This window comes from Tursiops truncatus, chromosome 17, assembly GCF_011762595.2.
Source record: "Tursiops truncatus isolate mTurTru1 chromosome 17, mTurTru1.mat.Y, whole genome shotgun sequence".
NCBI classification, from domain to species: Eukaryota; Metazoa; Chordata; class Mammalia; order Artiodactyla; family Delphinidae; genus Tursiops; species Tursiops truncatus.
Genome location: NC_047050.1, coordinates 32,941,854 through 33,086,032, shown reverse-complemented (window position 1 = coordinate 33,086,032; position 144,179 = coordinate 32,941,854). Strand labels below are relative to the sequence as shown.

At 37.0% G+C, this 144,179-nt stretch overlaps 1 protein-coding gene and 1 long non-coding RNA gene across 17 annotated transcripts; one reads left to right on the top strand and one right to left on the bottom strand.

Annotated features, from left to right (window-relative positions):
- Positions 1–28,693: 28,693 nt before the first annotated feature.
- Positions 28,694–67,008, bottom strand: LOC101332255 (receptor-interacting serine/threonine-protein kinase 2). 7 transcript variants are annotated; one of them, XR_012327253.1, is made up of 13 exons: positions 66,769–66,941; positions 61,931–62,084; positions 59,160–59,315; positions 51,070–51,227; positions 49,940–49,989; positions 48,941–49,102; positions 44,497–44,582; positions 41,010–41,093; positions 39,804–39,897; positions 38,034–38,189; positions 36,853–37,229; positions 35,967–36,425; positions 28,694–35,118 (listed from the first exon to the last, which is right to left on the bottom strand). XR_012327253.1 is itself a non-coding variant. In XM_073794572.1 (13 exons), the coding sequence occupies exons 2-12, from the start codon at positions 63,326–63,328 to the stop codon at positions 36,892–36,894; spliced, it is 1,533 nt and encodes a 510-aa protein (XP_073650673.1). In that variant the 5' UTR covers positions 63,329–63,357; positions 66,769–66,885; the 3' UTR covers positions 34,526–36,425; positions 36,853–36,891. The 7 variants fall into 7 exon arrangements, 6 of the variants coding, with proteins under 6 accessions (XP_033699058.1, XP_073650674.1, XP_073650673.1 ...); XM_073794572.1 differs by adding an exon at positions 63,234–63,357 and having other exon boundaries at positions 34,526–36,425; positions 66,769–66,885; XM_033843169.2 differs by lacking the exon at positions 66,769–66,941 and adding exons at positions 60,784–60,880; positions 63,234–66,728 and having other exon boundaries at positions 34,526–36,425.
- An 81-nt stretch (positions 67,009–67,089) lies between these two features.
- On the top strand, positions 67,090–109,928 carry LOC117308723 (uncharacterized). 10 transcript variants are annotated; one of them, XR_004522893.2, is made up of 8 exons: positions 67,578–67,717; positions 67,933–67,979; positions 68,913–69,100; positions 71,406–71,571; positions 76,833–76,948; positions 94,207–94,494; positions 95,278–95,448; positions 95,738–109,928. It is a non-coding gene; the product is annotated as an uncharacterized lncRNA (long non-coding RNA). The 10 variants fall into 10 exon arrangements; XR_012327259.1 differs by lacking the exon at positions 67,933–67,979 and having other exon boundaries at positions 67,580–67,717; positions 95,738–95,926; positions 107,402–109,928; XR_012327258.1 differs by lacking the exon at positions 67,933–67,979 and having other exon boundaries at positions 67,580–67,717; positions 95,738–98,657; positions 107,402–109,928.
- Positions 109,929–144,179: the final 34,251 nt, after the last annotated feature.

The window sequence follows — 144,179 nt, the reverse complement described above, 5'->3', positions numbered from 1 at the left end:
CTGATCTCTAGGCCTTGTCTACTCTCTCCCACCAAATCTAGCTCTATTCTGGGAACAGAACCTCTACCTAGAACTTCAGGCAGCTAATGAGGGAGGTTAAAAAAAAAAAAAAAGACTCCCCAAGTCTTCTGTTTCTTTAAAAAAAAATCAGCCTAAAATAATCCATTTTGGGGTAGGAAATTTTGCTTTTCTACAAAATCAGCATGGTTATATCTCAAAAAATGTATGTTGAGAGAAAGCCTCAAATTGCAAATGTATATATTATGAAATGATACTTCTATGGATATACTCATATGAAATAAAATTTTTTTTAAATGCACGGGACAATTAATATTTGCCTCAGGCTAGTTTTTTACTCTGGGAAGAAAAAGGTGGAGGTGATGGGAGGGAGGTAAAGAGATGGGGATATAGTTCTATTTATAGTATTTTATTTCTTTAAAAATGTCTGAAACAAATATGGTGCCTAGTATGTGTGGTACATGGAGACTTTATTACATTCTGTACATTTTAGATATATCATAATTTGAAAAAGAGCAAGTTTGCTGGGAGGTATTAACATATCTAAAGAATAAAGCAATTAGAATGGTGACAGAGGGTCAGAGAAGCAACCGTTGCAGTCTCCACTCCGGTATTTCTTGGATGAGACAGTACTCAAGTCTAAAGCCTTGATTATGTTTTCTCTGTTGGATCAGAAACCCTTTATTCTGTGTTCTTTTGCTTATAATTCATGTTTCAGCACAGATCTGACTATTGGAAAAGAATATGTTACTCAAAAATCATAGAAGCCCAGCGACATTTCTATTTCTCATCCTTAATGAATAAATTGGTAATGCATTCTCATTTTATTTAACAGTCTTAGAATCTGTGTGTACCCATCTGATGGATGGATCCACTCTCAGCTTAATGTCAAGATCCATGTATGATTTTATAAAACTGAACGCTAGAACCTGAAATTCAATACGGTAATATAAAAACACCGTGTCAGGCCACTTGGGAAATAGCCAACTGGCCTTCTCCTGGCCATACTCTCAGTTCAACTTGTGTCAGTTTTTTTTCTAATTTCCATATCATGTTTAGTGAAGATTTTTCACCCCACCTAAGGCCTGACTGTTTTTTGTAGACCTGTACATTATGGACACTTGTTTATGTTTTGGTTTTTTCCTTTTATCCCTAATCTGATCTCTCCTTAAGGGCAAGAATGCTTCTTTTAATTTTTCTTTTTCTCCTCTAAGAGTTAAATACATGTTTGTTGAAAAAATAATTTTGTGAAGGTTTTGGTTTAATTTGGGGGTATCCGAGTTTTGGGTGGCACTCATTTTCATGACTTAAAAGTACATTAATAATAAATAAAACAGCTACTACAATTGGAATGTTTTTAAAAAGTGGGTATCTCACAAAAGTAGCAAGCTCATAAGAAAAGGTATATTCATTACACAATGGTATTAATATTGACTTTAGACCTATAAATCCCAATTCTGAAATGCTCTTTCATTGAATTTTTGCTATTGGTAGATCCTTAAAAATTCCATCTCAGGATCACTCTCATTTAATGGCTGAGAAAACTGAAACTTGGCATAGTTTCAGTAATTTTCTCAAGTGGCTCTCAACTACTAGAGTCAAATTAGAACCTAGGGCTCCTAACTTGATATTATAGTGCCTTTTCCATAGTCTGTTGCTATGGTGATTTTTTCATACATATCTAAGATTTCGAAGACTTGCATTCAAGATGGTGAGGCAGCTTCTCAAGGACAGGCGCATGTCCTCTTGGTCTTTGTATAGCTAATGCTTAGCGTTGTGCGAAGGCTGGAACCAGCATTTGTCAAATGGAAGGTTTAATGCGTGCCTTTCCTGGGTAACCTTGAGAAAATCACTTCATCTTCCCAGTTCTCATTTCCTGATCTGTAATGTGTTAATAACACTTGCCTTACTTATTCTACAGGTTGTTTATTTTTTAGCAGATATTTATGTTTGTTTATTAAGGAAATTATTATAGTGTTTCAAAATGGTAACTTTATTATGATATATATATATCATAATTACCATTTAGGAAAATATATTTATATACATTGAAAACATATATATGCATTGCTTTATTTAATATATTTTTCAGTTACTATTTTAAGGCTTTATATGTATAAATTATTTTTGTATTTATATACCTGTATATGTCTAAATATATATGTATAAAAGTATATTGTTAAATCTTTTACTGCAAATCATTACATACAGGTACATAAGGAGTAAAGGAGTATTTTTAGATCTTGGGTTTTTTTTGTTTTGTTTTGCTTTGTTTTATTTTTCTGTAAAATGACTAAGCTATTTTAAGCCCCAAATTGTAGAAATTCTTTTCGGCCACAGACAACTGTTGGTGCTTTTTGACATTCTCTCAAATCATGTTTTAACAGATTCCTTTTACTTTTGAAAGAAAATTTGTTTCTAATAATCATTGTTAATTGTGTATTTTGACAACGTTGCCTGTAAATATTTATCTTTAAAATATTTATGACATAACTTGTCTACTTAAGTAAATATTCTTGATTTTGCCTATTCCGAATTCAGACCTTACAGTCAGAATAATAAAAAAAAAACCTTAATGATGTATTTTATGAATAAACTATATTTAGATTTCCTAAAATGTCCATTAGGTAACACAGGCAGATTTTGATGATTAAATGAGAAAATTATGCTGAAAAAGCTACTGAACACTGAACAGTTAGATGAATTTACTTTTTTGTGGTCAGTATATTTCATAGTGACTACATCTAAGACTCCATAATATTTTCTTTGAACTGTGATATTAGTTAACTTAAAGCCTACAGAACATTCTAGCTTAGTCTCTAAGAATTACATAGCTGGTTAATATTCACGTAATATAGTAGTTAATATCCATTTAACTACTCCGTGGGTATTTAGTGGGTGTTTATTTACTTACATATGCCTAGCTTCTGATTTTACCTTTAAAAATGAAATAGCCACCCACAAATATAATTAAGATGAGGCTCAAGACCTTTGCATACGTGGAGATGTCCTGCATCCTGGGGCCCCACTTCACAGTCATGCAGTAACAAATATTAAGATGTCTGTAGAGAAAATTAATATAGTGACTGAAATACAGCATTATCCTAATTGCCTCACAGGAAGAAGTTCTTGCAAGAATCGGTTCAGGAAGAACTCTCAATAAGATAAAAGTCCATTGCTTAAAAAACAAAAATCCTGTACTTAAGAAAATGAACCTACTTTCTACTGATAAAGAAATAGATGTTACATAGTAGTTTATACACTATTTTTATTTTTTCTACACTTCCTTACCCTATGATTCGAGAGACTTGTTGAGTTCTGAAAATGATCCTAAAGTATGTATAGAGTTAGGTCCCAATGTCTGATCTGGATCTACCAGTCTTCTCTTCTACTTATGTGGAAAAAATTAAGTCCACCCTGTTGCACAACTCCAGGCACACCATTCACATGGAATACATCTCTCATTTTCCTATCCTTGTACTTTTGCTTATGATGTTTTCTGCACATGAAATGCTCTATTGTATATGCCCTTATATTTCTGTTTGTCAAAATCCAAACTTTCAAAGTATGTCTTGATAGTCACCTTCTCTAAGAAACTTTTTCTGATCCCTAATTCAAATGTGAGCTCTCTCATCTTCGAAATATTATAGCACATGTTTATACTTTTCTGATGGAATATCATTTTTGATTATGCTTTTATATGCATTTCATACTCTCAGTAGAATATAAGCTAATTGAGCAAGATTTTATTTCTATGTCCCCACAGTTTTTAACATACAGAAGATTCATAACTGAACAGAACAGAATCAACTATAATTATATAGTTATAGTTTAACTATAAACTGTCAGTAGGTGATGAACCTGAAGTTACCAGTTATTTTTGATAGAATTTATATGTAAAATTGATATGAAATAAATGAATGCAACTTTCAGGGAGATAAAAACTTAAGTTAAAAAATTTAACATTGGTTATACAGCAGAAACTAACACACATTGTAAAGCAATTACACTCCAATAAAGATGTTAAAAAAATTAATATTATAAGAAAAACAAATGGCCACTTCCCACAAATAGAAAGGCCTTCGGCTAAATTTGAAACATTAGGGACTTCCCTGGTGGGGCAATGGTTAAGAATCTGCCTTCCAATGCAGGTGACATGGGTTTGATCACTGGTCAGGGAATTAAGATCCCATGTGCCGCTGGGCAAATAAGCCCGCATGCCGAAACTAGAGAGAAGCCCCCGTGCCACAATGAAGAGCCAGCGCACCACAACGAAAGATTACCAAAAGAAAGATTACCAAAAGAAAGATTACCAAAGTCAGATGAGACAGTAAATCCGTGAAATGTTTCCAAGATATATGCATAGCTTGCCCTGACTTCTGGATGGATGATCCCAACTATGCATAACATAAAGCCCCAAACAGTAAAAAAAAAAAAAAAAAAGTCCAACGATGACCCAAATAATCAGAGAAAGCCCAGCGGAGGCATTATGCATAAGGACCCTCTTGTGGGAATACAAATGTGCCTGAACCAACCATATGCTCCACTACGAGACAGATGCCATTCAGTACAGTAAAGTTCTGTTTCATTTGGACTTTTTCTTCTTGGTGAGACAGGTTTACCACAGCATAGAGAAAAATGACCAGCCATTTTGTGCTGGAATCACACCTGTGTGTTGATGAGGGGGAGAAAAATATGCTATTCATAAGATGGTACAAGAAGATGGCAAAAACAGTTCTTGGCAACTGTTCTATCTCCAAAATGTATCTTGACTCTGCCACTTCTCTCCACGTTCACTGCCAAGACCTTTGTCCAAGTCACACAGCTCCCAACTGAACTATTGTACTGTAATAGCCTTCTAACTAGTCTCACTTCCTTCATTCTTAATTCCTTAAAAATCTGTATCTGCATGTAGTAGCCTGTGTGATTTTTAAAAATTCAAATCATTACATGACTACTCTTCTAAAAACTCTCCATAAAGTTCCCTTTGCATTTGAGATTATATGCACACACTCCCTCCCATGGCCTATACTGGGGCCCAGAGTAGGCCACCCCAAAATATGTCTCAATGGCCTGTTGGTTATTTTGAATTAAAGTTATTTAGAAAACGGCTGATGCAGGAGGAGCACTTTGACCCTCTTCTCTGTCTCCCTGAAAGCAGGAAATAAATCTCTCATATGAAAGGTTTTCTCCCTGCATCTGGAGATGGTATCGCTTATCACCAGAGATCAAGGAATTCAGGGCAGAGAAGCCTGTATAAACAAGTCTTTTTACTTCTTTACTAATTTGCTACCCAAGCACAAACTTTGCTTAAATTCCTTACTAATTAAGCACTTAAAGCCTAAGTTTCATTGTCCTCATAAATTCATTGTTTCTTTTTCTAAAACATATAAATGCTGCCTGCTTTGGTCCCTTCTTTTGTCCCATTTCTATGAGACCTCTGTGCACTTGATTAAAATTTGTTTCTTTTCTTATGCTTTCTTGTGTCAATTTTATTATTAGTCCTGCCACAAGAACTCAGGAGGGGCAGAAGGGGAAATTTCCACCTCCTTGACACTTGTAAAGCCCTGTATGACCTTGTTCCCCACTACTCCATCTTGTATACTGTTTCAGTCACACAGACCTCCTTTCCATTGCTCAGAAAAAACCATGCTTTCCATCTCAGAGATTTTGCATTTCTTGTTCTCTTAGACTAAATGGTCATATCCTAGCAAGGCTAGTTCCTGCTTCTCATTTAGGATTCAATTTTGATGACACCTCTTTATTAATTACTCTTTTTAAGGTAAGTCTCCGCTGCTAACTCACTATTACTACTTCCTCTTGGTCATTAAAGCTCTTATAACAACCTGTAATTATTTAATACATTTATTTTGTTTGTTGTCTTTTTGCCCCACTGTAAAGTAAGCACTCTAAGGACAGATATTACATCTCTCCTTATTACCATTGATACTACAGGACCTAGTAATAAATAACTGAATAAATATCTCTTGATAAATAATACTAATACCCTCACTTCACATCAAATCTTGTGTTATTTGGCTTGATTTTTCAGCACAGTAAATTTAATATGAGTTTTCCAACATCTGCACATTTTCACCATGCTGTGTTTTTATAGACAATGCATATTCATCTCTTTTGATAATGGACTAAAGAATTTGTAAAATTGTCCAGAAAACTGATGATACCTGAATACATGAACATTTTAATTTGTACTGAGGTAGGAGATAGATGGGCCCCTGGGTGAGCAGCCGGAGTCTGTTCCTTATGGACTGATACTCCAACATGAAGATAGGAGAGGCTGAGACCTGCCCAGATAAGAGATGAGAGACCACATATTCCTCATTCTCGAAGTCAAGGAGACCCTTCCCAACTAAAAAGCTCCTTGGAGGTCAAAAGGGGAGTGCTGTCAAGCTACCCATAGGCCTCTTCGCTGGAATCCATCTTGGCTAAGAGATGTGGGCACTCACGGGAGTGTTACCGAGTCCAAGCTCGCTCGGCTCGCCATACGACAAGCCAGTTAATCAGAGATGAAGTGTTGAGGCAAGGAATACGACTTTATTCAGAAAGACCGAGAAGATGGCAGACTAATGTCTCAAAGTAACCATCTTATCAGGGTTTGGATGCCAGTTTCTTTTATAGCACAGAGAAGGGGAGGAAATGAAGAAGTAAACTAAAAAGGTCATAAGTTTTGCAAATATCACCTGGAATGGCCAACCTCGGGGATGGGATGTGTTAATTTCTTCTTTCTTGCAGCCATCTACAGGTGGACAGAGTCCTGATGTTACCCTGAAGAAAGGCACTTTGGTTTAACGTTCAGGTAGAGGCACAGGGTTCCCCGAGGCAGGCCATTATGTATAGACAGTATCCTTTTAGTGAACAAAAGCAGCAGAAAGCAAAGGTTAAAGTAAAAGAAACAGATCCAATATATAGTCAGATTTAGCTCTTTCCTGTAACAGGAGGGTCCTGAGATGTACCAAATACAGACTCCGAACCAGGCAAATCAAAATGATTGGCCAAAGGAAACCCGGAAGAAATGCCCCATATAAGTGATTTAAACTACCACGAGGGTGCGACTCTCTCTCTGAGTCTGCCCATGTGTCTATCCACACATACTGTACTCTTTTTACTCCTAATAAACACTTTACCTGTTTCACTACTTTTATATTTGTGGGAATTCTTTTCTGCAAAGCCAAAGGGCCAGGGCCTTGTCACTGACCACTGGTCTAGTAGCTAGGATTTGGAGCTCTCATTGCCAGGGTCCGACCTCAATCTCTGGCTGGGAACCAAAACCCTCCTTTAAGCCACTGCAGGCCAAGACACCCGAGATCAGTACTATTGTCTGATGAGTAATATTATTTTCGGTTTGAACATACAATATGCTTTTAATTTCATATCCTGTGCAAGTTTACCTTTTTAATAATAATACTATGCTATTTACTCATGGTCAGCTTCAATAGTGTTAGAAATCTTTCTTCTTAAACACCATAGTTTTCTATTACAAAGAAAATATCTGTTCATTATAGAAGCAAACTTAAATACAGATAGTTTAGAAGCTTAAACAAAATAACCATAATCTCAACACACAGAGATTATTGTTATTAATCTTTACAAATGTTCTAAGTACCTATGTAATTTATAAATTTTGAATTGCAGTGTAGAAATTTTAGGAAACACAATTTTCACTAACTGTATTATCACATTGTAATGACATTAAATATTTTTCTATAATTCCATGTTAATGATATATACATATTCTATTATGAAGAAATGCCATAATTTATTTAACAGTATTCAAGAAATAGCAATTTGAGCAGGTTTGCGGCAGGCATTCTGATAGGCTCATTGACAGCCACTGTGAATAAGACGTAATTCTTGTCCTCAAAAGTTAAACGTCTAGTGGAGAACACAGACCAAGAGCTAGGTAATTGCTAGACAAGGAGCTAAAACTGTGAAAGAGGTGGGTTTATTTGTTCCCTATTTACGTTATAACAATAAAAATTTATTCTTTTTCAGTTCTGGAGGCCAGAAGTCCAAAATCAGTTTCACTGGGCTAAAGTCCAGTTATCAGCAGAACTGGTCCCTTCTGGAGGTGCTGAGGTGAGAATCAGTTTCCTTTCCTTTTCCAATTCTAGAGCTGTATTCTTTGCATTTCCTGGCATTCTTTGAATTTCCTTCATTCTCCTTCCTCCATTTTAGAGCTAGCAGCATAGCATCTTCAAATCTGTCTCTGCTTCCTTGGTCACATATTCTCTTTCTTCTGTAGTAAAATCTCCCTCTTCTTCCCTATTTAAGGACACTTGTGATTACATTTAAGGCCATCTCCAAAATCCAAGATAATCTCCTCAATGTAATCACGTTTGCAAAGTCCCTTTTGTCATTTGAGGTAACATTCACACGTTCCAGGGATTACGATCTGGATATCTTTGGCAGCTATTATTCAACAGTGGGTAAAGAGAGCTAGGGGAGCACATGGGAAAAGACTTACACCTAGGGTCACGGAAAGCTGGGTGCAGTGGTAGATGCCAAAGGTGAGAGTTTTCAAAAAAGTCTAGATTAGTCAGTAAAGGGGAAGAGAAGAATGGTCTTTTTTTTTTAAACACCTTTATTGGAGTATAATTGCTTTAAAATGGTGTGTTAGTTTCTGCTGTATATCAAAGTGAATCAGCTATACATATACATATATGCCCATATCTCCTACCTCCTGCATCTCCCTCCCACCCTCCCTATCCCACCCCTCTAGGTGGTCACAAGCACCGAGCCTGATCTCCCTGTGCCATGCGGCTGCTTCCCACTAGCTATTTCACATTTGGTAGTGTATATATGTCTTACTCCTCCACCATCTTGAAGGACCCCCCAGAATGGTCTTATTAAAGTAAAAAAATAAGAAAAAGCTGAGGACCAGAGGACAGCTGGCATTTATGGAACTGTTGATAATTCGGGTGGATCAAGTTGAACAAGAAGAATTTGGAGGGATGAGAGGAAGGAAAGGAAAGCAGAAGCCAGAATTTGAAGAGCTTGTATCCTGGGGTAATGGAAAGCCAACAAAGTGTTTTCAAAGGTTGAGGGACAGACCTAGCTTGTGCTCTAGAAAGATACCTCTGGTTTCAGTTTGGAAAATGTATTGGGGAAGAAGCAATCATTCATGTATTCAATATTCAACAAATAATTTTTCAAACTACTAGGAGATGGTAGGCCCTAAAATACTTATGAGTCAAACATGGTTCCCACCTAAGTGTATGAAATCTATTTAGTGGAGGCAAAGCAAAAGATAATAAATAGTTAAACAAAATGTTTACAGTTTGAGAAATGGTTCAAAAGGAATACATGCGGTGATTTAAGAGAGCTTAACTGGGAACCGTACTTTATATATGGTGCTTAGGGAAGGCCTTTCTGAGGAGATGAGAGATGAGCTAAGATTGAAAGAGTGAGAAGATGCCAGAAGATTCCTGTCAAGAAAGGCACTATTTGTGAAAGAAAGAAAAAGGATGCCAGTGAACCTCAGTAGAACCAGCAAGAAGGCTGTGTTACATGAGAGCAGAGAGATCAGCACACTCAGACCTTGTAGATGTTTTTTCTAAGCATAATGAAAAATCATTGTGTGTTTTAAGTCAGAGGGTGACTTGGATGGGTTTACTTTTTAAATATCAGATGAGTATATAAAGAGATGCAGTTGATCTGAAGTATGATAATGAAACGGGGATGGAAAAAGTTGTCAGATTGAAAATATATCTTTGGAAATAGAGTTGACAAGACATGATTAGTTGGATATGAATGATGGGGAGTTCAAGAGTAGAGGGAGGAGAAGGCAAGGGAGAGAAGAATAAAGCTTAACTTGATAGATGGTGGTATTATTTGCTGAGATATGAAACATAAGAAGGAAAGCGAGCTTGGGGTATGTGTTGCAGTGAGGAATGAAAAGGTCAGTTTTAGAATGTGGAGTTTTCTGAGGAACATTCAAGTGGGTGGGCCTAGTATGAAGCAAATCTGGAGTTTAGGAGAAAGGGCTGACTTTGGGAGTCATTGCGGTCTAGATGACAATTAAGACCATAGAGGGGGATGAGGTAGAACAGAGAAAGGGTATAGAATGAGAAGATAACAAGGCCCAGACTGAATTGAGTAAGAACTTGACAAGGAGAGGACCAAATGTAGCAGAAAAACTAGGGACGTGTTGTGTCACAAAAGGGAAGAGAACCATTCATAAAGGAGAGAATGGTCAACCACAGCAAATAGGAGAAGGACTGAAAAACTTCCCCTGGACTTAGAAACTCAGAGGATGTGTTAGTGTTTTTTGGCAAGAGAAATTTCAGGGGAGTGGTTCAGACAGAAACCAGATTAACTGGGCTGAGGAGTGAAAAGAGAATGGCTAGGGAGGTACAAAAATGAGAATTGCTATAAACAGTTCTTTTAAGAAGTCTGGCCATAATTAACTTAAGCTATTGGTGGGAGTGTTAATTGATACAAACTCTTAGGAGGGAATTTGCCAATATTTACTAACACTTAAAATGTTCCTATTCTTTGACCCAAGTAGTTCAATTTCTGGACATAATATTTACTTATAAAAGTACAAAAGTAAATATACCTTTTCACATTGTTTCCAAGAGCAGAAAGTTGGAAAAATTAAAATGTCCTTCAATAGGGAATAGAATAAATATTGGTACATTGCATAATGGAATATCATACAGTGGTTTAAAATAATGATGTAAATTTATAAGTACTGATATAAAAATGTTTAAGAAGTAAGTTTCAGAACAGGATACGTAAGCAGTTTATGGAAAAACAAAATCTGGAAATCTAATACTAGACTGTGAATTGTGGTTATTTTGGTGGGGGTTAGTGATCATGTGTACTTTCACTTTGTATACTGTATATAACTGTAATTTTTAATTTTTATGTTATTACTTTAGAAAACAGAGGGGGAAAAAAAGAAATCTGGCTGTAATGGAAAGAGGAAGGAGAAAGAAAGAGGTAGATTAAAAAAATATGAGAAAGTCCTGAGCCGTTTAATTACTACTGGAAGGAGCCTGAAGAGGTGAGTGGTTGGAGTGGCATGAGAGGAAAAACAGCACTCCAACAAGCTGGAGGAGAAATGGAGAAACAAAAAAATTAGTCTTAGAAGGAGGAAGTGCCTCTGTTAGCATAATAAGAGAGTAAGAAGACAAAAAAAAAGAGAAAAAAATTGTGGTTTCCATTCAACAAAGAATTGTGTGGTTCTTACCTAGTAGCATAGAGGATCATTTAATGATATCCTCTATTATTTGATATTTTTATGTTTCATACTTTTTGTTGTTTTAGGCCAGCATTTCTCAAAGTATGACAATGAGACTCCCTGTGACCCTTGCAGGGGGTCAGACATATTTTCATTATAATTCTAAGATTTCTTACTCTCACAGAGGAGATTTCCAGAAGCTACATGATATGTGATTTTGCAACTGATTGAATACATATATGGGAACCCAACACTCTTCTATTTACCTTCTTTAAACATTAAAACATTTGCAAAAATGTAAAACAATGTCGCTCTTCTCATCAATTATTTTTCATTTTGGAAAATATAATTATTTTTCATTAAGAAGTAATGGGCATATTATTTTTATTTTAAAACGATTTTATTCCTCAGTTTTAATTTCCACTATAGCAAATACTATGGATAGATATAATGCCATATAAGCAAAAGGTCTTTGACTCCTCAATAATTTTTAGACAATGCCTCAGTGAACATCATTGTGGCTTAATCTTCACACACCTATGATTATTACCTTAGAGTGATTCTTGGATGTTGAATTACTGGGTCAAAAAATGCACAAAAGCCTAAGGAGACAGGATTAAGTGTAATGTGTTATTCTGGATGAGATCATGGAGCAGAAAATGGATATTAGGTAAAAACTAAAGGAATCTGAATCAACTGTAGACTTTAGTTAATAATAATATATCAATGTAGGTTCATTAATTGTAACAAATGTATCATACTAATATCAGATGTTAATAATAGGGAAAACTGAGTACAGGATATTTGGGATTCTATGTACTATTTTCTCATATTTTCTAGAAATCATAAACTATGGTAAAAAATAAAGCCTATTTTTTAAAATGGAGTATATTAGGGCCATAGGGCTGGCACTAACACATTGCCAAAAACTTGGTGGTTTAGGAACAAAACAGAAATTTATTCTTTCATAGGTCTGGAGCCCAGAAGTCCAAAATTATGTTGTCCACAAGACCACATTTCCTCCAAAGGCTATTGGGGAGAATCCTTCTTTGCTTCTCCCAGGTTTTGGTGGCTCCTGGCATCCTTGGCTTATGCATACGTCACTCCAGTTTCTGCTTCTGTCTTCATATAGCCTTCTCCTCTTCCATCTGTGTCTTCTCTTACCTTTTATAAGGACACCTTGTCATTGGATTTAGGGCCCATCGAGTCAATCTAGGATGGCCTCATCTCAACTTTCTTAATTTAATGACATCTTCAAAGATCTTTTTTCCAAAAAAGGTCACTTGAACAGATTCCAGGGGTTAGGTCTTCAACATATCTTTTTTTTTAAGTCCACCATTTGGCAAAATTCATGAAGCAATAATAATAATAATAAAGAGCATTCTAGTCAAAAGCTGGGGAATAATGCAAAAATAATAATTTTGGTTTTAAAAGGTACAGTCTGGGTCCTTCTTTCTGAATGTACTTTGCCAGCTGGGCTCTTTGCCTCTGAAGACCACTCTGAAATTGAGATCACACAGCGTGTGATATGCATGTAAAAGATCTAGGAAGGGTGAGTGGGCTGTCAAGGATTAAAAAGACTAAAGAGACTTGTGTGTGTGTCTGTCTTGTTTCCTGATGTACCTATATGCTAAGTCCTTGAACAGTGACTGGCACACAAAGGATTTCAGTAAATTTTGTTTAATGACTCAATGATGTGTCTGCCACCCTTTGGCATATATATCCCTACATTTATCTATCTATCTATCTATCTATCATCATCATTTTTTACTGTCCTGTATGTTTGTATTTTCCTCTACAACTAGAATATAGGTAACTTGAGAACACAGGTCCACACTGTAATTCTTTCTAGGCTGCATAGTCCCAACACATAAATTCTATACAAGGGGCCCAATAAAGATGAATTAATTCTGATACCACCAATGACTGATTTATCTGTGAGTCTTGCTCATAGTTGCTATTTGCCCTTTTGGTTGGGATGACATTTATTTTAGTGTAAAATAATACAATGTTGGGTTTCTTTATAGCAGCTGCTCAAATGTGTCATCAAGGATTTTGCAAATGAAAGAAGAAGAATCTATTTAGTAACAGAAAGGGTTCAAGAGCTGATTAAGTAGGTCAGGTGGTTCTGCTGATTGATTCAGCAGAATTCTTCCTAGAATCTGCAAATTAATATCTGGGTGACCTAGGGAAAATCACTTACACCTCCATAACCTCTCCTAATCTCAGTTTCCTCATCTATATTGTAGGGATAATCGTAGTACTACGTTCCTGGTGTTTTCAGAATTAATGATATTTGCTAAAACATTTGATAATGTAAGCTTTGTACAGAGTAAGCGTCAAAAAAATTAGCTGCTATGTTATTCTTAACCATTCCAGTTGAAAAGACCATCTCTCTGCTAATTATCTCTCTCACATTTAAATCTCTGGTCTGGTGCTCTTTCATGCTTTCCAGACAACGGCTTACTTGATATCTCCAAGTGGCTGTCCAAAGTCTTCTCAAATTTATTATATCTGAAACAGATCTCCTTATTCCATTCCCCCAAACCAAGCATTAACCAAAACCAAATCAAATCAAAACAAAATTTCTTCCTATTCTCTTTCCTATCTACTAAACTACTTAGGTTCAAAACCTAGTAGTAATCCTTAATTCTTCCCTTCCCTCATATATAATCCATCACTAAATTGTATTGGTTCTAACTCTAAAATGCATATTGAATCTATTCATCTCTCTGTCTAAACTGTCCCACTCTAGTCAAGGCTTTCTGAGGGGAGTCTCATTCTTGCCTCTCCCCTCCTCCACAATCCACTCTTCACCGAGCCATCAGTGGGCATAAATTTTTCCTTAAAACTCTTCAGCTGTTTTCCATCATGTTTAGAATAAAATTAAACTCCTAAATACACTTCACATTCTGGACTGAATTTATCCTCCGACTATCTCATACCACCCTTCTCCATATTGCCCCCAGCTCTTCTTTTTGCCTGGAAAGCTCTTCCTCCACTCATTAGCATGGCTGGCTCATTCTCCTCCATAGTATTGCATTGTGAAGTGCCACTTGCTAAGAGATGTGTTTCCTACCACCCCGAGCAAATTAATTTTTTCCACCTCACACTCAAATTCTTTCTCACAAGACCTTGTTCATTTAATTTTTCACTCTGTTTGTAATCTGTAATTGTCTTTTGTTTGTTTGTTTGTTTGCTAGATCATTGTTTCACTCAGCCAGGAAAAAGTAATTTTTTTGAGGTAAGGTCTTCCTCAAAATGACATTACTTGTACATCGTGAAATAAGTAGCCCAGTTTCCTTGCTTTCAAAAATGCCTAATTTTGTTTAATTAGTGTCAGGACAAATACAGATATTTTTAAAAGGCTTAATTCTCCCTGTTGAAGATAGTTTCCTCCCCTCATTTTTTTTTTTTGACTCAGAACATTTACTTTAGAAAACAGTATTGTAAACATTTTCTCGTCTCTTTCAAATGTACATAAATCCTTTTGGAGACTAAATAGGCCTTTGGTAACTATATAACCCAGAAATGTTTTTCTGAAGACGGGGGGGGGGGGGGGGGGGGGGGGGGGGGGGGGGGCGGGGGGCATCTCTTAGAAATGTAATCATCAAAGAAGACTGTGCCCCATTTCTTAGTTTCTGTGAAAGGGTCAGGGCCTAACTTGGGGGAGGGGGGACACATGGCTCCAAGTTGCAAAACTATCTTGTATCATAAGATATGAAAAATTTATTGTTCCTTTGGAAATTAGCTAACACAGAAGTTCACCCCAATTTGACCAGGTAAGTCTAGGATGAAATATATATGACAAACAGTGCTGGCAAGTCCTCTTACTTGAGAACTAGTTATTGTTTATCTTGAGGAGGTACATGAATAGGTTGTATCTGCTTGGCTACGTAGAAGGGTAACATTTATTTTTATCTTTTAGAGAGCTGACTGTGATGCCTATCACATTGTAATTTAATGCTTATTCAATAACTAAACTTTTATTTCTCTATTTACTTTGTGGAAGAGAACTTCTGGGCAGGGAAAATATTTTGTTTTTAATTATATTTTCCCAACATCAGTAGTAAATATACTTCAAGTTTAAAGAAAAATTTAACTGTTAAGTGCTTAATAAAGTAATAGCACTATGGCAAATAAAATTTCTAGTTAACTGATTTTTTTAAATTCTAATTGTCTTTAGTGGTCATACAATACACTCAGGGCAATTTTCAGTGTTCCAACCAATTTTCTTTTCTTTTTGCATTCTTTGATGGAAAATGCCTGTGCAGGTCTAGCTCCTTGATTTCATTTGTGAATCATTAAAATAAACAAAAAGGATTCATAATATCATTAGCAAAAGTTGCTTTTGAATTAGTGACAAAATAAGCCTTCTAAGGTAGTTCTCTTTAAAGAGCATATTTACTAGTAAATAGATTAATACAGATATAGCTGACATTCTCCACATTTGCTTTCATCACAGAAATATGTTAGACAGTTGGTTTTCTTCATTTAACCCAGTGTAATTCTCTTTACACAATGACTGTGGCAAGAATGATAATATGACTTCTAATGGAGAAAAGGGAAGTAATCTAAAAGAAGTTTCATGTTGATCAATGCTCAGGAAATAGCATACTTCAGATAGACATTACTTTAGGAATAAAGTAACTGTGTTATCTCATAGTACTTTGAAATACCTTGTAGAGGAGGAAGGAAAAACTGTTCCTCCATCTTCTTAGGGTCCCTGGCTGGGTCTGAACATTAAACTGACAAGACAGTTTAACAGGAGAAAAGTATATAAATTCTACTAATTTTTTACATATACATGTGAACCTTCACAAGAGAATGAGGAAGTGAGCAAGACAGGGAGGTTTCATGTCTTTTAGACAAAAAATAAATTTGTGAAGAAGTGACAATACAAAGGGGTTTGGGTTAGGGGTAGTAAATGATGAAGAGAGATAAGGGTTAGTTTAACAATATGTGTTTGTACAGATTTCTTGGCCCTAAATTCCCTGTCTCTGGTAAGAAGCTCTTCCTTCCTCCTGATACAGAGAGGGTACATTTCACATGGGAGTTTTATGACCTGTTTTAGCAAAGAAGGGTGAGGAGGCCTTCAGAGTGACCTTCTGCTGTTTTCTCAAACTCCTTCAGCTTAAGATATTTTATATGCCAAGATGCTATATTTTAGAGTAATGTGTCCTGTACCCCATCAGCCTAAATACAGAAGGCTTTGAAGTCTGCATCTCCTGCAGGTTCAGAATCACAAACCTGGTTTTTTCCTCCAAGTACAATATTTCTGGAGGGGAAAATACTCCCTGGAATTATGCTGTCAAAGACTGAGAAGAACCTGTGATAGAGGACATTTCTTCCCTGGCAATTCTATTTACTCCTAAAACTGTTACCGATATGAAAGATGAAACATTTCTTTCTTCAAAAAGCCTTTTCCCCAAAAAGTTTGTGTATCAGGAGTGAATTTGTCTATTACGCTTAGGAACAAGATACATCTATTTATGTTTCTAAATTAATTAAACTGACTCAGGCCCTTACCTGATAGGGTTGGTGGGAATTCTGAATCTTACTCTTTCTTCAGGATCCTAAAATTTATGCCCAACCTGGCAGGCAGAATAGGGAGAATGCTCATGCTCCAAAGACCATACCTTTAACCCATGGTACTCACTGTCCTTCCTCTTGCTCTTTCTGCTATATGCTGGTGCTATTGGGTACTGGTCCTGCCTGACCTGGGCAAGCCCAACTATCCATTGCTATCCACTCTCCTGCCCCAAACCCCCATCCTGGTTCCTCTGGAGTACTGTGCTTGCAAGGGTCCAGTCTTTTCAAACCAAGAAAACTTCCCAAACCACCATCGACCCTCAGAGCAACAGGAAAGCTGCTGCTCAATTAGAGCTGCTTTAGGACTTTCATAGGCTTCTCCATATATAAAAACTATTTTAAAATGTATATTTTACAATTGCTTGTATTAGTTTTTGTTATAGTCATTTTTTTTCCTCCTAATTTTAAAAGAAATTAAATTTAAAACATTTTCATGGGCCTTAGGCTCTGAGCCTTTTGCGCTTAACAGATAAGTGGGCCAGGCTCCCAGGACTAGTTTCCACCTTCCTCCCTTAGGGTAGATTCAGCTCCATTGTTCATAATAAGCCTAAGATTCTAAACTGTTAATGCACTTCTGGGAATAGAAGAAATTTAGAATTTTGAGTCAATTAACCTTTGTAGGGGGCCTGGGTGAAATATCTCTCCTTTGTTTGTGATAAGGCTATCCCCTCAATAATAGAGAAAATTTTTCAACCTTTTATTCCCCTTACCCCTTTAAACTTTGTGCCATTCTACTAAGGGGCAGAGGTGGAAACAAGGGTGGTGGTCACCCTGCCAGTTAGAGCCTTTCTTAGTGAGTGCATCCTTTTTTTCAACACTTTGAGTGTTGTAAACTACTTGGAGAATGCCTCAGAAACAAATATGAGGGAGGGAGGGTAAGGTGAGAGAGCTCAGTGATCTTAGTGAGGGGAAGAGACTTCAAACAGGAAATGAAAAGTACTTGCAGCTATTCTGTTCATAAGTTCCCTCAGGGTTTCTGAATATCTGCAAAAAGGAATCAACCAAAGGTGATGGAAGTTGGAACTTTGGACTGGTTATCTACCATAACAAACTACCTAGGTCAGTAGTTGAATAAGAAGTGGTACAGGGCTTCCCTGGTGGCGCAGTGGTTGAGAGTCCGCCTGCCAATGCAGGGGACATGAGTTCATGCCCCGGTCTGGGAAGATCCCACATGCCACAGAGCAGCTGGGCCCATGAGCCATGGCCACTGAGCCTGCGGGTCCGGAGCCTGTGCTCCACAACGGGAGAGGCCACAGCAGTGAGAGGCCCATGTACCGCAAAAAAAAAATAAAAAATAAAATAAAATAAAAATAAGTGGTACAGTTTTCATGAATGAACAGTTTCTGGATTATTATTTTGAGGATCCTAGTTTTAAATTTTTCTAGTTGTTCCTATTTCATAGTAAATTCTAGTTTTAAAGATATATCCACTCAAATCTCTCTAAGAGTATTATTTATACTTATTTTAAAATTGTCTTCTGTTTAGCCTTTAATTTTCTTAATTTTTTTTAGATAAATTAAACTTGGGGATTCTTTATACAATTGGTACCCTTAAATTGTGAGATTTTGGTGGCCATAATGTCTTGCACCTAGATTTTATAAGCAGGGCCTGAGCAATACCATATTGTTTCTATGAAAGGAGAGGAGACATGTCTCTTTTAATATTTTAATGTACTCCTTGCCAATAAAAAAAAAGTGTGCTTACATTGAAATACACATTTATTTAGTTAGTTTTGGCTGCTTTGGGTCTTCATTGCTGTGCACGGGCTTTCTCTAGTTGCGGCGAGCGGGGGCTACTCTTCTTTGCAGTGTGCAGGCTTCTCACTGCGGTGGCTTCTCTTGTTGCGGAGCACGGGCTCTAGGCGTGTGGGCTTCAGTAGTTGTGGTGATCTTGGAGAGGCAGCAATAAGTGGTGGCATGAAGTGACATCTTAATTCCCTGCCCAGGAACTGAACCTGGATAGCCTGGATGAAAACCAGAAATCCTAGCCACCACACCCCCTGGCTTTTGCCCCCAGTGAAAAATGCATTACTCACGGAGGCAAAGCTGTAGAAACAGGTACAAAGTTTATTATTAGAGACATAGCACAACACAAGTGGGAGAGCACACAAAGAAACTGTTTGTTTAGTTAAGATAGAAGCAAGGCAGAGATGCACACCCGGAGAGAAAGTGTGTGGGCATCCTCCCTAATGAGGAGGAGTGCAGCAAACAGGCGGTTAAGTCATTTATATAGGGCAGTTCTTCCCGGTCTTTGTTTACCTTTGGCCAATTATCTGGTTTCTTTTTCCACACCTGACCTACCTTAGGACCCTCCCCAACATGTGTGCGCAACATTTTTCCAAGATGGATTACAACCCAGAGGCGTATGGGATGGCCTTAGCATCACATATTATGGGGTGGTGCCCCCTCCTTTTTGGCCCCCAAGGAACTTTCCTGCATATGTGCAATGTTTCCCTTGCCCAAGGATGGGAAATGTATGACCTCTTGATCTTTGAACAGCGTTTACCCCCTCTCTGTCCCTGCCATAAAAGTGTCCAATGTCCGGTTATTTACCCTATTCCTGTTGTTGTTTCTTATATCGAAGTGCAGATCTCGAAATATAGACAGGAGTCTGGTCATAAATATGTAGTCTGGAGCCCGTTTGTCTCTTTCTTCAGGAAATGTAAACAGGGAGCTGGTAATGAATGTCCAGCCTGGAGCTCATCTTCTTCTCACCCCAGGAGGTGTGAACAGGAGGCCAGTTGTAAATGCCTAGCCTGGAGCCCATCTGTCTCTTGCCTCAGTGGCACGCAGGCTCAGTAGTTGTGGCTTGCGGGCTCTAGAGCGCAGGCTCAGTAGTTGTGGCGCATGGGCTTAGTTGCTCTGTGGCATGTGGGATCTTCCTGGACCAGGGCTTGAACCCGTGTCCCCTCCATTGGCAGGTGGATTCTTAACCACTGCACAACCAGGGAAGTCCCTAAATACACATTTTAGATTGAAAAAGCAAGCCAATACTTTTTAAAAACTAACCTGGACATAGAAATTATTTTGATTAAACTTGTAGATTTCATATTCTTTATGGTAAATAATATGTAAACACTAAAAATATTTCAATTATGTTCATTAGTGACTATATGAATGGGTGTACCTAAATAGTGATGATTAATTGAGCTTTGTCAAGTTAATGGGAGGAAGCCTGTGGCATTTTCCAGACTTTGGCCCAGAATCACTCAACATTTTAGTTAGTAAAATGAAAAGTTGATGGATAAAATTACCAAGAGCAACTTTGTGAAATTTGTGGATGAAAAGCTGGGAGATTCCAGATTTAGGAACCAAAACTATATTGAATGACTGGAACTAGGGATGAAGTTAGAAAAATTAATTTAAGAGAGATAAAGGCAAATTGTTATATATGGGCCTAAAAACCCAAGTAGAAATAAGGCAAAATAGCATAGATATAAAAAGACAAAGGATTTTTAGGTAATAGTTAGATATCAATTCAGCAATGAAATGTGACTGCTAAAAATAGGTTTTTAGTATATTAGCTATAAGGGAAGAGATATCCCAACCGTTCGGGTAAGACCTAACTAGATTAGGAGCACTGTGTGCAGTTATGGGTACCATACTTTAAGAGGAATAGAGATCATGCCTCTTCTTAAATAGCCATTGAAGGAAAGAGGGATTATGTTGAAGCAGGAAAAAAAAAAAGTCATCAGGAACAGAAGTTGCTTGGAAACATATAAAGGGCTGTCATATGGAAGAGAGATTAGATTTATTCCATAATCTTAAATAACAAAATTCAACTGAGTAAATTTTAAAGATCTAATTGGTTTTATTAAATGATTCATAAGTCAGGCAGCATCTCATCTAGTGACTAGAGAGGGGCTCCAAAGGGCTACAGAAAGGGAAAGGTTTTTAAAGATAGGACAAAGAAGTCATAAACAAACAAACAAAAGGATTGTTTTGGGTGAGGTCATTTTCCTTTTGGGAACAAATAGGGTCTATGTGGCAGATTACCTCACTGGTGCTGACCAGATAATTCCATATTGACCAGTTAAGATTACATTCCTAGAGAAGGCTGAAACTGCAATTAGTTTAGGTATTAAACCCCAGTTTGTTGATGTGAGCCTGGGTCAAGTGACTCCATTTTGGGCCTGTGGTTTTCTTTTTAACAATACTGTTCCAAGGTTTGGACCAATAGATACATACAACAGGGAAATAGATTTTTAAAATCAGTGTAAGTGTTGGTGTCATCGAAAAAAAATTAATCAACAGTCAATCTAAGAAAGAAATGGATAACTTTATTCTAGTCAAGCTGAAGATTATAACCTGGGAGACAGTCTTTCAGAAAGCTCTGAGGATTGTTCTGTCCATTAGAGGTGAAAGCACAGTTATATAAGCTTTTGAGACAACAAAGTAACATACTGACAGTTTACATAGGCCAACAAGGCAAATAGTGGATCATCATGACCCCTTACAGGATTGAGAAAGGAATGTTATCTTCTAAGGAGTTACCTTGCTGGCCCCAGGAAGATATTGCTTGTTTTTGGCAAGCAGGCATTCCTGTGTCTTCTAAGGAGATCTAGTTAATGTATAATGCAGATGTACAATGCACACTGCAGAGGAGGGAGTAGTGGCTTAAAAAAGGCAGAGAGAGAATTTTATGTCAAAATTTTCTTGTCCTGCCTTAACAACAATTTTATTTCATATAGGAAAGAACTATCTGATAGAATGATCTGGAGATGAAATACATTGCCTCGATAGGTAATAAGGTCCCCCATCATCAATGAAAGTTTTTATTCATGATACATGTGTACTTAACATCTTCACTGTAGAGGAATTTGAGGAATATGAGGCATAATTTTTCCTTTCAACCTTAGAAAATCGTTAATTCTGACACCAAACTTAAAATGATTAAGGACAAAATTGGTAACAAGAGTAGAGGCACTGTAGAATAATTTTTCAGGAAAAGGATTAGAAGGGAAGAACAGATCAAATAAAGGAATTTTATTTTTAAGGAAAATCCGGGTTTTGGGAAAAAAAAAAAGGTCCAGTGGAGAGTGACAGAAATGGCAGGAGGTAGTGTGGGAAGTAGGCTCTATGAAAGATGGGAAGTGCAATTTTAGAGAAGAAACACATTTCTGAATCTAATGAGTTGCTTGTGAGAATGGATAAACATGGAAGTTTTCTGATTCTCCTGTTCTCCCAATTGGTCCTAATTTTTCTTCATAAATTAGGAAATTAAGTATTTGACTGAGGAGGCTGAGGGTGGGCAGAGGATTAATGACAAAGGAGGGAAATATAAACCACCTCTTACTGCTTGGTACTGCTGATTCAACACCCTAATCTTTCATAATTATGCCAATTTCTTTAGTATAACTTTCAGCATAATTTAGTCTTGCATTTTGTGTTGTCCCACATCAGCTCTGCTTTTCTGCTGTTATAATTCGTTTGTCCCTTCTGAAGTTCTTCCTTAAAGGGCTGAGTTGTAGATTCTAATCCACTGATCTGATTATCATGTTTAACGTGAAGTGATCTTTCCAAAATGTAAAATATAACTAAAATTGTTTTAGGAATTCAAGTTGGATGAAAAAGAAAGTAAAAATTTTAAGTTAAACCTCAGTTCTGAGATTACATTCTGAAGACAAGTGTGGCAATCAGACATAAGGAAAACAGATCTGTGATCCAAAGAGAAATTAGTTATGCACAACTCTATCCTGTTTCTTTTTAAAAATTTCTTTTTATTGAAATATAGTTGATCTACAATATTGTGTTACTTTCAGGTTTACAGCAAAGTGATTCAGAGATATATATATATATATATATATATATACGTTTTTGATTATTTTCCATTATAGGTTATTACAAGATATTGAATATAGTTCCCTGTGCTATACAGTAAATCCTTGTTGTTTATTTTATATATGGTATTGTGTGTCTGTTAATCCCATACTCCTAATTTATCTCTCCTCCGCTTCCCCTTTGGTAACCATAAATTTGTTTTCTATGCCTGTGAGTCTGTTTCTGTTTTGTAAATAAGTTCATTTGCAGTATTTTTTAGATTCCACTTATAAGTGATATCATATACTATTATTTATCTTGTTCTGTCTGATTTACTTCACTTAGTATGATAATCTCTAGGTCCATCCATGTTGCTGCAAATGGCATTATTTCATTTTTTTTATAAGTAATATTTCACCATATATATGCCACATCTTCTTTATCCACTCATCTGTTGATGGACACTTATGTTGTTTCCATGTCTTGGCTATTGTAAATAGTGCTGCTATGAACATTGGGGTGCATGTATCTTTTTGATTTAGAGTTCTTGTCTTTTCCAGATATATGCCCAGGAGTGGGATTGCTGGATCATATGTAACTCTATTTTTAGTTTTTTAAGGAACCTCCATACTGTTTTCCATAGTGGCTACACCAATTTACATTCCCACCAACAGTGTAGGAGGGTTCTCTTTTTTTCCACATCCCCTCCAGCATTTATTATTTGTAGACTTTTTGATGATGACCATTCTGACCTGTGTGAGGTGGTATCTCATTGTAGTCTTGATTTGCATTTCTTTAGTAATTAGTGATGTTGTGCTTCTTTTCATGTGCCTGATGGACCTCTGTACATCTTCTTTGGCGAAATGTCTATTTAGGACTTCTGCCCCTGTTTTGATTGGGTTGTTTGTTTTTTTTATTGAGTCATATTAGCTGTTTGCATATATTGGAAATTAAGCCCTTGTCGGTCACACAATTTGCAAATATTTTCTCCCAACCCATAGGCTTTCTCTTCGTTTTGTTTATGGTTTCCTTTGCTGTGCAAAAGCTTGTAAGTTTAATTAGGTCCCATTTGTTTCTTTTTGCTTTTATTTCTTTTGCTTTGGGAGACTGACCTAAGAAAATATTGCTACAATTTATGTCAGAGAATGTTTTGCCTATGTTCTCTTCTAGTAGTTTTACAGTGTCATGTCTTATATTTTAGTCTTTAAGCCATTTTGAGTTTATTTTTGTATATGGTTTGAGGGAGTGCTCTTACTTCATTGATTTGCATGTGGCTGTCCAGCTTTCCCAACACCACTTGCTGCAGAGACTGTCTTTTCTTCATTGTGTATTCTTGCCTCCTTTGTCAAACATTAACTGACTGTAGGCATGTGTGTTTATTCTGGGCTCTCTATTCTGTTCCATTGACCCATATGTCTGTTTTTGTGCCAACACCATGCTGTTTTGATTACTGTAGTTTTGTAGTATTGTTTGATGTGTGGAAAGGTTATGCTTTCAGCTTTGTTCTTTTTCCTCAAAATTACTTTTGCAATTCTGGTTTTTTTGTGGTTCCATATAAGTTCTAGTATAATTTGTTCTAGTTCTGTGAAAAATATCATGGGTAATTTGATAGGGATCACATTAAATCTGTATATTGCTTTGGGTAGTATGGCCATTTAAACTATATTAATTCTTCCAATCCAAGAACATGGTATATCTTTCCATTTGCTTGAATCATCTTTAATTTCCTTTATCAATGTTTTGTAGTTCTCAGTGTATAAGCCTTTCACCTCCTTGGTTAGGTTTATTCTTAGGTATTTTATTTTTTGATGAATTGTTGAGATTTTCCCCTTTCCTATAGATTCTTGCTTTTTTCTATTTAGAGAAGACCATTCAATATTTCCTTTAGGGTAGGTATAGTATTGCTTTATTTTTTGAGTTTTTGCCTCTCTGAGAAATTCTTTATGTCTCCTTCTATCCTAAATGATAATCTTGCTGGATAGAGCTTGCTGGTATTCTAGGTTGCAGATTTTTCCCTTTCAAGACTTTGAATATATTTTGCCACTTCCTTCTGGCCCACCAAGTTTCTGTAGAGAAATCAGCTGATAACCTTATGGGGGCTTCCTTGTAACTGACTCTTTGTTTTTCCTTTGCTGCCTTCAGAATCCTCTTTTTCATCTTTAACTTTTGACATTTTAATTATGATATGTCTTAGAGTAGGTCTGTTTGGGTTCATCTTGTTTGGGACGCTCTGTGCTTTCTGTATCTGAATATCTATTTCCTTTTTTAGGTTTGAGAAGTTTTCAGCCATAATTTCTTCAAATACAGTTTTGATCCCCTTTTCTCTCTGTTCTCCTTCTGGGATTCCTATTATGTATAGATTGACATGCTTTACTTATCCCATAGATCTCATATGTTGCTTTCATTTTTAAAATGTCTTTCTGCCTGCTGTTCTGATTGGGTGATTTCCCTTATCCTATCTTCCAGATCACTTACTCATTCTTCTGCATTATTTAATTTGCTGTTTATTGTCTTCAGCTCAGTTTTCATCTCAGCAATTTAGTTGTTTAATTTTGATTAACTCCTCTTTAAAGTTTCTAATTCCTTGTTACAGTGATCTGCATTTCTATTGATAGTCTTTCTTAATTCCTTCAGCATTTTTATTACCTCCTATTTGAACTTGGGATCTGGTAGACTGGAGAGGTCTGTTTCACTGTTCTTTCAGAGTATTTCTCTTGTTCCTTTAATTGGGTGTAGTTCCTCTGCTTTTTCATTTTACTTATATTGCTCTGACTCTATGAATTTAAGAGAAACAGTTATCTACTGTGGTCTTGAAGGGCTGTTTTTATGTGGGAGCAACATCTGTAGACTGTATGGGTCCAATATTTTGGTGTGAGGGCTGTTTTTAGTGTGGATGCTTGCCACATCTTTCCTCAGGGTGTGCTGGCCCTTGTCCCCTTGATGGAGGGTGTGACTGGTGTCATGGTGACCAGTGCCTGCAATGGATGTTGCGCAGGGCCTCCTCTTTTCTTTGTGGTTGTCACAAACCTGTTGGGGGCAGTGTCTGCTCCCCAGTTGTTGGAGTAGAAGCCTCCAGATACAGTTCTAGGCTATGGTGTGATGTAGACAGGACTGCAGGGCTCCCTCTGGGAAAGGAGCTGCTGTGTGTTCTCTCCAGGAGCTGTTTGCTAGTAAGTGTGACACTGTGATGCCACCTGCCACCTGGTGTGCATGCCAACAAAGATCACCATTACTGGCACTGTCGTCCATGGCCACCTCCACTAGGGGAGTGTCAGTAATTGGCTTGGAGGTTCTTTAGGCAGGCATGTGCACTCACAGAGCCACTGGCATGAAAACCTGCAGAAGCAGGTCCCTGTGCCCACTGTGGGAGTGCCAGTAATCAGCTCAGATTTCAGCCTGCCTCCATGTGTTCACACCCACAAAGTTGGCAAAACCTGCTGTGACTGGCACCCTGCTTCACTGTGAGCAAGCTAATGAGTCTGCTATGGTGAACCCACGCCCCACCCCTCCCTTCCTGTGTTGACAACGGGGCTCCTATAGCAGACCTATGCTCTGTTCTGTGCACAACCCAGGTTGCAGCTGGGCCACACTCCAGGCCCTTAGGCTGTTTCTGTGCAGCCAAACTGAGTACCCTCCCTGGGTCTGTCTGAAGCCTGAATATCAGCACTGAGTAGCTGTGCACGTCAGCAGGCGTGCCTCTGAGGCAGGGAAGTGTGGCAATGTGTCATGGACTGTCTGTGCTGGTCTCTCTTTATCTTGCGGGGCTGTAAGCCAGCTTCTGCACTCTCCTCCTGAGCTTCTGAAGCTCCCTATCTGTCCTACCAGACTTCCCAGCCAGTGAAGGAAGTTCCCAGGGTGAGGGAATCTTTCTTCTTTCACAGTTCCCTCTCAGGTCTCATCCTGATTCCTCTTCCTCTCCCGTTTTCCTTCATTCTGCCTGGTTATGTGGCAGTCTTACTTGTAGCTTAGGTTGTATGAGATTTTCTGCAAGCTTTCAGTAGTTATTCTGTGAGAATTGTTCCACATGTAGATGTATTTTTAATGTATTTGTGGAAGGAGGCAAGTTCCATATCACTCTACTCTGCCATCTTGATCCCCTCCTCTATGTGTTTCTTAAAACAAACTATAGCATGCATAATGGTCTGGAGAGTTTGTTAAAACAGATTCCTGAACTCACCACCAGAGATTGATTCAAAAGGTCTGGTAGGGGTCATGAGTTTGCATTTCTAACAAGCTCCAGGTGATGCTAATGCAGCTGCTCTGTGGACTACTCATCTGGGTAGCACTGCCTTAACATACAGTGCAAAGAATGCATTAGCATTACCTGTTACTATCTAGTTAAAAAGTAGATTATTATAAAAGTTTAGGCCCCTTCTTAGAGTGATTGAATCTTAGTCATTTTCTTATTAATTCTATTGTTCACATTCATGTATACCACCTATAATTTAGTACTTCATATTGTCTTTTTATTTGAATATTATAAAATGAAAATTTTATATATTATAAGTAGAAAACCAGTGCCACTTGTTATATGTAATTTTCAAATGAAATATTATTTTAAAAATTATAAAAATTCCTACTATTTTTCCTGAAGCCTAGTCTTTTTCTTAACAATAAAGGATGATAGCACAACTGTAACATTCTGCTTTACTTAACTAGATGACTCAATAAAGAATTACAAAGAACTTCCTTTGTGACTCAAATGTTAATTTAGTGCTGTTTGTCTGGATACTACCTGAAACAATCCCATCTACTACCAGCTGTATTCACATTACATCCTGGGAAATGTGATTTCAAGGAAACATCTTCCTCCTCCCTTCTCCAGCTTTCATTCCAATGAACAATTCATTAAAGAGATAGTTAGAAACTGTCTACGCCAGGCCCTGTTCTATACTGACAGGTCATACTCAGAATACCTTGTGGCACCTTCCCCTAAACATCACTGTATCGATTACTGGTATAATGAACATTGGTTGCTGAGACTGTAACAATTCTACTAATGGCTGAGAGCTCATCGTAGATTCATCTTGATCCTTGTCATCATCTTCATCATTGTACATTGTTATTTGTGCAGAAAAATTTGCAGAGCTGCAATGACGGATGACTGCATCTGTGCCTCCCTAAGTTATGGAAGAAAGTGGCTGGTATGCACAGAGCCATAAGCATACAGACTGATTGGAAATCTTGAGTTTTTAGATCTACACAGAAAATGAAATAAAAAGGGCAAAGTTCACTTTATCAATCCAGGTACCACATCATCAAATGATAAAAGTCTATTTGAAACCATCAAGATTCAAAATTCTTACAAAATTGTATACAGAAACGGGTAAAGCCTCCAAAAGATTTTTCCTCCCATTTCCCAAATTAAATCTTTATCCAAACACTTTAAAAAATAAGATATAATAAAATATAACTCACAAGCTTAGTTTCCAACTTTCCCTAGTAATTTCCATATTTCTCAAAGACACAGTAATGAGGCACCACAGGTCCAGCTCCAAAATGGAGATTAAAATACTTATTTTAATAAAATATTTAATTGTCTCAATGCCATCTAGTCATTTTACTCATTTTTTTCTTTTTTCAAACTGTGGGTCATACTGTATATCCCAACTTGAAAACTTGTACTTTCAAATTTATCTTGTATCACACTTTTTGCTGACACTGCTAATAAACATTTTCAGAAAAGGGCTATTATTACTTGTAAGTTTTCACATTAGTGACATAACACACTAAACAAAAAAAGAACTCACACTGTATATTATTGGTATGAAAGAGTTAAGAAAATGAAAAAAGCATCCCTGATAATATTATGTGGCAATTACAATGAATGAATTAAGCTTATATGTGATCTGGAAGGCTGCACATTATGTACTATTAAGCGCAAAAATCAGGTTGCAGTATGATGTGTTATAAGGATGATAATATTAAGAAAAGATCCATCCCCAAATGGGCATATATTTATTTTTTTTAACCTTAATTTTTTTAAATTGAAGTATAGTTGACTTACAATGTTGTGTTCATTTCTGCTGTACAGCAAAGTGACTCAGTCATACATATATATATACATATATTCTCTTTTTTAAATATTCTTTTCCATTATGGTTTATCATAGGATATGTTTTTTTCTTTTTAACATCTTTATTGGAGTATAATTGTTTTACAATGGTGTGTTAGTTTCTGCTGTATAACAAAGTGAATCATCTATATATACAGTTATCCGGATTTCTCCTCCCACTTGCGTCTCCTTCCCACTCTCCCTATCCCACCCCTCTAGGTGGACACAAAGCACCGAGCTGATCTCCCTCTGCCATGTGGCTGCTTCTCACTACCTATTTATTATACATTTGTGAGTATATATAAGTCCATGCCACTTTCTCACTTTGTCCCAGCTTACCCTTCACCCTCCTGTGTTCTCAAGTCCATTCTCTACATCTGTCTCTTTATTCCTGTCTTCCCCTAGGTTTTTTAGAACCCCCCCTTTTTTTTGGATTTTATATATATGTGTTAGCATACGGTATTTGTTTTTCACTTTCTGATTTACTTCACTCTGTATGACAGTCTCTAGGTCCACCCACCACACTGCAAATAACTCAATTTCGTTTCTTTTTATGGCTGAGTAATATTCCATTGTATATATGTGCCGCATCTTCTTTATCCATTCAACTGTTGATGGACACTTAGATTGCTTCCATGTCCTGGCTATTGTATATAGTGATGCAATAAACATTGTGGTACATGACTCTTTTTGAATTATGGTTTTCTCAGTGCTTAGAACCAGTAGTGGGATTGCTGGGTCATATGGTAGTTCTATTTTTAGTTTTTAAAGGAACCTCCATACTATTGTCCATCGTGGCTGTATGAATATACATTTCCACCAACAGTGCAAGAGGGTTCCCATTTCTCCACACCCTCTCCAGCAGTTACGGTTTGTAGATTTTTTGATGATGGCCATTCTGATTGGTGTGAGGTGATACCTCATTATAGTTTTGATTTGCATGTCTCTAATGATTAGTGATGTTGAGCATCCTTTCATGTGTTTGTTGGCAATCTGTATATCTTCTTTGGAGAAATGTCTATTTAGGTCTTCTGACTATTTTTGGATTGGGTTGTTTGTTTTTTTGATATTGAGCTGCATGAGCTGCGTGTATATTTTGGAGATTAACCCTTTGTCGGTTGCTTCATTTGCAAATATTTTTTCCCATTCTAAGGGTTGCCTTTTTGTCTTGTTTATGGTTTTATTTGCTGTGCTAAACCTTTCAAGTTTCATTAGGTTCCGTTTATTTTTGTTTTTATTTCCATTACTCTAGGACGTGGGTCAAAAAGGATCTTGCTGTGATTTATGTCATAGCGTGTTCTGCCTATGTTTTCCTCTAAGAGTTTTTTAGTGTCTGGCCTTACATTTACATCTTTATTCCATTTTGAGTTTATATTTATGTATGGTGTTAGGAAGTGTTCTAATTTCATTCTTTTACATGTAGTTGTTCAGTTTTCCCAGCACCACTTACTGAAGAAGCTGTCTTTTCTCCATTATATATTCTTGCCTCCTTAATCAAAGATAAGGTGACCATATGTGTGTGGGTTTATCTCTGGGCTTTCTATCCTGTTCCATTGATCTATCTTTCTGTTTTTGTGCCAGTACCATATTGTCTTGATTACTGTAGCTTTGTAATATAGTCTGAAGTCAGGGAGTCTGATTCCTCCAGCTCCATTTTTCTTTCTCAAGATTGCTTTGGCTGTTCGGGGTCTTTAGTGTTTCCATACAAATTGTGAATTCTTTTGTTCTGTTTCTGTGAAAAATGCCATTGGTAGTTTGATAGGGATTGCACTGAATTGGTAGATTGCTTTGGGTAGTAGAGTCATTTTCACCATGTTGGTTCCTCCAATCCAAGAACATGGTATATCTCTGCATCTGTCTGTATCTTTAATTTCTTTCATCAGTGTATTATAGTTTTCTGCATGCAGGTCTTTTGTCTCCCTAGGTAGGTTTATTCCTAGGTATTTTGTTGTTGTTGTTGTTGCAATGGTAAAAGGGAGTGTTTCATTAATTCCTCTTTGAGATTTTTCATCATTAGTGAATAGGAATGCAAGAGATTTCTGTGCATTAATTTTGTATCCTGCTACTTTATCAAATTCAGTGATAAGCTCTAGTAGTTTTCTGGTAACATCTTTAGGATTCTCTATGTATAGTATCATGTCATCTGCAAACAGTGACAGCTTTACTTCTTCTTTTCTGATTTGGATTCCTTTTATCTCTTTTTCTTCTCTGATTGCTGTGGCAAAAACTTCCAAAACTATGTGGAATAATAGTGTTGAGAGTGGGCCACTCATTTTGCTCCTGATCTTATAGGAAACGGTTTCAGTTTTTCATCAGTGAGAACGATGCTGGCTGTGGGTTTGTCATATATGGCCTTTATTACATTAAGGTGGATTCCCTCTATGCATACATTCTGGAGGGTTTTTATCATAAATGGGTGTCAACTTTTGTTGAAAGCTTTTTCTGCATCGATTGATATCATCATATTGTTTTTATCCTTCAGTTTGTTAACTGTAATGCTGTATGACACAGATTGATTTGCATATATTGAAGATTCCTTGCTTTTCTGGGATAAACCCCACTTGATCATGGTTTATGATTCCTGTAATGTGCTGTTGGATTCTGTTTGCTAGTATTAGGTTAAGGATTTTTGCATCTATGTTCATCAGTTATATTGGCCTGTAGTTTTCTTCTGATGTGACATGTTTGTCTGGTTTTGGTATCAGGCTGATGCTGGCCTTGTAGAATGAGTTTGGGACTGTTCCTCCCTCTGCTATATTTTGGAAGAGACACGTGAAAAGGATACGTGCTAGCTCTTCTGTAAATCTTTGATAGAATTTGCCTGTGAATCCATCTGGTCCTGGGCTTTTGTATGTTGGAAGATTTTTAATCACAGTCTCAATTTTAGTGCTTGTGATTGCTCTGTTTATATTTTCTATTTCTTCCTGGCTTAGTCTCAGAAGGTTGTGCTTTTCTAAGAATTTGTCCATTTCTTCCAGGCTGCCCATTTTATTGGCAGGTAGTTGCCTGTAGTAATCTCTCACGATTATTTGTATTTCTGCAGTGTCTGTTGTCACTTCTCCTTTTTCATTTCTAATTCTATTGATTTGAGTCTTCTCCCTTTTTTTCTTGATGAGTCTGGCTAATGATTTATCAATTTTGTTTTTCTTCTCAAAGAACCAGCTTTTAGTTTTCATGGTCTCTGCTATCGCTTCCTTCATTTCCTATTCATTTATTTATTTATTGGGTTCTTCTTTCTCTACTTGCTTTAGGTGTAAGGTTAGGTTATTTTAGATTTTTCATGTTTCTTGAGGTAGGATTGTATTGCTATAAACTCCCTTTTTAGAACTGCTTTGGCTGCATCCCATAGATTTTGGGTCACCATGTGTTCATTATCATTTGTTTCTAGGTACTTTTTGATTTCCTCTTGGATTTCTTCAGTGACCTCTTGGTTATTTAGTAGTATATTGTTTTGCCTCCATGTGTTTGTATTTTTTTTTTTTTTTTTTTTTTGTGGTACGTGGGCCTCTCACTGCTGTGGCCTCTCCCGTTGCAGAGCACAGGCTCCGGACGTACAGGCCCAGTGGCCATGGATCACTGGCACAGCCGCTCCGTGGCACGTGGGATCCTCCCAGACTGGGGCACGAACCCGCGTCCCCTGAATCGGGAAGCGGACTCCCAACCACTGCGCCACCAGGGAAGCCCATTTGTATTTTTTACAGATTTTCTCCTGTAGTTGATATCTAGTCTCATAGCATTGTGGTCGGAAAAGATACTTGATATGAGTTCAATTTTCTTATATTTACCAAGGCTTGATTTGTGACCTAAGATATGATCTATCCTGGAGAATGTTGCATGAGCACTTGAGAAGAAAGTGTATTCTGTTGTTTATGGATAGAATGTCCTATAAAAGTCAATTAAGTCCATCTTGCTTAATGTATCATTTAAAGCTTGTGTTTCCTTATTTATTTTCATTTTGGATGATCTATTGGTGAAAGTGGGGTGTTAAAGTCCCCTACTCTGATTGTGTTACTTTCGATTTCCCCTTTTATGGTTAGCATTTGCCTTATGTATTGAGGTGCTCCTATGTTGGATGCATAAATATTCACAATTGTTATATCTTCTTCTTGGGTTGATCCCTTTTTCATCATGTAGGGTCCTTCTTTGTCTCTTGTGATACTCTATTTTGAAGTCTATTTTGTCTGATGTGAGAATTGCTACTCCAGCTTTCTTTTATTTCCATTTGCATGGAATACCTTTTTCCACCTCCTCACGTTCACTCTGTATATGTCCCTAGGTCTGAAGTGAGTCTCTTGTAGATAGCCTATATACGGGTCTTCTTTTTGTATACATTCAGCCAGTCTATGTCTTTTGGTGGGACCATTTAATTCATTTATATTTAAGGTAGTTATTGATATGTATGTTCCTATAACCATTTTCTTATTGTCTTGGGTTTGTTATTGTAGCTCTTTTCCTTCTCTTGTGTTTACTGCCTAGAAAAGTTCCTTTAGCATTTGTTGTAAAGCTGGTTCGGTGGTGCTGAATTCTCTTAGCTTTTGCTTCTCTGTAAAGGTGTTAATATCTCTGTTTTATCTGAATGAGATCCTTGCTGGGTAGAGTAATCTTGGTTGTAGGTTTTTCCCTTTCATCACTTTAATTATGTCCTGCCACTCCCTTCTAGCTTGCAGAGATTCTGCTGAAAGATAAGCTGTTAACCTTATGGGGATTCTCTTGCATGTTATTTGTTGGTTTTCCCTTGCTGCTTTTAATATTTGTCCTTTGTATTTAATTTTTGATAGTTTGATTTTTATGTGTCTTGGAGTGTTTCTCCTTGGATTTATCCTGTATGGGACTCACTGTGCATTCTGGACTTAAGATTGACTATTTTCTTTCCCACATTAGGGAAGTTTTCAACTATAATCTCTTCAAATAATTTCTAAATCCCTTTTTTTAATCTCTTTTTCTTCTTCTGGGATCCCTATAATTCAAATGTTAGTGCATCTAATGTTGTCCCAGAGGGCTCTGAGACTGTCCTCAATTCTTTTTATTCTTTTTTCTTTATTCTGCTCTGCAGTAGTTATTTCCACTATTTTGTCTTCCAGGTCACTTATCTGTTCTTCTGCCTCAGTTATTCTGCTATTGATTCCTTCTAGAGAATTGTTAATTTTATTTATTTTTGTTCATCAGTGTTTGTCTGCTCTTTAGTTCTTCTAGGTCCTTGTTAAATGTTTCTTGTATTTTCTCCATTCTATTTCCAAGATTTTGGATCACCTTTACTATCATCACTCTGAATTCTTTTTACAGTAGGCTGCCTGTTTCCTCTTCAGTTGTTTGGTGTGGTGCGTTTTTACCTTGCTCCTTCTTCTGTTTATTTCTCTGTCTTCTTATTTTGCTTAACTTACTGTGTTTGGGGTCTCCTTTTCACAGACTGCAGGTTCATAGTTCTCGTTGCTTCTGTTTCTTCTCCCAGAAGCTAAGGTTGGTTCAGTGGGTTGTGTAGGCTTCCTGCTGGAGGGGACTAGTGCCTGTGTTCTGGTGGATGAGACTGGATCTTTGGTGAGCAGGACTGCATCCAGAGGTGTGTTTTGGGGTGTCTGTGAACTATGATTTTAGGCAGTCTCTCTACTTATGGGTGGGCTTGTGTTCTTGTCTTGCTGGTTGTTTGGAATAGGGTGTGCACCACTGTAGCTTGCTGGTTGTTGAGTGGAGCTGGGTCTTAGCATTGCGATGGAGATCTCTGTGAGAGCTTTTGCCATTTGATATGACGTGGGGCTGGGAGGCCTCTGGTGGGCCAATGTCCTGAACTCAGCTCTCCCATCTCAGAGGCTCAGGCCTGACACCTGGGCAGAGACCAAGACCCTGTCAGCCACTTGACTCAGAAGAAAAGGGAGAATAAAAAATAAATAAATAAAATAATTAGAAAAAATTAAAAAAATTTTTTTAATAAAAAAGTAATAAAATAAGGAAGAACCAAGCCAAAAGACAAATCCACCAATGATAAAAGCTCTAAAAACTATTCAAAAAAAACTAAAACAAAAAAAAAAACCCCAAAAATGGACAGACAGAACCCTAGGACAAATGGTAAAAGTAAAGGTATACAGACAAAAATCACACAAAGAAGCATACACATACACACTCACAAAAAGAGAAAAACAAAAAATATATATATATATCAAAAGGAAGAGAGCAACCAAATCAATAAACAAATCTACCAATGATAATAAGCTCTAACTACTAACCTAAAATAAACATAAAACCAGAAACAAATTAGATGCAGAAAGCAAACACCACCTCTACAGTTGCTCCCAAAGTCCTCCGTCTCAATTTTGGGATGATTTGTTGTCTGTTGAGGTATTCCACAGATGCAGGGTACATCAAGTTGATTATGGAGATTTAATTCACTGCTCCTGAGGCTGCTGGGACAGATTTCCCTTTCTCTTCTTTGCACAGCTCCTGAGGTTCAGCTTTGGATTTGGCCCCACCTCTGCGTGTAGGTCACCTGAGGGCGTCTGTTCCCCGCCCAGACAGGGAGGGGTTAAAGGAGCAGCTGATTAGGGGTCTGTGGCTCACTCAGGCCAGGAGGGAGGGATGGGTACGGAAAGCAGGGCAAGCCTGACTGGCAGAGGTTGGTGTGATGTTGCAACAGCCTGAGGTGCACCGTGTGTTCTCCCGGGGAATTTGTCCCTGGATCATGGGACCCTGTCAGTGGCAGGCTGCATAGGCTCCAGGAGGGGAGGTGTGGATAGTGACCTGTGCTGGCACACAGGCTTCTTGGTGGCTGCAGCAGCAACCTTAGTGTCTCATGCCTGCCTTTGGTGTCCGCACTGGTAGCCGTGGCTCGCGCCTGTCTCTGGAGCTCGTTTAGACAATGCTCTGAATCCTCTCTCCTTGCGCACCCTGAAACAATGGTCTCTTGCCTCTTAGGCAGGTCCAGACTTTTTCCCGGACTCCCTCCCAGATAGTTGTGGATCACTAGCCCCCTTCAGGCTGTGCTCACACAAGCAACCCCAGTCCTCTCCCTGGGATCTAACCTCCGAAGGCTGAGCCTCAGCTCCCAGCCCCCACCCGCCCTGGCAGGTGAGCAGACAAGCCTCTCTGGCTGGTGAGTGCTGGTAGGCACTGATCCTCTGTGTGGGAATATCTCCACTTTGCCCTCTACACTCCCGCTGCTGTGCTCTCTTCCATGGCCCTGAAGCTTCCCCACTGCCCACCCCCCATCTCCACCAGTGAAGGAGCTTCCTAGTGTGTGGAAACGTTTCCTCCTTCTCAGCTCCCTCCCGGAGGGGAAGGTCCTGTCCCTATTCTTTTGTCTCTGTTTTTCCTTTTTCCCTACCCAGGTACGTGGGGAGTTTCTTGCCTTTTGGGAAGTCTGAGGTCTTCCACCAGTGTTCAGTAGGTGTTCCGCAGGAGTTGTTCCACACGTAGATGTATTTTTTTTTTCTTTTTTTTTGCGGTACACGGGGCTCTCACTGTTGTGGCCTCTCCCGTTGCAGAGCACAGGCTCCGGACGCGCAGGCTCAGCGGCCATGGCTCACGGGCCCAGCCACTCCGCGGCATGTGAGATCTTCCCAGACCGGGGCACGAACCCGTGTCCCCTGCATCGGCAGGCAGACTCTCAACCACTGCGCCACCAGGGAAGTCCTGTAGATGTATTTTTGATGTATTTGTGGGGAGGAAGGTGATCTCCATGTCTTACTCCTCCGCCATCTTGAAAGTCCCCCCCAGGCATATACTTTAAGTATGAGCAGGAAGAAAGGGATAGAACGATACACATCATGCTGTTAACTTTGGTTGTTACCTTGATTGTTACTTGAGGCTAGGAATAGAAGTAGAAACACATGTTGAAGGATTAATTTTTTCTTTATACACTTTGTATTGCTTATCTTTGAAACAATTTTCTAAACAACTCAATAAATAACATTTAAAAGTTTCTTTGATTTAAGTCTTCAGAAAGTCAAGCATCTTAAACAATAAATAATCCACAAAGAAAGTATATGTGAAAATGGGACACTGTTTTGTACAATAAAAATATAATTATTACATTGAAAAAATAGTTTCAATTAACCAAAGAGACAAAAAGAATTGAACTATGCAGCAAAAATCAAACTTTCTACTGTATTAATTTAAAAAATAATGTCATGGAAGGAGACTAATATTTATCTGAAGAAGAAACTTCATTAAACTTTCTAATATTCATATGAATCTCATAAAAACATTATCAAGGCAAAAGAAATATAAAATACCCTTTTATGCATTGACTTTTCTTCTTGAAAAAGAGTTACTTATAGGTTTTTATTGTGGAATAAATTTAAAGATGAAGATTGAGAAACCACAAGTATTTCTGGGTAAGGTTGAAGACCCATTTGCTTGTTATCTTTCAATTTTTGTACTATAACTTTGGCAAATTCTTCTCCTTGGATGTCACTAGTATCCAATAATTGTCTGACTTTTGAGGTCCTTGTAGGTTTGGTACTAATGAGTTCATAGTCCTCCTTCATGATCAAATCCCTGGACAGGAGGGCATCTAGAGATTGGTTAAGGCAGGCTTCAGTCATTTGGTTCACAATATCTTCCCTTTTACTCTGGATCCACTGTTGGGTTATACCAGGCTGAAATTGCTCTGTAGAAAAGCAAGGGATGACAAGTAAGAAGGTGGGGACAGATATATAGCTATGAGTAAAATTAGATGAAAAACAAAATAATAAGGCATAAAACCTAATTTTGCTGTGATTGTTCTCATATGGAACACCAGTATTTTGAGGGATGCTATTTATTTTCAGGAAACATTCAGATATTTGGGTTATCTCTTCCCTTTCCCTCCAAGAAAAAGCACTGCATTTTTTTTTTTTTTTTTTTTTTTTTGCGGTACGCAGGCCTCTCACTGTTGTGGCCTCTCCCATTGCAGAGCACAGGCTCCGGACACGCAGGCTCAGTGGCCATGGCTCATGGGCCCAGCCGCTCTGCGGCATGTGGGATCTTCCCGGACCGGGGCACAAACCTGTGTCCCCTGCATTGGCAGGTGGACTCTCAACCACTGCGCCACCAGGGAAGCCCAAAGCACTGCATTTTTATACACTATAATTCATGGGGGCAAATGTCACTTTTTCTCAGATTTTTTTAAAAAACATAAAGAATACCTGCATATTTGATAAATAAACAAAAATATATTTACCTTTAGTAACATATTGTCACACCTCCTCTTAGCAATCCCTCCCTAGATAGATGTTCATGGAATACTATTTTGGCCTATTATTACATATCAACACTCATGTCTTTGGGGATTGGAAGTGCTTTCCTACTTATGGTATGTATATAGCATACTGAAGAAATAGAGACAAATAAAACATCATATAGCAAATCTACTGAACATATGGTTGTGAGATAAATGGCATCATTTACAAAGTGTCTCATAGTACATATTTACCTGAATTTCCCTCCGCTGAGAGTGGATTTATTATTGCTAAGGAGCATGAAGCAGCCCTGTGATCACAGAATGTTGCTCTTTGAGCCACAGAAATGTTACTGTCACAACTGTGATTTACTGGACATTGACGCATCACAGAAAAGTCTTGAGTTTTTCCTATAAAACACAACATCTGCATTAGGGGTAGAATATTCCTTAGCTATTTCTATTAGCTAAAATATGAACATCCGGGTCATAGAGAGGGTAGTATTCAGTGGCTCTTAATTTTTCACTGCATAAGCTGGTTCATAAACCTAATTCCACAAGTAAATATTTTTTAGATAAAAAAGGTTAATGCTTAATGTTTTTACCATATTTCCGTCTGTCCTATGTAAATTATAAATCATAGAATTTTACTTCTTCATGTGGTACCATATTTTTTCCTTCTGTGTCATCTTCCTCCTTCTGCACTTCAAATGTGTCCTCTAAATTACATATGATGTGTCTTTCTACACTCTCCTTTGGTAAACTTATTCAACCTCAGGGCCTCAATTGTCACCTCCCTTCCCAAATCCATGTAATTAAATTTTCTGTCTTCAGTGAACCCTACATTTTCAACAGCTCAAATTAAAAAAAAAAAAAAAAAAATTAAAAACTTAATTATTCATCTTAACTTTAAAACCTGTTTCACTTCCTATTTCTGTTAATAGCATCAATGTTCTTCCAGCTAAACTTGTTCAGCTTTATCTTTTTTTCTCTCTTCCTTCCTACAAGTGAAAAGTGTGTCCTCTGTAACATCTCTCACACTATTCTCTCCTTCACACTCTGGAGCAGGTATCATAATCTCTCACCTGTAGTACAATAATAGACCAATAGTCTCCTAACTGGTCTCCCCACCTTGAATCTCCTTTTCCCTTCCAAAATATCCTACATATTCCAGCCAGGATAAATATTCCTAAAGCAAAAAATTTTATCATGTCACACCCTTGCTCAAAAATCTGCAGTAATTGTTCCCTACCCAAGCAAAAGAGCCTGAATGGCTTAGCCTAGTATTAGAATTCATCATGATATGAGCCTGAATGGCTTAGCCTAGTATTAGAATTCATCATGATATGACTCCACCCTCCTGATCTTTCATTCACCCTCTTCACCAGCTAAACCCAACTACTCACTGTTCTCTGTTTTCTTGCTTCTTTGCCTCTATGCTGTTCCTTTTGCCTGGAATGCCCATCCTTTATAACTATAGGTCCAACCTTCAGCCAGAAATAATTTCTTCATGATGATAACATGGTGTAGTAGTGACATGAAAATACTTATCAAAAAGACCTGGTTTCGAATCTTGGATTTGCCAGCTACTAACTATGTGATCCAGAAGTCTTGATCTTAAGAATCTGTAAAATGAGGAATATCTCCCTCACAAGGTTGTTGTGACAGTGCTTTGTAAAAAATGTTACTCTTCCACTATACTACCATAGTTCTACATCCCTATATCTTTTATAATACATTGCTCTTTGTCTAATATTATGGTGACTTAGAAACATTTCTCCTCTTTCTTACAAGAGATTTTTAAAAATATCTTTCTGTAGTGTCTAACATAATGCTTTTAATACTTAAATATATTTGTTTAACATCCCACTACTATTTTCACATCTTTAGACTGTCACTTTTAAAAAACGAGTTATAAATGCAAATGAAAGACATGTTCCATACAAACCATGACTGCTTGCAAGAATATGATCTTGAAAGAAAATTGAAAACTTGCAAGTAATACTGACTGAAAAATTTACGTACTAGATAAAAAATCATTGTCTTGAGGAGCTGAAAGGGTCCTTGAGGTTCCAGGAGAAACACTAGTTTTATGGAGCTGAGTGGATCCACACGATTCCTAAAATAAATAGAAGATAAATGATTTAGGTTAAAGAAAAATCATTTTAAAAGTTATACAGCTTTAATTTCTAAACAGTTCCTGCTTTTGGCTTATTATAAATAAAGAATCAAAACTAATACAAATTACACTTTACAAAATTAAACACATATGTGAAGTAACAAAACTGTGAACTTGATTTCTTTATCAGGTCAATTGGATGGGTAGGGCAATAGTTAAATATATTAGAAATCATTATTTTTTCAATATTTTGTACATAATCTCAGAGACTCTGTCCAGCTCATGAGAAATTTGAGATCTGCAGCTCTGATTACCTACTGATTTAGAGCACATGCCTATTCTCAATGCCTCAGGTTCCTTCAACATGGAGAAGTGGGAATCCATGGAAAAAGTAATATAGAAGTTGGATCTAATCCTAGCTCTGTCATGGAATTACTACCTAAGCTTCGACAAGGCATTTAAATAATTTGGCTCTCAGGTTCTTTTTCTGTGTATTTATCTAAAAATGAGCCTGTATGGGCTCAAAGATCCAATGATGAGATAGTGAATATAAAGGTGATTCAAAGACTACATACTGTGTTTTAAGATTCATTTTGAAGGTATTATTACTTTTCTGAATCTGTAAAGAGAACATATCTTATATATTCTTAAAAGAAATCATTAATATGAAATAATTCTGAATGAATGCTACTAAAGAAATCCTTCTTTTTGGATAGCCACACAAATGGCATTTTCTTTTTATTAATCATTGTAAGAGGTTAAGAACAAGGCAGGTATTATAGCTCTTTTACATTTGAATAAGAAGGTATAATAAGAAATACAGTGGCAGAACTGTACCAATGATTTGTCTATGTACTACCCTGGAACACCATCCATTACATAAAACAAGGACAGGGACAGAAGTCAATGCCCAAGAGAGAAAGGACTGTGATTTGATGAGATGAACAATGAACTAAGAATCAGAAGAGCTGGATTTCAAATTGGAGATTCCCATTCTAAAATCCTAAAACCTCCCTGGACTTTAGCTTCCCATCTATAAAAGAGTGAGAGAGACTAAATGATTGCTCATATTCTTCTCACATTTTGAGTTTAATCAACGTAATTATTTTTACCTCCTGTGGACCATAATTTACAGGTATGTTCAGAGATAACTCCATTTTCTTCTTGTCACATAAGTGAGCGGTACTTGAAGCATTCTGTAATAAGAATGAACATATGTACTTGAATTAGAGATAATTAGAAAATTATATGAGTAAAATACAATCTACTTAACATATTTTATATGTTTATCTTTATATGTTTATACAAAATCAATAGAAAATCTCAATCAGTTGAGAATATAATATCTAACTTAAAGTAGAGATAGTGTAGAATAGGGGAAATAACTTTAGAGACACAGGCTTTGAATCCTGCCTCATATTAACTGGTTACCTTGAGCAAATTCATCCTTTAAAATGGAATAATATCTACATGCAGGATCATTCTAGAGATTGAGATAATGAATATAAAGTATCTGGTTCAAACTAGGTACTTAATGTATTTCAATTTGTATGTGTATCTATCTATCCATAATTATTAAGCATTTACTATAATTTAGGCACCATGATTCTAAGTACTATTATTATTTTCATTTTATAGATAAGAAATGGAGGGCTGGACTAGGTAAAGGAGGCAGAGTGCCCTAATGGAACGATGGGGGCCAATGAGATCTGGTTTAGATCCCAGGATACCTGTTTGACTTTGGGCATGAGACTTAAACTTAGTTTACTTATCTGTAAACTGGAGATAAGAATACCTATTTTGCAGGATTACTGTAAGAAGGATTAGAAGTAATATATGCAGAGTCCCTAAGATTACTTTGTAAGCATTCAATAAATGGTAGCTATTAAACAGATGATTTATTTAAACACTATGCCTTTGTACTAAAATTGTTTAGTGATTCACTCCTGTCTCTTTTTCTTTTTCTTTTTTTTTTTTTTTTTTTGCAGTACGCAGGCCTCTCACTATTGTGGCCTCTCCCGTTGCAGAGCACAGACTCCGGACGCGCAGGCTCAGCGGCCATGGCTCACAGGCCTAGCCGGACCGGGGCACAAACTCGTGTCTCCTGCACCGGCAGGCGGACTCTCAACCACTGTGCCACCAGGGAAGCCCTCACTCCTGTCTCTTTAAGCCAGACTTGGATTAGCTGCCATCACTATTGAGTGATTTAAAAACAAAACCATTGGTCTGCTTTTCTTCCCCAAACCAACATAACGTCAAATGCTCTACAGAACTTTAGAAATTGGTGGGATCCACACCCAGCCCTTCATTATTCATACTTAACAACTGTCTGCTCCATAACATGTCTAAGAAGTTTTAGGAGAAAGAAAACTGCTATTCATCTATGTATATAATCTATAGGGCATAGTACTTTACACACAGCAGTCCAGTGAACATTTGTTAAATACATTTTTATATGAACCTTTAAAATTCATCTTTGGATCCATTTCTGTTACGTAAATTTCTTCTGTTCTTTTAAATTTATTAAAATATTTATTGTTATACAGTATCATTAATTACTAACATCACTTTTCATAACCGATCAGTTAATGATAATTCAAATTATTTATGAATTGGGGCTTCCCTGGTGGCGCAGTGGTTGAGAGTCCACCTGCCGATGCAGGGGACACGGGTTCGTGCCCCAATCCGGGAGGATCCCACGTGCTGCGGAGCGGCTGGGCCCGTGAGCCATGGCCGCTGAGCCTGCGTATCCGGAGCCTGTGCTCCGAAACGGGAGAGGCCACAACAGTGAGAGGCCCGCGTACCGCAAAAAAAAAAAAAAACAAAAAATATTTATGCACTAGTGAGTCAGTCCCTAGAAAGAAGTAAAATGACATATCAAAGAAAAACTTTTTTTGATTCAGTTTTTACTGCTCAAGACATAAGAGATACTATCTGTGAAAACATGAATTATAGGAGCCAGTTCAAAGAACTGAAAAAAACGTAGGAAACTCAAACAAAACAAGTCACCCTAAATTGTGATCTTTGTTTTCAGAAATTTCTTTATGAAAAATCTTATTATCTTAATAAATTTGTATTCTACCCTTGGCCCTGACATTAGTTAGCTGTGTAGAGTGTTATGTGACTTACTTCCCTATACCTCAGTTATCTCATCTATAAAATGGAGATGATATTCTTTCTCTAACAATTTTACAGAATTAATACAAGGATTTAAAAAAAAAAGAAAAAAATAACAACACTGAGTGAAAACAATACAGCAACTTAAAAACAGTGACCAAAGAAAGTAATGCTATTTAAATGATACTCAAGTATTTAAAAATATACACTAAATTACTTTATTTAAGAAGCAAAAATTTCTCCCTCAAATTAACAGTTTTACATATAGATCCTAGTATTTAAGTTTGTTGGGGACAAAAAAGGAACTGAATTGGTTCTCTTCCAGTTCAGTTTCTTAGAACCAAGAAAACAGACCCTTCTATCCACCTTTGCTTGGCAGAAGAGGAGAAAGTTGTGAAGAGAGAAAAGGGAACTGAAAAGACAAGGCAAAAATAAATGTTAACAGAAGTTTGTATCTACTAAGAAGTGGAGAGATTGGAATGTTCTGGAAAAGACTACCTACTCAGAAGCAGAGAAGTCAATGAAAACTTATCAAAAGATTAAAGCACAGTTCCTCCTTAGTTCCATAAAAAACTCAGGTACTAATACTGCCACCATCAATTTTAAGTTTGGTTAAGGGCAGTTGTTTCCTTTATGCACTTCCCTTTTAAACCAAAGATTATGTTAACAGATCCAGCAAACTGCAAGAGGCAAGCAATGTCATTTAGTGATAAATCAATTGTAGATTATGCCTGTTCACAACCTAAGACATTGGCTAATAAATGATGGTTTTTATTATCATATCTCAAATGCAACTTAATGAAACCCAGAAAGTGTTAAACTGGGCTAACTTTGTCCCTAAAGGACTGTAGTTGCTTTCTAAACAATTTTTGATAGCAGCAAGAAAACCTTGCAGTAATGGGTCCCTTCAATTGTTTTTCTGATCTACAAGAGCAGAATGAGTAAATAAGACAACTGTTCTAGGTAATTCATAACAACTGCTACTTTGGTCTATGCAACATGGAGTGTTTGAGTGGGAAAACAAAAAGATACAAACAAGCCATAGAAAATACACATTTGGGCCTCAATTATTAATAAAAATTCTACAGCTTAACTTGGCAGTAAAGTGCAATAACCCAGACATCTTTTACTCTTTATATATCAAAACTTTAGAGAAATAAACATAGAATTAAAACAACAACAACAACTGTAGTAATTTAGGGCATTAACTGTATACAACTGGCACACATTACACATTTTAAATTTACATTTGCTATATGAGAGGTCTGAAAATCCCTTTGAAATCTGGAGGAGGCTGTTTAAATGAAATGGAAAAGTTCTTTGGTGACAGATTCAAGGCAGCATTCATACTCTTTGCTAACTACTACCCCAGTACTGTAGCTTGTATCTGTGGAAGGTATGTAGAAAAAAACTAAATTAAACTAAACTAAAACTCTCCATGATTTAACATCCTAATTTCCAGTATTACATTTAACAATTTACCTTTGTTTTCTTTAGTTGAATAACAGCTTCAAGAAAAGTTATCTCTTCAAATGTTCGCAGAACTGGTTCAAGTTCTATTAAACATTCTAAATAAGAAAAATAAAATGAGTTCAGGTTGCTTATAACCATTAAAATGAAAAACATAAATGCTAATATTTAACTGATAAGGCCCTAAGTAAATTTTTCCCCAAACTGATGACATTCAACTGTCTTAAGAGCGTTTAGTACAGGCATAAAGATAGGCAAATCTAAAGATAGATCAATGGAACATAATTGAGAGTCTAAAGCCCTTACAAGTATGGGCAATTGTTTTTTGACAAAGTTGCTAAGGCAATTCAATGAGGAAAGGATAGTCTTTTCGACAAATGGTACTAGGACAGTTGGATATCCACACAAAAACAGAAAAATTTAGATTCTTACCTCACAACATACATAGAATTAACTTGAAATGGACTATGCACCTAAACGTAAATATAGGTGAAAATCTTCATGACCCTGAGTTAGGCAAATAATTCCTAGATATGGCATCAGAAACAGGATCCATAAAAAATTTTTGATAATAGGACTTCAAAAAAATTGAAACCTTTGGCATTTAAAAAGATGCTATTAAGAAAAACAAAAAGACAAGCCCCAGACTAGGAGAACACTTTTACCTATCACGTATCTTTTAAAGAGCTTATATCTAGAATATAAAAAGAACTCTAACAACTTAAGACAAACAACCCAATTTAAAAATGGGTGAAAGATTGAATTTCACCAAAGGAGACACACAAATAGCTAAAAAGCACATGAAAATATGCTTAAACACCATTAGTCATTAGGAAACGCAAATTAACACTAAAATGAGGCATCACTCCATACCCACTAAAATAGGTAAAATTAAAAAGACAGAAAATACCAAGTATTGACAATGATGTAGAGAAACAGAAAACCTCACACACTGCTGGTGGGAATGTATCATGATGCAGCCACTCTGGAAAACAGCTTCGCATTTTCTTAAAAATGAAAGATAAATCTACCATACAACCAAGCAATTCCACTCAGGTAGTTACCTGAGAGAAATGAAAACATATATGTTCACACACAGACTTGCACATGAACAGTCACAGCAGCATGATTCATAATAGCCAATGAGTAGAAACAATCATAAGTACCACTATTACTACAATAATATATGGACCTGTTGCTTAAGGGAGAAGCCAGGGCTCTAGATATAAAACTGAGCATCACTAACATATAGATGGTATAAAAGCCATGATCTGGTCTGGATCATCTAGGGGGAAAGTACAGATGGTAAACAGTAAAGGACCCATATTAGAGCTCTGAGGCATTCCAACAGTTAGAAATTGAGCAGAGGAAGAAAAAAAGTGATTGAGGAAGAGAGGATAAGGGGGAGTATGGTCTCTTGTGTCTTGGAAGCTATCAGAGGGAAAGTTTCAAGGAGGGAAGAGTCAGCCATATCTAATCTGCTGAGAGGCCAAGTAAGATAAGCAGTATTTTCCAAAATTGCTATCCTTGGTAACTTGAACAAATGCAGCTTTAGTGGAGATATGAAAACAGAAGACTGATATAAGTTTGTTAAAAATTGAATTAGAGGTGAAGAAGTAGAGACAATAAGTATGGACAATTCCTACAAGGTGTTTAGATCTAAATGGGAGTAGAAAAATGAGGTGGTAGCTGAAGGATGATATGGGGTCAAGAATTTTTTTCCTATATAAAGATAGGATATAATAATAGCATAGATCTGTATGACAGAAGAACGATCCAGTAGACAGGCAGAGATTGGCAATGCAAGAGCAGAGAGAGAATATAAAGAACAGAATGCTGGAGAGTAAGGGAATGGCATCCAGAGCACAAGTAATACTGTTTACAATTGTGTAAGAACACTTTTTTCCCACCGTAAAAGAGATAAAGCAGGAAAGACAGGTCAAGTACAACTAAGTTTATAGATCTGGTAGTGGAACTACGAGGGAGTTCTCTCTCATGGTTTCTACTTTGTCAATGCTCAAAAGAAATACAGAACATAGGGTGTAGGAGGTTTAAGAAGGGAAGATAAGGTACAATATGCATTACCCCTGTCTTGTCTTCCTAAGTTCAGAATCTATTAAGAAAAGCCACATAATAATGAGAGATGATGATCAAAACATCACCTTTATTACTGATAAAGCTAATTGGAATCTGTCCCTTTTTAGATCTGTAGCATATGGGCTTAGTAACACTTTGTCCCTTCAGTTGACAGTTTTACTCACTCAGCTACAGGCCTCACCTGCTTCCATATGGGGAAGCACAAAATGTGTGCATCCTTTAGACAAGCTTACTTCTAAAAGGAGGAGAAAACTGAGAAGGGACTAGATAAGTACGCTTGCTTTTTCTCTAAAACTAACAAATGAGGAGGAGGAGTGCTGAGGGGCAGATAGGACTAGAAATGTTCCTCCCATGCTTTCCTTCTTAGGGATTGAAATGGAATTTCATCTTCACTTTGGAAACATGAAGTATGGGACTTACGCATCTCCTACAGTAGTACAAGATGATCATCTAAGTCTGTAATTCGCAAACTTTTGGGTCTCAGAACTCTTCAAAATTATTAAGAGCTTTTGTATATGTTGGTCATATCTATTGATATTTACTACATTAGATTAAAACAGAAAATTTTAACACATCAGAATATATGAAAACACATTCCATTATCCATTGGAGCAATGATATCATCATATTTAATTTAGTCTATGGAAAGATTTTTCCAGAGGATGAGAGTAAAAAGGGAAAATAATACCTTAATATTTATTATTTTGAAAAGTTTTGATTTTGTGAACCACTTATAAAAGTCTCAGGAACCAACCCCACCTCCAGAGGTCCCTGCACCACAACTTAAGAACAGGTGATATATGAGAATGGAATAATAGATGTATTTGAGAAACATAACAGAATTGCTAAGTAGAGTTTAGTGCCTAGTTTTAGCCATTAATTTAAAGAGAAACCAATGAATTCCATTTCTGGCCAAGATGAAGAAACAAGGACCAATTCACCCTCCTGCCTTAAACAACCATTAGCCAGACAAAATGCATGAAACAGTGGTTTTCAAGACACTAGATATCAGGCAACAAAGGACAGTGATCTCTAAGTGATAGGAAACAACTGAGGTCAGCCTTATGACAGCATGACTACCCAAGCTTACTGCCTTGGGAGAGTTTCCAGCTATACTACAGGGTAGGGAAGTAAGGCGGGGCCCAGAGGAAGCTCAGAGTTGAAGAGACAGGGCTGGGAGTTAGGGTAGACGGAGGCAGATAGAGTTTATAGGACAGAGCACCAAAGAGGAGAAGTACACAGACAGAGAACTCCAGAGATCCGCAGAGCGCTCCTCTCAAATATTCAGCAGCACTGATCAATGCAGGATGTAGAAGTAAGTAAGCCAAAAGCCATTGTTCTGCAATGAACAATAGGGAAAAACCAGGAAGTTTGTAGAGAAGTACTGCCTAATGGCATGATCTTCAGAAGAGCTCGAGTCTTTAGGGAATGGAGAAGAAATTATAGTTTGGAAGTGGCACTGGGGACAAAGGAGATATGTATTGGGATGGCCAAAAAGTTCGTACAGGTTTTTGTAAGATCTTATAGAAGAAGCCAAACAAACTTTTTGGCCAAGCCAATATATACATACATATATGTACATATATATACACATACATACACACACACACACACACACACACACACCCTATTACATGGTTCTGGGAGATAAGAGATAAGACGTTAATCCATTATTATAGCAACTTTTGATTTTTTTTAAATACAATTCTGATGAGCACTAGACATACGTTTTGAATGGAAAATATATTTGGTTTTTTTTTTAGTTGGAAAGAAGATTCCCAGTCTACAGCTTGTCTTTTCATTTTCTATAGCATCTTCTGAAGTGTAAAATTTTTCAATTTTTTTGAAGTTCAGTTATCAAAGAATTTTTTTAATAGGTCTTGTTTCTGATGTCATATATAAGAGCTCTTTGCTTAACCCAAGATCATGAAGTTTTTCTTCTATGTTTACATTTAGGTGATGATTCATTCTACTTCTGAAATAAATCTTAATTCTATCTGATTTTTCGATCTCCAGGATTGGTCTGGAAATTCTACTCTTGCCCTTCTCCAATCAATTTTGTACATAGCAGTGAGTGATATCTCCTAAACTTAAATTTAATCATGTTATTTCCCTGAAAAACTCACTTTAATGGCTTTCCATTGTACTTGGAATAAATTTCTAACCTTTTTATGATGATAGTCAACAGCCTCTCCTTACCACTTCAATCTCATCTCATAAAATAAAAACAACTTTGAATTAGAAAAAAAAACTTTTGAGCTTGTCAGCTAACTTTCGTAGTTGTTCAAGGAATATTTTATTTACAGCGTATTTTTTATTTTTGTAATTCAAAAGGCCCAGATTAAAACTGTACACTAACTTAAGAAAGACGGTCTTTCATCTGGATTTTGTGCCCATCCACTTTCTATTAGAGAGATCATAAGTGCTCGATGAGGTATATCAAATGGCAAACTTTCTTCATTAGTGTCAGGTCGATGTCCTTGTGACACACTATACATAATCTGCAAAGGATTGGTGACTTCTGTCAAAACAAATATTTCATTCATTAGAAATATATTATGATTTAATATATTAAATACATTCTAAAGCCAACCAAATGAACATGAGGGAATCTTAAAATCTTAGGAATAATTCATTACTTCCCTTTCTGTCAAAGGAATATTTAGATCCCAGCTATTGCCAGACTTGCTGCCTCTTGTGGGAGGAGTTTATATCTTCACCTCTTTAATTCTGGGCTTGGCCATGTGATTTGATTTGGCCAATGGAGTATGAAGAGAGCAGAGTAAAACAGAGCTCAGCAGAGCTGAGCAGAACCTAGCAGAGCCAAGAAGGGCCACAGCAACTAATAACCCAATGTGAATGAAAAATAAATGTTTAGTTTGTAAACTACTGAGATTCTGAGGTTGTTACACAGCAAACTGACCTAAATGAACCTCAAAATAAAGAAAGAGACAATATTATCAGAAAATTTTTAAAGTATTCTTCAGTATTTGCTGGTCTTTAGAAGAAGCACTAGTTAAATTTTCATACAAATGATTTTATAGCTGGAATGAATCTTAGAAATAAGAATTCAAAATTCTTATTTTGCAGATAAAAAAATGAGGACTTAAGAGATTTAGTGGCTTATAATAGAGTTAATTACTATCAGAACAAGAAGAATCTACACATTTTTCTGATCCTTAATCCAGTACTTTCCATCATACAGTGGATTCACAATGACAAATTGTTGTTTTTCTAGTGTGTTTTCCACAAAATGACTGTTAGGCAGATTTAAAATAAGTGATCTTTATTCAGATAGTTCTGAGTATGACTTACCAATACGATGTCACCTAGAATAAGGAAGTCAAAGTACACTTACCTTCAAAAGGCTGTTTTCTAGATAAGACTTCCCATGTGATAACTGCATAGCTGTTTAAGATAAAAATATACATATAGTACTTTATAAACTATTCATAATAAACTAAAATGGTACTGATTTTAAAAGCTGACTGTGAGATACCATTTTTTAAAGTAATAATGTAGTGAAATGCTGCTTAAAGAATCACTATATAGAACCAAGATGATGAATATTCATATACAGTTTTGTTTTGAAAGGGAATTAATTCAATTTGAAAAATTAGGAAATTACTGTAATAAGAACTTGAAGTTATAGGCAAGGATAACTTGTGGATGATTCTTTAACACCTAGATAAGCTATGCCCTTTAATTACATGATTCTATTATTCACACAAAATAAAGAGCAATAAAAAAGGCTGTCTCATGTAGCCCTATTCTATTGACTCTTTTTCTGGTGTAAGTACTGTCTCTTTTGGTAGTGTTAAATGTTAATTGCACTGTTTCCCTCCCCCTATCAAGGTCACATATGATAAAAACCCTTGAATATTATAAATTGATAGGACAACAAGATATGCTTTAATAATTTTTAAGGATGTAAAAGTAGCTTAAGGCGAGGCATCAGGACTTCCCTGGTGGCGCAGTGGTTAAGACTCCATGCTCCCAATGCAGGGGGTCCGAGTTTGATCCCTGGTCAGAGAACCAGATCCCACATGCATTCTGCAACTAAGGAGCCTGCATGCTGCAACCCAGGAGCCCATGTGCCGCAACTAAGGAGCCCACCGCCGCAACCAAATAAATAAGTAAATAAATATTAAAAAAAAAAAAGCAAGGCATCTTTATTTTCATATTTTTAATTTTTAATTTTTTTTTTTTGGCTGCACCACACAGCTTGTGGGATCTCAGTTCCCTGACCAGGGACTGAACCTGGGCCACGGCAGTGAAAACCAGGATCCTAACCACTAGGCCACCAGGGAACTCTCAAAGCAAGGCATCTTTAATATGAAAAACATTAACCACTGTCTCTAATTTATTTTCACCACACTTATGAGAGAAGCATAAAAATCATACTTTTAAAATGTAGTTTCAAAATTCGGATTGATTAATCTTGTTTTTTAGACAAGGTTAACTCTGAGCAAAAGTAACATGCTGTACCTGTATATATCATGCTTGATAGTAGCCCTTGATTTTTGTCCAGGTTCATAGTTTTCAGGTGGCATATAGATAATTGTCCCTCCTTCTGGTGCAGATTTACTATTTCGTGATTGTGACAGGGACATCATGCGCCATTTTGATAAGCCAAAATCTGCAATCTGGAAGGGAAAAGAGTAATTGAATTTTTAAATTTTCTCTTTAAAAAAGTTCAAGAATTGTTTTTGTTTATATTTATTATATTTAGACATGAGACCAGAGTAAATGCTATATATATTAATATTTTATTTCTGTAATAGTCTATTAGTTTCTTAACAAATTGGATTCCATAGTGCTGAACCCAACAACTCTAAAAGCAATATAAACTGACTTGAAGTTCAGCATAATATTACAAATTTTAAAAGAGACTAAGTTTTGAAAACTTAAACAGGAGTATTTTTGCCTTTTATTCTGAATGAGTATATACACTGCACTTTTTGTGACAAGTAGCTTTATATCATGTGCTTTCAAAATTTACCTATACCTCACAAAACTGCTAAACTAGTCATATCTAATACGATTGTCACTGGGTATTGTTTACAACTCAGGTTTATATGTTCTTATTTATAATGTGCTAAAAATAGTATCCTTAAAGTTTGAAATAAGTAAAATTCCAATATAGTATAACTCATTATTATATGATTTATGCCTACCACTAAAAGAATATCTGTTAACAATAGTATAGTTAGCATATAAAACATATTTATGTCCATGACAAGGAGTGCCTAAAGCATTATCAGTGACAAACATTCTGTACTTTTGATATGTCCTTTACAGTTTTACTTCACTTGTAAATTTTGTGCAGATACTATCAATACACAATATCTTATAACTAAGTATCTAAAACGTTCCAATGTTTTTTTTTTAAAAGGGAGACAAAAATGTAAGAACAGAAACAATATTTAGTGAACAAAAGAGTATAGGAAAACTCTGAAGACATTTAATTTAAATCACTTAGACCTTCACACGGCACAATTTAGGAGTCAACAGAGTGGAATGAGCTCTATTCAGCACACCATTTGTGGTTCAATCATTTAACTCTTAAAATGTTCACTAGCTTTAAGAGAAGAAATAAGTTATTTAGTGTTTAGATGAATTTGAGATTAAAAAAAATTATGGCCCCACTCCAAAAAGGGAGGGGGTAGCCTATATGAATCTTTCATACAGTATCATAATAAAAGGGTAAGTCTAAGAAAAATAATTAGAAAAGACCAAGAGGAAACATGGTGCCACTACATGAAGATAAGCTGGATTGATTTCTAAAGGCAATATAATATGTGTTCTGGAACATGGGTTCTAGAGCCTTGATTACTTAGATTTACATTCCACTTCTACCCCTTAATTAGCTGTACAACCTTGGACAAGTTTTCTAATTTCTCTGTGCCTCAGATTACCCATCTTTAAACTGGGGATAATAACATAACACAGGGTTGTACTGAGGATATTAAACTAGTTATTCTAAGTGAAGCACTCAGAACAGTATCTGACACGTAGTAAATGACCCCTGTGTGTTAGTATTATTAATGTTTTGTACATGGGAATAAGCCTCTAAAGATTGCTCTTATTCATACAATACTAATAAGCACAGTACATAGTTTCAGGGCCTTTAATACACTTTGAGGTGGTATTAAGACTCTGGGGCACCGTATATCCTACTTACTTCTACTTGCCACTACAAACTCTTATTCCTCCCACTCATCCTCTAAAAGCAAAAACAGTCCTCCAGCTGCACATCTGCTAGGATAATAAGCATTACTATGAGAAGCAAAGTTTACTTCTCTGCCACAGTGAAAAATGTTAAAAAAAAAACAAACTGGGATGTGGTCCATCTTATATCTGACCCACAAATTGCAAACTACTGGGCTAAATACTGGTTTGAATACAGTGCTGGAGAAAATGTATTCTGAGCTTGCTTCCTTATGTGCTCCTTTTACTTCACCTAAGGTCTTCATCTATGTTTTTAAATCTCACGTAGAAAACTTAATCAGAATTCCCTTTATCAGGTAATTTAGTTTGGCTTTCACATGGAACCATATTTGTCCCCCTTCTCTATTACAAACACCATATACCAAAGACATGATTCATTAAATCTGGATCTTCCAGAGAAGAAAAAAAAGTGAAGAATATGATGAGAGGAATACAAGTTCCATGATTTCTTGAGGGTCCTGGTATCATTCAGCAATGAAGACAGAGAATAGGAATTTTTCTATTCTATACAAGATCTTAACATGCATTTCAAAGGTAAAGGTTCTTTTTAGCTAAAAAAGATGATAAAAGCAACAAGAATTTACTGTATTAGCACAGGAAACTATATTTAGTATCTCAAAATAACCTATAAAGGAAAATAATCTGAAAAATATATAAAACTGAATCACTTTGCTGTACACCTGAAACTAACATAATATTGTAAATCAACTATACTTCAATTTAAAAAAAGATTAAAAAACTAGAGGAAATTAAAACACACTATTCATAAAAATCATCCATAATCTTATTACCCTACCAGAATAGCTATTTTCATTTATATAATACTCTCCATGTCTGTAAATTTATAAAGTTATCAGTAAGAAGCTATGAGGAATAACTTTAAATATTCTTAGAAGTTCCACACACGATGGACAGAATAGTTGAGAAATCAAACATGGTACATATAAACATTTATTTCAAATAAGCCTACCACAGGTTCATTTGTATTTAAGGTGCACTAATTGATACTGACCAGCAGATAAACAAATTGAATGTATTCTTTTTAAAGTAGAAAAGTCCTGGTTGATCTTAATTGGTAGTATATGTTTTTCTTTTAGATACTATGTTTCTGGTTAGCATTCCAGTATTTTACTTCAAAAAATTTACTTCAAACAACTGTAGCAAGGTGTGTTTCCATTTAATTTCATTAAGTGTTTTAAAAGATTTTTTGCACTTCATTTAAAGGCCCTTCCAAGAAGATAGGTAGATCAGGTAACTGTTACTTTTTCATGAGTCACTGATAAACTTTGACTTTTAAGGGACATTTATAAAATAAAAAGTAGAGACACACAGGATGCATATAAAAGAGTATCATAATTTATAAGAATAGTATTAGAAAGGTCACAGTTTTGTATGTGCTAAAGCTAATAAAAGTTAAAAAAAACACACAAAGCCAAACTATTTTAAATTCTATTTATTTCAAAGAAAGACCATGGGTACCCTACTGATCAATGAAAAAGAGAAAGTAGGGATCATCATCACCTATTACTTTGCTTCTGTTTTCTGTATCAAGAATGGTTTCTGGACTGAGATGAAGAAAATAAAGTCCAAGGAGGTTGAAAAGTTTATAAAGTACAAATCTCAGGTCATTTTACATATATTTCAGGTTTAGTTAGAATACTCGCAAATACCTCCATGGTGATGGAGAGGTATTACAGGATACGAGAAAAGCAAATGTCATTCTGATTTTTAAAAAGGGAAAATAATATTGATTTTGCAAATCTATATATTGGCAGAGACTATCCTTAATCCCAGGTTTAAAAATGTAATGAAAGGGTTACTTTATGAGTAATTGATAAAAGAGCCAGAAAGAACTAATGAAAAATTATATTAGCCCAGTGATCAATTTCAGACCTCATGTGACATATCCCAAGTACTTGGGATGTCTAGCACAACACCGTTGCTCCTCAAATACTTAATAAAGGAAAGACAGACCTCATTTCCTTTTTTGTCAGTAGTACTACTGTCAAAGAGTAAACGTTAAAACAGTTTGTATATTATAAAACATTCTGAGGTACTTTAATAATATCCTTGACTATTAAATTATCCGGCCTATTGGGTATATATAGAAGATCTGGAATTCTTCATTTGTTCATTCAACAACTACTTATTGAATGCTTCTATATCGCATATGCTTAGCAGGCGGCAGTGAATAAAACAGACTACATTTTAGTCTTTGTGAAGCTTATTATATTACAATTGGGAAGATGGTCAATAAACATATTAATAAAAAATGTTTTGTAAGATGGTGAAAAATACTATGGAGAAGCATTAATCAAGGTATGAGGACACAGAGGAACTAGGTGGGTTGTCAGGGAAAGCCACTGTGATAATGAGGAAGAAAAGGAAAGGGAGTAAGTCATGAGTATGTAACAAGGAAGAATAAATCTGACTCCATATTGGATCTGTTTCTTTTACTTTAACCTTCGTATTCTATTGCTTTTGCTACAACTTAAGAATGTTGCCTATAGCCTGAAATATACAAGACAGCCCATTCTCAAGGCTCTGACCTTTAAGGGTATAACACTTTTCTATTCATACAGAGATAAAAAGTTACAGAACAGACAATTACATTTGTCTTGTTGGACGTTTACAGGAACATCAAGATCTGACCTACATGGATTGCTGCAAGAACAAAGGATTCCAAGAAATTTGCAACAACCAACCACACCCTCTCCCCTTTTAGTCTGAATTCTAGCTTGGGTAAGGTGGTTCTTTGGGACACTAGTCCACCATCTTCTTGGTCTACGGGCTTTCTGAATAAAGTTGCTATTCCTTGCCCCAACACCTCGTCTGTTGATTTACTGGCCCTGTCCTGCAGTGAGCAGTATGAACTTGGACTTGGTAACAAGGACACCTGGGAAAGCAGTCAAGCAAGGACTTTTGTAATATTCTAATGGAAAAAAATGGAGAAATATGGGCTGTATAACAGCTCTTTTAGGAGTATTCCAAACAAAATGAATGCTTATTCTCCGAAAGTCCTAATTAATAAAAGGATTGATATTGACCTAAAAGGAGGTTTTCAGACCATGTTGTGTAGCTCTGATTTGAGCTCTGTACTGCTTAATAGTTAATCATGACTTGAAGATACAAAAAGTAACTAATTAAATTTGAAGATGACACAAAACTGGAGGACAAAGTTAAAAATCCTTGGACTACAGAAAAACATTCAAAAAGGTCTTAAGAGCTGAAGTTATCACCCAAATCTAACAAGATAAACTTTGATGATGTCCAGAAAATATCCTGTGAAGTACATGACAAGGAGACATGACTTAAGTAACAATACATTAAAAAAAAAGAAAGAAAGAAAACCTCTCAGTGTTTTTTGTTGACACTGAGCCCAACTTGAATGTTGTTATAGGACTGCCCCCCAAAAGACGAATTAGTAAGGAACTATGAATACGAAGTAAAGTATTTAAGGACGATTCTACATTTATCACACCACATCAAGGGTGTAACTGACCAGGACCCTATGAGGCCTTCCTGGGACAGACCTCCCCCCACATATCTACTGCTTTAGCTCCTCTCTAAAGTACCTAGATAATAGTATCTGATGCATATTTCCTGAGTTTTTCAGATGCTAAAACCACCAACAAATGGAAGAAATTAACTACTTGATGATCATGGGCATGTAATCCCCAGACCTTCTAGCACCTAAGGATTGACCACCATCAACCAATCAGAGAATTTGTGCAAGAGCTGACCACATACCCAAGGTGTGCCCCTTCCTCACCTTGCCTTTAAAAATGCTTTGCTGAAACCCTTTGGGTAGTTAGGGTTTTTTCAGCATGAGCTACCTCTTCTCCTTGCTTGGCCCTGCAATAAAACTTTCTCTGCTCCAAACTCTGACATTTTGGTTTGTTTGACCTCACTAGTGTGTTGGCCACACAAGTTGTGTGTTGGCCACACAAACTTGTGTTAGGTAATATGGGTATTTTGATTAGTTTTGAGGATCAAAATTTAAGAGAGATTTAAACACAGATGCATCTAGATAGCACCTGGGATTAAAACCTATGTAATAAGGAAATTGGCTGAAGAAACTAAAGATGTGTATAAGGGAAAAGTGTATGTGAGAAGTAAGGGGATTATAGCTAACTTCAAATCTCAGAAGGACTGTCAGGTGAAAATAAAATTGGACTTTGAACTCACTTTATCACTAGGACCGATGAGTGGAAGCAACAGAGAAGGAGTTGATCGTATAAGAAAATGTCACAGTCATTCAGTTACGGATCTTAAACACTCTCTTGTCACAGGGTAACTGCCTTGGGAGATGAGGGATTGTTGTAGTGAGGATTCAGAGGACCAGCTGATTAGGGGACTAGAATAAGTCACTTCTACCTGTATGGTTCTATAACTGATGTAATAGATTTGTCTCTTTTTTTTAAGTAGTATTGAGGCAGCAGCTTGCTTCTCTCTTCCTTTTCCTTCCATTTTATTCTAGGCAGAGGGAGTGCCTTCAATAAAGGTTTATTTTTTCACTTAACTTTTCTCACACTTTTTATATTTATTTTTCTATTGTTCCAACTTCCTTATTACTTATTTGAACATTTTTGGATACTTATAATAATCTTCAATTATGTATATTATTTGAAGTGTAGCAAAATACTATGTAAAAATAAAGTGAGTTACATTTAGTATTAATTTCTCAGCAACTGCTTTTTATTTGCTGTCATCAGTTACATATAGGGTAACTGAAATCACTACTCCTCTGGTGCCTTTAGGTATCTAAATCTTAAGCTTTATGCAAAAAATTAATTCAAAACAGATCACAGATCACAGATTTAAATGTGAAACATAAATCTATGGAACTTTTAGAAGATAACATAGAAGTAAATCTGCAATACCTGTGGCTTCGTGAAGAGTGCTTAGACATGACAGCAAAAGCATGATCATAAAAGAAATAAATTACAACTTTTGCTCTGTGAAAGACCCTGTTAAAAGGATGAAAAGAACAAACTTTGGATTGGCAGAAAATTTTTGCAAACTACATATCTGATTAAGGACTTATATCTAAATATATAGAACTCTTAAAACCCAATAGTATAAAAGCAAAGAATCCAAGTAGAAAATGGTCTTAAGATATGAAGAGATGTTTCACTGAAAAGGATATAGAGATGGCAAATAAATAAATAACAATATTCAACATTATAGGAAAATGAAAATTAAGACCATGGTGCTATATCACTATACATCTATTAGAATGTTAGAATAAAAAACTATGATAATACCAAATGCTGGTGAGGGTGTAGAAAAGCTGGGTCTTATATACATTGCCGGTGGAACATACAACGGTACAGCCACTGTGGAAAGTAGCTAGGTAGTTTCTTAAAAAGCTAAACATATGCTTACCATATGACCAAGCAGTTACACTCTTGGGCATTCATCTAGGAGGAATGAAAACTTACGTTTGTTCAAAAAGTTGCACAGGACTGTTCATAGGAGCTTTATTGTAATTGCCAAAGACTAAAAATAACCAAAATATCTCTCAACAGCTGAATGGTTAACAGCTGTTAACAGCTGTTAACCAAAAATTAACCAAAATATCTCTCAACAGCTGAATGTACACCCATACCATGGAATACTATTAACCAATGAAAAAGGAACCAACTGTTGACACAAGCAACAACTTAAATGGATCTCAAAGGCATTATGCTAAGTGAACAAAGCAGTCTCACAATATCACACACTGTATGATTCCATTCATATAGTATTCTCGAAATGACAAAATTATGGAGATGGAAGACAGGTTAGTGGTTGACAGTAGTTAGGTATGATGGAGGGGAGATGGTATGACTATAAAGGGGTAGCATAAGTGATATCTTTCTTGTGATAGAGTAGTGCTATATATTGATTGCTGTGGTGGTTACACAAATTTACACATGATAAAGTGATACAGAACTATATACATGCATTGTACCAATGCCAAATTCCTGGTCCTGAAATAGTACTATAATTATATGTGATGTAACCACTGGCAGAAATTGGGTGAAGGGTACATGGGACTCCTTTGTATTATCTTTGCAACCATCTATGAATCTATAATAATTTCAAAATAAAAAGTTAACAAAGGTATAATCGACAATTTAAATTAAGAACAGAATGACTGTATTTTGAACCATAATTTTACCAATGTCTGTAGTCTAGGAATAACTAACTCACTGCAGCAGGAAGAAGTGGCACTGAATTAGGGGCTATGGAAAAGGCAGAGATATTAAATTGGTAAGATAGAAGAAATAACTAAAAAGTCTTTAAAACTATTAAACACAAGGATGCAGATAAGCTTTTTTTTTAAAAAAAAAAGTAACTACCTTAACGTGAAATTCATTATCCAATAAGATATTCTGAGTCTTCAGGTCATGATGAAGTAGAGGAGGATTCATATTGTGCAGGTAATTTACACCTAGTGCAATTTCATGCAGAATACGAAATCTTAATGGCCAAGGAACATCAGGATATTCATTTTTCTTCATATATATGGAAAGAAACAAAACTAAAATTAGTGGCCAAATTTATTTCCACTTAGAAAATGAAATATTCCATGAGGAAATATAGTATTAAACTAAATATCTGGTATAACTAAATTCAGGGCAAAAAGTACTCATTTTGTTATATTACCAATTTGACGTTATTTAACATCCTTGTATCTTACTTTACTCAATTTTTAGAGAAAATAATGACTTTACAGTACTGATATTTCCTTTTAGTTTATACTGGTAATGCAACTACATGGTATGGGGTCTTTCTTCAGTTGAGACAGTTTTAAATTATTTTTTATCTATATAATACCCAAACATATATTTATACTCATAGCCATCTTCCCATTCTATGGCTTCTTATCAAATAACTTGTGCCCATGAATGTGTACACACACACACACACACAATTTGTTTCTATTCAAAATTTATATTTTAAATTTCCTATTAATATAAAACCATACTTGATTATGATGATAACCACTGCATCAATTAAAATTATGACCATAATATATTTACTTACTAAGCATTAATACTTCATATTTTTAAATCATATATTTACTTGCATTTCAGCTTGAAAAATTAGCATTTGGGAGTTTTGCTTTTGTGAAGGAGACAAAAATCATCTTCATTTCTAAGTATATATAACATAGAAACATTAAAAATGTAATGTTTTCTATTTCCTGGTACTTACAAGTGACAGTCATCTGAACTTTCTTAAATGTTTTCTGAACATAAAAGTTAATACAGCTTCCCAGGAGAATGAACATACTCAGAAAAATTAGATAATTTGGGAATATCCAACTATGAATCAACAGGGACCATGCCACTGGGTACATTTTACTAAATAATATGAAAAAGTATGCTTCCACTGAGCTCAAAACTGTTCTTAAGAATTTTTTTTCTGCAGATGGGTCAGCTTATAGTTCATTGATTAACTAACTTGGCAGGGGAGTGGCTCAAAATACTTGTCTTTACATAGTATTTTGATTTTTTTCATCAATCTTTTGTGAGGTTGGGGGAACGTGCTTCAAGATAAATCCTGACCTAATAATACAGGACACCAAAAGAAACACAAAACACAAATGTTCAACATTACTTCCTCTTGTATACACAGATTCCCATCCCCTTGAGTAACTGAATCTTTTAATCTTTAAAAAGGTAACTTTTTCTGAAAATTATATAGTTTAAAGAAGTAACAAGGCCTCTCTGCAGTATAGTGCTATATGGAAGCTTTTGATCATGGAGAGGAAGGTAGATGAGTGCTCACTATGTATTTTATGATTCCTTCCAGGAGTCAGCAATCCCCCTGTAGGAGGCTCTAGAATTTCTAATGGGCTCCAAATTTGGGTACCAGAGCATCTACTGTGGTGCTGGGGTATGGGAAGACAACATTAGAATTTATGCTTATACTCATTTAACAAAAGGAAACTGTGTTTAATTAGTATTTGTATCTTACTTGCTGTGTTGGTTACACAAATCTTATGCACTGACACTAGTTACTTTACTCTGTCCTTGTTTCAGATGGTCCTGTCACAAACAGAATGTGTTGTATCCTGAAATAAAGAGGAAGTCACTCCATGAGTGGTGACAGTGGCACCCATTCTCTCTTGTTTGCTTATAGAACACTGTGATGTATCAGAATTTAGGAGTGTTCAGTGACTAGATTTTACAGATTATGTTACTACTCAGTTTTAACTAAAGCACCCCTCACAAAAGAGACCGAGTTCTTTAAAAATATTTCTTGACAGAAACTGCAGGCTAGAGATAATCTTAGTAATATGAGAGCAAGCAAACAACAATAGATGGATACACATATTTTGAGAATGAGGACACCCCCCACAACCGGGCCATATTTGTTTACTGATGGGCTTCACAATTAAAGCCAGATAACTGATACCTTGGGAAAAAGGTACATGGCTCATGCCATTGTCTATTATTGGAAAAGCTCATGTATTTGATACTCAGATTTATTTGGTCTATTAATTCAGAACTTTATGAACTGGTATTATTAACATTTAATTTGAACCCTACATTGTCTTTAACATAAAATGAAATCTGGCTTAAACTAACAATAAATTGTATGGTGTGCAGAGTTTATCTTTTCTCTCTCCTGTTCCTCTCTTACATATATATACATGTGGATATTAGAATTCAGTGTAAACCTCAGGAACAGTAACCTAAGCAAAATAATCTAGGTCACTTAGAATGCAGGGTCTGACTCCACAGTATTTTTTTTTTTTTTTTTTTGCGGTACCCGGGCCTCTCACTGTTGTGGCCTCTCCCGTTGCGGAGCACAGGCTCCGGACGCGCAGGCTCAGCGGCCATGGCTCACGGGCTCAGCCGCTCCGCGGCATGTGGGATCCTCCCAGACCGGGGCACGAACCCATGTCCCTGCATCCACAGGCGGACTCTCAACCACTGAGCCACCAGGGAAGCCCCACAGTATTTTTAACAACACAAAAGAAGCCATAAATGGTGAAGTTTTTCATTATTCTTATTTTGATTCATCTATATATCCCCAAATAATCTGATCATTTGTAAAACGAAAGTACTATATAGGTTGAATAACAGAATTATAACGACTGAAAATGTATAATACTTACCCTATGTAGGAGTTCATTTAATGACCCATTTGGCATGTATTCAGTAACTATTCCCAAAAATTCAGGCTCATTGCAAATTCCCAAAATTGGAAGAATGTAACTAAATCTAGCTTTGTGTAAAATTTCAGCTTCTCTTAAGACATCATTTCTTTCACTAAAAAAGAAAATGTATAATTATTTCAAAGTAAGGAAAAATACACAATTATCAAGCCCATAAATATTAGTTAATCCTGGATTTTTTCATTCATTAGCTTTTGACCTCATGTAAATTATGCAGCTTCTCTTAGTTTCTTCGTGTTTAAAGTTGGGATAATATCTACCCTATATATTCCATAGGTCTGTTTAGAGACCAAAATACCTGTATAAGCCACTGACAGAAAAAAGTGCTACATACAGATTATTATTGTACTCTTCTCAGGAAAGGGAAAGAATACCATGTTTAAGTTTATAAAGTCTATATTAGAATGATAGGTGCTTGAACTAATTACATTAAGTTTATGTTGTATTAAAATGATCACATTTGATTAGACTATTATATTAAATTTTATGGTTGCATACCATGTAAACATTTTCTAAATATCCTGAATATTAAAACACTTAAGTGTTGTAGATTTTAATGACTAGATGATAATAGTTGCATAAGGGTCAATAATGCTTAGAAATTATATACTGGAACACAGGAAAAGGACACTGAGAACAGGTAAATGCTTAGAATGGATCCCTGGGCTAACTCTGGATCCCAGGTTCATTTGATTTTTCATTCATAAAACAAATAAATATTGAACATTTATTATGAATAAAGAACTGTGCTCAGCATTATGGAGACTAGTAAGTTTAAAAAAACCAAAAAACAAAACACATAGTCTGTGACCTCAAACTGTCCAGAAATCTTTTTAAGAAAAATAAGTACTCACTGTGGTCTTGATTTACACTTCTCCAATGATTAGTGATGTTGAGCACCTTTTCATACACCTATTGGTCATTTGTATGTCTTTCGATGTGTTAATTATATTGATATTGGTAATTATTCCATGATGATGTATATGTATAGCAAATAATCATGTTTTGCACTTTAAATATATACGATTATATTTGTCAATTATTCCTCAATAAAGTTAAAAAATAAGAAAAGCAAATAAAAAAAGAAAACCAAATACTTAAAATATAAGGCAGAATATGATAAGCGCCATCAAAAACAAGTAAATAAGCAAGCAAATAAATAAATAAATATAGGGAGCTCAGAGAACTAGTAAATCTGGGCTAGGGAGTTGCTACAGCCTTTAGAGAGAGATGTCAACAGTACCTTAAGGATGGATAGAATTTCAACCACTGGAAAAAGGGCATCCAAGATATGTGGTCCCTCTCCAAGATGGGAGAGATTTTGCCTTTCTTTTTCATCTGTGTCTCCCCAGGATCTGGAACAGTACCTGGCACACAGAATTTGTCTAATAGATGTGTATCAAATGAACTCAAGGAAGTTAAAGTACAGGCTATATCTGGAAAATGACAAATTGTTTAATATGAATCAGGATGTGTAACAGCGTGTGTAAAGGGAGTGAAGGTGAATAGGGTAGGGTAGGGCCTCATCGCAGAGCCTTAAAGCCAGGTGAGAGCATTTACACTTGATTTGGTAGTCACTGAGTTGAGACTACAGGTTATTGAGCACAGGAGTGACAGGAGTGGAACAAACTTTTAGGATGATTAATTTGGCAGCAAGGTGTAGGATCAGCAGAAGGAGGTAGAGTTTGAAAGCCAGGTATTAGAAGATTATAATACTAGTTAAGATGTAAAGCAATAAGAGTCTGAAACTATAAAGGTTGCAGTGTAAATAGAAAGAAAAACACTAGCTGAATAGAATACCCAGGCTCTGGTGGCTGACTGATTGACCTGATTGACTAAGGGAGGTATATACATATATATATATGTGTATATGTGTATGTATATGTATGTGTGTGTACGTGTGTGTGTACATATATATGAAGGGAACTGGATTTGTCACCAATTTTTTCCATGGATGATTTGGTATTGGTAGCAGCAGTAATAGAAAGAGAACTGTCTCTAGGAGAAGCTTATTAGGTAAACAATGATGATTAGTTGGTGTTTAAACCACCCAAGCTCTTGATGAATGGCTGCTGAAATAAGAAAAGCAACAGACATTCCAGACCAGACTATGAAGCCTCCTTAAAAACAAACAATAAGCAAAATAAAGCAAAAAAATCTTAGTCATCTATGTTTTGAAGAGGTAATATACTTACATGTTTCAAAATTCAAGAATTACAAGAATGCATAAAGAGTTTCTCTTCTTCTCCCTGCTCTTCAGCCACTTAATATCCCAACTGTGAGGCAACCAATTATACCAGTTTGTGAGACCTGCTTTAATTAAATTTATATTTCCTAAGCTGAAACAGGTCTGTATTTGCCTCATGAAATGTAGGTCAACAAGACAGTTATTGAGTAGCACCTTTGCCGGGAAGGTTCCTGGATACTCTGAGAAAGAATTATAGAGAGGGCATGCTACGGGATATCTTAGTGATACTTAATATACTAATTCCTCCTCCCATTAAGAGTATGATGCATTCTTCCTTCTCTTGTGATCCTATGATGTGTTGGCCACTTTACTACAGTTGGTTTCATTATCCCTACTTTATATATGAGAGCACGAAGGCTCACATAAATTAATAATTTCTACTGGTCATGCCAACAATAAGTGGCAGATTTAGAGTCAGATTTGAATTGCAATTGTGGGACTCTAAAGCCTTTGTTTTTTCCACTCACTGCTTAATCAGAGAAGGAAAATTCTTGAAGTCAGATTTCAGGAAGAATGAGTGGGAAAACAGAAAAAGCCAAAATAGTTTAAAAATAGGTTTTTATATTAAAAAAATAAAATGTAAAACAGCTTTTATAGACATATTACCAAAATTACCCATAACAAATTTCAGTTACAAAACAGTTACACTGTTTACACAAGGTATTTGAACAAGCTGTCAGACTCATCTACGCATAAGGAGTTGGGAGATTGTTGGGGAAGGTCCACTCGTTGGGCAGAAGTCAGGTTACAGAGAATAATTTACCAATCACTAAAATAAGAACATGTTACAGCACATAAACTTATTTTTCTTTTGTGATCTCAAAGAACAATGCAAACATTATCCACACCAGAGCCCAAGAAGTACATGTATCTGTTATTCCCACTTTATAAGTGAAGACATAAAACACCCTGTGAGTCAACTGCATAGCCCAGTCCTATGCTCAGACTACATAAATACTGCTAATGTTAACATTTTAGGTAACAAGTGGAAGAAAAATGTGATGCAGTAATGCCAGAGTGTTGCACTGTTCCTTATGGCTTCTTTGATGGCAGAATTAATTTCCTACCCGATTTAGTGAAGAATTTTAGAAGATGAAATTGTTAATGAGCACGAGAGGGAACTCCCTTCATTTCTTGGCCCCAAATGGCACAAAACTTAGATAAATTAAAATCTTGAGAAGCAGCATCCAAAATGGGAGGATCAATCTCCTTTAAAATACCTAAGGAGTCCATCAGTGCTAGATTTCCACATATTTTAATAGTTGATTCTAAAATACATCTACCCTCTCTAATCAACCACCACCCTTCAAAGTTGACTACATACACATAATTTCCCAGTAATTGCTCCACAGAATTCAAGACCCTGGGTAAATATACCCCGTATATCACTAAATCAGGATTATGGTACACAAAAAGCAGGAACAATTTCTAGAGGTGTCTCAAACTTACTGTGAGATCTAGCCCATCCAAGCCTGATAGCAAGAGAGCAAGTAAAAGCCACAGGCAGATGAAAGTCAATACCATTAGCAGGGCTGAAGCTGAGGAATTTATCTGCTGTTGGATACTGACAGCCTCTAGCTAATCAGGCATCTAGCATGATGTATTTTCACTTTAGATATAGGGGGAGGAGAGGAGAATGTTGCAATCATGGATGTTAACTCACTAAGAATTGAATGCAGGGCCTAGTTAAATTCCTATTGGAAGGAAAATACACAAGACTAGTGACTAGACTCACTGATTAATATATATGGTTGAAAGGTTTTTCTGGAAACAGGAACTAATCTAGCCTTCCCTTGAAATCTGGACATTGCACTAAACTTGGTCCAGGATGGGAGAGACATTCAAAAGTTTGGGTCATTTAACAGCTTTCTGATTTCAGTTTATTGTTAGCAAAAATAATACAAGTTTCCTCTAGAGACAGGCTTCCTTCCCTGTGACGGTAAGAGGAGAAACTAAATTGAGTTTGATATCTAAACTTTCATGCCTACATGTGTAAACCAAAAACAACAAAAAGCCCAAACCAAAACGTCCCAGACTCTACAGCAGTGCTGTTCAATAAAAATATAATGTGAACCACATATACAATTTGAAATTTTCTAATAGCCACTTAAAAAAAAAGTAATATCCACCTGTGGCTAAGAGCTACCTATTGGGCAGTGCAGCCCTAGAATTCGACTTCAAAAAAAAAAAGGGAAAAACAAAGCAAACAGAACCCAACTTCAATAAAGAGGACGTTTAGAGTTGGGCTGTGATTGCTGATATTTGGTGTCTGGAGAAAGGAGGCCCAGGAGTAAGAAAAAAAGGAGAGGGCAGTGAAAAGAAGCGTGATTGCTGCATCTACAGAGAAGCCTGCTCTCCCCACCATGTTAGCCCAAGCGTTGAACGGCTGCCTAGAGGTGACGAGGTGTGCGGCCGATCCCAAGTGGTCACCGTCGCTTGGGCTTCAGAGCCCGCTTGCCGGGGGTTAGAGCCAGTGGGGTGGGGAACGCAGATTTCGGGGCTCCGCGGTGGAGCCGCCAGGGCGCCCTACCTGTCGAGCAGTGGGGTGTGAATGTGCAGGTGTTTCACGGCCACCTGAACGCGCCAGTCTGCGTGGCGGGCAGAAGACACGGTGCCGGACGCGCCGCGGCTCAAGTAGCGCAAGTCGGCGAGCTTGTGGTACGGGATGGTGGGCAGGGCGCTGCAGATGGCCTCCTCGTTCATGGTAGCGGGTGGCGCGGGCACTCAGGCAGCCGGTCGATTCCGGAAATGCCCGCCGCTCTCGCGGCTCCACCCCCTGCGCGAGCCGGGTCGGCAGGCCCTACAGCCTGCCGGACATTAGGTCACGAGGCCGTCCATTCTCCGCGCAGCGCACGCCAAGCCGCTGCTTATCCGGAGCCGGAGCGGACTCTTCTCTTCTAGAGACTGGTCAACTCTGCGGCGGCGGGGCGCACAGGGGAGGAGCTTCCTCTCTCCGACCTGGCCCTCCCAGGCGCTGCCAGCCACCCGAGCCCGCCTTTCGGAGCTCCTCCCTCCCCAGACTTCTCACGCGACGTCAACGGCGGCTGCCGAGGCGGGGATGAGGGCCACTGGCCCGCGATCCTCCCAGCAAGGCTCCGGCCTCGGCCTCAGGCCCGAGATCTCCGCCTTGTGGCGACCAGACGACGTGTGCCACACCGGCGGGGCTCGGGCGGGGGCTTGGGAGTGGGGAAGTGAGCCAGGGGCGCTCAATTTGTCTTCTCTCCCCGCAACCCACAAGGTTGGAAAGGTTTTCTTGTGGGGAAATTTCCTCTCCGCAGCTTCACACTCAGTCAGCGGACCCTCCCACCCAGGAGGAATCTCCCCTGGTCCCATCGGCGCGTCTTCCGGGAGTCGCCAAACACCAGACAGAGGTAGCGGGCCGGGTGTGGCAGCTGCCATTTCCTGACTCCGCGCCTGCGCGGAAAGCCCTTTGAGGACGTGCGGTGGTGACTTACTTGGGCTCCGCACTTCTCAGCCCGGTGAGTCAGGTAGGGGTGTAGATTCACTTGCGTATCTGGACTCCAATCTAACCTCACTTCCAACTACTTCAGTCGTGTGGGGGTGGTTGATAAGCCCTGTCAGAGCTTAATCCTGTCTAAACGTTCAGATGTTTAGTTCCTGTTGAGTGCTTCTCTACTAGGGACGTATTCTTCTCTCTCTTTTTTTTTTTCTCTCCTGACGTCCATAATTACAGACAGAGATTGAAAAGTAACCTTGAGAGAGTCCCTCCCTTGATTCCAGGTAAGACTGCAAACATTTCTTTCTTATAGATCTGGGAAGAATGCTGTGTTTAATGCCAACCAAAAAAGACTGCAAAGATCTTTTTACCTTAAACAAACACTTTTCTACACCTGAAATGACTATTTTGCAAAGGGTGGTGCAAATATTATACACAATACCAAGTCCATGCTAGGCATTTAATGAATTGTAAAGCAAAAGTAATAGGGAATGCCTGACTTCAATCAGGGATTTCTGCCTACAGAAAATCAGTGCATCCTGTATTTTTGTATTGCCTGAAATGAGAGTAGCAGTGTTAACATTTTACAATAAATGGAAGCTGTAATGAAAGAGTGTGTTTTAAAATTTGATAATTTAAAATAAAATACTTAGCTTTAAAGATATGGTCTGATAATCTGTGGTTCATTCCTTAATAAGCTTTTTGCTACAAAAAGTGCTCAGAAAACTTTTCCCATTCATTCATTCATCCAGTCAGTTTACAAACAGAATTCTAGAGAAAGAGAACAAAAATAAAGAAGGGAGGAAATGATCAAAATAATAATTCAAGAATTTTTTCCAGGACCAAAAGACAAAGATCTTCATATTTAAAGGACCCACCAGCTACCCACAGTGACTGAAAAAGGACCTATGTTAAAGCACACCATTAAAAAGATCAGAACACTAAGAATAAAGAGAAGATTCTAAAAATTTTCAGAGGGAAGCCGCAGGAATAAACGGATGGGAATTAGAATGGCATTGGGTTTCTCAACAATAACACTTTTATGCTAAAACACTACAGTGAAATTTCAAGTTTTGTAAGACAATAACTTCCAACCTAGAATCCTATAGTCAAACTATCCATCAAGTGTAAGAATAGAATAAAAACATTTTCACATATACAAGGATGAAAACATTTATTTTCCATCCATCCATCCACCTTTTTTTTTTTTTTTTTAGGGCAAGTTACTAGAGGATGTGCTCCAACAAAACATGAGAGCAAGACAAGAAAGAGAAAGACATGGGATCCAGAAAAAAGGACCAGGAGAATGTGAAGGGAAATGCCAGGGTGAAAGATATGTGGCAGAATTAGAGAGCAATCGTTTTCACCGGAGAAGGAAGATGGCAGACTCCAAGAAGAAAGACTGGTTAGTGTAATTGAATTTATTTAGATTACTAATTTTGAGTATTTGGGTAGTTATATTGATAGATGTTTGATAGATCTAATGAAATACATGATAAAATTCGAGAGAGAACTTAAAAAATATAAGCAAGTAAAAAAAGGAAGCAATTATTAATTCCATGAAAAATAAAAATTAGACAAGAATGGAAACAGTGTTTCTCCAACTGTTCTGTGGTGGTGAAAATTTTAAGACTTTTTAGAGCTTCTGAAATACTAGTATATTATAAATCTCGAAGGAGAGAACATGCAGCATAGAGCACTATAAAATTTATTTATATTTTTAATTGCATTACTTTAAAATTTTTAAAAATTAGTATTCACTTGGTTCAAAGTTTAAAAGTGTAACAGACAGATAATTCAATAGAAAATTAGGCAAAAGACCTAGGTAGTTCACACAAGGGTATATCTAAATAGCAAATAGCAAATGAATGTGAAAAGGTGCTCGACATCATCAGTCATTAGAGAACTACAAGTTAAAACCACAGTGCAATATCACTACACAAATACAAGAATAACTAAAATTAAAAAGACAGAATATAGCAAGTGTGGGTGAGGTTTTGTAACAATTGGAACTCTTGTACATTGCTGGTGGGAGTGTCAATTGGTACAATCAATTTTGCAAACTGTATGGCAGTACTATTAAAATTGCAGATATGCGGATCCTCAGCAATTCCTTGCCTAGGTATATGGACATGCATATGCATATACTAGAAAGTTCATAGTAGTGCTATTTATAATAGCTTCAAACTGGAAATTACCCAAATATCCATAAATACTAGAATGGATAAGTGATTCGTGGCCCATTTAAACAGTGGAATACTAAACAGCAATGATATTGAGCAGTGTACAATATTGATGAATTGCACAAATACAATACTGGATGAAAAAGCTAGACACAGAAGAGTATACATTTTATGAGTCAATTCCTATTAAGTACAAAAACAAGCAAAACTAGCCTATGCTTTTAGAAATCAGGATAATGTCTACTCTTGTAGAGTGGTCATAGTGACTAGAAGGGACAGGATGAGGCCTCTGGGGTGATAGAAATGTTCTGTTTCTTGATCTAGGACCTAGACTCTTGGTGCCAGTTGCACGGGTATGTTCAGTTATGAAAATTCTTTGAGGTTACACAATGTGCACTTTTCTGTATATATATATATGTTATACTCCAATAAAAGGTTAATAGGTTTAAATACAAAATAAATAATATATGTGGGTGTATATTATGTCTCTTACTTTTATTTAATTAGTATTACAGTATATACCTGTTCACCTTGCTTGTCTTTCACTTAGTAATCTATTTCAGATATCTTTCCATACAAATGCATAAAAAGCTTCCTCATTTTTTTTTTTAATGATAGATATGCCATAATTTACCCCTCATTGGTGGACACTTAGCTGTTTTCCACATATTTACTTACAAATTATGCTGCAGTAAGTAATCATTACATATGTCATTTCATACATGTGCAAGTGTATCCATATATATGCCCTAGAAGCTGAACTGCTGGACAAAAGAGTTATGTTCATTTGTAATTTTGGTTTGTATTGTTGAATTGACCTTCACTGAGGTTGTTCCAGTTTTCTTTTTCTGCAGACAAATGAGAGTGCTGTTTCTCCACACACCTTCTTTCATTTCTTTTCGAGATAGATAGTATAATGTTGATCTGCTGATTCCTGTATTTCAGTGCTTCTAAACTCATTTAAATGCTAAGATTCTTTTTATTGCAGACCTTCTAAATATCTGGCTTCAATTTGTTTATCACAACCTCAAACCTTTAGCTTTCATTATAGTTTCACTATTATACAGCTTAAAAATATGTATTCTTAGTGATATGTACATTGTTTAATTAATGCCCATAATGAATGGCTAATGACAGGAAACCTAAAGAATACTAATGATAAACCACATCAACTAAATGAGAAGCAAAGAACATGAGAATAATTATGCAAATTAGGCTAAAAAACAAGCTTCACACCTATATGTTGAATTCATCTATTCAAAATTCTGTAGAGTCATATTAAGTCATATTTTCCATTTACTGAGAATAAAGGTTATTTATATCTGCATGTGCTATTTTAGGGACATGGTAGCTTGAAATGGCATGCTTGAAATCTCTCATAGTCTGTTTTTTGTTTTGCTTGTTTTTTTAACTTCAATGCCTTTTATTCCTGTAAGTTCTTATTTATTTATTTTTCTAATTTTATTTTTTAAATTAATTTTTATTGGAGTATAGTTGCTTTACAATGTGTTAATTTCTACTGTACAGCAAAGTGAATCAGCTTTATGTATACATATAATGTCCATGGACAGAGGAATGGATAAAGAAGATGTGGTATATATATACAATGGCATATTATCCAGCCATAAAAAGGAATGAAATTGGGTCATTTGTAGAGACGTGGATGGAGCCAGAGACTGTCATAAAGAGTGAAGTAAGTCGGAAAGAGAAAAACAAATATCATATATTAACGTTTATACGTGGAATCTAGAAAAATGGTATAGATGATCTTATTTGCAAAGCAGAAATAGAGACACAGATGTAGAGAACAAACGTATGGACACCAAGGGAGGAAGTGGGGGGGGTGGGATGAATTGGGAGATTGGGATTGACATATATACACTATTGCTACTATGTATAAAATAGATAACTAATGAGAACCTACTGTATATAGCTCAAGGAACTCTACTCAATGCTCTGTGGTGACCTAAATGGGAAGGAAATCCAAAAAAAGAGGGGATATATCTCATAGTCTTTAAAATTAGAAACAAGACAGAAAAGTTGAAAAATAAACCACTTAAAAAAGTACAAATGCAAGAATTAAAAACATCTCATATTCTAATTTTTTCTATTTTTTGGTCTGAAAGCATCTGGTAACCATTGGGGGAAAATGGGTGAAGGATATGTGGGACCTCTCTGTATTATTTTTACAACTTCCTGTGAGTCTATTATTATCTCCAAATAAAAAGTTTTAAAAAGTTGTACCTGGGTGTATTAGTTTCCAGGGACTGCCATAACAAAGAACCACAAGAATTATAAAAAGGTATGTAAATGAGAAGTAAGGCTTCCTGATTCTTCAGATCTCCAGTTCACCTTCCCTAAGACAACAAATAAATTTAAAAAATATTATATGCCATAATGCTAGGTGCTGGAAATACAGGGATAACAAAAGACACATGGTCTCTGTCCTTAAAATGCTTTTAGTGTTCTAAGGGAGATAGAACCTAACCATACAATTACAGTAGAGTGTGATAAATGTTCTGGTAGAGAAGTCCAGGGCACACTCAGAAATTAGGGGAAAGAAGCCTGCATGGTAATTTAATGAAGAGAGGTAAGGCAAACTGCCCAAAGTCATAGAGTTTTTAAACTACAGAGACATGATTCCTGCACAAATCTGTTTGAATTAAAGCTCATATTCTTTCTGGGAACTGCTTGCTGTATCACTAGGGTATTACATTTTCAGTTTCACTTTATATGATGTCTCAGGAGAGGAATTTAGTAGCAAGAGGGAATTTCCCAGCTACAAAAAGACAGTGATGGACAAAAATTTATTATTAAGGGACATTTCATGGGAAATTCCATTTTCTTTTGATATTTTACTTGGCAGGTTTCCAAGAGTGTGGAAAGATGTGTTACCAGTAGCTCAGTCTGCATTTAAAAATTTTAGCTCCTGAATTAAGCAGGATATTTTGCTTTTTCAAATGTCTTCAGAACTCAAAATCATTTTCTCCAGCTGTCACTCCTAGCTTGTTAGCAAAATATACTAAGATATATTTTTTAGGCAATACACACACACACACTCAGAGACAAAGACACACTGTTTTTTTTTTTCTGCTTTAGGCAGTGGCTATATGAAAGAGATTATAAGTTCAATACCCTTTTTAGTATCCTTTTTTGGGCAAGCATAGACAAAGTTGTGGAAGAAGGCAGAGCTTTTCTTATTGTAGTAGCCAATATAGTCTAGTTCAGGAGTCCCCAACCCCCGGGCCGCAGACTGGTACCGGTGCACAGGCCTGTTAGGAACTGGGCCGCGCAGCAGGAGGTGAGCGGCTGGCAAGCGAGCAGAGCTTCATCTGCTGCTCCACATCGCTCCCCATTGCTCGCCATCCCCCCCACCCAGTCCGGGGAAAAATTGTCTTTCACAAAACCAGTCCCTGGTGCCAAAAAGGTTGGGGACCACTGGTCTAGGTCATAACAGCGCCGGCTGGTGCAATTTGGAATCAGAAACATGATTGAAGCAGGGATCCAATGTCAGCAGCTGAACAGGTTGCCAGAGAGAACTCGAAGGTTTATTGGGAACTAAGGAACACTCAGGAAGCTTCTTTGACTTAATTTTTATAATTGTAAAAAGGAATAGAAATGTCTGCCCTGCCAGGGAAACCTTGTTGCACAACTCCTGCCAAGGACACTGTTCACACTGGGGAGGTGCCATTCACGTGGAATACATTATGAATGGGCCCCCTAGAGTTGTGTGATGTGGAGGCCCTATAGCCTACCTGTCTCCCAGGATTGTTCTGAGAGACTCAAGTTATACAATGAATATAAAAGACTTTATAAGTTATAAACCTGTCAATCTATGTAAATAATAATAATAATAGTTATTCTCCTGGCCAGCTCTGCCCTTCAAGCAAAACATTCTTACCTAGTTTAAGAAAGAGAAAAGCAGCCCTTATTAGCTGGGAGCTGGCCTGGCACTCCCAGTGAATCTGTGGCATTCTCCTGTTCAATATAAACACTTCCATAGAACATCAACCTCAGACAGGATTATTTTGTCACTGTAGTGGAGCAAGAAAAAATAAGACCACTTCATTATCATGTTTGAACAGACAGAGGTAAAAACATTGTTCAAACCACAAAAATGATCAAACATTGCCCTTTACTGGCTAATAATAAGTGCCTGCTTCTTCTTTACCAATTATAGCTTTATCTCAATTTCATTATTCTCACTGTCTAGATATAAATTATTAAGATACCTGATCAGAGAATCACTCCTGCTTCCAGACAGCATCCAATGCAGGGAAGATACCCGTTTTCCTTGAATGCTCCTCAGAATCACCTACAAGAAGTCCAAATCCTGTAATAAATTATTTCTAACATCCTTACTGAGATGTCCTGATTCCTCATGGTACACATAACTCCTGCTTGCAATGAGTCAGTAAACCCAGATTTATAGAACTGCAGATGTGTCCCTGGTGGTCTTTGGATAGAGGACATTGGCAGATTCATAGAGCAGTTATTACCCAGCCTGGAGCCCTCACTGTCTGCATTTCAGTTAAACAACTGGCTCCTCTAACTTCTCTAGGGACTTAGCTATGGTGTAGGTTCTTTTTCATAGCCCAGAACTCCTGAGGAAGAGATTCTGGTTGGCCATAATATCACCCTTCAAGTCCTTTGTGGATTATGGGGATATGGACATGAGGTACTGAATTTCTAAAACAGCAACAACAACAACAATATCGACAACAGCAATAATAACTAAGACTTATAGGTTAAGAATCCGCCTGTGAATGCAGGGGGCACGGGTTCAAGCCCTGGTGCGAGAAGATCCCATATGCTGCGGAGCTACTAAGCTCGTGCACTACAACTACTGAGCCAGCTCTCTAGAGCCTGCAAGCCACAACTACTGAGCCCACGTGCCACAACTACTGCAGCCCACGTGCCTAGAGCCTGTGCTCCACAGCAAAGAGAAGCCACCGCAATGAGAAGCCCACACACCGCAACAAAGAGTAGCTGCCTCTCGCCGCAACTAGAGAAAGACCGTGCACAGCAACGAAGGCACAATGCAGCCAATAAATTAATTAATTAATTAATTAAAAAAAAACAAACAACAACCTAACACTTATATAATGCTTGCTACGTGTCAGGGACTCTTCTAAGCAATTTCCATAGAGTAAATCACTTAGTACACCAACACTATGCAATAGATGCTATTATCACTCTAACTTTGCAGATGTAGAAACTGAGGCACAGAGATGTTAATTACTTGTGTAAGGTCCCACAGCTCTTAAGAGGCATAGCCAGCAATTGAACAAAGGAAATTATATTGCTATATTCTGAATCAGTTCAACTGTTCTCATGAAGTAATAGAGTACTGAGAGATGGAGTGTGAATGATTTGGCACCACTCAGCACACTTTTATATGAAGAGTTATTTTATACGTGAGCAAGGATATCTTTTAAAGAAGTTCAGTCGAGCGATCTTAAAGTGTTGATGTGTCTCTTTAATAATAGTGTCTGTTAGGAATAATTTAAACTTTATGGAACTAAATCCATTGGCTATAATTTGCTTTTTCTTTTACATATGAACATTTTAATTTGGCATTTATTGACTGTCTATGATGTGAATCGCTCTTTGGTATGTAGTATGGGACACAAGCTCTACATTGCTATCTACAGAATAAATAAGCTCTACACTGCTGTCTACAAAAGTGATGACTAGAGTCTTTATATACATCATGATGATTTAAGTCTTTATATACATCATTTTTGTCGTTTAGAAATCTTCCTTATTATAATAACAACTTGGAATTGGAATATAATTGGCAATAACTGATCTGATTCTAGAAGAAAAATATGGGGCTTTGGCACCCAATGGAGTTAAAAGTCTCCTTCTTCATTAATCTATGTGCATGACCTCTTTGGTATTTTGTAATCTCAGTGAGTCTCATTTCCTTCATCTATTAAATAGTGAAAATAATACTTTTCTTAAGGCTGTTAGGAGAATTAAATAGGATAATGTGCATAAGATTATACCCAATAAGTATTAGTTTTCTTTCTCAAAGTAAAATATTTGGGCCTTGCCAATTTTAGTCTAAGTGAGAATTATCAACTTTATGATTGTCAAAGCTGGGTTATGAATTAGTGAAAAATGACTTAAAAACTGTGTAGCCATGCTGTTGTTTCAAATGTGATCTCTATGCAGACATGGGCCATATCTGTTTTGTTCAACAGTGCCTAGGACAATGAAAGTGATAATAATACACCTACTATCACCTTAGACTGTGGAAGGATGTTATGGCCAGTAGAAGACTGCAATTCTTGGGTGAAAAGTGTGCAGAATTCTCTAATGTGCTCATTTCAAGTTTTTGTTTTATCAAAGTTACAAGTTCATGTTTAAAAATCATTATAGTTCACAAAGGTAAAATTATGACAAAAGTACAGGATTTTAAAAAATATTTGCAGCCAATATTCTGATAACTCTCTGAATCTAAACTGAATCTCTAAACTCTTAGACTGTAGTCTAAATAGCAGTAGTATTTTCTTTCACCTATTTAGAAAATTAAAATATTATTAAAGAAGCCATATACAACTGAATATGTTGGATGGAAGATATTTTATTTCAAGCATAATTAGGTATTAACTTAAGTTTATTCCTTTTAGTAGATTTAGTGAAAACTTAGTCATCTGATTGAATGAATATATCAATCTTCTTTAAAAACTTATTATGAAATAAATAGATGAAAGAAGTATTAAAGTTGAAATAGTAACTTCTCACACATAAAAATGTTTTACATTCTACCAAATACAATATCATTAAGACAAGCTTGTGTTGTAATTATTATCTCTATTGAGATATGATGGGGCTAATAAATGATATTATAAAGGCAGGAAGATTCCAAAGAGAAAGGGAAGAAAAAAAGATGAGCTACTATGTTACCAAACCTACAAGTCAGGTAAGATACTTCTCTTCCCCTAGGAAGGAGTACTGGCCTGATGAGGGAAGGGGAATGGATGGTACAGCGAGAGCCTGGGTATATTATTCCAGTGAAAGAACTCCTCCTGGAAGAAAATACCTGGAATGAGGGGATGGTGGTAAGTGTTCTTCCCAACAATTACCATTTTAAAGATGGGAAAACTAAGTCTAAGAGTAGATTGACTAGCTTCAGATATTACAAGTAAAAGGTGATAGAACTGGGAGTAAACCAGATGGTTTATTTCAGGTTTATCAGAGGGCCCTTATTAATGAGGTACACGATATAGTATCCTAGAATCACAGTAAAACCAGGACCTATACATGTAAAAGTCAGAGCCGAATATCATAAATTTGCAGCTTTCTTTATATTTGCTTTGTGATGAGGTAATGAACTTATTAGAATAAAAGTATTGTATATATTTTTATTTAGTGAGTACTCAAATGGTGCATACATCTGAATTAAATGACTGAAATATCTCAGTTATTAAGAAGCTATCATTGGAGACGTAGCAGAGTGTACATATGTTTATGCACACAGATATTTAACAGAAACACAGTAAAGAGGTTCAATTATATTCATGCTGCAGTATGGAGGTTACCAGAGAGTTAGTGAATGAGGAATTTAATCACTATTATTTTGTAGAGTGTAAATGATTGAGAAAAACTTACAGAAAGAGGTGATCTGAAGGTCAGTTCAAAGGAGAGAATGATTTTTAGCTGTTTCCAGAGAGTTTTTGGTACATTTTAGAGAGGGCTACAAAATCCAAGAATGAGAACCATGTCCCACCAGGACAACTGGTGGGTCTGCACATTTCAAAGAAGCAATAGCATGGTGAATGAAGTCTGTACCTCACTACACTCTGGGCAATAAAATGTTTTAAGAGTCAGGTTCCATAATATGAGTTTGTAACATCTTATCTATAATTTGTGGGTAGATGGGCAAAGGCTTGGCCTTAATCACACATATAAAAACACGTTAACAGGATCATGTTTGGTTTTAACCCCAGTCTCTATTTTAGTACCTGCATTGCTTATCCTTACTGAAACTTGCTTTCCTCATCCGTAAGGGAAGTACTTTATGAACTGTGACATACTAATTAATTTTAGTTTTGAATCATGGCTCTTCTTTAAGGTTTTCTTTGTTCTAGTTTAGTGTCATTTGAGGGTGAACACTGGACAAGGCACATATAGAAAAACACAGGGTATTTCCTGCCTCCCAGGAGTTTTAAGAAAAGAGAGAACAGTTTTTAGAGGCTTAGCACTTATTCCACCCTTGGATGTTTCCCTACTAACATGGTGTCTAAAATTACTCATCTGTGTGGAGCTCAATAAATATTTCTCCACTGACTAACATAAGACAGGCAGATCAAATAATTAGATGTAACACTTTCATTCGTACAATATAGCATGTTATCTTACACATGAAAATTGCAAAATAATGTTCAAAGAGTAACCAAACTGGCTTTTAGGATCTAGCTGTGTCAGTCAGTTTTGGTTTATTATCTCTCTCCTCTGCCTGCTGTATCTTGTATTTATTTATGTAATCTTCATGTATAACTTCTAAACTATAAGAGCTAGCCACTATGGCTTTGAATGTAATGAAGTCACAGAATGATTAAGGAATTGTTTTCTAATGCAACTCTCCCTAAACCTCAAAACATTAGAATAATTCTATAGTCCTCCATTTGTCTCAGTTACTGCTTAGAGCACTAATGCAGCAGGTTGTGTGCCTAGGCATTATGGGGTACTTGCTTTCACTGTTGAGCTTTCTAACACTACAAATAAAACATAGATTATTCAGAAAGTACAAAGGTTCAACATCTTCCCACAAAATCGTTGATGAAGTTATTTCATTAATTAGCTCTTAAAAACAAAACAACTGATAGCAACAGGATACCTATTGATTTATGAGATAAAAAATTTCCTTTGAAAAGATAAATATTGATGCCAATACACTGGTGATGAAGTGGAGCCTAGGGTGTGGGGATGAGGCCAGCTAGCAGGCATTGTCTGAGTCAGGACCTTGAGCTGGGTCAGGAGGAATAGACCTTATTGATCATTGATCCTGGGGGTGAATGACAACATCCTGTGAGATGTCTGAGTCAGTTCTGAAGTAGGTTCTCGTTCAAGTTGGGCAAACATGTAAGAGCAATATATAATTGCTTGGGCACCAGCCCAACCTGGAGTTGATGCTTAGGATGAGGTAGGTAGACAGAGACTAAAGGATCAATTTTTTAAACCAATGAGAAAATCGCTGAAGTTGCTCTACTCAGGGCAGGCGTTGCGGGGTGCAGAGTACAACTGAGGAGTGGTTTATCCTTAATTCTTAAGTGTGCTAAAAGTAGACGTGTAGTTTTATTATATGGTATTTTGGGTCAGTAATGATAGTCTTACATACATGTCTGCTTCTATATGTTACTTATACATTATATATATTACATATGTGTATCTATATATTACATTAGTTCATACATGTACATTGTATAAAATTTAGAAGAATCAAAAGGGGTATAGTGAAAAGTTAGTCTCTACTCCTCTCTATGCCTCCCAGCCACCAATTTCCCTCCTGGAAGGTGAATTACAATTGCCAGTCTCTCACTTCCTCCTTTCATGCTCTTTGTTCTAGCCGATTAATCTCCCCAAGCCCAAGGGCTCCTGCTCAGAAATTTTCCAGCTTCTGCATTTTCCTGTCTGGTTAAATTTAACTTTTTTTACCTATCTTTCAAAGCCTCAATGTTTTATTTATTCTTCTTTAATTTCTTTTTTCCAGTTCTCCTAACAAGCTCCCTATGTCTCATTCCTACAGGTACTTGTTCTCACTTCTCATTCATGATCTTCTCTCTTCTCTAGTCTATCTGAAATTTCTGCTTCTTTGAGACTGAAGTCAGACCCTATTTCTTCTGACTGCTCCACCCACCCCCATTGATTTCCTTCTTCTCTGAACTCCTAGGCATCTACAAAGTGGGTTATGCTTCAATATCCCAAAATGATACCAAAATATGTTAAATAAAATATTAAGTTGCATTATTTGGCTGGAACTATATAAATCCAAAGAGGCAAAGAGGTTAGCTCAAAGCTATCAGCTGTTACAATTATCTTTGGTTAATGAAAAAAATTAACATACAGAATTTTTCAAAATATGGTTCTTGTGGGGAAAGAGAAAAAGGAGTACTTGCTGGGGAGAAGTTGCAAACCACTAACTGTACACACATCTAGTACCTAACTATGTAGTCAAGTGGTTGAGAGCATGACCTTTGAAGTCAGGCACACCTAGGCTTGACACTCTCTGATCTTTTGGAGCCTTGGTTTCTCAACAAGGAAATGAGTTAGCAAGTAAAGCACTCAGCACAACACCTACTGTATGGTAAATGTTCAATAAATGTTATGTGTTATTGTTGTTGTTGTTAAATCTTATTTGCTATTTTGTCAGGTTTGTCTCCTATGTTGGGCAGAATAGTTGACCCTCTTGCCCCTCCAAATGTCCACATCCTAATCACCAGAGCCTCTGAATATTACCTTACATGGCAAAAGGGACTTTGCCGATGTGATTAAATCAAAGATATTAAAATAGGGAACTTATTCTGGATTATCAGGTAGACCCAGTATAATCACAAGGATCCTTTATAGACGGAAGACGAAGGCAGAAGATTCAGGGAAGAAGAATCCGTGTCAGAGTTAGAGTGATTTGATGTGAGAAGGAGTCAATGTGCTGTTCAGGCTATGAAGATGGAAGAAGAGCCAAGGAATACTGGCATCTAAAAAGAAGCTGGAAAACATAAAGGGATTGTCTCCCAGAGCCAGCAGAAAGGCTTTTAGCCCAGTAAGATCTGGTTCAGATTTGTGAGCCCTAGAATTGTAAGATAATAAGTTTGTGTTGTTTTAAGGCACTAAGGTAGTGGTAATTAATAAAGCATCAATAGGAAATGAGTGTACCTCCCCAGCTGAAGACCAATTTCGTAAAGCTCATAGTGTCCAGAGTAGTGTGGGATGGGAACATAAATGAAAAAATTGGGTTTACTGAGGGTTCCAGCAGAGAGGCACAGCAACTTGTAAATTGCCCTTTATAGTGAAGAAGAGGAAATCAGAGTTAGCTACAAGCCAGGTCTCTTTCTAAATGTGGATTTCCATTACAATATAAATTGAAAATACTGGGGAAATTCCCTATCTCACTCCCCGGGAAAGATGCCAACAGGCCATAAATTCACCTATACTCCAGTCAGGTTTTCCCCCTAAGTGTCCTTGCCTCCCTTACTTACTGCTAATTTACAAGATCAGTAATAATCACTATCATGCACTGGGTGCACAGTCTGTGTCAGGCATTGTGCTAAAGGTTTTGTACACATTATCATATTTAATCCTCACAAAATTCCCATGGTGGTAAAAAGAAATGTGGTACCTTGTTTTTCAAAGTTCAGGTCATGAGTCTCAGTGGAAATTGAAATCAGTTTGGTGAGGATTGACAAGGAATTTTTTTTTTTTTTTTTTTTTTTTTTTTTTGCGTACATGGGCCCCTCCCGTTGTGGAGCACAGGCTCAGCAGCCATGGCTCACGGGCCCAGCCGCTCCGCGGCATGTGGGATCCTCCCGGACCAAGGCCTGAACCCGTGTCCCCTGCATCGACAGGCAGACTCTCAACCACTGCGCCACCAGGGAAGCCCCGACAAGGAATTTTAAACAATAAAATACAGTAGAAAAATACCAGTGTACTGCATAAAATGAATAAGTATATTTTCATAAAATTTGGTTTCAGTTATACATATAACAAAGACTCTCAAGTTACAGGTGAGTCTTAATTGATAAAATATATATGTATTGGGTTGTGTTGTAGAACATATTTCTTTTTTTTTTTTTTTTTCTTGCGGTACGCGGGCCTCTCACAGTTGTGGCCTCTCCCCTTGCGGAGCACAGGCTCCGGACACGCAGGCTCAGCGGCCATGGCTCACGGGCCTAGCCGCTCCGCGGCATGTCGGATCTTCCCAGACCAGGGCACGAACCCGTGTCCCCTGCATCGGCAGGCAGACTCTCAACCACTGCGCCACCAAGGAAGCCCTGTAGAACATATTTCTTATAGTGGGTTACATTAAAAAACTTTTACAACCCACCAGTAAAGTGGTTAAGAGTATAGGCTCTGGCAAAAAGGTTACCTTGGTTTAATCCTAGTTCTTTGTCTTACTAACTCTGTGATCTTGAGTGGGTTACTTGTTCTCTCACACAGTTACTTTGTCTCCTTGGGGCTCACCTCAAAGGGTCTTTTTGAGGATTAAATGGATGAATCTAAGTAAAGCAGTTTGAACGGTGCTTTAGTAGCAAACACTCAGTTACTGTTACTTTCCCAATGTTACCTGGTTAGCAAGTGGCAGAACTGGGCAGATTCCTGTTCTGTCTGATAAAGTTTAGTCTTGAGTTTGAAATCAAAGGTAATTTCAAGCTGACTTAGGTGTCCCGTCAAAACAAACAAAGAACAAAATAAGTCTGCCTTTACAATAATTTACCAGCAAATTAAAAAGATGGGAACCCTCATCTTCTCAGGAAGTTGGCCTATGTTGGCAGAGTCTTGTCTCTGAGAGAGTACAGGTTTCCTGTCTTGTTCTGCTCTGAGTTACAGGAGAAGAATATGTGGAAGGCACTAGGTTGTTTGACATATAGAACAAACTGGTGACTCACATAAAACTTTACCGTAGGATCACCATATAAATGTTTACATCTAAAAGGAATCAGGTAAAGGAGGAAATCATGGAAGAATCTGGAGGGAGGCCTTCAGCTAAAAGTTTGTGAGATGACTGCTTTTGTTATTGGTTGTATTTGTCTTTTGTTTTTTTCTTCTCTGTTTCCTCCCTCTGCTCCAGCAGGCAGCTGAGGCATTTTATCAATTTCTTAAAAAATTTTCTGATGCTACCTGGTGTTACGTGATTTGAGTGTTGGTTGAAATATATAGCCAGGCTATACTGCTTTCACAGGCTCTGAAAATTTCAGAATTTAAGAAGCTAATGAGTTTCTTAAGTTATGCGTAAACCTTAGTTGCTGAAAATTATTCTGGGCCTTTAAACTGCTGATTTTTATATTCAGCCAACAGCCAATTTAAAAATGAATTCCATACTACCTCCAATTTGCTTGATTGTAGAGTAATTTTATATCTAGTTAAGGTTTTGTTGGAATATGTATTTCTAGATTTTACGGTTTGGAAAGTGTGTGAATCCAGCCTCTCTACCAGGATGTGGCAGGGAGTTAGCAGTGTTTTGAACCATCAGGGAAAGGAAGTAGATATATTCAGCACCCTGCCCCATCTCAACACATTCATTTTCTCATCTTAGTAGTGGTAATCTTTCAATTGTTATTTTGGTTTGAACGTTGTTTGTAGCATATGGCCCTAATGCCTTAGAGCCCTAAGTAGAAGGGAAAGTAGTGCTAATAATTCTCTGACGGAGACGTACCCCTTCTTCCCCCACTTCTTTGTTCTTGAAAGATATGATTTCTCTTTTATTATTTATTTATACTTTTTAAAAGAGCAGTTTGAGGTTCACAGCAAAATTGTGGGGAAGGTACAGGAATTTCCCTTATACTCACTGCCCCTGCACATGCATAGCCTCCTCTATTATCAGCATCCCCCGACCAGAGTGGTTCATTTATTACACCTGTTTAACGTACACTAACACATCATAATCATTCAGAGTCCATAGTTTACATCTGTTTACATGACATAGTTTACATTGCAGTTCATTCTTGGTATTACACATCTCACACCAGTCAGAATGGCCATCATCAAAAAATCTAGAAACAAAAAATGCTGGAGAGGGTGTGGAGAAAAGGGAACACTCTTGCACTGCTGGTGGGAATGTGAATTGGTACAGCCACTGTGGAGAACAGTATGGAGGTTCCTTAAAAAACTACAAATAGAACTACCATATGACCCAGCAATCCCACTCCTGGGCATACACCCTGAGAAAACCATAATTCAAAAAGAGTCATGTACCAAAATGTTCATTGCACCTCTATTTACAATAGCCAGGAGATGGAAACAACGTAAGTGTCCATCATCGGATGAATGGATAAAGAATATATGGCACATATATACAGTGGAATATTACTCAGCCATAAAAAGAAACGAAATTGAGCTATTCGTAATGAGGTGGATGGACCTAGAGTCTGTCATACAGAGTGAAGTAAGTCGGAAAGAGAAAGACAGATACTGTATGCTAACTCATATATATGGAATTTAAGAAAAATCATGTCATGAAGAACCTAGGGGTAAGACAGGAATAAAGACACAGACCTACTAGAGAATGAACTTGAGGATATGGGGAGGGGGAATGGTAAGCCATGACAAAGTGAATGGCATGGACATATATACACTACCAAACGTAAAATAGATAGCTAGTGGGAAGCAGCCGCATGGCACAGGGAGATCAGCTCGGTGCTTTGTGACCACCTAGAGGTGTGGGATAGGGAAGGTGGGAGGGAGGGAGACGCAAGAGGGAAGAGATATGGGAACATATGTATATGTATAACTGATTCACTTTGGTATAAAGCGGAAACTAACACACCATTGTAAAGCAATTATACTCCAATAAAGATGTAAAAAAAAAAAAGAACAATTGAACAATTGTATTTTTTGTTTTTGATATTTTAGTTTAAAATTTATTTCCTGCCCCCAATCATCCATTAAGCCCCCAGGAGAAGGAAAAGTGGATGTGACTAGAAATAGACAGAAACTTTCTTCACGACAATAGCCATGGCAAGCTTAGGCACTTTTGGTGGAATCTCTCTGTGAAGTACTGGCAGAGGAATAAAAGTCAAACTGACACAGAAGTATTGCTTTTTTTTTTTTTTCTTTTACATCTATATTGCAGTATAATTGCTTTACAATGGTGTGTTAGTTTCTGCTTTATAACAAAGTGAATCAGTTATACATATACATATGTTCCCATATCTCTTCCCTCTTGCATCTCCCTCCCTTCCACCCTCCCTATCCCACCTCTCTAGGTGGTCACAAAGCACCGAGCTGATCTCCCTGTGCTATGTGGCTGCTTCCCACTAGCTATCTATTTTACGTTTGGTAGTGTATATATGTCCATGCCTCTCTCGCTTTGTCACAGCTTACCCTTCCCTCCCCATATCCTCAAGTTCATTCTCTAGTAGGTCTGTGTCTTTATTCCTGTCTTACCCCCAGGTTTTTCATGACATTTTTTTTTCTTAAATTCCATATATATATGTTAGCACACGGTATTTGTCTTTCTCTTTCTGACTTACTTCACTCTGTATGACAGACTCTACGTCTATGCACCTCATTACAAATAGCTGAATTTCATTTCTTTTTATGGCTGAGTAATATTCCACTGTATATATGTGCCACATATTCTTTATCCATTCATCCGATTATGGACACTGAGGTTGTTTCCATCTCCTGGCTATTGTAAATAGAGGTGCAATGAACATTTTGGTAAATGACTCTTTTTGAATTATGGTTTTCTCAGGGTGTATGCCCAGGAGTGGGATTGCTGGGTCATATGGTAGTTCTATTTGTAGTTTTTTAAGGAACCTCCGTACTGTTCTCCACAGTGGCTGTACCAATTCACATTCCCACCAGCAGTGCAAGAGTGTTCCCTTTTCTCCACACCCTCTCCAGCATTTATTGTTTCAAGATTTTTTGATGATGGCCTTTCTGACTGATGTGAGATGATATCTCATTGTAGTTTTGATTTGCATTTCCCCAATGATTAATGATGTTGAGCATTCTTTCATGTGTTTGTTGGCAGTCTGTATAACTTCTTCGGAGAATTGTCTATTTAGGTCTTCTGCCCATTTTTGGATTTCGTTGTTTTTTTTTGGTTGTTATTGAGCTGCATGAGCTTCTTATAAATTTTGGACATTAATTCCTTGTCACTTGCTTCATTTGCAATATTTTCCCCCATTCTGAGGGTTGTCTTTTGGTCTTGTTTATGGTTTCCTTTGCTGTGCAAAAGCTTTGAAGTTTCATTAGGTCCCATTTGTTTATTTTTGTTTTTATTTCCATTTCTCTAGGAGGTGGGTCAAAAAGGATCTTGCTGTGATTTATGTCATAGAGTGTCCTGCCTATGTTTTCCTCTAAGAGTTTGATAGTGTCTGGCCTTACATTTAGGTCTTTAATCCATTTTGAGCTTATTTTTATGTATGCTGTTAGGGAGTGATCTAATCTCATACTTTGACATGTACCTGTCCAGTTTTTCCAGCACAACTTATTGAAGAGGCTGTCCTTTCTCCACTGTACATTCCTGCCTCCTTTATCAAAGATAAGGTGACCATATGTGCGTGGGTTTATCTCTGGGCTTTCTATCCTGTTCCATTGATCTATCTTTCTGTTTTTGTGCCAGTACCATACTGTCTTGATTACTGTAGCTTTGTAGTAGAGTATGAACTCAGGTAGCCTGATTCCTCCAGCTCCGTTTTTCGTTCTCAAGGTAGCTTTGGCTATTTGGGGTCTTTTGTGTTTCCATACAAACTGTGAAATTTTTACTTCTAGTTCTGTGAAAAATGCCAGTGATAGTTTGATAGGGATTGCATTGAATCTGTAGATTGCTTTGGGTAGTAGAGTCATTTTCACAATGTTGATTCTTCCAATCCAAGAACATGGTATATCTCTCCATCTATTTGTATCATCTGTAATTTCTTACATCAGTGTCTTATAATTTTCTTCATATAGGTCTTTTGTCTCCTTAGGTAGGTTTATTCCTAGATATTTTATTCTTTTTGTTGCAGTGGTAAATGGGAGTGTTTTCTTGATTTCACTTTCAGATTTTTCATCATTAGTGTATAGGAATGCAAGAGATTTCTGTGCATTAATTTTGTATCCTGCAACTTTACCAAATTCATTGATTAGTTCTAGTAGTTTTCTAGTAGCATCTTTAGGATTCTCTATGTATAGGATCATGTCATCTGCAAACAGTGACAGCTTTACTTCTTCTTTTCCGATTTGGATTCCTTTTATTTCCTTTTCTTCTCTGATTGCTGTGGCTAAAACTTCCAAAATTATGTTGAATAAGAGTGGTGGGAGTGGGCAACCTTGTCTTTTTCCTGATCTTAGTGGAAATTCTTTCAGTTTTTCACCATTGAGTATGGTGTTGGCTGTGGGTTTGTCATATATGGCCTTTATTATGTTGAGGAAAGTTCCCTCTATGCCTATTTTCTGCAGGGTTTTTATCATAAATGGGTGTTGAATTTTGTCGAAAGCTTTCTCTGCATCTATTGAGATGACCATATGGTTTTTCTCCTTCAATCTGTTAATATGGTGTATCACATTGATTGATTTGCATATATTGAAGAATCCTTGCATTCCTGGAATAAACCCCACTTGATCATGGTGTATGATCCTTTGAATGTGCTGTTGGATTGTGTTTGCTAGTATTTTGTTCAGGATTTTCGCATCTATGTTCATCAGTTATATTGGCCTGTAGTTTCCTTTCTTTGTGACATCCTTGTCTGGTTTTGGTATCAGGGTGATGGTGGCCTCGTAGAATGAGTTTGGGAGTGTTCCTCCCTCTGCTGTATTTTGGAAGAGTTTGAGAAGGATAGGTGTTAGCTCTTCTCTAAATGTTTGATAGAATTCGCCTGTGAAGCCATCTGGTTCTGGGTTTTTGATTGTTGGAAGATTTTTAATCACAGTTTCAATTTCAGTGCTTATGATTGGTCTGTTCATATTTTCTGTTTTTTCCTGATTCAGTCTTGGCCGCTTGTGCATTTCTAGGAATCTGTCCACTTCTTCCATGTTGTCCATTTTATTGGCATAGAGTTGCTTGTAGTAATCTCTCATGATCTTTTGTATTTCTGCAGTGTCAGTTATTACTTCTCCTTTTTCATTTCTGATTCTATTGATTTGACTCTTCTCCCTTTTTTTCTTGATGAGTCTGGCTAATGGTTTATCAATTTTGTTTATCTTCTCAAAGAACCAGCTTTCAGTTTTATTGATCTTTGCTATCGTTTCCTTCATTTCTTTTTCATTTATTTCTGATCTGATCTTTATGATTTCTGTCCTTCTGCTAACTTTGGGTTTTTTTTCTTCTTCTTTCTCTAATTGCTTTAGAGGCAAGTTTAGGTTGTTTATTCGAGATGTTTCCTGTTTCTTAAGGTAGGATTGTATTGCTATAAACTTCCCTCTTAGAAGTGCTTTTGCTGCATCCCATAAGTTTTGGGTCGTCGTGTCTCCATTGTCATTTGTTTCTAGGTATTTTTTGATTTCCTCTTTGATTTCTTCAGTGATCACTTCGTTATTAAGCAGTGCACTGTTTAGCCTCCATGTGATTGTATTTTTTACAGATCTTTTCCTGTAATTGAAGTCTAGTCTCATAGCGTTTTGGTCAGAAAAGATACTTGATACAATTTCAATTTCCTTAAATTTACCAAGGCTTGATTTGTGACCCAAGATATGATCTATCCTGGAGAATATTCCACGAGCACTTGAGAAAAATGTGTATTCTGTTGTTTTTGGATTGAATGTCCTATAAATATCAATTAAGTCCATCTTGTTTAATGTATCATTTAAAGCTTGTGTTTCCTTATTTATTTTCATTTTGGATGATCTGTCCATTGGTGAAGGTGGGGTGTTAAAGTCCCCTACTCTGAATGTGTTACTGTCGATTTCTCCTTTTATGGCTATTAGTATTTGCCTTATGTATTGAGGTGCTCCTATGTTGGGTGCATAATATTTACAATTGTTATATCTTCTTCTTGGATCGATCCCTTGCTCATTTTGTAGTGTCCTTCTTTGTCTCTTCTAATAGTCTTTATTTTAAAGTCTATTTTGTCTGATATGAGAATTGCTACTCCAGCTTTCTTTTGGTTTCCATTTGCATGGAATATCTTTTTCCATCCCCTTACTTTTAGTCTGTATGTGTCTCTAGGTCTGAAGTGGGTCTCTTGTAGACAGCATATATATGGGTCTTGTTTTTGTATCCATTCAGCCAATCTGTGTCTTTTGGTGGGAGCATTTAGTCTATTTACATTTAAGGTAATTTTCTATATGTATGTTCCTATTCCCATTTTCTTAATTGTTTTGGGTTCGTTTTTGTAGGTCTTTTCCTTCTGTTGGGTTTCTTGCCTAGAGAAATTCCTTTAGCCTTTGTTGTAAAGCTGGTTTGGTGGTGCTGAACTCTCTCAGCTTTTGCTTGTCTCTAAAGCTTTTAATTGCTCCATCAAATCTGAATGAGATCCTTGCTGGGTAGAGTAATCTTGGTTGTAGGTTCTTCTCCTTCATCGCTTTAAATATGTCCTGCCAGTTCCTTCTGGCTTGCAGAGTTTCTGCTGAAAGATCAGCTTTTAACCTTATGGGGATTCCCTTGTGTGTTATTTGTTGTTTTTCCCTGGCTGGTTTTAATATGTTTTCTTTGAATTTAATTTTTGACAGTTTCATTAATATGTGTCTTGGCATATTTCTCCTTCGATTTATCCTGTATGAGACTCTGTGCTTCCTGGAGTTGAGTAACTATTTCCTTTCCCATATTAGGGAAGTTTTCAACTATAATCTCTTTAAATATTTTCTCAGTCCCTTTCTTTTTCTCTTCTTCTTCTGGAACCCCTATAATTTGAATGTTGGTGCGTTTAATGTTGTCCCCGATGTCTCTGAGACTGTCCTCAGTTCTTTTCATTCTTTTTTCTTTATTCTGCTCTGCAGTAGTTATTTCCACTATTTTATCTTCCAGGTCACTTATCCATTCTTCTGCCTGTTATTCTGCTATTAATCCCATCTAGAGTATTTTTAATTTCATTTCTTGTATTGTTCATCGTTGTTTGTTTCATCTTTAGTTCTTTTAAGTCCTTGTTAAATGTTTCTTGCATTTTGTCTATTCTATTTCCAAGATATTGGATCATCTTTACTATCATTATTCTGAATTCTTTTTCAGGTAGACTGCCTATTTCCTCTTCATTTGTTAGGTCTGGTGTGTTTTTATCTTGCTCCTATATCTGATGTGTGTTTTTCTGTCTCCTCATTTTGCTTATCTTACAGTGTTTTGAGTCTCCTTTTTGCAGGCTGCACGTTCGTAGTTCCCTTTGTTTTTGGTGTCTGTCCCCAGTGGCTAAAGTTGTTTCAGTGGGTTGTGTAGGCTTCCAGGTGGAGGGCAGTAGTGACTGTGTTCTGGTGGATGAGGCTGGATCTTGTCTTTCTGGTAGGCAGGTCCACGTCTGTTGGTGTGTTTTGGGGTGTCTGTGGACTTACTATGATTTTCGGCAGCCTCTCTGCTAATGGGTGGGGTTGTGTTCCTGTCTTGCTAGTTGTTTGCCATAGGGTGTCCAGCACTGTAGCTTGCTGGTCGTTGAGTGATTCTGCGTGCTGTTGTTGAGATGGAGATCTCTGGGAGATTTTCGCCATTTGATATTACGTGGAGCTGGGAGGTCTCTTGTGGACCAGTGTCCTGAAGTTGGCTCTCCCACCTCAGAGGCACAGCACTGACTCCTGGCTGCAGCACCAAGAGCCTTTCATACACACATCCAGGTACGTGGGGACTTTCTTCCCTTTTGGGAGGTCTGAGGTCTTCTGCCAGTGTTCAGTAGGTGTTATGTAGGAGTTGTTCCACGCGTAGATGTATCTCTGGGCGGCGGGCGCAGGTGCCCGTTTGCGGGCTGCTCTGGGCTCCCGGCTCCCGGCGGTGCGGAGCAGCGAAGGAACCAGGAGGGCTGGGAATGTGGCGGCCGCGCAAGAACGGCCCATGGCCCTCACTTACCGCTCCAGTGCAGCCGTGACACGGGCCCATGCCCAGCACCCTCGGGTTCCGCCACAGCCGCTGGACACGCCGCCGACCCGCACGGCTAAGCAGAGCTGGGCTCAGGCGGCAGCCCTCCCGCTCCAACTAACTCCCCAGAAGTATTGCTTGGTGTGCATTTCCAGGCTCTGCCTTCTTTCTCATCTCTTGGTGGCAGGTTGAGGAAAAGGAGAAAAGGTTAAACTTTTGAATAAACCGGCAGAATAAGCTTATAACATCCCCTCACTATCTCTGCATAGGTTGTAGTCTCTGCAGCACTACATAAGCTTTGCCCAAAGTAATGAACAGTTGAAAGTCAAATGTAATACTTCACCAAACAACTTAAAAATGCTTGCGCACTGGAAAGGATTAAGTTGCAGAGAACACAAATGGACCCAGAGCAACTTTTGCCAAAAGAGAATATTGTGCTAAATGTACAGCCATAGCTCTTTTCCATATGAAGAAACAGTCAGAAGGATAAAAGAACTTGGGCAAAATCACACAAGTAAGTAGGACAGAATCTGGTCTGTGTGTCGGAAGGGTTGTATTCTTTAACCAGCAGGCTAGCTTTTCTCAAATCTGATTCATGCATAGAATAACTAAACACCTCTGTTTGCCTTGAATATTCCCTGTTTATACGTAGGGCTGCTGCAGTTTCTCATATTGCCCACTTTGACTCCCAAAAGCAACTGAGAATACACAATAATTTGGTCATTCCATCCATGGACCACTGTGGTGGGACTGCCCAGGAAGCTTATTAAAAGTGCAGCTTCCTGAGCCCTACTCCACATCTAGATAAGTTTTCTTAGGGTTGGCTCAAGAATCCAGGTACAAGTCTTTTTAAGTGCTTTTGTGGAACCCCCCAGGTGAGTCTCTCGCTCTCGTAGTTAATAAACCATTTATTCTGCCTCCCCCAGATGCCCAGCCACGTCCTATTAAGGTAGAAGTTCCCCCACCACATCAGAGGGATGCTCCCAGCCAAGTAATCTCTGGAGCCTTGGAGAATCTGAATGGTCTCATGCTGGCCCATCTGCCATGACAAAGCTCCTCCAGAGCATTCCCCTTCTCATTTTACATTCTACCACTCCCAAAGGCAGTCTGCTCCAATGGGGCCTGACTTCGTGTGTCCTAACGTGCACCCGCTGATTCAAGCAGTTTAGGAATAGAAGGTGCTGTGGTTTTCAACCAGGGTGGCCCAACCTCTAAAATGGTAGTCGAAGCAGTCTCTACCTCCTGGGCACATCGCCTCTGCAACAGCCCCAGTAAACGAATGTCCCATCTATGCTTTTTCAAAGTCGGCAACAAGGAGTCCCCTCCTAAAGAAGGTTGTCTCTCATTGCCACACTATCAAAGGCTGCCCCAACTGTTCCTTACTGTGGGCCTGATCAGGCTGACGACAGAGTTGTCTCTTTCCTTCTCTGAGCTGGCCCAAATCGTCTTAGAAACACCTCTTCACACTGTTGACCATGTTTTTCAATGGGAGCTGCTGCTGAGTCTTTATCTCATCCTTTCATGGTGGAGAGAGAGGATTCTAATGATTTTTACTTCTAGGGGAGAGGGGAGTGTAATGATTATGTTGTCATTTTCTATTATGTCCTTTTGTCATGAATTTGTTTTCAATTTCATGTTAAAATGGGCCCACCATTTCCACTTTGTGAGGTCATTCAGCACCCTCATTTTGCACCTTTAACATCACTCTCAGTATCACTTGGAAATATTTGAAATGGCATGAGCTTGTCCTCACATTCCTATTAGCTGTAAATCTGGAGCCCCGACATGAACCTAACCATTGAGCAGAACACCTCTCCACTACCTGTGTAACACTGGGTAGGCCCCTTAACCTCTTGGTTTTTTTAAGTCCTCAGTTGTAAAAATGTGAGGGTGCTATGAATTTATATTTGGGGCACGACAAGGTCGAGAAGAGTGTGTCTTTTCCTTTATTCTTCCAAACTGTAATGTCTTCCCTCTCTTCCGCATGGGTCCAAATCTCACTTGTCCTTCAGGCCGACTGCCAAGGAGCCTTCCCTGATTCCCCAGGCCACACAAATCTCTGCCTCTTAGGGTCAGTGCCATACAACCTAGCTGTCTCTTACGTTAATCTTGTCTCTCAAGCCAAACTCAGAATATGGGTCTCTCTTGCCCTCCTGTGGCCCCTTGTGGCTGTGCCAGCCCACCAGCACGCCCCACGTGGGGTGTCTACTACACTAGGGCATGGGTGGGGAGGCCCAGGGTGAGGGGCGAGGCAGAGTACCTTTGCCTCTACCCTGTTCTCCTCCACAAAACTGTCCCTCCTCCTCAAGCCTGCCCCTCAAGTCAAAGGTTCCATATATGACCTCACTGGGTAGTGATGCCGTCACAGGCGTTCTCAGAGTTTCCATGGCAGCATAACTGTGCAAACGGGCTGCACTCAGAGAAACTTCTCTACCAGTTCTCCACCAGATACCAATCTTTTTGGCTGTCTGTGTGAGAATGTGTGACCGGATAGTGTATGTGTACTCTAACCTGTGCTCTGTTCCCTGGGTGGGCAGTGCAGCAGGTACACCCAGACAGGGCAACTCTACATGAGATATGATACACACACAACCTCACCTGGCTGGCACATGTTCCTGTGGGGGTTGCCAACTATGTACAGCTGAGCACTTTCCCAGATGTAAGTAATACCGGTGACCTGGGACGCCTTCAGGGACGCACAGTTCTCACTGCTGAGGACAAGTGAAAGGTCATCCCTGGACAAGTGTGCAGGACGGTTCTGAGCTTTATAAATGTAGCCTTACCCTTTGGGCTACAGGATGCTTCCATTCAGACCCTTTCCTGATTGGCCTCTTAACAAAAGACAAGTGCATTTTTGTTGGCAAATTGTAAATGGAGTGGTTTGAGGAACAGGGCCACTCTTGAACCGCACCTTCAAACCCAGGCACCACTGTGCTATCATGGAGACATCTATATCGGTCCCCTCAGACACATCCTTTACTGAGTTGCTGAGTACTAGGGGAGAGGGTGTTGCCATATTGATGGGAAGACCATAAGAACGAAGCGGGGGGGGGGGTGTGATAAAGTGCTAATGAGACTGGAGGGCTGAGGAGATGGTGTCCCAGGAGGCTGGGTTGATGTGAGCCTAGACTTGTACCCAGAACCCGGTTCTGAGTCTCCTGATCACTCTGCCTCAGTATTTGTCCTTGTTCTAATCGACATAAAAGTATTAGACAGCTAGAGTTCAGTGTGGTTGAAATAGGCAGTATAAATGGGGCCCAAGAGGGGTTGCCAAGGTGGGCAGGGTTCTTAACAAATTTATATTAGATTATTTTTTTCCAAAACTTGAAAGACATTTCCATGAAAGCCTCAGAAGTGACAGACTGCAAGAAATGTTTTCTCTGTTGTGGAAGGGAGAGATGGAGAGGATCATGATTGCAATTGCTTTCGGGTTCTACTGTTTTCCCTGGGAACGGTGAAGAGACGTCCTCATCTGCTGCAGCCCTAGGCTCTAGGGATTGCTTTTGCAGCCAGTGTCCCTTCTCTAGGGACTCATAGAGATGATGGGCCAAGGCTGTGTTTTGGACGTCAAGTAGATTAAAAGGTCTTCAGCCAGAAACTGGGAGAGACATGAGAGAGGGAAATTCTGGCAGGAGACTGTGCACAGCAGAAGTGACTGATCAGTTCTGATTTTCTTTGCAGCAGTAGTGCCTCCCGTTTCTCGTCCTACACCTGGTCACTACCATGTCCTGTACCGCGAGTATGGAGAAACGCAGTTGGGCTGGCACGGGGAGACATACTGCCTGGTTGGTGGCTACCGGCTCTACGGGGATGTTCCTTTGGCCACGCCAGCTAAGGTAGAAGCAGAGAAGCCAGTCCCCAGACGTGCTCCGAAGAGAAAGCACTCTCTGGAATGGTCGGACGAAGACCTGGGTTGCCCCAGACCCAAAATCCGGCGATTGGAGCTTTCAAGCAGCACAGGAATACAAGGTGCTTTGATTGTCAAGCAGGGTGGCCCAACCTCTGGGCACATCGCCTCTGCAAGAGCCACAGTAAACGAATGTCCCATATTTGCTCTTTCAAGGTCGGCAGCAGGGAGTGTCCTCCTAAAGAAGGTTCTCTCTCATTGCCACACTATCCAAGGTTGCCACAAATGTTCCTTCCTGTGGGCCTCATCAGGCTAAGGGCAGAGTTGTCTCTTTGCTTCTCTGAGTCGCACCATATGGTCTTAGTAACACCTCTTCACCCTGTTGACCATGTTTTTCACGGGGGCTGCTGCTGAGACTTTATCTCATCCTTTCATGGTAGAGAGAGAGAGGATTCTAATGAATTTTACTTCCATGGGAGAGGGGAGTGTTATGATTATGTTGTCATTTTCTATTATGTCCTTTTGTCATGAATTTCTTTTCAATTTCATGTTAAAATGAGCCCACCATTCCCACTTTGTGAGGTCATTCAGCACCCTCGTTTTGCACCTTTAACATCTCTCTCAGTATCACTTGGAAATGTTTGAAATGGCATGAGCTTGTCCTCACATTCCTATCAGCTGTAAATCCAGAGCCCCAACATGAACCTAACCATTGAACAGAACACCTCTCCACTACCTGTGTAACACTGGGTAGGCCCCTTAAGCTCCTGGTCTTTTTAAGCCCATAGTTGTAAAAATGTGAGGGTGCTATGAATTTATATTTGGGGCAGGACAAGGTAGAGAAGAGTGTGTCTTTGCTTTTATTCTTCCAAACTGGAATGTCTTCCCTCTCTTCCCCATGGAAGATGGTCCTTTGGCCACGCCAGCCAAGGTGGAAGCAGAGAAGCCAGTCCCCAGACGTGCTCCGAAGAGAAAGCACTCTCCGGAAATGCCGGACGAAGACCTGGGTTGCTCCAGACCCAAAATCCGGCAATTGTAGCATGGTGCCAGGAGGCGGACCCCACAGAATCTTGCAGGTGAGCCATCCTGAAGAGAAGGCAATGGTTTAAATGCCTAAGGCAGGGAATGCCTCTTCCTGCACTGACACCACCACCCCCCCCCCCCCCCCGCCCACTGCCCACTGCCACAGATTAGAACCTGCATCTTTTTGTCTGAGCCTTCCCCAGCCAGGAGCCTCCTTCTATACTAAATGGCCATAAGCCAGGAGCCTCAGAAACTGAGGTTTGTAATGAGAGTCTGCCCTGAACATCCCAGGGCTGAAGCTGGCCTGGAAGAAACCCTGACGTTCCTCTGCTTAATCCTCAGGGGCCCCTTTGTGAGCTGAAGAAAGAAAAGTCTAGAAAAAACGGATACCTGGGAGGGGAAGATGGCGGAAGAGTAAGACGCGGAGATCACCTTCCTCCCCACAGATACACCAGAAATACATCTACACGTGGAACAACTCCTACAGAACACCTACTGAACGCTGGAAGAAGACCTCAGACCTCCCAAAAGGCAAGAAACTCCCCACATACCTGGGTAGGGCAAAAGAAAAAAAGAGAAAACAGAGACAAAAGAATAGGGACGGGACCTGCACCAGTGGGAGGGAGCTGTGAAGGAGGAAATGTTTCCACACACTAGGAATACCATTCCCTGGCGGGGACTGCGGGGTAGCTCTGGAACCTCAGAGGAGAGAGCAGCAACAGAGGTGCAGAGGCAGAGCGGAGAGATTCCCACACAGAGGATCGGTGCAGACCAGCACTCACCAGCCTGAGATGCTTGTCTGCTCACTCGCCGGGGCGGGTGGGGGCTGAGTGCTGAGGCTTGGTCTTCAGAGGTCAGAACCCAGGGAAAGGACTGGGGTTGACTGCATGAGGACAGCCGGGGGGCGGCTAGTGCGCCAGAGCTAGTTGGCAGAGAGTCTGGGAAAAAGCTGGGCCTGCCAGAGAGGCAAGAGACCTTTGTTGTGGGGTGCTTGAGGAGCGGCCCGCCATAGGAGCTTCCTGCTTCACACACTCACAGACAGCAGGGCAACACCTACGTGAGCACAAGCACAAGCTGTGGCTGTTATATCTGACCCCAGAGGCTGCCGTCCACCGCTGCTACCAAGAGTCCTGTGTGCAAGGCAGGTCACTGCCCACACCTTCCCAGCAGCCTGTGGAGCCCACCACTGCCGAGGGTGCTGCGATTGGGGCCAACTTCCCCAGGAGAACGCACAGCACGGCTCAGGCTCTTGCAGCTTCATGCTGGCCTCTGCCACAGCAGGCACTCCCTGCACATCCTGATTGTGATTGCCATATCCCTCCCTCTCCCCAGCCTGAGTGAGCAAGTGAGCCCTAATCAGCTGCTGCTTTCGCACCCTTTTTCCTGTGCAGCGAACAGATGTCTGAGGGCGGCCCACTCCCAGAGGTGGGGCCAAAACCAAAGCTAAACCCCAGGGGCTGTGCAACCAAAGAAGAGAAAGGGAAATCTCCCCGTGCAGCTGCAGAAGCAGTGGATTAAATCCCTGCAATCGGCTTGGCAAACCCTGCGTCTGTAGAATACCTGAATAGACAACAAGTTTTCCCACAATTGAGGCTGTGGGCTTTGGGGACAAGTACATGTGGGAATAAGGTCAGATCAGTCTGAGCTTGCCCCACAGTGCCCACAGTAGGTCCAGAGACCTACCTAGAAGTACTGGAGGACTTCCTGTGGAGGCAGGGATTGGCTGTGGCTCACTATGTGGGCAAGGACACTGACAGCTAAGGCCACAGGAAAATATCACTACTTTTTTTGTTGTTCAGTTGTTCTTTTTTTATTATTCTTTTAATTTTTTACTTTTTTATGCTTTTATTTTTAATATATTTCTATTCTATTTTTTTCCTATTTCTATGGTAATTTTTCATTACACTGTTTTTTCCTTGTTTGTTTTTTCCTTTCTTTTGCTTTGTTTTCATTTTATTTTTAACTACATTTTTCTATTTTTACTTTACTACTTTGTTGTTTTATATGTTTTCCTTTTGTTTTCATCTTTCATCTTTGCATTTTTTTGATTTTTGTGGGTTAGTTTTATGCTTTCATCGCCTCTTTTTAGTTTGCTTTCTGCATTTGATGTGTTTCTGGTTTTATGTGTTTTGTAGTTTTTAGTGTTTGCTTTCATTTTTGGGTTTGTTTATTGATTTGGTTGCTCTCTTGTTTTTGCTTTTTTTTCTTTTCTTTTTGTGAGTACGTGTGTGTATGTTTCTTTATGTAATTTGTCTGTTTAGTTTTGCTTTTACCACTTGTCTTGGGGTTTTGTGTGTTCGTTTGTTTGGGTTTTTTGTTTGTTTGTTTTCTTCTTCCTTTTCTTCCACACCGTGTGACTTGTAGGGTCTTGGTGCTCCAGCCGGGGGTCGGGCCTGAGCCTCCAAGGAGGGAGAGCTGAGTTCAGGATTTTGGACCACCAGAGAACTCCCAGCCCCATGGAATATTAATCGGTGAGAGCTCGCCCAGCAGTCTCCATCTTAACACAAAGACCTGGCTCCACCCAATGGCCAGCAAGCTCCAGTGCTGGATGCCTCATGACAAACAACTAGCAAGACAGGAACACAACCCCACCCATTACCAGACAGCCTGCCTAAAGTAATACTAAGCTCACAGACACCATAAAGCACACCACCAGAAGTGGCCCTGCCCATCAGAAGAACAAGATCTACCTCCACTCACAGAACGCAGGCACCAGTGCCCCCAACCAGGAAGCCTACACAAGCCAGTGGGGACAGACAACAGAAGTAAAAGGCACTATGACCCTGCAGCCTGCAGAAAGGAGACCCCAAACACAGTAAATTAAACAAAATGAGAAGACAGAGAAATATGCAGCAGATGAAAGAGCAAGGTAAAAACCCACCAGACCAAACAAATGAAGAGGAGATAGGCAGTCTACCTGAAAAAGAATCCAGAGTAATGCTAATAAAGATGATCCAAAATCTCGGAAAGAGAATGGAGAAAATACAAAAGACATTTAACAAGGACCTAGAAAATCTAAAGAACAAACAAACACTGTTGAACAACACAATAAATGAAATTAAAAATTCTCTAGAAGGAATCAATGGGAGACTAACTGAGGCAGAAGAACGGATAAGTGAGCTGAAAGATAGAATGGTGGAAATAACTGCTGTGAAGCTGAATAAAGAAAAAAGAATGAAAAGAATTGAGGATGTCTATCATTGGACATTTAGGTTGTTTCCATGTCCTGGCGATTGTAAATAGTGCTGCAATGAACACTGGGGTACGTGTGTCCTTTTGAATTATGGTTTTCTCAGGGTATATGCCCAGTAATGGGATTTCTGGGTACAGATGAACCTATTTGAAGGGCAGGAATAGAGATGTAGAGGAAGAGAACTGACATGTAGACACAGTAGGGGAAGGAGAGGATGGGACGAACTGGGAGATTAGGTTTGACATAAATACACGACCATGTGTAAAATAGATAGCTAGTGGAAACCTGCTGTAGAGCACACGGAGCTCAGATCAGTGCTCTGTGATGACCTAGATGGGTGCGGGGAGGGGAGAAGGGTGGTCCAAGAGGGAGTGGATATAGATATACGTATAGCGGATTCACTTCATTGTACAGCAGAAACTACACAAAATTGTAAAGCAATTTTACTCCAATTAAAAAAAAGAATTGAGGACAGTCTCAGAGACCTCTGAGATAACATTAAATGCACCCACATTCGAATTACAGGGGTCCCAGAAGAAGAGAAAAAGCAAGGGTCTGAGAAAATATTTGAAGAGCTTATAGTCGAAAACTTCCCTAACATGAAAAGGAAATAGCCACCCAAGTCCAGGAAGCACACATTCCCGTACACGGTAAACAAGGAGAAGCACACCAAGACACATATTCAGCAAACTATCAAAAATTAAATGCAAAGAAAAAACATTAGCACATATTCCCATACACGGTAAACACAAGGAGAAGCACACCAAGACACATACTAATCAAACTGTCCAAAATTAAATGCAAAGAGAAAACATTAAAAGCAGCAAGGGAAAAGCAATTAATAACATACAAAGGGAATCCCCATAAGGTTATCAGCTGATTTTGCAGCAGAAACTCTGCAGGCCAGATGGGAGTGACAGGATATATTTTAAATGACAAAAGAGAAAAACCTACAACCAAGATTACTCTAACCAGCAAGGATCTCATTCAGATTCAATGGAGAAATTAAAACCTTTACAGAGAAACAGAAGCTAAGAGAATTCAGCCCCATCGAACCAGTTCTACAACAAACGCTAAAGGAACTTCTCTAAGCGGGAAACATGAGAGAAGAAAAGGACCTACAAAAACAAACCCAAAACAATTAAGAAAATGGTAATAGGAACATACATATAGATAATTGCCTTAAATGTGAATGGATTAAATGCGCCAACCAAAAGACACAGACTAGCTGAATGGATATAAAAACAAGACCTGTATATATTCTGTCTGCAAGAGACCCACTTCCGACCTAGGGACACATACAGACTGAAAATGAGGGGATGGAAAAAGATATTCCACGCAAATGGACCTCAAAAGAAAGCTGGAGTAGCAATACACAAATCAGACAAAATAGACTTTAAAATAAAGACTATTACAAGAGATAATGAAGGATACTACATATTGATCAAGTGATCAATCCAAGAAGAAGAAATAACAATTGTAAATATTTATGCACCGAATATAGAAGCACCTGAATACATAAGGCAAATGCTAACAGCCATAAAAGGGGAAGTCGACAGTAACATGATAATAGTATGGAAACTTAACACCCCACTCACACCAATGGACATATCATCCAAACAGAAAATAAATAAGGAAACGCAAGCTTTAAGTGACACATTAGACCAGACGGACTTAACTGATACTTATAGGACACTTCATCCAAAAACAACAGAATACACTTTCTTCTCAAGTGCACATGGAACATTCACCAGGATAGTTCACATCTTGGGTCACAAGTTAAGCCTAGGTAAATTTTAAAAAATTGAAATCATATCAAGCATCTTTTCTGACCACAACGCTATGAGACTAGATATAAATTACAGGAAAAAATCTGTAAAAAACACAAACACATGGAGGCTAAACAACACACTACTCAATAACCAAGAGATCACTTAAGGAATCAAAGATGAAATCAAAAAATACCTAGAAAAAAATGACAATGGAAACAGGATGACCCAAAATCTGTGGGATGCAGCAAAAGCAGTTCTAAGAGGGAAGTTTACAGCAATACAATCCTACCTCAAGAAGCAAGAAAAATCTCAAATAAACAACCTAACCTTACACCTAAAGCAATCAGAGAAAGAAGGAAAAAAAATACCCCAAAGTTAGCAGAAGGAAAGAAATCATAAAGATCAGATCAGAAATAAATGTAAAAGAAATGAAGGAAACAATGGCAATGATCAATAAAACTATAGACTAATTTGAAAAGATAAACAAAATTGATAAACTATTAGCCAGACTCATCAGGAAAAAAAAGGGAAAGACACAAATCAACAGAACTAGAAACAAAAAAGGAGAAGTAACAACTAACACGGAAGAAGTACAAAGGATCATGAGAGACTACTACAAGCAACTATATGCTAATAAAATGGACAACTGGAAGAAATGGACAAATTCTAAGAAAAGTACAACCTTCCAAGACTGAGCCAGGAAGAAATAGAAAATAGGAACAGACCAGTCACAAGCAGTGAAATTGAAACTGTGATTAAAAATCTTCCAACAAACGAAAGCCCAGGGCCAGAAGCCTTCACAGGCTAATTCTATCAAACATTTAGAGAAGAGCTAACACCTATCCTTCTCAAACTCTTCCAAAATATAACAGAAGGAGGAACACTCCCAGACTCATTCTGGAGGCCACCATCACCCTGACACCAAAACCAGACAAAGATGTCAAAAAAAAGAAAATGACAGGCCAGTATAACTGATGAACATAGATGAAAAAGTCCTCAACAAAATACTAGCAAACAGAATCTGACAACACATTAAAATGATCATTCACCATGATCAAGTGGGGTGTATCCCAGGAAGACAAGTATTCTTCAATACAGGCAAATCAATCAATGTGATACACGAAGTTAACAAACTGAAGGATAAAAACCATATGATCACCTCAATGGATGCAGAAAAAGCTTTCGATAAAATTCAACACCCATTTATGATAAAAAATCTCCAGAAAGTGGGCACAGAGGGAACCTACCTCAACATAATAAAGGCCTGTATGACAAACACACATCCAACATCACTTTCAGTGGTGAAAAACTAAAAGCATTTCCTGTAAGATCAGGAACAAGAAAAGGTTGCCCACTCTCACCACTATTATTCAACGTAGTTTTGGAAATTTTAGCCACGGCAATCAGAAAAGAAAAAGAAATAAAAGGAATCCAAACTGGAAAAGAAGAAGTAAAAGTGTCACTCTTTGCAGATGACATGATACTATACATAGAGAATCCTAAAGATGCCACCAGAAAACTACTAGAGCTCATCAATGAATTTGGTAAAGTAGCAGGATACAAAATTAATGCACAGAAATCTCTGGCATTCCTATGTACTAACAATGAAAAATCAGGAAGAGAAATTAAGGAAACACTTCCATTTACCACTGCAACAAAAAGAATAAAATACCTAGGAATGAACCTACCTAAGGAGCAGAAGACTGTATGCAGAACACTATAAGACATTAATGACAGAAATCAAAGATGATACAAACAGATGGAGAGATATACCATGTTCTTGGATTGGAAGAATCAACACTGTGAAAATGACTATACTACCCAAAGCAATCGACAGATTCAATGCAATCCCAATCAAATTACCACTGGCATTTTTCACAGAACTAGAGCAAAATATTTTACAATTTGTATGGAAACACAAAAGACCCCGAATAGCCAAAGCAATCTTGAGAAAGAAAAATGGAGCTGGAGGAATCAGGCTCCTTGACTTCAGACTATACTACAAAGCTACAGTAATCAAGACAGTATGGTGCTGGCACAAAAACAGAAATATAGATCAATGGAACAGGATAGAAAACCCAGAGATAAACCCATGCACTCATGGTCACCTTATCTTTGACAAAGGAGGCAAGAATATACAATGGAGAAAAGACAGCCTCTTCAATAATTGATGCTGGGAAAACCAGACAGCCCCATGTTAAAGAATGAAATTAGAATACTCCCTAACACCATACACAAAAGTAAACTCAAAATGGATTAAAGATCTAAATGTAAGGCCAGACACTATAAAACTTAGAGGAAAACATAGGCAGAACACTCTATGACATGAATCACAACAAGATCCTTTTGACCCACCTCCTAGAAAAATGGAAATAAAAACAAAAATAAACAAATCAGACCTAGTGAAACTTAAAAGCTTTTGCACAGCAAAGGAAAACATAAACAAGACAAAAAGGCAACCCTAGAATGGGAAAAAATATTTGCAAATGAAGCAACTGACAAAGGATTAATCTCCAAAATACACAAGCAGCTCATGCAGCTCAATATCAGAAAGACAAACAACCCAATCCAAAAATGGGCAGAAGACCTATATAGACATTTCTCCAAAGACGACATACAGATGGCCAATAAACACATGAAAAGATGATCAACATCACTAACCATTAGAGAAATGCAAATCAAAACTATAATGAGGGATCATCTCACACTGGTCAGAATAGCCATCATCAGAAAATCTACAAACAACCTACAAACAATGCTGGAGAGGGTGTGGAGAAATGGGAACCCTCCTGCACTGTTGGTGGGAATATAAATTGATATAGCCACTATGGAGAACAGTATGGAGGTTCCTTAAAAAAACTATAAATAGAACTCCCATATGACCCAGCAATCCCACTACTGGGAATATATCCTGAGAAAACCGTAATTCAAAAAGATACATGTAGCACAGTGTTCATCGCAGCACTATTTACAATAGCCAGGACATAGAAACAACCTAAATGTCCATCGACAGATGAATGGATAAAGAAAATGTGGCACATATATACAATGAAATATTACTCAGCCATAAAAAAAGCAAAATTGAGTTATTTGTAGTGAGGTGGATAGACGTAGCGTCTGACATACTGAGTGAAGTAAGTCAGAAAGAGGAAAACAAATACTGTATGCTAACACATATACATGGAATCTAGAAAAATGGTACTGATGAACCTAGTGGTAGGGCAGGAATAAAGATGCAGACGTTGAGAATGGACTTGAGGACGCAGTGGGGGAAAAGGAGGCTGGGACATAGTGAGAAAGTAACATTGACATATATACACTACCAAATGTAAAATAGCTAGCTAGTGGAAAGCTGCTGCATAGCACAGGGAGATCAGCTCAGTGCCTTGTGAAAACCTAGAGGGGTGAGATAGGGAGGGTAGAGGGAAGGCTCAAGATGGAGGGGATATGTGAATATATGTATGCATATAGCTTATTCACTTTGTTGTACAGCAGAAACTAACACAACATTGTAAAGCATTTATATTTCAATAAAAATGTATAAAAAATATTCTCTTGCTAACCAACCTTCATGTCACTCTCATTCATCATAACAACCTCAATCCAGTTACTCCTTTTCCTCCTTCCATGGACAAAACCTCCCATATCTATTTGAGTTTGATGAATCACCTATCAACCCTTTGTAATGAGTTATAAGAAACCCACTTGACAAATGTCGATTGTTCATGGTTTACTGATAGCTCTTACTTGAAAAATGAAAACAGCAAATATTGTGCTGAATATGCAATATCAACTCCTTTTGAGGTCCTTGTGGCTGCACCCCTACCTTTGTCCACTTCAGCCCAACAAGCTGAATGATACGCTTTTATTCAAGCATGTATTCTAGCAGAAGGTAAAATTGCAAACGTCTATACTGGTATTTGTCATGCCTTTGGAGTAGCCCATGATTTTGGAATGTTATAGAAACATGATTTCTTTACTTCCAGTGGAGACAAATTTTAAAATGGTCCTTATGTCCCAAAGTTGAGATGCCATACTCTGGCATGCAGCTTTGGCTATTATTAAAGTCCCGGGGCATTCTCTCTGGAATCCAAAGTAAAGCAGCTCACTGATATCTCTGCAAAAATGCTGCTCTTATAGGATCCACAGACCAAACCTCTCTCATGGTCCAGAAAACTACTTCCCCTAGTGACAACCTAAGAGAATTCACCAGGGAAATACAACTGGCCCCTGAAGAAGAAAAAGAAAATTGGAGATCTAAGGTCTGCTGGTATCATGAAGAAAAGAAACTCTGGTTCAGACCCAGTAACAAACTGGTCCTTCTAGAAAATTTAACATTTCTATTACTATCATACCTAAATTAAATCATTGGCCTACAGATAAAATGATAATGTTCATGAATCAATATTGGTGGGGAAACATTGATAAGGCTGCAGAAAGCGCTTATCTCGCTTGTTCCATGTGTTCTAAATTTAACCCAGGGAAACCTATCCAAACTATTCCTGGATATTTTCATTTACCCAATGAACCATCTAAGATTTGGGAAACGGATTTCATGCAATCACCCCCACTCATGAATGTGCTGCTAATGGTTTGTATATTTTCACATTGGACTGAAGTTTTTCATGAAGATATGTGACTGCTTCTTCTGTAGCTAAATCCCATTAGAAAAGGTTACTTCTAGCTGGGGAACCCTTCTTGAACTTCATAGTGATTGGAGAATGCACTTTACTTATCAAATATTTTGACAAGTCTGTATTGTCTGGCCAGTTCTGTAGCACCTTCATTGTGCTTATCATGCTTAGTCTTCAGGACTGGCCAAGTATACAGATCTAATTATTAAGATTCAGTTAGCTGAATTAGTTGAAATCCTCCAAATACCCTGGCCAAGAGTATTACTGTTGGTTCTTCTAAATCTTAGATTTACTTCCTTCAGGATGCAAAAACTTATGTCTTTTAAAATAATTACAAGACAGCTGATGCACTTAGCCTCCCACTTCTTTTGACCCACAGCTAATAAAGAAGGATATCTTTCAACTTTGTCAAGGCCTAATCAAGCCCATAGAAAATAACCATGCTCTGATAGAGCAGTCTTTCCACAGTGCACTTCCAGGAGACAAAGATGTCAAACATCACACCTTACAGCCCAGAGGTTTCATCTGTCAGAAAAGACATTTCCAAAAAGACTCTTCTTTAACCTTGCTGGAAGGGACCCTGCCTTAGGTGATATTAACTAATCCTGGTGCAGCCAAACTTCAAGGATTCATGTGTCACAACTAAAGAAGCCCCCAAATCTGAAGAGACATGTATACTAACTTGTGACCTAAAGATGAAAATTTCTAGGGACTGAAGTAGATGGCATGTGAAGTAGACAGCTTGCCTAAGATATATGGACCAGGCCTGCATAACTTATTTTTTTTCTTCTCACTCTATATCTGGTTAAATCATGTCATTCAGGCCTTCAATTGTTCTTTCCCTTGTTTTCCTACTGCCCTTTACTTTAGCTTTAGCACATCCTTGTATCCACACCTTACAAAAATTCTCTGATTCTACTAAACTTACTGATTGTTAGATTTGTGCCAGAGCAAACAATACTCATGATGAACATGGACTGGTGGCCTAGCTTCTGTCTTTAGAAGGACAGTAAAACATGTGGTAAAGATGTAGGATTTTCCTTTGGTAGCTTTGAAACCGCACATGTCCTACATTCCAGAAGATTGGCACCAGATATTACGGCTTTCCATTGGGTACCCCCAACTCATAAAGGAATGCCCCTCACTCAGGTCTGGACTCTTATCCTAAACTTTTCTTTATGTTTCAAAAACAATGATGAGCATGGCAAAACTCTAGGGTATCTCCCACTGAAAAATTGTAACTGTAATATTTTATATATCTTTGGGAACATGAATTCACTCCCCATTGGAACATACAAGCTTATATCATCTCCTCCCTTAATGTAACTCCATAATGGAAATGAAAACAATAATAATACTGGGAAAAGAGAAGCTGATGTTCTCCCACTCAATGGTATGTTACTGGGAATTGACCAAAAATCTGGTGAATGGTGGAAACTTAATTAAACTTGCTTCTCCCCTAAAGATCTTCCAGACCTCCACCAAAATCTTACTTATACTAGATCAGTTCACTTGTTACTTCAGATCTATAGAAATTTAAGGTGCTCAAATAAACATTCTCATGTGCTCTGTATAATAAGTATATTTATGATCATGAGATGCCTTCTTTCATTCCAGGAAAAGGAATCTAAGCAAAGGGACCCAATTATGCCTTAATCTTACAAGACATTGGGCATTTTTTTTTCATGTGGAAAAAAATGTATACTCTATCCTTCCTCTTAATTGGAAGGTACACTGTGTGATTGTTGCCCTCACCCATGATTCCAAAATTAGAAAAACTCTTCCTTCTACTTCTTATATACCTAATCTGGGATTTTTCTCTTATTAACTTAAAAAGATACATCAGAGCTGGGAAGGTTATAGTTTGGCTGAATGACTACAAATAACAATACAGTAAATAGAAAGGGCTTGGGCATGCATTCACCAAAAACTTTTTCCTTAGGTTGGAACAGCAGAATTTGAAAAACGAATTCACAATCCTTTTATAGTTATGTCTACCACTTTCAATGCTTCTGTCCAAGCTTTTAAATATCAACAAACCCAAATAAATAGCCTTTCAAAAGCAGTATTAAAAAACCGCAGAGACTGAATATCTCCTCATTTCTCAGCAAGGGGGAACTTGTGCCCTACTTCACCAGGACTGTTATTTGTCAATAGGTCAGGAAAATAACACAAGAACTAAAAATAACAAAGGACAATACCAAGCAGAAATTGGCCAAGCTCCTGAACCTTGGGACATTTTTGACCTATTAAGCATAAACAGTTAGGGAAACTGGTTGAGAAGCATATTTCAATCAATAGCTATCACTGGGCTTCTGGTCATCAGTTTATTTCCACTATTTTGTAATAGTAAACAAATACCTTCCTCACAAATGTATTTACAAATTTAAATTCTTTTCCTTTCAAGGCTTTTCCTGAAACTCGACTGACCATGGAAACTAAACCATCCACCACAGAAAGACATAACTGAGATTCTTCTTTTTTCAATCCTTTCAAATGAAGCCAAAGAAACTCCCCATCATTTTCCTCCTCTGTGGGACAAGACACCTCAGCATGATGCTCCTCAGCTTCATGAGAAAAATACCTGAGGACAGCTCTCCTCAGATCCATGGGACATATAATGCAATCCACCTATAAAAAACTACACCTTTGACAAAAATTAACAGCTGAATGATACTTGATCAGAGATGCTTTTCGCAAAAGCTCTTGAACAAAAGGGGAAAATGTGAAGGAATGGAACCAGAGAATATAAAATGGAAAGTCTCACACATGTACCCTCAGGCAAACAAACCTTAAGGACAGAGAGATTGACTTCCTGTAAATGCTTGATTTACAGAAAACTGATAATATTGGAACTTTCTTAAATGACAGGGAGTTGGTCAGGGATTACCTGATTACCTAACTTTGTTAAATGACAAGGACTTGGTCAGTTGGTCAGGGATTACCTCATATCAACCTTGAGAAACTTTGCTTATGCTTACCAGAGGCATGAGATGACCCAATCAGGTTGGTCTCAGAAAATAAGCTGAATTGAGCTTTGTTTGTGTGACTGGACTGGTTTTGTCTGCTCGGGGAATTTTCAAAGCAGTTCTCCATTTGTTTTTTTGTTTTTTTTTTTTAAACATCTTTATTGGGGTATAATTGCTTTACAATGGTGTGTTAGTTTCTGCTTTATAACAAAGTGAATCAGTTATACATATACATATGTTCCCATATCTCTTCCCTCTTGCATCTCCCTCCCTCCCACCCCTCCAGGCTGTCACAAAGCACCAAGCCAATATCCCTGTGCCATGCGGCTGCTTCCAACTAGCTATCTACCTTACTACGTTTGTTAGTGTGTATATGTCCATGACTCTCTCTCGCCCTGTCCCAGCTCACCCTTCCCCCTCCCCATAACCTCCATTTGTTTTTTATTTCAACCAACTCTCATTTAACTCACCCCTCTTTACGTTCTCTGCACATATTTACAGCCTACCCCAAACCCTCAGCTGACTCACCTGTATCTTGCTATTTGCATGTCCTGAATTACAATTCCTCCGCTATTCCCAAATAAACACATTTTTGTTTTGACAATTTTGAACTTGCCTCATTTTACCTTTTTGTTTAGGTCAACAGCCAGAACTGCTAGCAATCACATATTGGAATTAATACACTTTATCTTAATTAAAGCTCTTTCCTATTTTTAAAATTTACTTCAGCCAAAACTTCAGAATTAGAACTTCTAACAAATATTTTAGAAATGGAATGGAATATTTAAAATTTTAACTTTGGTCTTATTAGTTATTAGATTGATCATAGTGATTTCAATCTTAATGAAAAAACACTTTGCACCATTTAAATTCTGGGTCACTTCAGAATTTAACAGCATTATTATCTGTTTATTTGAAAAAACACAATTTGGGGGCATCACAATTTATTGTTTTCCATGTTCTCACTTATATATTGAATCCCAAACTTTATATTAAAATGTAATCTTTTCGATAAAGCAGGGAAATTAAAATGGCCAGATTTTAGATTAAAAATTATTCTTATTAAAACACATATATAAAGTATAACTGAAAATCCTGAAAACAATGAAATACTGAAAAAAATCATTGTGTCTAGAAGGACAATTAAAAAATAAAATTTAATTTTTTGTATGGAATGTTACACAGATGGCCTTTTTTTGTAGAAAGGGTTGGTTTTCATTAATATTATGAGTTTTACATAGCGTCATATTTTTATTAATTTTTTACCTCATATTTCAGATCAGCCAAATTTTCTACTAGGGAAATATTCATCCTGTAGAGAATAAATTTAATCTTACCTTAAATGTTGAAAATTCAGAAAATAAAAATTATGTAAAACTCTTCAAATATATTGAATGTAAACTCAAAAAAATATTAACAATTATATCTTTTATTGTAAATTATGGTTTTGTGGAATTGAATGTTACATTGCTTCAGCCACTTCAGAAATTAGTTTTATTATACAGTATATTTAAAATAACAAATGACTTTCTGTATATAAAAGCACATGTTTTTGACACTAACAGTGAAAAGTGGCATCTGTTTTTTTTTTTTTTTTTTTGCGGTACACGGGCCTCTCACTGTTGTGGCCTCTCCCGTTGCGGAGCACAGGCTCCTCGGCCATGGCTCACGCGCCTAGCCGCTCCGCGGCATGTGAGATCTTCCTGGACCGGGGCACGAACCCGTGTCGCCTGCATCGGCAGGCAGACTCTCAACCACTGCGCCACCAGGGAAGCCCGTGGCATCTGTTTTTATTTGCTTTTTCTTAAGAGTAATGATGTTATAATCTTTCATGTGTTTTCATTATTAAAGCTTATGTTATGATAATAGACTTGTAAAACTTATATGTAATGGATTTATTTTAAAATTATTTATTTTGGGGTAGAAAATATGTAATTGTTAAAAATAAATTTCAACAAAGTATAATTTATGTTCAGTAATTCTTTTAGTTTTACAAATGTCCACTGAAATCTCTGACACAATCACATATAGAATGTTACATTTTGTAGACCATCCCTACCACCCTCCATGCCTGGAACAACAACTGCTCTGCTTTTGACTAGAGGTTAATTTGTACTTACTAGAATTTTACATAAATGGAAGTATACAATATGTATTTATTTATGTCTTTCACTAATATAACTTATCGGTGTCTTCAAGTATATAAGTAATTCATTTCTTTTTATTGGTCAGTATTATCCCATTGTCAGATATACATTTTGTTCATCCATTCATCTTTTGATAGGTATTTCAGTGGTTTCAAATTTTGGTTGTTGCAGCCAAAGCTGCTATAGAAATGCGTGTACAAGTCTTTGTTAAATCATACCTTGTCAGTTCATTTGTTTATATACTTAAGAGTGGAATGATTGTGTCACAAGATAACTGTGTTTTACTCTTTTCAAAAATTGCCAAACAATTCTTCAAAGTGGTTTTACCCTTTTACATCCCTGGCAAGACTGTATGAGAGTTCTAGTTGCTCTAAATCCTTGTAAATTTGGGGCATTGTTTGTTTTGTTGTTATAAAAGATACGTATTAATACCTTAGTGTGGACTTAAATTGTGTTATTGAAGAATAATGTTGAGAATCCAATTATGTGCTTTTTGTTCATTTGTTTATCATTCTTGTGAACTGTCTCTTCAAATTTTTGCTCGTTTTTTGAAAAATTTGGTACTGTTGCTTTTTTAATATTTAGTTGAAGTTTATATATATTTGACACATTTTGAATAATAAACTTTTATATCTAGGAACTTTCTTACCTGGAAACAAGACAGAAAGCACAGGTAACTTTGTATGTGTGAAATCGTCTCCTTAAAGATAGAAACATACAAAGGAGTTTGTCCTTTAGGTCATTGTGCAATACCAGTCTTTTTAAAATTCTAACAGTGCATTATTTATAAGTTGACAAGGTGGTAATAAAATTTTTATTAAAATAAATTATCAAGAATAGTTAAATAACATAAAATGATAAGTAGGATTTTTAAAGCTAGAATAGTAAAACTGTCATGGTGTGCAGTGATACCCATGGAAAAGAATGTGTAGCTGAAAAACAGATGTACACTTTAGATGGTATGTGTGATATACAGCATATTGGGCATTGCAAATCAGTAGGAAAAAAGACTTTTTTGATAAACCATAATAGGATAATTGGTTATCCATATGGCAAATAAATATAATTAAATATCCTTCTCATGGTAAATATATTTTTCTTTAAATACTTGAATATGAATAGCAAAATAATTTAGACAGAATGTAGAAAAATATGTTATTAAGAGAGTTAAGAATTTTCTGACCAAAAAAAACCTTCTCTTGAAAGACTAGCAACAAATAGAAAGAAGTGCAAATAGCTCATAATGTGACAACAGATTACTATCCAGCAATATGAAGAATTTACAGAAGTTCATAGATGACAATTCAAAATCCAACAGAAGAACAAGTGAAGAATATCTTGTAAATGCAAATTGTATAATACGAAAACTTATTGGCTAACTAAACATACAAAAACTAAATTTGTTAAATGCAAGATAAAAAATAACCATGTCACACCCATTAGTAGATGTACGTGTGTGTGTATATATATATGTATATATAGTACCGCAATATGCCAACAGTCTCACCAATACAAAGTATTGACACAGAGAAAGAAACAGGGCACTCATAGATCACTTAATATGTTGGAGAATAACTTGGTAAAAGAGTTTACTTGAAAATTCACAGGGCTTATGGCAGAACAGTTGCAATTATAAGTACATAGTGAAATGTGCATATGAGTCCAAAGAACCATATATGATGAAATTATTGAGACACATATTTAAAATAATGGCCCAAACTTCAATATCCCTTTGTAGAAAGATAAATAAGTAAATCAAAATATGCTCATGTATATGAGTCTCACAGACGGAGACAAGTTGGCAGAGTAGAAGGATGTGAGCTTACCTTTTCTTACAAAAAATATCAAAATCACAATTAACTGCTGAACAGCCATTGACAAAAAAGCACTGGAATCTACCAAAAAAAAGATATCCTACATCCAAAGACAAAGAAGCCACAATGAGACGGTAGGAGGGATGCAACTGTGATAAAATCAAATCCCATACCTGCTGGTGGGCAACCCACAAACTGGAAACTAATTATACCACAGAAGTTCTCCCATAGGGGTGAAAATTCTGAGATCCACATCAGGCTCCTCAGACTGGGCATCTGGTAATGGGAGGAGGAGCCCCCAGAGAATCTGGCTTTGAAGGCCAGCAGGAATTCCACAGGACTGGGGGAAACAGAAACTCCACTCTTAGAGGGTGCACAAAAAGGTCTCATGCACACCAGCACCTAGGGAAAAAAACAGTGACCTCATAAGAGACTGCACCAGACCTACATGCTAGTATTGGAGGGTCTCCTGCAGAGGTGAGGGGCAGCTGTGGCTCACTGCAGAGATGAAGACACAGGTAGTGGCAGTCCTAGGGAGTACTCATTGGCATGAGCCCTCCAGAGGCCACCAATGTCTCCCCAAGACCTGGCCCCACCCAACAGGCTGTAGGCTCCAGTGCTAAGATGCCTCAAGTCAAACAACAAACAAGGCAGGAACACAGACCCCCTCATCAGACAGGCTGCTTAAAGTCTTCCTGAGCATAGCGCTGCCCACCAGAGGGACAATATGCAGCTCCACCCACCAGGGGGCAGGTACCAGACTCTCCCACCAGGAAGCCTGCACAAGCCTCTTAGACAGCCTTATCCACCAGGGGGCAGACAGCAGAAGCAAGAAGAACTACAATTCTGCAGTCTGTGGAATGGAAACCGCAATCATAGCAAGTTAGATCAAATGAGAGAGCAGAGAAATATGTCCCTGATGAAGGTGCAAGGTAAAACCCCAGAATAACAACTAAGTGAAGTAGAGATAGAAAACCTGCCCCCAAAAGAATTCAGAGTAATGATAGTAAAGATGATCTGAGGTCTTGGAAAAAGAATGGAGGCAGAGATCAAGAAGATACAAGAAATGTTTAACAAAGACCTAGAAGAACTAAAGAACAAACAAACAGAGATGAGCGATACAGTAACTGAAATGAAAAAATATACTAGAAGGAATCAATAGCAGAATAACTGAACCAAAAGAACAGATAAGTGACCTGGAAGACAGAATGGTGGAAATCACTACTGCAGAACAGAATTAAAAAAAAAATGAATGAAAAGAATAGTTTCAGAGATCTCTGGGACAACACTAAACACACCAACATCTGCATTACAGAGGTCCCAGAGGGGAAGACAGAGAGAAAGGACCTGAGAAAATACTGAAAGAGATAATAGCTGAAGATTTCCCTGACATGGAAAAGGAAACAGTCACCCAAGTCCAGGAAGTGCAGAGAGTCCCAGGCAGGATAAACCCAGGGAGGAACACACTGAGACACATAGTAATCAAACTGACAAAAATTAATGACAAAGAAAAAATATGAAAAGCAACAAGGGAAAAGCAACAAATAACATACAAGGGATTTCACATAAGGTTATCAGCTGATTTCTCAGCAGAAACTCTGCAGGCCAGAAGGGAGTGACACAATATTTTTAAAATGATGAAAGGGAATAACCTACAACCAAGAATATTCTACCCAGCAAGGCTCTCATTCCGATTCAATGGAGAAATCAAAAGGTTTACAGATGAGCAAAAGCTAAGAGAATTCAGCACCACCAGACCAACTTTGCAACAAATGCTAAAGAAACTTCTCTAAGTGGAAAGTAAAAGGCCACAACTAGAAACAAGAAAATTATTAATGGAAAAGCTCACCAGTAAAGGCAAACATACAGTAAAGGTAGGAAATCATCCACGCATAAATATGATATCAAAACCAGCAATTGTGGCAAGAGGAGAGCACAAATAGAAAATATTGCAAATGCATTTGAAATTAAAAGACCAGCAACATAAAACAATCTTGTTTATACATAGATTGCTATATCAAAACCTCATGGTAACTGCAAACTGAAATTCTACAATAGATACACACACAAAAGGAAAAGGAATCCAAACACAACATTAAAGTCAGTCATCGAATCACAAGAGAAGAGAACAAAAGAGGAGGGGGAAAACAGACCTCCAAAAACAAATCCAAAACAATTAACAAAATGGCAATAAGAATATACATATTGATAATTACCTTAAATGTAAATGTTCCAACCAAAAGACATAGACTGGCTGAATGGTTACAAAAACAAGACCCATGTATATGCTGTCTACAAGAGACCACTTCAGATCTAGGGACACATACAGACTGAAAGTGAGGGAATGGAAAAATGTATTCCATGCAAATGGAAATCAAAAGGAAGCTGGAGTAGCAATACTCATATCAGACAAACTAGGCTTTAAAATAAAGTCTTTTACAAGAGACAAAGAAGGACACTACATAATGATCAAATGATCAATCCAAGAAGATATAACAATTGTAAATATATGTTTACCCAATATAGGAGCACCTCAATATATAAGGCAAATACTAACAGCCATAAAGAGAAATCGATGCTAACACAATAATAGTGGGGCACTTTAATAACCCACTTTCATCAATGGACAGATCATCCAGACAGAAGACAACCAAGGAAACACAGGCCTTAAATAACACATTAGACCAGGTAGACTTCATTGATATTTATAGAGCATTCCATCCAAAAGCAGCAGAATACACATTACTCTCAAGTGCCCATAGAACATCTTCCAGGTTTGATCACATGCTGGGCCACAAAGCAAGCCTCGGTAACTTTAAGAAAATTGAAATCATACCAAGCTTATCTTTTCCAACCACAATGCTATGAGATTAGAAATAAACTTCAAGAAAAAATCTGTAAAAACACAAACACGAGGAGGCTAAACAATATGCTACTAAACAACCAGTGGATCACTGAAGAAATCAAAGAGATAATTAAAATAATACCTAGAGACAAATGACAATGAAGGCACAATGATCTCAAATCCTATGGGATGCAACAAAAGTAGTCCTGAGAGGGAAGTTTATAGCAATACAATCTTACCTCAGGAAATAAGAAAAATCTCAAACAACCTAAACTTACACCTAAAGCAACTAGAGAAAGAAGAACAAACAAAACCCAAAGTTAGTAGAAGGAAAGAAATCATAAAGACCAGAGCAGAAATAAATGAGATAGAGATGAAGGAAACGACAGAAAAGATCAATGAAACTAAAAGCTAGTTCTTTGAAAAGATAAACAAAATTGATAAACCTTGAGCCAGATTCATCAAGAAAAAAAAGGGAGAGGGCTCAAGTCAATAAAATTAGAAATGAAAAAGAAGTTACAATGGACACCACAGAAATACAAAGGATCATAAGAGACCACTACAAGGAGCTATATGGCAATAAAATGGACAACCTAGAAGAAATGGACAAATTCTTAGAAACATACAACCTTCCAAGACTGAGCAGGAAGAAATGGAAAATACGAACAGACCAATCAGAAGTACTGAAATTGAAACTGATTTTAAAACTCCCAACAAACAAAAGTCCAGTATCAAATAGCTTCACTGGCAAATTCTATCAAACATTTAGAGAAGAGCTAACACCTATCCTTCTCAAACTATTCCCAAAAATTGCAGATGAAGGAACACTCCTAAACTCATTCTGTGAGGGCACAATCACCCTGATACCAAAAATAGACAAAAGTACCACAAAAGATAAAATTATAGGCCAATTTCACTGATGAAAAGAGATGCAAAAATCCTCAGCAAAATACTAGCAAACCGAATCCAACAACACATTAAAAGGATCATACACCATGAGCAAGTGGGATTTCTCCCAGGGATGCAATGATTTTTCAATATCCGCAAATCAATCACTGTGATACATCACATCAATAAACTGAAGAATAAAAACCACATTATCATCTCCATAGATGTAGAAAAAGCTTTTGACAAAATTCAACAATTTATAATAAAAACTCTCCAGAAAGTGGGCAGAGAGGGAACACACCTCAACATAATAAAGGCCATATATGACAAACCAAGAGCTATAATCATAATCAATGGTGAAAAGCTGAAATCATTTCCTCTAAGATCAGGAACAAGACAAGGATGTCCACTCTTGCCACTTTTATGAAACATAGTTTTGGAAGTCCTAGCCACAGTAATCAGAAAAGAAAAAAGAAATAAATGGACCCAAATTATAAAAGAAGAAGTAAAACTATCACTGTTTGCAGATGACATGATACTATACATAGAAAATCCTAAAGATGCTACCAGAAAACTACTAGAGCTTATCAATGAATCAGTAAAGTTGCAGGATACCCAGAAGTCTGTTGCATTTCTATATACTAACAATGAAAGATTGAAAAGAGAAATTAAAGAAACAATCCCATTTACCATCACCTCAAAAAGAATAAAATACCTAGGAATAAACCTACCTAAGGAGACAAAAGACCTGTAGTCCAAAAACTATAAGACACTGATGAAAGAAATCAAAGGTGACACAAACGGATGGAAAGATATTCCATGTTCTTGGATTGGAAGAATATTATCAAAATGACTATATTACCCAAGGCAATCTGCAGATTCAATGTAATCCCTATCGAATTACCAATGGCACTTTTCACAGAGCTAGAACAAAAAAGTCTTAAAATCTGTATGGAGACACAAAAGATCCTGAATAACCCAAGCAATCTTGAGAAAGAGAAACAGAGATGGAGCAATCAGGCTCCCTGATTTCTAACTATACTACAAAGCCACAGTCATCAAAACAGTATGGTAGTGGCACAAAAACAGAAATATAGATCAATGGAACAGGATAGAAAGTCCAGAGATAAACCCACACACCTATGGTCACCTAATCTATGACAAAGAAGGCAAGACTATACAATGGAGAAAAGACAGTTTCTTCAATAAATGGTGCTGGAAAAACTGGACAGCTTCATGTAAATTAAAAAAAAAAACTCAACATGGATAAAAGACCTAAATGTAGGACCAGATACTATATAACTCTTAGGGGAAAACATAGGCAGAATGCTTTGCAACATAAATTTCAGTAATATTTTTCCTTATCTCCTAGAGTAATGGAAATAAAAACAAAAATAAACAAATGGGGCCTAATTAGACTCAAAAGCTTTTGCACATCAATGGAAACCATAAACAAAATGAATAGACAACCCATAGAATGGGAGAAAATATTTGCAAACAATGTGACCAACAAGGGATTAATCTCCAGAATTTACAAGCAGCTCATGTGGCTCAATATCAAAAAGCAAACAACCCAATCAAAAAATGGGCAGAAGACCTAAATTGACATTTCTGCAAAGAAGACATGCAGATGGCCAAGAGTCACATGAAATTTGCTCAACATTGCTAAGTATTAGAAAAAGGCAAAGCAAACTACAATGAGATATCACCTCACGCCAGTCAGAAAGGCCATCATCAAAAAATCTGCAAACAATAAATGCTGGAGAGGATGTGAAGAAAAGGGAACCTTCTACACTGCTGGTGGGAATGTAAATTGGTACAGCCACTATGGAGAACAGTATGGAGGTTCCTTAAGAAACTAAAAATAGAGCTACCATATGATCCAGCAATCCCACTCCTGGGCGTATGTCTGGAGAAAAACATGGTTCGAAATTATACATGCACCCAATGTTCCTGGCAGCACTGTCCCCAATATCCAAGACATGGAAGCAACCTAAATGTCCACCAAAAGAGGAATGGATAAAGATGAAGTGGTACATATATACAATGGTATATTACCCAGCCATAAAAAAGAATGAAATAATGCCATTTGCAGCAACATAGATGGACCTGTACATTATCGTACTAAATGAAGTAAGTCAGACAAAGTCAAATGTAATATGATATCGCTTATATGTGGAATCTTAAAATAATGATACAAATGAACTTATTTACAAAACAGAAACAGACTGACAGACTCAGAGCATGAACTTTTGGTTACTGGGGAGGGAGGGGTGGGGGGAGGGATAGATAGGGAGTTTGAGATTGACACGTACACACTGCTATAGTTAAAATACATAACAAGGACCTACTGTATAGCACAGGGAACTCTGCTCAATATTCCGTAATAACCTAAATGGGAAAGGAATTTGAATAAGAACTTATACATGTATAACTGAGTCACTCTGCTGTACACCTGAAACTAACACAACATTGTTAATCAATGATACTCCAATATAAATAAAAATTTAAAAAATAAAGATGAGATTCCTTTAAAAAAAATAAAAAATAAAACATACACATCTTGACATTAAAATACCGAAAAAAACCCCATGTTCCAGAAGGATGTCAACAATATATTATTCAGATGAAGTTTATAAATTAATAGAAGCCTACTATGTATTTTAATTAACATTATTTATTATGAGTTCATTAAGTTACTCTTTATTAATTTTATATACATTTATATATATTTATAGTAATAACAATACATAAATGGTCTGGGTGAATTCCCAAGAAGATGAAAAACATGGAAATTTATAGAAATGAGGGGAATTGTAGAGGAGTAGGAGTAGTTATCTAAAATCTATGAGAGTGAAAGGAACTGTAATTGCTAACTCTAATTTTTCTTCCTTTTTTTTTTTTTTTACAGGCATACAAATGCAAATAATTTTAAAAATCTCATAGCTGGTATGTGCCTGAAAGTTACCAGCCATACCTTTTATTTATTTGAATATTATTTTATAAGATTGGAATTAACATTAAAATGGAAACAAAAAAATGTGTAGACATAGATTTTTATAGAGCGAGTTCCATGGAGGCCAATGCAAGGAGGGGAGACATTTTGAGAAAGAATTACTTTGAACTTGACTTGCAAGTTGATAACTGCTGGGGAAGGGAGTTTAATGCAACATAAACTAAGAAATATTATTTTATTTTCTTCTAGCCTTTGAAATGTTTCAACTGAATTAGTAGTCTAAAACTTGGCACTGAAGAGCTAGTAAATAAAGATATTCATTAAATTCAGCAAATAAGTAGAACCCCTTTTCCACTTGATGACAAGGTAGATAATCTTCATGCTTCCTGAATTCTCCCTTAGGACTGACATTACTGGAGGTGTGTGTATGTTGGTGTTATGGCCCCACTGGGTCATTACTTTTCTAGTTTCATTACTTCATTTGTTAGATCTGCTCTCAAAGGGTCAGTTTACTGGTTGAGTTTTGTCTCAATGCAATGCCAGCTTTAGTATGTCAGAGCTGTTAAAATCCTTGAGATTGGTTTTAACCCCAGCTCTGACTTTGTCTGTCTCTGTGCCATTTTTTTCTATCTGCAAAATGGGGACAAGTACTGTAGAAGGTTAATGCATGCAAAGGTGTTAATACAAGTAATATCCTTATAAGAGTGAGTGGCATGCTCAATAAAAGTAAAAAGAAAACAATAATATTCGTGGGGGTTCTCTTAGTCATTCTGTATTTCTGTCTGCAACTTCTTTTTCTAATGACTGGAGCAAAGCCAGGTTTTCAATACAATATCCTCTTTAACTTTATCATATTACTATTATAAATAGAGAGCTTATCCTTTTTGGTTCAAATCCTTCAGTGTTTCTTAGAAATATTTATGACAATGATAAAACTCACAACATTTCACTGGGCAAGCTGCCTCTGATATATTGTGTTTTCTAGACTTAAACCTACTGCAAGTTTGAATCCTCTTTGGTATGAGCTGTGCTTTTCTTTCTCAAAGGGCAAGAATACATCACTGTATTATTTCTAAGAATGTCTTTTATATTAAATCTGACACCAGCCTTTCCCTTTCCTTTACTCATACTGAATGATGTCACTTCAGAAAGCATTTGAAGACTTGCATAAGAAACATTTCAGGGAGGAAGATACATAGCAAATTTGTGGAAGTAAGAATGGATTTAGGTATTTTCTGCTTTTTACAATACTGGAATATCTTGTAACAGATTAATTCAACTGCTGAAAAAAAATAGGTAAGTTCGTTAAATTAAAAGAATATTATTTGTGGGCATCAGAGAGATACAAAGCTAGAGTAGATTTGATGGACTAAGTCCTAAAAGAAGGAAATGCATCATTGTGAGTCTGATACTCTGCACCACTTTTTCACTTAGGTAACTGCCAATTCATAAGCCAAATTATCAAAACAGTAATATAGATCTATCTCACCACCACAGCCAATTAAATGTCGGCCAAAGAAGCTAGAGAAAAAAGAACACATAAGGCATGAGTACACTTATATAAATTTAAAGGATTTTTTGTTGGTAGGAGTAATTATTTTAAAGAGAATGAGGTTTAGTTCACAGGAGGGTTCATATGAGAAGACCCTGGTATGCTAGTTATGACCAATTTCTCCATCTACTGATAGCTAGATGGGTGTCCTTCCTTGTGAAAATATACAATCTGTGAACTCTGTATGTCTGACTTTAGTAAATATGCCACTAATAGTTAAAATTTTCCATTTGTCAATGTTAGGAAACAAAATCTTGTGTCCTAACTAGTGCTTGGTTCAATGCAATGACAATATGCACATTCAGTCACAGTAATTAATAGAAAAAGAGACTTACTTTTTCTTAAAAGAAAAGGAAATAAACTTTATCTTTTGATGGGAAAATTAGGAAATTAGCTTCATTAATTCTTCCTCTCCTTCACCTGTCTGCCTGCCTGCCTTCCTTCTTTTTTCTTTTACTCTTTCAACAAATATTTCTCATCTATACTCTGCCAGATGCTGTACATAATATCTGGGCATTCTGTCATCATTGAACTATTTTTGGTGAGATGAGAATCTCAATTTACAAAATAAGATCATGGAAAAGAAATCTATCAGATAGAAAATTCAGACAAAACATTTGTAGGAGAAGTGAGAGACTCTAGTGCTATATAAGTCAAGGGAAGAAAGGATTGAAAGAGGGAGCAATTATTTGAAGGAAGGGATGTAGATATTTTAATTGGAGAGATGGGGAAAAATGGAGAGGAGGGTGGAACTACTAAATGGCAGGTTAGGCAGTCAGCAGTCAGAACCCTAAATGGAAACAATGCTTTCAGCAAGTTAGATTTGGGCTAAAGATGTATATGTGGTTCTGTGGTTTAGAGTATGTGATTGCTTGTCTTTAGATCAAAGAGAATGGAACAGGTACAGGCATACCTCGGAGGTATTGTGGTTTGGTTCCAGACCACTGCAATAAAGAAAATATCACAATAAAGTGAGTCCCAAATTTTAAAAAATTTCCCAGTTCATATAAAAGTTATTTTTACACTATAATCTGTTAAGTTGCAGTAGCATTATGTCTAAAATGACAATGTACATACCTTAATTGAAACATACTTTATTGCTAAGAAATGCTAAACATAATCTGAGCCTTCAACAAGTTGTAATCTTTTTGCTAGTGGAGGGTCTTGCCTTGATGTTGATGGCTACCAACTGACCAGGGTGGTGGTTGTTGAAGGTTGGGATGGCTGTGGCGTTCCTTAAAATAAGACAACAATGAAGTTTCCCATATCAACTGACTCTTCCTTTCATGAACAATTTCTCGATAGCATGCAATGCTGTTTGACAGCATTTTACCGACAGTAGACTTCTTTCAAAATTGGAGGCAATCCTCTCAAACCCTGCCACTGCTTTATCAACTAAATTTATCTAATATTCTAAATCCTTTGTTGTCATTTGAACAATCTTCAGAGCATCTTCACCAGGAGGAGATTCCACCTCAAGAAAACACTATCATTGCTCATCCATAAGAAGCAACTCCTTATCTGTTAAAGATTTATCCTGAGAGTACAGCAATTCAGTCACACCTTCAGGCTCCACTTCTAATTCCAGTTCTCCTGCTACTTTCAAAGTCACCCACTAAGGTTGGGATCAACTTCTTTCAAACCCATGTTGATATTTTGACCTTTTCTCATAAATCACAAATGTTCTTAATGGCATCTAGAATGTGGTGAATTTTTTGCAGAAGGTTTTCAATTTATTTTGCCCAGGTCCATAAAAAGAACCACTATCTATGTCAGCTATAGTTTTATGAAGTGTATTTCTTAAATAGGACTTGAAAGTCAAAACTTCTCTTTAATCCATTGGCTACAGAATAGATGTTGTGTTAGCAGGCATGAAAACAACATGAATCTCATTGTATATCTCCATCAGAGCTCTTTGGTGACCAGATGCATTGTCAATGAACAGTAGTATTTTGAAAAGAATCTTTTTCTGAGCAATAGGCTTCAAAGGTGGGCTTAAAATATTCAGGAAACCATGCTATAAACAGATGTGCTGTCATCCAAGCTTTGGTATTCTATTTATAGAGCACAGGCAGAGCAGATTGAGCATAATTCTTAAGGACCCTAGGATTTTCAGAATGGTAAATTATTGGCTTCAACTTCAAGTCACCAGCTGCCTTAGACCCTAGCTAGATAGTCAGCCTGTTCTTTGAAACCAGGCATTGACTTCTCCTCTTTAGCTATGAAAGTCCTAGATGGCATCTTCTTCCAGTATAAGGTTGTTTTGTCTACATTGAAAATCTGTTGTTTAGGGTAGCCACCTTCATTAAGGACCTCAGCTAGATCTTCTTGATAACTTGCTGCAGCTTCTAAATCAGCACTTGCTGCTTCATCTTGCATGCACTTAACATTAATGGAGACAACTTATTTCCTTAAGCCTCATGAACCAGTCTCTGCTAGCTTCAAACTTACCTTCTGCAGCTTCCTCACCTCTCTCAACCTTCATGGAATTGAAGAGATTTAGGGCCTTCCTCTGGATTAGTCTTTAGCTTAAGGGAATGTTGTGACTGGTTTGATTTTTTGATGCAGACCACTAAAACTTTTTCCATATCAACAATAAGGCTGCTTTGCTTTCTATCATTCTTGTGTTCACTGGAGTAGCATTTGTAGTTTCTTCTAAGAACTTTCCCTTTGCATTCACAAGTTGATTAACTGACAGCACAAGAGGCCTAGTTTTCAGTCTATCTGCTTTTAACGTGCCTTCCTCACCCATTGCATCATTTCTAGAGTTTGATTTAAAGTAAGAGACATGTAACTCTTCCTTTCACTTGAAAACCTAGAGGCCATTGAAGGGTTATTTACTGACCTAATTTCAGTATTGTTGTGTCTCAAGGAATAGGTAGGCCCAAGGAGAGGGAGAGATGGGAGAATGGCCCATCGGTGGAGCAGTCAGAACACACACATTTATTGATTAAATTTGCTGTCATATAGGTGTGGTTTGTGGCACCTTAAAACAATTACAATAGTAACGTCAAAGATCACTATTCACAGATCACCATAACAAATAATAAAACATTTTGAAATATTGCAAGAATTACCAAAATGTGATGCAGAGGCTCAAAGTGAGCAAATACTGTTGAAAAATGGTGCCAGTAGACTTGCTTGATGGAGGCTTGCCACAAACCTTCAATTTGTAAACAATGCAATATCTGCAAAGGGCAATAAACCGAAGCACAAGAAAATAAGGTATGCCTGTATACATGCTAATGGAAATGGTAGAGAAGGAAAAGGTAGCAATACCAAAGAAAAGAAAGAAAAAATAATGGCATAACTTTGTTGAGATGTCAGGTACAATGGGATCCAGAGCCAGGGAGTGGAAGTGGAGGGGAAGACAGGAAAGTGTTTGATAAGAAGACAGACGTCCCCTCCTGTTCAATCAGTAGTAAAGAAAAAACAAGAGCATGTGCTGTGGGGATTGAGGGTAGGAAATTGAGGTAGTTTTGTCTTTCGGGCCTTTTAAGTTTTTGTGATATATGTGAAACATTAGTAAGAGAAAAGTATCTACATGTTCATAGAAATGTACATCTTTAAAGGATGAAATCTACTTTAGGTATATTAAATCACAATAATCCTGCCTTTAAAATGAGTTACATTGACCTACCTCCCCCCTTTTTTTTTTGCTTCATCATGTAACGATACAATGATAATAAAAGTTATTTAGTCTCGGGAAAAGAAGAATGCAAAAATTATAAAATTATTTGTACAAATTAAGCAAAAATTATAATTTAGATGGTGAACAACTTGTTACTGTTTTTGATGATAATCAATGTATTTATATCACATTTCATGATTTCTAGTTCCTTAGAAATTGGGTAGACTGGCACATTTTTCTCTATTAAAATGATAAATGAACTTAAGTGATAGTAATGGATATGTATATCAAATAATAAAAGCAATAAATAAGCTAAGAGTAGTAGCTTCAGTACATACTTATTAAATGTAAGATATATTGTATTTTTATTACTAGTGATGTGGCTGTTTAAGAGAAGTAATTGTCAGTACGATTCTTTTTACAGTTAGTTATAAATTATTTCCTTATCATGCTTTAAAGATGTCTAAAATATTATGGTTTCAGAAGTAGGAAAGATCAAATGATATTTTTTTTACAATCAATTCATGTATTTCTAAATTATCTTTATGAATCATAGCTAACCAGAAACTTCAAAATTCTGGGCCCAATAAATATTACTGACAAAATAATCATCTTAATTTAGTAATAAAGGTACTATTTTATTTTATTTTATTTTATTTGCGGTACGCGGGCCTCTCACTGCTGTGGCCTCTCCCGTTGTGGAGCACAGGCTCCGGACGCGCTGGCTCAGCGGCCATGGCTCACGGGCCCAGCTGCTCCGTGGCATGTGGGATCTTCCTGGACCTGGGCACGAACCCGTGTCCACTGCATCGGCAGGTGGACTCTCAACCACTGCGCCAACAGGGAAGCCCTAAAGGTACATTTTTAGTACTATATAGCACACTAACTAATACATACCTTTTTAAGAATATCAATCACAAATTTGCAGTATTTTTCCTGTTTCTGAAGAAGCTGCTTGTAACACTTTTTTTCCAGAGAAAGCCTTAGGCTGTGCTAAAGGATGAGGGCATGTTTCATATAGTGATAAATAACAACAAAAAAATGAAACATCAAAAGTAGTGTGAACTACAACAGACATGGAAATTTATTGAGATACTATTTCTAAGATTTTAAAAATCTTTAAAATTTATTCATTTTAAAAATTATTTTTAAGCAGTATCCCATATATAACAAACTCTTTTGTTAAGCCTTTGTAATGTAGGAGTTTGAGAGGCTAATGTTCCTTTTCTAGAAGGATTATATCTATAGTGTCAGGAAGCAGCATAATCTACTTTTGATACCATTCAAGTACCACAGGGGTATAAGCTTACATTGTAAAATTTTTACTGGAACATTTGACCACTTGATTGTTGTAAAAAGTTCAAACAAAAATGAATGTTTTTAGACATTCTATTACATTAAATATTACTTTCCTCTATGTCTGATATATTTTGCTGTATTTCCTACCAAGTATATATGAAGAACTCTGAATTTATTTTCTACCATAATTATTTATCCTATATTGTGTGTTTATTTGTTTCTGTGGTATGTTAGAGAAATAAGTCTTGACTACCTTCTGGCTTTCTAATTCTTTTTCTGGATTGTGCATTCTGTTATTCACACTACATATAGATTTTTTTTTTTTCATTTTTGTCTTTATTAGGACTTCCCTGGCAGTTCAGTGATTAAGACTTTGCCTTCCAATGCAGGGGGTGTGGGTTCAATCCTCTGTCAGGGAGCTAAGATACCACATGCCTTGTGGCCAAAAACAAAAAACAAACAAACCAAAAAACCATAAAACAGAAGCAATGCTGTAACAAATTCAATAAAAGACTTTAAAACTGGTCCACATCAAAAAACACTTGGCTTTATCATCTGAAACCTCTACTTGCCTCTTTCCAAAATAAATGCTTATTCATCTATTTTTGCTTTTCTGTTTATAATACAATAGATAATAATACTGTATGTACTTTTCAAAAATTCTTTTCTCTAAAAGATATTTTGAGTATTGCTCATGTCTTTAAGTATGATACTTTATTTCTTTGATAGTTATGCTACCTCAGATATATGTTTTTCTTATTGCAATCCAGACCTTTGCTTGATCAGCACAGATATCTAGAGGGATATCACTCTAATTAGTTTCCTTAGTTAAAGGAGGGATGTTTTCCTGAGTATGGAGACAATTCTGATAAGAAATAAAATGTCTTTGTTCCATGATTCTACATGAGAGTTGAGAGGACTCACATTTGAACAGGTTCTTCCATTGAATTCTCTCTCCATTTTGTTTAAAGAGGGGGAACTACTTTTTAATCCTACTCTCACATTCATTATATCAGAGTGGTTTCATTGTTCTTTAGTCAATTGTTTGGGAATGAAAATCCAAGGCTCATTCCATCGCCCAGCTCTCAACTCTCCCACATATATTTTGCTAATAATGAGGAATTATACTAAGAGTATTTTTTTGATGGACTTATTCTTATTGGTGTTGAGTGGTAGATTTTATAGGTCTTTGGATTTGAACACCTTCTGATCCAATTTGCTGTATAACTTAACAGAAATGAAATACTGCTAAAAGCAAGAACTAATGGGTTCTGATTTTTAATTCTAGAACTATTGCGGATTTAATATTTTTATATTTGTTCTGCCATTTGAAATGGATTCTGATAGGGAGAGATAAATTCCTGTATATAATAAAATTCCTTGGGTAAAGCTCACTGGTTTCTTTAATAAAGCCTTTTGCTTTGCTCCTTCCAACATCTGTCAATAAAAATGTAATTACTATTTTTGTCAAGAGAAAAGGAAAATACTTGTTTTGTTTTTCAAGTGTCAGAAACAAAACCATTACCTCACTAAAGAATAAGACAAAGATGTTTACTATGACTAGTACAGTTTTACTCAGCATTCGAGGTATTAACTAATGCAATTAGGTAAGAAAATTCAGTTCTAATCTAAATAATTAGAAAGGAAATAAAACTACATTCATCATCAGAGTATATGACTGAATATTAGGATAAAACCAATATCAACACAATAACTACCAGAAATGTGACAATAAAAGTAAAACAGTAAATACGGGATATAATGAGAGAGAAGATTCAATTTGAGTTAACAACAAAAAACAGTTACAGAAAAGTGCCTCAGTACAAACCTAAACAGTAATGTGCAAAACTGGAATGCACAGAGTATATATTATTAAACAGAAAGAAATGTCTATGCTCTTGAATAGGAAGTTGTAACTTCATAAACTGACAATTTTCCATAACCTAATTTATAGATTTAATTAAATTCATATAAAATAAAATTTCCAACAATTGCTTTTCATGGAGCCAGCTAACTTGATTATGATGTTCATTTGGAAAACATGAGTAAGCAAAATAAATAGACAAAGAAAAAGTAGAAAAGCAATATTAGGGGTTGTTCTTCCAGCTATTTAAATGTATAGCCTCTATAATTAATTGTGTGTGGTATTAATGCACAAATATAAGAGCAACATATCAAAATTTAAAATACCAGGAATATACACAGAAGATAGTAAAATTTGCTAGCTGATAAACTTGGCATCCCATTGCAATGAAAGCAGGTTAACTTTTTAAATAAGTTATTTAATAGATATTCAGATGAGTATAGAATTGAACCTGTATGGTATTGTATAAAGGATAAATTCCAGACGGATGAGTGATCTAAATAGTAAACAGTGAAATAATACAGATGTTAAAAATGGTTAAATTCCTTTGTAATCTTGGAATGAGTAATACCATTGTAAAATTCCAAAGCAATAGTGATTGATAAATACAACTCATTTAAAAAGCAAACAAACAAACCAAATCAGACTTTACATGCATTAAAAATAAAAATCAAAAAGGAAATCACAAATAGGAAACAAAGGAAAAGTATTTGTAATTTATGTCACACACTTACAATCTGTAATATCAATAAAGAAAATGAGATTATGTAAATTAACTATATATTTAGAACTGAATATAGAATTTAAAAATATTAAACTCATATAAATATTAAATTTACTTACCTATCTGACTGGCAAAATCCAAGTTTGAGAATATACTGTAATGACAAGACTATGGGAAAATAGGCATTTTTCCACAATAAAATGAAAAATGTTATATTCCTTTGATGATATCAACAATATATACATTTACCCTTTCACCTAGCAATTTCAATTCTAAGAATCTACCCATTCTGCCTTTTATAATGAGATATATATTTGTGCAACAGTTTCTTCATCTTTTCTTGAAAACTTCCTTTTATAAAATCAAGAATTCACTAAATACAATCTTGTAAGTGATTTAGTGCATAGGGAATTTCTGTACTCAACAACATGACCTCATTCTTCTTATGTTAGGGCATTTAATGTTTACTTTTGGAGTGTCTTTGGCAATTGGACACTGTATAACTTCTATCTTTGGTACTTATACTCAGTATATGAAAATTTTATGGGTACTTCTACTCAATATATGAATACTACAGTGTAACAATGGAGACACAAGTCTAATGCAAGAAAAGCATTATCACAGTGTCCACCTAAATATTGGACCTCCAACTTAACCTAGGCTGCAAGAGATAAAATCAGCCTGTTAACCATTTTTGTCTGTACAGACTGACCTCAAATTTTATTTTCTCTTCTCAAACCTAAAATAAATTAAAAATTTTAAGCTGTAAAAGATAATACTGATCTCTTCTCCAAGAATGACTGATACACAAATATGTTCATTTTGGCGTTATTTATGACATTAAAATTTTAAAACAACCCGAAATTAATGGAAGGGCTTGAATGAATAAGTTTTGGTATACCTGCCCAATTGAATACAAAGAATCCATAAAAATGAATGGGGAAAATTTTTATACATTGATATGGAGTCATACCTTCATGCAAATATTCTTAAGAAGACAAGGAAAAGGTGCGAGAGTTTGTATGTGTATGTACACATATTAGCTGCATTTTATGAAAGAAATGAAGGAAAATATGCAAATATATATTTGAAAAAGGAAATACCGAAATAACCACAATTATAATACAAATTGTTTCTTTTAAAGAGTGAAAGGCATAGATTGGAGAGAATAGGAAGAGAAATATGGTGGGGTTTTTTCCTAAATATTTATCATTTTATAATTTTGCCTTTGGAATGGTATAATTTTACATATTTAAAAACCAAATTATGGTATCACACTTTCTGATTTCAAACTATACTATAAAGCTATAGTGATTATAACAGTATGATGCTGACATAAAAATAGACATAGACAAATAAACAGAACAGAAAGCCCAAAATTAAACCCCCATATATACAGTCAACTCATATATGACAAGAGAACCAAGAATACCCATTGTGGAATGGATAGTCTCTTCCTCAAATGGTGCTGGGAAAACTGGACCCCTGTATTACACCACTCACAAAAATTAACTTGAAATTTCAAAAACTTAAACATAACACCAGATATCACAAAACTCCTAGAAGAAAATAATTGATCTTGGCAATGAGTTTTTGGATATGACACCAAAAACACAAACAAAAGCAAAATTCAACAAATGGGACTACATAAAACCAAAAACTTCTGCACAGCAAAAGAAACAATAAAATGAAAAGGCAACATACAGAATGGAAGAAAATGTTTGTAAACTGTATATCGAATAAGGAATTAATATCCAAAATATAAAAAGAACTCATACACCTCTATAACAACAAAAAAATTTTTAATGCCCTGAAGAACTAAATAGACATTTTCCAAAGAAGACATCCAAATGACCAACAGGTACATGAAAGTATGCTCAGCATCACTAATCATCAGGGAAATGAAAATCAAAACCCAGTAAGATATCACCTCACACCTGTTAGAATATCATCAAAATGACAAGAGATAATAAATGTTGGCAAGGATATAGAGAAAAGGAAACCCTTCTGCACTGTTGGTGGGAATATAAAGTGGTTCAACCACTATGGAAAACAATATGGAGGTTTATCCAAAAATTAAATAGATCTACCATATGATCCAGCAATTCCACTCCTGGGTAAATACCCAAATAAAAACATGACATTGAAGAGATATATGCATTCCCATGTTATTGCAGCAGTATTCACAATAGCCAAGATACAGAAACTACCTATGTGTCCATCGATGGAAGAATGAATAAAGAAGATGTGGGGTGTGTGTGTGTGTGTGTGTGTGTGTGTGTGTGTGTGTGTGTGTATATAATATTATTCAGCCATGAGAAATAAGAATATTCTGCCATGTGCGACATGGATAGACTTTGAGAATGTTATGTTAAGTGAAACAAGTCAGACAAAGATAAATACCATATGATATCACTTATATGTGGAATCTAAAAAAGCCAAACTTGTAAAAACAGAGAGTGAAATGGTGGTTACCAGGGGATGGGGCTAAGAATGGAGGTGGGAGGGATAGGATAGATGTTGTTGAAAGGTACAAACTTGCAACCAGTAGTAGATAAACCCTAGAGATCTAGTGCACAGTACAGTCAATATAGACAACAATACTGTATTATAATCGTCAAACTTATCTTAATTATTCCAACTAAAGAAATACTTATGTGATGTGAAAGAGCTACTAATTATCACTACAATGTCAGTCATATTACAATACATATTTAACATGTAGTACATCTTAATCAATGTCAAATGTATTTCAATTAAAAAAATAAAAACCAGGGCTTCCCTGGTGGCGCAGTGGTTGAGAGTCCGCCTGCCGATGCAGGGGACACAGGTTCGAGCTCCGGTCCGGGAAGATCCCACATGCCACGGAGCGGCTGGGCCCGTGAGCCATGGCCGCTGAGCCTCCGCATCCGGAGCCTGTGCTCCGCAACAGGAGAGGCCACAGCAGTGAGAGGCCCGCATACCGCAAAAAAAAAAAAAAAAAACCAAATTAATTACAAAAGCAATTTCCTTGCTTAATTGAAAACTAACTAAAATAAATTAATCCAACCACATATCATATTGGGGACCTAAACATACATGCACAAAAGATAATTATTTCAAATGACTTTAGAATACAACATTTTAACTCTGTGTCTTTAGTGTAATATATACTAAAACCAAATAGAGCTTCTAAGAAATCCCAAATATTATTCAGGTGGCTAATACTGAAGAGTAAACCAGTAAGTATTATTGTACAGCTGTGTTAAGTGCATGGAGCCCTGCTGCCTTTCTATAACATAGATTTGGGAAATGGGAATAGATATTCTGTTACTAAGACAAGTTGAAGCACTGATTTTGAATAGGATATTAAAGAAAATGTTCTGTAAAGCATTTGATAACTTTTAATTCTCTTCCAAGTTACATAGGTAATATGAGCAGACGGGGTCACTATTTTACTGTTTGCTTAACCTCTGCCTTCTTCCCACAATTTATCAGGATATATTCATGTCCCTCACCATGTGGTAAGATTTTATTTTGCATCAGTCTTTTACTGAACTTCTTAGGCATATGAGTATCTCTCCCACAATATGGGAAAAATTAAACCTGTCTGATTTGAACTAGCCAGGTTTGGCTCTAGATAGTGGAGCTGGAAGTAGGAATTTAGGATTCCAGATGGTAAAAATTCATGGTTTTTATGTCACATGATTTTGGATTAAATGCCTTTTCCAACTCTTAAATCATTTTTCATTTGATATTATTTTCAGAACCTGAGGCATCCAGGTTACCCTTATTTGGGCAAATTGACCTGTCAAATTTTAGCACAAATAACAAATAGGTGGATTACTCGAAATATCTTACAGACACAAATTAGAAGATAAAATGTATTTAATGTTTTTCCCTGTATCATTTATGGAAATAATTAGAAATGGAATAACCAATCAATAGAAATTAATGCCACTCAAAGCAGGGTACAAGAGACAGAAATGTATTTCCTTGGACACAGGAAAGCCAAAGTGAGATAATAATTGGAAGGCATGCTTGGGCATTAATTCTGCCTCCTTTCTTAAGGAGGTAGCCTTGACATTGTAGAGCTTGGTGAGGTCACAGGAAAATCTATTATTTGCGAATATTCAGTTAAATAAAAGAGTTCAGATTGTTATTTTAACACTATACTGAATGGTGGCCTGACTGTATTATAAAAAATAGTGTTTCAGGAAGCTTAGTCTTTTTGGATCAGATAGGACTTTACCTTCTTTCAACAGTCATTCATAACTTCTTTCCTTTGCAAATAAAGGTCAGAGAAATCAGACCAAGATACTCTACAACTATTATTTTTCTTGTGAAATCACTTGATTTTCCAGAAATTTCTGAAATCATTCCTAAATTGAGATTTTGTATTAATTGTGTGTTCGGTCTCCTTCTGCCTATATTAGAGCCAATTATAAAGATGTTTTTATGTTAAACATTCTTTATTTCAAGATTTAGGAGCCAGAAAACGAAATTTCTTTAGCCAGGGATAGTTTCACATTGGTCAAATAGTCATAAAACATTCAGTTCATGTTCTCCACACATCTTTCTATACTTAAAAAGTTCATTATTGATCACATATATTGTTAAATTCACTTAGTATAAATAATACATATTTAAAAGATAAAGATTAAATTCATGGATAACAGTAAAGCATATTTTCTTCTATAAGATTCCCTTTCTTAACCCTGTAGAATTTAAAGTTTTCCCTTTCTTTAAAGTGCTTAACAAACCAAAACCAACTCACAGCAACATATACTGATGAACAAAGGTAAAAGATCTCTGACATGCCCGAGAATATCCATGGAGAACTTTAAAATCCTAAAAGCTTAGATTAGTTCAAATGGAAGCAAAGTGGACATATTCCAGGCTCACATTTTTTCTAGGAAAATAATTGTATCCATTTGAGTCTGGCAGAGATAGGTTTTTGGATGAAATTTGATGGCAGACATAGTATGAAGTTCAATTAAAAAAAAAATCATAGTAGAAACATCAAATAAAAACCATACAGTTAAATTACTATGGAAATGAAAAATACTGTAGTTTAATAGCACTGACAGGTGATGAAAAGCATACCTATTTTCACATTCAATGGCCAGATTATACCTTTAGATACGTTAATGACATCCAATAATGGATATGGGCTCACATTTTGTGCAAAAAGTTAAAACTGACCTAATAATATCACTGAAATTAACTTGAAGGCTAGATAGTAATAAATGTCCACTCAATGAAGTGGAAATTGTGCTATATTGTAATAAATCAATAAATACTACTTTATGGGATATAGTATTTTAAAAGCCTGGGAATTGTGTATTTTTCCACGGCGTGCAAAGGGACTTTCATTTTCTAACATAAAGAGAAAAGTAGGGGCTTCCCTGGTGGCGCAATGGTTGAGAGTCGGCCTGCTGATGCAGGGGACACGGGTTCGTGCCCCCGTCCAGGAGGATCCCACATGCTGCAGAGCGGCTGGGCCCGTGAGCCATGGCTGCTGAGCCTGCGCATCCGGAGCCTGTGCTCCGCAACGGGAGAGGCCACAACAGTGAGAGGCCCGCGTACCGCAAAAAAAAAAAAAAAAAAAAGAGAAAAGTATATCCAAATCTTCCAAGTCTCAGATTTAGAAGCTGGTCAAATTTAATCTCAGAAATATATATGTGTGTGTGTGTGTGTGTGTGTGTGTACACACACACACAGTATTTAGCAGCCTCAAAAATGTATATTGTAGAAAATATTAGAATAAATATATTAAGACAAATGGGTTATCATTTTCTAAGTTTATTAAAGGTTGTCAAAGTTGGGATTCTTGATGTATGGAGTCCATTTATGTTTTTTGGGAAGTCCAATTGTTTTTGTTAGGAATGGGTATGTAGTTTTTTTATTTTTTCAATAAGAATTAGAGTCACTAAAACTAGTAATGGTAATATGAAAATCCAAAACAAGAACCAGTCGAATGGGACTTCCCTGGTGGCACAGTGGTTTAGAATCCGCCTGCCAATGCAGGGGACATGGGTTTGAGCCCTGGTCTGGGAAGATCTCCCATGCCACGGAGCAACTAAGCCCGTGTGCCACAACTACTGAGCCCGCATGCCTAGAGCCCATGCTCTGCAACAAGAGAAGCCACCGCAATGAGAAGCCTGCGGACCACAACAAAGAGTAGCCTCCGCTTGCTGCAACTAGAGAAAGCCCACGCGCAACAACAAAGACCCAACACAGCCAAAAATAAAGATTAAAAAAAAAAAAAGAACCAGTGGAGCATCATTTGCAAGATAGGAAAAACAAGAATGTTCAAGAAAATATACAAAAATAATTAGAAACATAGTCCTAAATTTGAGAAGTGCAGATTACTTCAAAAATATTTTGTACCTATTCTTGTGAGAGTAATTGTGCCATTTACGTTTAATTAGTACCATTTTAATTAGTATCATTTAAAACTTAAATTCAGATACAGTTTTCCAAGAGGGTAGTTATATGTTCATGCCCCTAAAGTCATATGACAAAGGGGGCTTCATGTGACCACTGAGGTACAGCCAGTCTGCTTAGAGACAGCTTGGGAGCCTCACATAAAAGTGTTAGGTTTCTGCAGGTTTTTACTCTTTTTCTAAATACTTCTAAATGAATAGCATAATGCCAATTATTATCACATTAACTCATCAAATGCTAGTGGGTTTATCTTTCCTTTTTTAATGTGTCAATGTTGTTGATACCACTTTCCAGAGGAGATTGAGGAAAGATCAGTGATCACAGCATAACTTTATGTAGGATGACTATGAGGGTCATGATTTAATACCATTTATCCTAAAGTAGAAAGTTTAAATATTTCCATTGTGCCCTTTCTAGGAATTTTCATAATCTTATGATGAACCATCATTTTAGTTTACAGATTTGTCAGAATTGGTTAAAGCTCTCTATTAACAGTGACCTTTCCCTCCTCCAACCCCTAAATAAACAAAAAACATATTTAAAAGCATTTCAAGGTAAGGCTTATTTTTCTTACAGATTAAATCACTTGACTAGGGTTTTACTGCTGAATATGTTCTATATTCTTCCTAATACCAAAACAAAAGTAAAACTGCAAATGATGAACATGGGTTTTTTAACCAATCAGAGCCTATGTCAAAACTCACTAAAATAATGAATCTTACTGCTGGAAGGAAGCTAAAACGACCTGCTTCACTAAATGTGAAGTGGCAGAAGCATTTACATGTTGAAAGCAGTCTTCTTTCTACGGAGTCTCAAAACTCACAAAAGAAAATCAAGCACTAGGGTAATAGAATCAGAACAGGACACTTTAAACACACACAAACACATGCATGCATACACACACACACACACGCACATACCATAAGAATAAAAAAGAATTCTCAGGCACAATGTGAGGCAGAAAAAAAATTAAGCTAAAACAACACAACTGTTCTCATTAGTGAATTTATATAGAACCTCACTAACAAATATTATATTTGAATCTTGTTAGAATGACACTTGGAAATGAAAAACTGGAACCATATTGCCCTATCGGATACTGTGTTTAATTCTGGTGAATATAATAAAAGGATTTTTTGTTTGTCTCTTAAAAAGTTTATATATTTGCTAAGTAAAATGCACAATGGTTAAAAGCCTGACCATCAAAAAACAAGTAGCTTGATCTGGAACCCAAGATTGCTTTGAAAGTAATTCTGACGTATGTGTTCTGACATAATTTTATCTGATTAAACCTAATACTATTAATTTTAATATAAAAATAAAGGTAATAATTATTATATGCCCACCATGTACTTCTTATGATCTCTGACTTTAAGTCAAGCTTCAAAGTAAATATTAATAATGAGGGTTTACACATAAGGAAACACGTTTGAATAGTTTAAGTAATTTGCCCAAAATAATAAAACTATGACACAGCAAAGCTAGGTTGTAAACTAAGGAATGTCTTTGTTCCAAATTTTGCAATCTCTTCTATTAAATCATAATAACAGGTTAAATTATTAATATTTGGTTTTCTGAGGTATAAGTATAAATTAGATAATCATTAGGTATAAAAGACTATTAATAAATGGCACTGTTTCAAAACTTTTTTACTTATCAGTGTCGGGAAAAGAAAATCACACGCTCTATTCAGTCAATATGGTTTGTACTCTAGGGGATTGGGGCCATTTCTGTCTGGTTCAAAATTGTACCTGCAATGTAAAACACAGTGCTTAGTACCTAAGAGGTGCTGAGTATTTTTTTGAATAAATGAATGAATATTGGTGGCTTTTATTTAACACTAAAGTTAATTTTGCTATATTAGAAATTAATTCCTCTATGACCTGCCTTATATTATTGTGATATTTTAAGAACTTAGTAAACAAAGCAGAAAACAAATTGTTCAATAAGGAAACAAACTCTTTTATGTGGAGGGCGGCAGGGTTTTTGTTTGCTTTGAAAGTATTAAAACTCTATCTATATATATCTATAGAGAGAGAGAGAATTTTTTAAATATATATATATATATTTACTGATTAATACAATCAAATTGTAAAATGTAAATTCAGGACATACAAAAGGAATAAACTAGTGATATCATTAGTCATGTTGGACACCTACATTTTCATAATATTTAACTGGAGGAAACTCAAGAGCATGATCAAATGTGCACCATGCCAGTAATATTGAATTACTATGATTCTTGGGCAAAACAGCCCATCTTACTATTTCCTAAGAAGAGAAATGTACTATGTGATTGAAAAACTACTTTTCACATGAGCATTGACTCATAAAATGCATAAAGTGTTAGTCAACATTCCAAAATGTTAAGGTTAATGCTTACTATTTGTATTAGTTTGCAAGGGCTGCCATAACAACATATCACCGACTAGGTGGCTTAAAGAAGACTAATTTATTTTTTCACTATCCTGGAGGCTAGAAGTCCATGATCAATATATGGTCAGGTGTTATTTCTTCTGAGGTCTCTTTCCTTGGCTTGCAAATAGCCACCTTCTCTCTGTGTCTTCACCTGGTCTTCCCTTTGTGCACATGTGCCCCTGGTTTCTCTCTGTATGTTATAATCTCCTCTTTTTATAAAGACACAAGTCACAATAGATTAGGGCCCACCAAACCAGCCTCATTTTTAACTTAACTACCTCTTAAAAGACCCTACCTCCATATATAGTCATTTTCTGAGGTACTGGAGGTTAGGACTTGAACATATGAATTTGGAGGAACTCAGTTCAGCTTATAACACTAATACAAATATTACAATTAATTAAGTATAACTTGTTTAGGTAATCAAGATTGGCTCATCTAGGAGATGACAAATGAATCCAGGTAAAAAGAAAAAGTCAAAAGTAGGCAAGACATAAAGGATTTTAAAATTTAAAAAATTTAAAATTTAAATTTAAAATTTAAAAAAATTTTAAAATTTTTTTAAAAAGCAGAAAACAAAACTTTTAATTCTAATCAATGTGTTATTTTCTAAGCAATTCTAAAATTTTGCTTTCCTGCATTGCCTGGATCACGAAACAACATTTTCAACCATCATTTTTATTCTCTTTTAGAGAAAATTATGTACGAAAATTGTCTGACAGCATTCAAAAATGTTGTTTATATATTTTTTTACTTCAATCATATTTTAATCTTAGATTTATTTTTAGAGCCCATAATTATACATTTTAGGCAAAATGTAATATAAGATATGATGATCCTAAGACTACTGAATACTGGATTGTTACCAGATAAGACAACACTCCTTCTCCTGAGATTCTCAACAGAGAAAAACATCAAATATGAACAAAAACAAAAAGCAAAAGCATTTGATTATTAATTGGCCTTACACTCCCACTTCTCAATTTAGTAGGCTCTGTTAATAGGGTACAACTAGTGGCTTAAAAGGGAGACCTGAATTGTCTCCGTGTGGCCCTAAGTATAGAGCCAACTGAAGACTAAGAGTGATAAGATAACAGAGTGGGTAAAATAAATGGGGAGGGAGGGCTTCCCTGGTGGTGCAGTGGTTAAGAATCCGCCTGCCAATGCAGGGGACACGGGTTCAAGCCCTGGTCCAGGAAGATCCCACATGCCACGGAGCAACTAAGCCCGTGCACCACAACTGCTGAGCCTGCGCCCTAGAGCCCGCGAGCCACAACTACTGAACCCACGTGCCACAACTACTGAAGCCCGTGCACCTACAGCCTGTGTTCCACAACAAGAGGAGCCACCGCAATGAGAAGCCCGTGCACCGCAACGAACAGTAGCCCCCTCTTGCCGCAAGTAGAGAAAGCCTGCGTGCAGCAATGAAGACCCAACGCAGCCAAAAATAAATAAATAAATATTTTTTTAAAAAATGGGGAGGGAGGTTCATATCTCCTACTATAAAGCATGGAATCCTCCACTGCTGACATCCAGCATCATGAAAGTACAGAGCCAACTACTTGTACTCTCCACGATGGTGACTGTTAGAAAACAAGGGCCACAAATTTTATGGTATTTGACATCTCAATAAACACATTGAAAATCACTTTGGGAATAGAATAATTCTCAGTGGCATATTTGAAAAATGGCTAGAAAATAAATATGAAAGAAGTTTTGATATAATTATACTCAATATTAAGAAAACGAACACAGTACTGGACAAATAATTTCCCTGTCCACAAATATTATTATTCCATCCTCAACCTATTCTCACCATGCCTTTTCTTTCCTTTCTGTTCAGGAAATGCTTTGCACACATACATTTGATGTTGGATATTACTGTTAAGTTTGTCCCTTAAATTTTCAGACCTTTGTAAAAACTATTGACTTACTATTCTTGTTAGTTTTCCTTCAGGATGCTACATGTAACTTAAAAATCAATGGAATTATGGGTGTGTGTCTGTGTGTGTACAGAATGTCTTATTTTAGAGTCATTTTCTAATTACTATATGTGTCAACCTACTCACAGTTATTAGGGACACTTAGTCCACTATCATACATGTTTTTATTTCTTTACAAAATAGTTTTTTTCACATTTAATCAAAATTGCCAATTATCTGCATTTGCCTAATGATCTCCTGATATGTGATGTGTTACCAGGAGGACAATGTAGAAGGTTAAGAAGGATGAAAAGCTATGAAACATTCTGTGCTTTTTAGGATATCCTTCTTTGGACCCTGAAACCTGAAATTATGGCTAATATAATAATATAATAACCACAGTAAGAAAAACTTTTAAACATTTTACTTGCCATTCAATGTAATATCATATATTAAGTTAAATATTATGCCCCAAATATTTTTCATTATTCAAAGAAAGCAGCTTGTAAAAATAAAAAGTGAAAATATATAAATTAAAAAAATAAACATATGCTTATCTCGTCAGCAAAGCACATTGCCAAAAATAACACATTTTGATAGTTTAGTAGTTAACTATATAAACTCTTATGAAAAATGTTTCAACGTATAAGGAGCATAATAGAAATATTCTTTGCTAAAACTTTTTCCTTTACTATCAGTGCCATTTTTATGTGACTCAGGAAGATTATATTCCATATATTTACAATTAAATTCTATTCAATAAGAGAAAAATAATACTTAATGCATTTCATACTGACTATTGTTGCTAGAGTTTCTCAAGACCTAGACCTATGGGGTCATAATCCACGGACTCTAAAGTAAAATTACATTTTTATATGCTATATCGCCATCTAGCGCACTGCCTAGGTATTTACTCATTTATACATATTTGGAGGGGGGCGTACATGAGATTTTATATATCTCTGTGTGTTAAATGCATGACGTTATATAGGCACAAAAACATATCGTGAGTATGCACCATGTATTTTAAAAAATCAAGACATATACATATATTCAAATAGTACTTCATTTACTGCTGATGCTGTTACATTTCTTTTTAAATAATTATCACTTATATCAGCAAAATACATTTCAATATTCACAGAGAGAGAGAGCCCCTAATATATGAGTCCATTCCAACATTCATAATTCACTGGATTACACCATTTTACAAATGGCATGACTGTGAAATTGGACTGGGTCTGCTTCACAAAATCTTGAATAAAAAAACCACATAACTATGATGAACTAAAATTATTTCCTAAATAAAAGACTATAATCAAAGTATGTCAGTTACATATGGTTTTACTGATTTATTGAATACTAGTTAAAATAGTATTATACACTTAGCTGGCATTTCCCCAGTAGAACAAGTTTTTTAGAAATTTGACTTGTGCTCATACTGAACACACACACACACAATTAATAGGGATGCACATATATTACAGCAAAGAGCAACGGTCATCTCCATGAAGATTTGTGTTACACACTAAATTATTCTGCTATTGTTGCAATAAACTAACAGACCACCAGAAAATTCAGTGGCCTATCTAGCAAGCATTTATTCTTCTACTCATGGTCTGTTTAACAACTGGGTGACATTGCATCATATTTCAGTGAGCTCAACTTGGCTCTGGGATTTGAGTAGGGTTCAGATATATTCCACATGTGTTCACATTCTCCGTGGGCAAGCACTACCCAGGGATATTACTTTCATGGTCGACCCAGGAGTAAAAGAGTTCAAGCCAAACCACACAAGAACCAAAACCACTCACAGATCATTGAACAAACCAAGTCAAAGGCAAATCCATAATCTGTGCAGAAGAAACGCATACTATACCCCAAGGGATATGGAATAGTGGGTGAAAGCAAAAAATATTATGAACTAATACATATACACAAAAATATGATTTAAGGACTGATATAAATATAATTTTTCTGGTAAATTGAGTTATTTTTGTTAATAAACTTAGAACAATTTTAGATTTACAGAATTATTGTGAAGATAAAGATTTCCCATATACCCCATGCCCAGTCCCCCATATTATTAAAATCTTATATTAGTATGATACATTTTTCACAATTAATATGGATATATTTTATTAACTGAAGTTCATGCTTTATTATGATTTCCTCATTTTTTTTCTTAATGCCCTATTTCAGTTTCAGGATTTCATCCAGGATACCATCTTGCATCTAATAGTGTTGTTTCTTTAGACGCCTCTTGTCTATGACAGTTTTTCAGACATTCCTTGGTTTTGATGATCTTAACAGTTTTGATTACTGTTCATCATTTTGTAGAATGTCTCTCAATTGGGATTTGTCTGATTTTTGTCCCATGATTAGACTGGGGTTGTGTATTTTTTGGAGGAAGATCTCAGAAGTAAAATGCCATTCTTAGCACATTGCTTCATGAGTATATACTGTCAGTATGACACCATTTTTGATGCTAACCTTGTTCATGTAACTTGAGGTAGTGTTTATTACGTTTCTCCACTGTCAAGTAACTTTCTTCCCTTTCCATACTGTACTCCTGAAAAAAGTCACTATGCACAGCTCACACTTACGGTGTGGGGAGTTAATCTGTACCTTCTGAAGGGTAGCATATCTACACAAATGGTTTTAAATTCTTCTGTGCAGGAAATTTGTCTATTATTCCTCATTTATTCAATCATTTCTTTATATCAACATGAATGCATGGATATTTTATACCTTATAATCTAAAAGTATTCTATTTTGTTTCTCAAATTGTGCCAGGTCTTTTGGCTGGCCCCTGTATCACTTTTGTATTTCTTCATCATTGTGTGTGTGTGTGTGTGTGTGTGTGTGTGTCACTTCCTTACTTTCTGGCATACAAAATACTCTACAATCATCATACACATTTTCTGTCCCAGTCCTAGAAACAGCCATTTCTCCAAAGAGTACTGGTTGCATTTTGGAGACTGGTATTACGAAACAAGATCGGGCCATCAACTGTAGTTTTTGCTACTGGGTTTTGTTGACTTGAACTATTTTTGAGTATACAAACGTAAGTATCCATAGGAAGTTAGACGTTTAAAGATAAAAATTACTTATTAATGCAATATCTTCTCTTCCAACAGATTACATGCTTCTAAGAGTCAAAGAAAACTAACTTGGGGTACTATACACTTAGGAGAAGCACAGGGATAGAAATTTGGGAATATATTTCTAGAAAATGTGCATCTTTGCGTATATGTGTGTGTATATAGACACACATATGGATATATTTTATATGTGTACATATATGTATATAAATATATACACATTAAAATAAAGATATACATATGTGTATATTACTATATAGGAGAGTGCAAAAGATAAAAGTTAAAATGGCTTCCAGATTCAACCCTGATCATTCCTTTATATAACAAAAATTTTTGGTCATTTTAACGTGTAAATAACTTATAGGAAAGGGGATAAATATAGATTAATATATTTATCTGATTTCAATCTTTGTTAATAACTTCTCAGCAACCAATATAGACAATTTTGATAAAGATTATATGTGACCTTGAAAACCACATAAATTCAAGTTTCCAATTTCATCAGCTTTGCCCTGTATTTCAGCTAACTACTTCCTGGTTTCTCCTTCTGTCTTCCTTGGCCATGCTCTGATTCTCAGCCAAATCTATATACCTTAGATTGAAGATGATCAGTCAGATTTGTTTGTTCTGAGTATTTGCATGTGGTTATGACAAATACAGGATCATATATAAAGACATTATGTCTGACGCCGGGCTTAGCCTCCGCTGGTGAGTCAATTTGGGTATAACAAGAGGAGTGGTCAAATGAAAACTACAATGAGGTATCACCTCACACCGGTCAGAATGGCCATCATCGAAAGTTCTACAAACAAAAAACAAATGCTGGAGAGGGTGTGGAGAAAAGGGAATCCTCCTATACTGTTGGTGGGAATGTAAATTGGTACAACTACTATGGAGAACAGTATGGAAGTTCCTTAAACGACTAAAAATAGAACTAACGTGTGAGCCAGCAATCCCACTCCTGGGCATATATCTGGAGAAAAACATAATTTGAAAAGATACATGCACCCCAGTGTTCACTGCAGCACTATTTACAATAGTCAAGACATGGAAGCAACTTATATGTCCACTGACAGAGGAATGGATAAAGAAGATGTGGTATATATATACAATGGAATATTAGCCATACAATAGAACAAAATTATGCCATTTGCAGCAATATGGATGGACCTAGAGATTATCATATTAAGTGAAGTCAGTCAGATAAAGACAAATATCATATGATATCACTTATATGTGGAATCTTAAAACAATGATACAAATTAACTTATTTACAAAACAGAAACAGACTCACAAGCTTTGAAAACTTATGGTTACCAAAGGAGAAACATGGTGGGGTAGGGATAAATTAGGAGTTTGGGATTAACATATACACACTACTATATATAAAACAGATAACCAACAAGGACCTCCTGTATAGCACAGGGAACTCTACTCAATGTTCTGTAATAACCTATATGGGAAAAGAATCTGAAAAAGAATGGATATATGTATTTGTATAACTGAATAGGTATACACCTGAGACTAATGTAACATTGTAAATCAACTATACTCCAGTATAAAAAAATTAATTTTAAAAAAGAGGGGTAGTGAGGAATAGTTGGGGCTAGTGTTTAGCAAGGGTCAGTGGGAAATGTTCAGTTCTTCAGCATCTATTATATTACACAGTAGTTATGTTTGGGGTAAGTGGAGAAAAATATGAGCTTATTTTAGGGACTTAGATGTTTATTCCTCAATAACATGGTCATTGCTTTATCAAATAACAAAAGCATAACCCCAGGTTGTGGGCAGCATTGAATTCAAGAAACAAGAGTGTGAGCCATCACTAGGAATGACTTAGGCCAGTGAAAGTAGCACCAGTGAAATTTAATTTACCTACCAAGTCTCAGACTATTTGGAAAAACAGTGTGTTAGAACACTATGTTTCATATATAATAAATAATATGTACCTAGAGATTGTAAATTAAGGAAAGCATGATCTTTCCACAGATAATTCATGTCTAATCCCGCTTACATAGCATTTAAATATGCATTATGTTCCCTACGTGTTACATTTTTTTATGTATATGCATTTTGTTCCCTACGTGTTTTATATGCATTATGTTCCCTACGTGTTACATTTGGTGTTATGCTATAAATTGTTAGTGAGAATTTTTCCTAAGTGCCTGGACAAATTAGAAAAAAAAACTACTGATTTTTGACTTGTCATTCAGATATTATTTAGTAAACCCTATATCTTAGTAAATAAATAGTTATTTACAAAGCAATCTGTGAGGGATACAAAAAAAAATAAGATATGGTTCCTGTTCTGTGAATTCGAAGTCTAGAATTTCAATACCCAAGATACATTTTGGGGGGACTCTTAAAGCACAAACGTCTAAAATCATAACATATCAAGAAGTGTGAAATCTTGCTGATATACAAAAATATGAGAAAACCTAGATATGATGTTGCTAACCTTAAAATCTAAAATCAAAACTTGGAAAGAAAGGAAAGATCAACACAAATAGCAACTGTTTGCCAATAATTCTTTACTACATTGCCTTTAACTTTACATTCTTTTTATAATATTAAGTATTTTCTCTTTCCTATATGTTGATTGGTTTCTGCTAGAGACAAAGGA

Coding starts and splice junctions, on each gene's coding strand:
- LOC101332255 (XM_033843167.2), bottom strand. CDS start 66,941: ATGAACGAGGAGGCCATCTGCAGCGCCCTGCCCACCATCCCGTACCAC. Junction 59,316..61,930: donor TAAATGAACTCCTACATAGG/GTAAGTATTATA, acceptor ATATATATGAAG/AAAAATGAATATCCTGATGT. Junction 38,190..39,803: donor AGACAATGATTTTTTATCTA/GTACGTAAATTT, acceptor TGTGTTTTATAG/GAAAAACTCAAGACTTTTCT.